Source organism: Lytechinus variegatus, chromosome 8, assembly GCF_018143015.1.
Source record: "Lytechinus variegatus isolate NC3 chromosome 8, Lvar_3.0, whole genome shotgun sequence".
Lineage (NCBI taxonomy): Eukaryota > Metazoa > Echinodermata > Echinoidea > Temnopleuroida > Toxopneustidae > Lytechinus > Lytechinus variegatus.
The window spans coordinates 695919-829235 of record NC_054747.1 but is presented as its reverse complement, the minus strand read 5'-3'; the positions used below and the strand labels follow the sequence as shown (position 1 = coordinate 829235).

Here is a 133317-nt window from a genome sequence, read left to right as displayed (position 1 = left end):
TATCAATGTCATTACTAAAACATCTTATTATCATATATTATATAACTGCATTTAAATGACAGTGTGAATTGCTAGGTCTTGTGATTTGAAAAAGGAGAGAAATATACTACAAACCTTTGTTGTACATATACCAAGCGTTGGCACATGCAGCGAGTACAACGAGAACCGGCAACAATAGTTCTACATTCCCTGAAAGAAATAAAATCAATATTAAATACATGTACTTAATGATGTAGTATGTTTAAATAATAATAATAATAATAGTATAGGGTATTAATAATACGCACATATCCACCTTGTTAGGTGCTCAAGGCGCTCCTATATTACCCGGCTAAGCTAGGCGTTCATAGCGCACACAGCTTTTTAAGGAATTACTTCCTACCGGTACCCATTTACCTCACCAGGGGGGTGTTTCATAAAGCTGTTCGTAAGATACGAATGACTTTACGCACGACTGCTGACCCTTCTTGTGCTATGTGATATCCCTATGTAATTGAATTATGACCTAAGAACATGTTCCAGTCGTGCGTAAAGTTGTTCGTAACTTTACGAACAGCTTTATGAAACACCCACCTGGGCTGAGTGCAGCACACTGTGTAAATGAGGCATAGTTGAAAGCATAACAGAAAATGGAAGTTCATCAAGACGATACGTTGTTTTAATGAAACCATTTTACAATTGTGAAGACATCATGGAAATCCATCAACGAAAAAGAGCGTCTCTATGTCGTCATATGCGAGTAGCTCCCCCATGCCATACAATATGGAACATGAAAGAGCATTTTTTTTCTTTTGAAAGACGGCGTAAAATGATATTCCCAGTGATATATCCACTGCATGAATTTAACCATTTTTACTTTAAAAAAAAAAAGCGATTGGGGAATTTATGTCCCATAAAAAAAGATAAAATGATCGTCTGCGACGTCATAAAATAAAATAACGATAACTTGTTTTCTAAAACTTATGGTATTTCTTATCAAACCTTTCCCAATTTTTTTTCTGCTTTTAAAATCAATTGAACATCAGGGTTAACTTATTTTTGCCTCGACTGCATAGCATAGCAGAAACTACATGTAGGCGCTGTTTTACGACGTCAATACGACGATGGGGAAAGCTGCGTCGTTCTATATTGAAATTTTAACAAAGATTAAGTTTTGGAGATGTCACCACAACTTTGAAAGTATATGGACCTAGTTAATGAAATTTTGACATGAAAGTAATCAAGAATCACTAATCGTCTTGCCAAAGGTTTGGCCACATGATTAAGTTCAAAAGTCACACAACTTCAATAAACTTTCACCTAGGGAGAGAGAGAGAGCTACATGCACACCACGGTATGGTGTGTGGGTTTTACTTACCCGTCACAACTGGGCCTAACAAGGAAACGACGACCAATCCAATCAAACATTTCTTTACAATTCCTTCATCCATATCCCCTTTTATGGCTGATTTATATCACCTGCAGAAAATTACAAAAAAAGTGTGAACTTGAGAGTACCAGAAAGAATAGATATTGCGCACTCATTTGCTGAGAAATGGTATTTCTTATGGTAATTGTGCTTGGTTCAGTACAGCTTGTTGGCGAAAGGGAGTCTCAAACTTTTTTTTACTCGTGACCTTGCTTCCACTTCCGGAGGTTGGTCTGTATAAATTGTGTTAGACTTTCGACGTCTTTCAGAACTCTATGCAAGTTTAATACAAACCAGCCTAATAAATGCATGTATATTATAATTAGGATCATTTAAGGGAAATAAAGCGATTTGACTATGTTGTCTGCAAATGAACCTGAATTCCCATAATGCACTGGGAGAACATTTTCCAGCCCATAATTCATGTTGTCATGGGATTCCCCAAATGTTCTGCGTTCGAATCATTGATTAAACATCGGCTGTCATAATACAATAGTTGCGCACTATTGAATGGAACGAAATGGTGTTGGATCAAACGGCATTAGACGACAAGGTTATCTGACGAAATGGCATAGGACGTATAGAGGCAAATCACCCTCAAATAATTAATCTTTATTCCATTACAGCCAGGGGCAGGGGACTTTAAGTAGGTTGTTATAGAATTAATACAAAGGTTTACATACTTGCCAATCAAAATACGAGCGCGCAGTTCTAGCTGATAGGCCTATGTTTTGGCAATCACACCTGAAAAAGGGATATTTTGAATATTTTATGGAATATACATTCAGAATAGTAAGCTTGGACATCTGAAAATGCTGATATTTAGACCTTTAAACCAACATTTTACAGAACACTTACAAATTAATTTATAGATAAAGAGAAATAACGATAGATTGATGTCCGACCTGACATACGGTTTTTGTATTGACTTCAAAACTTGATATTTTAAGCTCCATATCGGCCTATGGAGCAAGATATGCGAAAATTTTATATAGTGACTTGAAAGTTTTCTTCGCAAATTCCCCCCTTACCTTATTTTATTCACTCGTCTTTTTTCCTCTAGTTTTCCTCTTCTTTTTTCCTTTTATTTTCCCCCTCCTTTTTCTTTTTTCTTTCTTTCTCCCTTTTTTTGCTCCGCCTGTAGCTACGCCCTTGTGAATCATCAGCCAAACCTAGGGGATTTTAATGTACACATAGATAACCCCAATGATAATTTTGCAAAGTCATTTTTTCAGATTTGAATATTAAAAAATATTCATTTCGCGCTTCACGCTCGCATCAGTAATTATGGTTGAGTCAGATACTATCTTGTTTATTGATATAATGTGAAAAGAAAATGACTTTTTTGGTAGGAAAATAAAAAGAATCAGGATACACTTTGCGCTCACATTAATCAAAATTTAGTGAGTTAACTATCCTGTCCTTGATTTTAAAATATGTTAATAGTACAAATTTTAGGCCGGAAATGACATATCTTCAGCACACACTTTGCGTTCGAATCTACATGTAATATAGTTTAGTAAAATTTCTATCCTGTTCATGATTTGAAAAAGTGTTACGATTGTCAAGTTTTTTATTTTGGAAATACAAACTTTCAGCTCGCTCTTTAAAATGCTATCCTGTTCGTTTTTTAGGTGCCAGGTAAAAATGGCAGAGGTAATAATGGCAGAGGTAAAAATGGCAGAGGTAAAAACGGCAGAGGTAAAAAGAGCAGAGGCATAAATGACAAAAGGTAAAAATGGAAGATATGATAATGGCAGGGGTTCGAGTGGCCGAGGTACACTATTGGAAAAAACAGTAGATTCTACAGAAGAAAAAAAACAGGTTTAAAAAACAAAAATGATAATTTTCGTAAATTATAATAACAGGAGGATTTCCACAATTTTTCTACAATTTTACAGAATAGATGTTTTAAAAAGGGGAAAATAGTTTTACTACAATAAACTTGTAAGGGTACACGCACAAAAAAAATTTCTGTAATTTTACACAAATGCAAGTAAGATTACACAGTGCAGTAAGATTACAGGTGTTCTCCAGACTCTGTTGCAGGATTTTTTAATAAAAAAGTATAACATTTCTAACAGTTAAAAAACGGCCGAGTTGAAAACGGCAAAGGTAAAAATGACAGAGGCAAACATGTAAGAAATATGGGGAGAAAAAAAGTTTCCACTCCAAAATGAAAGGGGATTTGGTTAAGGGGGAAAATAAGAGAAATATTATTTCAACTAAATGAAATTCTTGTAGGTCAGGTCCAGTAGAGAATCACAGCAAAAATATAACAATTAGATAATAAAAAATGTTTTTCTTCTGTTTGAAAAACAACAAAGATTTATATCAAATATCTACATTTTAGCATACCAAGCTAATTACCAAGAGGGTGATACTTATGGCGTACAAAATACCCAACGGCACTTCCGCTTCCAAGGGTTATGACCATCAAGGCATTTATATCATATTGGATGCAGTGGTAAAGGTTCAGGGTCTTCTTTTGTGCAAAGAATCTGAACCAGACGTTTCCCCTCGATTGAGCCCAAATTTTACAATTAGTTACATATTCAATGCCAAGCCTGGGAACGCATGCTCATTATTGTCATTCAAATATTCAAAAAGAATAGTACAGACGACATTACAAATAAGGAAATAATATTTAACCACAATCATTCGTGACAATTTCAACGCCTAAGCTTTTCCCGTTATGTTCTCTATGATTTCCCCGACCCCTAACCCTCTCTGTCTCTCCACCTCTCTTATGTCTACTCTTCCTTTATTTATGTATCGGTATACCTGGCAAAATATTAGATATATAAAAAAAACAGCCAGACAAAAATGAATGTTACAAAACAATGAATGAGAATAGTGCAGTTCCATTTGCTCCTAATAAATTCTTTTTAAAAATCGTTGGCGGTACACCTCCAACGAATTCGTAAATAGCATTGTTTGGCCGATTGAGACATGATTATAATGCCTAATCGTGACATGCAGTTATAATTTAATATATGTACATGCGGGGGCTGTTTTGACAATTCATTGCATGGGGGTTTAAGACTGGCCATATTTTACCCATAGCTGTCATTTTTACCTCTCCCATTATAACCCCTGCCATTTTTACCTCTGCCATTTTACCCCTGCCATTTTTACCTCTTCCATTTTTTTACACCGAGCCGTATAAACAAGTGTATTTAGCCGAAAACTAGTTTTGACCAATGGCAAGTGGAGAAAATATACTTGTCTTGTATAGTAAACATGGATTTGGTCATTTCTAACAGACAATGAAGCAAGAGCAAGTGGAGGTTCTCTTTTATTTAATTGATACATAATGAAACCGAGGTTGAGATCAAATAGGCCTATGCCATGTAAATTAAGGAACTTGTTTTCATAAAACAAAATATTAGAATGAAATAGTATATTTACTCCACATACTAGTCTAATGACCTTTTCTGGACTTTAATACCCATCTAAAGGAACTTTAGTAGCGTCACCACCCCATGCAAGGATGCAGTCATACAAGACACAATGAAGGTTGAGTACAACATGTATAACATATTTTTGGGAATATTCTCTTAAATGAATTAATGACTCCTGAATTTCTGGGAAGAAGTTTACATAAATAAGATGTGTGAACTTTCCAATTCAGCTTACTATCAATGTGTACCCCAAGGAATTTTGTACTCAGGACTTCAGTAATCTGAACATCACTGATTGTAATATTATCTGGCAATGTTGCTAGGGTGTTGCTGAATAACATGTAGCTTGTTTCAACAAGAATCAAGGAAAGCCTGTTAGCAATGATCCAATCGTTAACAGAAATCAATTCTGAATTGTCCAATAAGGATAAAAAATAAATAACCAGCAATTTCTTTAGAGTGGGCAACATTTTTCAAACTTTATTGATCCTCCTTGAAAAAGTAACATATAACAAAATACATAGACACAAGGTACAGTTATACGCTAACGCATATATCAAAGACGTTAAAAAGCAACAAACATCGATAATTAAAGGAAAGTAATATAAAGACAAGGAAGACGAGGAGACCTTTGGAAGCCAGGCTTGTTATATGGTCCTCAGTATTGAAACAATACGTTATAGTTTGTTTAAAGCAAAACTTGATTCTACACATAATTGAAAAAAAAAATGATTCTAGCTTAACTGGTTCATAATACTAAAAAAAAAAGAAAAAAAAGTTGTACTAAGGTTATACAAGGATACATATGTAGTTAAAATCTATTTACAGAAAAATAATGGATATGTTGAAAAAAAAGTAGGTATAAAATATAGATAGACAAATAGATAGATGGAAAAACGGGGGAGCACGAAGTTACAAGCTAGAAAATGGCAAGAGATGAGAGATTTGTAACAAAAATGCAATTGAAATGACTACTAGTACTTAATGATAGGAGTACATGTACATGTACCAGTTGGTCGAGACATTTTACAGAAATTATATTGCTAATCACAAAGTTCTGCATGTATTTAAAAGAAAAACAATTATACATCATAAATGTATTAAAAAAAATAAGAAATTCAATTTCCTTTTAAAAACAGAAATACTAACAGACCCGGTAATGTTGGAGTTCAAAGAATTCCATAACTTTGGCCCTGTACAGATCAGTGTTTTCTGAGCAAATATTGTCCTTGCATGAGGAATACGCAGTGCTGTAGCATTTCTTGTTGGGTAATTATGAAATTGGTTGTTCCTATGAAATAAATATGCTAACGTCAATGGCAAATCACCTCTGAAAATTATACAAGAGCGACCGCAATTGCAGAAGATAAACATCTTCCAACTACAAAACATGATGTTCATATAAAATAAAGGAGAAGTGGGAACTAGAAAGTCAGCATTACTAACTGCTCTGTAAAATGCCTAAAGGATATGCCAAATGTTGGTTGGACACTTAATTACCCTCATGTAACATTTTTACCCAGTATTTTTTTTTTTTTTGACACACCTGAGTGCAGCGAAATCAAACGCTTTCTTAAAACCTACTGAAGCAATGAATGATTTTGCTATATGTCAGTTTCAGATTACTCTTCCTCGTAGGAATGCAAAATTGATTTTTGTCTATTATTTCATCTAAAAGATTGATTGTTCTATTCGCTAATGCCTTTGAACATATATTTGCGTCCACAGTTATTAATGATTTAGATTTATAACTCTCCAATAGACGTTTGTCTTTAGTTACGAATTAAAGATATGACACTTTGCTTTTGATTTGCTGACGATTCGTTTTCTTGAAAAGAAATATTACAAACGAGTAAGTTATCCACACTGACCCTAAAAAAATATGCATAAAATTTCTTGAAATGCCTATCATTCCCCAGAGACTTTCCTTAATGCATTTCCGTCAATACTGTCTTACACTCGCGTTCAGTGAGGAGCCCTTTACATGATAATACATAACATTTATAAGGCGCTTACTACTGGCGTTTCTAAGCGCACTGTGTTTTGTTCATGGTTTGTACTTGGGTTAAAAAAAATATTTAAAAAATAGTAATAAAAGTGGCAGGGGAAAATGGCACAGCTAATACAGCTATACTAATAATCAAAACTCAAAACTTGTGTGCACCTCCAATTGACCGACCCACAACTGTGAATTATCTATTAAACAGGTAGGTTTTGAGTAGGGTTTTGAACTGATTCACAGACTTGGCATTATGAATGCAAGATGGTAGCTTATTCCAAAGGGAAGGGGCAATTGAAGAAAAAAGTGTGGTCACCATATTTTGTAGAGGTTCGAGGTCCAGGAGTTAACTACATTGTAGACGATGAACATGATGAACGAGGAGGTCTTGAAGAGATACTAGAGCGTAAGGAAATGAGATCTGTAAGATATTTTGGGGCTTGGCCATTGAGAATTTTGTAGGTGAGGAGAACTTTAAAAGATACGGTGATGTATGGGGAGCCCCGAGGGGGGGGGGGGCACTCGACCAAAAAATGGTGGAGGTGTGCCGCGGTCGAGACAAAAAAAGGGGGCCTCGGAGCGGGCTTATTGTAAAAAGGAGGGTCCTCGGAACTACAAATGTTTGTGAAAACGGAGGTCCTTGGAACGGATCCCAGAGTGTGAGTGCGTATGCATCCCTATGGAACGATCATTTGTGCATGATATAGCTTGCGCGGCCCCGCCGGGTGCACTCGCGGAGAGCTGACGGCGCTCTTCACCAAACTTGCATCTCGGAACGGCGTAACAAGAAATATGCGAAGCTTTGGAGCGGATTTCTTCTTTTTTTTTTCTCGATAAGAAGAAAATGCTATGCCTTGGAGCGGCTTTCTTTGTTCTTCTTTATCAATAAGACAAAAATGCTATGCATTGGAACGGAAATTTGAGTGTAAAAATGGGGGTCCCCTCCGCGGCACATACCCACTATGCATTATACACTTAGTGCCCCCCTCCGGGGGGGGGGGGCAATGAAGAGAACGCAGAATGGGAGTTATGTCAACCCATGGAAGTGGAACAATGTATGTATGAGGAAGGTTGGAAAATATTGAGTTACAGTAATCCAGGTGACAGGAAACAAATGCATGTGTTAGTTTGGCAGTTGTGGGTCGGTCAAGTAATTTCCTAAACCAGGGGCGGAAATCCGTCCCAAAAGCTAGGGGGGACAATAGGCTGGAAAATTTGACAAGCAAAAAAAAACAAAGGTTATGATCCCGAAAGTAAGGTCATCTCGTTCTAAAATACATTTTTTATTTCGATTTTGAATGCTGTATTTCTTACCATCATAAAAGACCACAAATAGTAGGGGGGGGGGGGCATTTGATATTGTGTCCCCTTACTATTTTGAGTAGGGGGGACATGTCCCCCCTGGGATTTTCGCCCATGTCTTAGGATGATATTGTACCCAGACCAGCATCACTGGGAGGAACTCCTGAACGGTTTTTTTCATTCATTTCCCAGCCAAGAGAAGAAAAAGACCTGATCAACTTTGCCAAGTCAATCCTTGTCTCATCGCGACATCGTCATTTGCTACCAGCTCCGGGTACGAGCTGAACGGCAACATGTCTCACGAGGTACACCGAGTAATTCCCATCATTTGGACCTTCCTTTTACTAGAACTGAACGAGCGTGCTGTCACTTGTCAGACTAGTCAATGCTCAGTAAAGATTAAAAAACTTATATGCATGTTTTTGTTTTCTTTAATCGTTAGGGAGTTGCTATATTTATGTCAATTTATTGCTTAATTCTTGATTTTGTTTAGAATAATTGTGATTTAATTCACCACCCTCGATTTCATATCTCAAAGTAATCTCTGTTCTATCCTGAATGGATTTCATATCCCAAACGTTGTGTTTTTTATTAGAAAGTTCTATGAATATTATTAATTCTGTTTCGTTACATTTGATTCCAAAAATCTATTTCATAACTTTATAATGCAAATCAAATCTGAATTATATTTCTTACCTTGTTATATCATAAACACCCCCAGTCGTAAACTATTTAGCAAATCGTTAAAATTAATGCTACTGGAAGATTATAATTAATTTGGTATGGTAAAATACTGCCTGAAAAAAAATAATTCTATATAAAGATTTTGTGAATAATTAAGATATTTTTTTTCTTGTAAAGAGTGTAAATATGCTCACTGAAAATGATCGAAATTTTCTGCAGCAGTGATAGGTAGAATTAGTATTGGATTTGATTTACAATATTGAGATTTAGCTAAATTTATTGTTTAAAACTATGATAATGACATTATTTGGGGCTAACCTCGATTAGCATCTTGCTATTATGTTAGCTCCAATTACCAAATGTTTTGTTTATGTGTAATGTACTATTACTTTTAATTGTACCTGACAGTGATATTTGGTAATAAATTCAATTCTATTCAATATACTTTTAAGTTTAAAACAGTCCCCCCCCCCCTAATTCACAATTATCTATATCCCAGACTGTATCTTGAATTTAAATGTGAATGATTTTAAGTGTATAACTACCTTCGAATGTAAATAATATTTAATGTAAACATTGCTCAATTAGTCTTTGGACTACAGCATTGTATTATGTTTTATATCTAATAAACCGAAATTGAATTGAATTTTTATGGATAGTAGCAATTATTAATCAACTTTGGCGTATTGAATCACAGAACCAGAGACGTATATGAGCTGGTAATTCGAGGTGGCAACATATTGCAATGGAGCCAAAAAATAATGCGATTGAGCGAAGCGTTTAAGCAAAATATTTGATTCAGTTTGACTCACAAATATGAATTTTGGATAGATTGTGGAGCAATATCAAGTACAATGTAACAAGACATCAATTTTTCCTCCTTTCTTCTTCATTATGAAACTGTTTTGAGGGAAGGGGGGGGGCCTGGCCCCCGAGCCCGCTTTAAAAGTGAAAGGAAGGAACAATCGAATCAGAGCATATCATTTTGAATTATTAATTATGTTCCTTTAAAACCTTATCCAACAAAGTACTACTCTGTCCTTAAATCCCTCTTCTGTCTGTGAAAACATGAAAACTAACTAAAGAAACAGATACGACAACACCGTGTAACCAATTTTATTATTGAATCACTGAAAATTGCACAACATAGCACGACGTGCAGAAAGTATACTTTAACTTTGCTTATTACCATATAGTTGTTTTTGCTCCAAATGAGAAGTAGATTTGTCTTGATTTTATTACATGAAGAGATAATCTAATTTGATTTTACAACTTGTAGGTATGTTTCACGACCAGCGAAAAAAACCCACAGCAAATCAATATTTATCTAGATATAAATAATAATTTCTGTTGTACCTGCCCGATTAGATATTACATACAGCACTTAATCAAATCAACGAGCAAGAGAGGGCAGTATTCCATTTTCATGAAAAATAATATCAAGGAAATTAAAAAAATGGCACCAAATATCATATTACTACAATATCAATAATTGAACATCATTCAGCTGAGTAGCTGTATTATTATTTAACAAACCAAATTATACATCAGTCAGACCGCAGGTCCCTATGCTAATGAGCAATAAGGCCAGATTCATCCAAATCATCTCGTGGCTGAATCATCCTCGCAAAATATCGTGATTCGTGAGATATTCTTTCTCTAAGACTATACCTGTTTTAATCTCGAGTTAAGTAAAATATTATTGCATCATCAGATAGAGTAAAAGTTACTTTTTCATATGGGTTATTCATTTTGTTTACATTATTTTGTTAAATAAGTAAATTTATGGCCTGAAAATGTGCCTCAAACCTGAATTTTCTTCCCCTGTTTTCCTTTGCAAATTGTGCAAAACTTTTTATTTTGAGCCTCAATGATATCTACATCAACATAAGGCTGAACTTCTGTACTTTCTCACAATGCCACTCTTATTAAGCGGCACCTTTTAATCGGGTCAAGATCACACTTTTCCCACCAAGGTACAAGACGAGATTTCTGAAATTTTGTAATTGCATGAAATCCAGAGTTCTGATTGGCTGGATAAGTTTCACAGAACAATAGACGCGGGGTATTTGAGGAGGTTACCACATGGAAAGTGTGACCTTCCCACGAACCCAGGCACTGGAATCATTGGAATTTGCCATTGTGTGGTCTCTTTGACCAATCAGAGTGCAGTATTCTTGTTTTGAAGCTGCTTTATGTACTTGACAAATGAAAAATGTGATCTTGACCCGATTAAATGAATTCTTATTTTGAAACCTATGTCATTTTAAAGCACACATATTCAGCTTTATCATGATATAAAAATCATTTACACTCTAACAAAAATAAAGTGTGAAAATAGCAGATTTTGTCAGGTGAAAACATTTATTTTGTAGCGTATTTTAGATCAAAATTTTAATCTTTATTACAAAATCTTTTAATAAATTCAAACACATGACCTGAAAGAATGATTCTTCTTTACAATGGTACCAAATTCATGAAATTCAACGCACAATAAGTGCAGCAATGACCGAATGAAAAGAGGTGTTTTGGTCCGCATCACGCTCATTAAACATGCAAAACATCTCAAGTCATGAATATCACTTGGATGAAAGAAGCCATTTTCTTGGGACATGCAGTCTGACTGACATTCAATAGACCATACTCATCGCACATTAATAGGCCAAATGAGTTGATAACCTAAGCAACAAAATAAAAAAACGTAGGCAGTTATAAATAAAACGGTTTATTTTCATTTGGTCCAATGCCAATTTGTCCAATTGCCAACAACTGGTCTAATATGATTTGGTCTACCATCAGTTCGTCCAAAATCCCATGATTCAATCGACATTGCATTAACTCACAATTTCGTCTAATAATCGGTTGGTCCAATCGCCATTTAGTTCATAAACCATTTTTTTTAAAAGCGCACATGTATAGTTACCAATAATGCATATAACATTTTCATTTATTTGAAAGCAGGATAAAAGAGCTTTGCACATTAAATGCCTTGCTCACGGGCATAGGTGCCGCGGCCCGGAATCGAACCCAGTGCAGCTCCTTAAACCATTTGGTCTATTTGAACATTGGGCAAAACGAATGAAGAGAAGATGGATATTAGACCAACTGGTTATTAGACGAAATCGTCATAGACAAAATTGTGATTAAACGAAGTGATTATTGGACCAAATGGTTGTTAGACGAAATGGTGATGGACTTAATCGCATTAGCATAAACGAATGCAGACCATATGGTAAGTGGACGAGTGGGCAGTAGACAAATTGGCAATTTACCTCATCAAACAATTAGTGTCATTATGATCATCTTTATCATCATTGGTAATCATGCTAATATACATCGGAGAAATTGCTCTGGTATTCTCAGATTATATGAACATCAAAATAAATCAAGGAGGTAGTTGCGTATTTATTCAAACATTACTATCGCCATTATTATTAAACTTTATTATCATCATCATTACGCCAAATTAACTGCGGCTATCAAGCATTTATGTAAGGGCCTATATAAATCGAAAACAATGCACTTTGGCAAATTATAAAACAGTACAATAATGCGCATAACAGACAATATAACGTGCACCCTTTGAACTGCCGTGGATAAAACATGTTAACTGAACAGAAGAGGTGAGGTATGTAATGATTTCTTACATTGACAACGTTTGACCATACCAAGACGAAGTTAACATAAGAAACAAACAAACAAAAGAAAGGCAGTGATGAAGAACAAACAAGCATGTTAGTGAAAAAAATATAAAATGCGCGTATTTAAAGCAGATACGAACCAATAGCGCCATCTCGAGTCCTCAACTACTCATACATAGCCAGTTTCCTTACTCATACATGGCCAGACTCCTTTATAGCCATAATGCTAATGTAGTATAATAATATGGAACCACTTAAATGATAATATCTTATTAACTACTCAATGTATATTCCGTAATACTTATGTTAATATGTAGCAAAACAATTACTTTCCTTTGAGAACATTTTAGCTTCTCAATACAAATACGATTATAGCTCAATCTCTTCTCTGTAGTATTGCTAGATATTTCAAAACGTATATTTTAAGACTACGTATCTATAACACACAGTCAATGAGATACCACACAAAGTTCCACAGCTCACTCCCCCTTTAACCAAAAATGAATTGATAGAGATAATACATAATAGGAACAATCATATAATATGCTCGAAGCGCAGAGTCCCTTATCATAAAATCGTAGTGGTTATTTTTGACTAAAACAAGGATCGAAATAAATATTCGTAAAACAAAAATAGGTCAATACAAAAACTAAAATAATTCACCTGTATCATATTAAGATACACATCATTTGCATCTTGAATAAAACAAAGCAGCATTATGCATTTCTATTATGAAAAGTACTTGAAGAAAAATAATTTAAACTATTTTGAGAGAATAAATCATTTATATTCTTGTTGAATGATAGCAAATTCATGTAATTATATCAAAGTAGCAAATTGATCTATGGACTAAAGCACTCCTCGGAGTGAACAAGTGGAAAGAATAAATGTCTAGTTGGATAGGTATGGATGTCTCTCTTCAAAGTCAAATCATCACAAAAGGACAAATATAGCTTCTTTTTTTTATTTAACCGATCATGACAATGTAACTTTAGGTATACAAACTAGTATTAAAGAAATACTCAAAATAACAAGACCGAAAAGAAATCCGTACAGCTCTTTTTGCAATATTAAAATGCCATGTGTATTTATCTTATTGTTGACCCATACTGTTTATTGCATGGAAGTTTAAAGGTACCACGATAATCATCTTGTGTCCACATCCCTCAGAAAAACTGAGCAGATGACGAGCTATGTCTCCATCCTTTTGAAGAGCTGGTCAGATGACAGGATCTTAGATTTATTCTTGTCCTGTTGGAGAGATGGTCAGATGACCGGGCGATTTTGGATTTCGTCACCTCTCAATTACGATATCCAAGATCTTGCCATCTAATCATTTCTCCAAGGGTTGGCGGATTAAAATCAACGATTTAAATCGCGATTTAAATCACCATGATTTTTTTTAAATCATTGATTTAAATCACTTCCATTGAAAAATGTACAAATCATGGACAAAGTATTTGTTCAATGCAGTTTTAATTCTTCAAGTCAACTGAAAAACTTTGAATTAACTTTATATCAACAAAAGATCAACAAAGTCTTCATATCTACTTAAAACAAATTAAAATCAAATTAATAAAATCAGGTAATTCCGTAAAAACTACAGATGTATGTTGTCAATAGGTACTCTTTTTTGTAAATTATGTCGAGTTTTTCTTCTGAAATTTTACATTCTTTGTCAGTTATTATAAGTCAATTTCTTTCTTAACATAAAGTTTTCACATAATCCAAAACACTTTTCAGAGAGCAGTTTGTAAAAAAAAATATATAATATATAAAAGTCAATGAGAAAAGGTTTGTTGGCAGTTTTCCAGTTTTGATCCTTCGCCTACACATAACTACTTCTGTCATGTAAAAAAAATGATACATGCATGTAATCAACATATTTAACATGCCTCTTATTTCGTATTGTTACATTTATCATACATTTGATGTTTTAAATAACATAATTCTAAAAATCACATTAACATAATGTAGTACAGTCATAATTTGACTGTTGAGAAAAGCTTTCTCTTTTAAACCTTTTAAGTCACTGCAGCCCATTTTATGTTCAGTGCTACAAATAATGGAAGTTTTGTATCTGCATGTAACAATGGAAAGAGTTCTATAACAACAATTTGCAAAACTCAGAATAAACATTTAACACTGCATTAAAATGTTAAGATGCAGGTACTTCAGTTACAATCGTTGGCAGTTGTAAGCTGTGTCTCATTTAAAAGAAAATACTTCTTTTTGTAATACATATATTGTAATTTAAGCAGTTTTGCAGTTTTTATCCTTTAAGTTAAAAGTAAGTAGATTTGTTTTCATACTTCATGGATGAAACATGGATGATTTTTTTTGTAGAGAATATGGGAATAAAAATTGTAGATTAGTGTAAAATATCACAGTAACATAATGTAGTATAGTCACCCTTTGACTAAGCTATCTCCTATATTGTTCTCCAAAACTGAGAGTTTTGCATCTATATCTGTAGCAAGAGAAGAGCGTTTTATCAAACTAAAAAGATCCTAAACATATACAGTTGTAGTGTCTCTTTGACTATTGTAAAGCTCTGACTAATTGAAAAAAAAATCATTGATTTGAATTATTTTTCTTACAATATACATGAATACGAGTAATTGGCAAAGGGTTTGTTGGCAGTTTTGATAAGGGATTTTTTCTCTTGGATTTTTTAAACGTTTGAATGAAAAATCCCAGAGGGGAATTTTCTCTACTCACTGGGAATTTCCTATGGAATATTCCTTCATTGGCCTATGTATGATAGAATTAAGTTCAGATACATGATTCCTCAAATTTATTTCTAATTGTCATTTTTTACTGGATTTTAATTACAAAATATGTGGTTAAGAACAATGTTATGGGTGAAATGTATAACATCAATATTGATGTCATTGTAAGAGTAAGGGGGGATAATTACCCTTTTTTTCGAAGGAACTTTAAAAAAAAATAAAAAAATCCGATTTTTTTTAATTTTTTTTTTTAAATAAAAAAAATCGCCAACCCTGTTTCTCCTACGGGTATAGATATGATGAGATACAAGATCTTTTCACCTCATCATCTCTCGAACGCGATGTACACACGATGGGCCCGTTGCATACAAACAAATTACCTGAGAAAACTCAGGTTGTTTTTACCGGAGTTTTTGCCCAGTGTTAAAGTTAATGTCAGAAATCAGACTAACCTTAGTTGTCAGTTTTTACCAAAGTTTTCTCGGGTAAAAAGATTTATGCAACAGGCCCAAGATCTTATTATCTTATCTTTCCAAAAATTTGTAAACACGACAAGGTGATTATCTGAACATCTTGGGTGGCACGTTTGAGCTTCCATAATATCGAAATATGAAATGCCATGGTAAATGAATGGATTGTACAAACTGCCAGAATTTGCAAATAACATCAAAGTATATCAAGACAAAACTAAGCGTAACCTACGTGCTTGTACGTAACCTTAATAAGTACACAATGTACTGACTAGTATACAAATTCATCCACCCCGACGTGATGTGGCATGTGTAGGAACTATTTACATTATCTTACATTTGTGGCCCTCAGGCTTGACTACGGGTTCCTTCTCTTTTCGCCAGCGGAAGGTGATGGTATCATCGGCTCGCTTGATGCAGGCTTCCAGGATCTTGAGAAGAGCAATGTGTTTCTTAGAATTCATCTCATGGTTCAAAGCTGTGTAGTTCTCAATGAAGAATAGACTGTTCTTCTCCATACCAGCTCTGGTGATGTCGTCAACGATCTCATACTGGTTCAAAATGCTGTTAGCGAAGGTCACAACCATTATCGGATACGAGCCTGCAGGATGATGATGATGATGACAATGGTGGTGATGAAGATGACGGTAATAAGTGGTGTTGATGACAGTTTTGATGACGAAGATAATAGTAGTGGTGATGATGATAACGATGATGATCGTGATGATGATAATGAAAGTGTTATTGAATTCGGTGATGATGATAACGAAAGTGGTGAGGGTGGGGAGGATTGTAAAAAAAAGATAATGGTGATATATAAATAGCATTTAGTACACTCTTAATTCCAATCATGATTTAAATAATTTCAGATCGACTGTGTTTAGTGACCAGCAGAATTTCGGATTCATTCTAAATCTTTAGGATTAACTTTCAAATCTCAAAAGATTTAAATTCAAATGTTTTAGATTTATATTCAAATCTACAACTTTGAAGCTAAATCTAATATTCGGCTGGTCAGTATTCACAGCCGATCTGGATTTATTTGAAAGGTAAATGCCAGTTGTGGTAACGATATTAAGAATCCAATGAAATGTCCACCAAAGTGTCTGTTTGTAAAAATATGTGCCAAAGTATTCTGTAAGAAATTGTGTAATTTCTGAGAAATTAGCAAATAAGCACAGGATTCCGGTCAAGCGCGGGCCGACATTCAAAGCAATAGTAATACATTATCCCACGTGTGCTTATCTACATGTATGTTGGTGATCTTCAGTGTGAACATTTTTCAGCGCTGATTTCAAAATTTAACAAAAAATTCGGTTTATGTAACTGTACCAAATCTAGAACCTCAATGATATACTGACAATTAACCCTAGTTTTACAGACTTTCTAATGAAATCAGTGTTTACTGTAGTAGTTCGAGTAGTCTATATGGTCTATGAGACGTACAGGCATGACTGTAGCAGAAACAGTCGGTGTCGGTGTAGTATTATATTTTACGCAACTTCTGAAGGTTTTCATGGCGAAAAAGACTAGTGTAGGTTTTATGACACATGTATCTTTTACCCTTTTTATACATGCTTAAATTTCCTTAACCCCGTACTATAGGTGGGGCTAAATTGCCACTTATCCCCACCTATACGGGGTTAAGCTTAGCCCACATTCTTTTTCCACAGCATTTGTGCAAATTGGGCTAACCCCACCTTTAGTACGGGATTATTTGGCCCTGCAAAAGGGCAGGGTTATCCCAGCAATTGCGGTGCTAAGAGCAATGGTACGGGGTTAAGATCGCTAGTGTAAAACGGAAGTGGACCAAGCGCTCCCAATCATGCCCCGCAACAGAGCCGGCTCTGTTGTCTAATCAGAGGTAAGCATAATGAATATTCATGAACAGCAAACACGGCGATGAGAAAAAGTGCGCTATAAGTCAGCGAGTTGGAATTCGTGTTTTAATACTTTCCTCATCGACGCTCGTGAATATTCATGAACTACCACTAGTCCGGGGCTAGCGAGTTTCGTGTGTGAAAAGCAAGCATCCTTATCCGGGGTTAGCAAAAACAATTTGGCATGTGTAAAAAGCAAAAAAAAAAAAAGAAACTAGAATTCTAATTCGTCACGAGGACGAATTAGGTGATCTGTCTCTGATTTTATGAACACGAAGACAATCAGCATGTTTATTGAATAAATATGATCATCATGATGAAAACTGAACTTTTCTTAAAAAAGAATATGTTGAATAATACAATCTACATGTTAATTTAGATTAATATGATCATCATGATGAAAACTAACTCTGTCATTCTGAAAAGAATGTGTTGATAACTTGAAAATCGGGAAAAGGGAAAGTTATGTGACAGATATATACAGTATCATGATATACATGTATTTTATATTTTAATATGCAATATTTTAACTTTTATACTGAAACGGGGGTTGGTTATATGATTGAATGACAATATCCAAGCACCTTACCAACTTAAGGCATGTAGACAAATCCAAGTAGAAATCCTCCAATATAATGTTCCAATTATTGTACAATCCTAATATCTGACACAAAACCACACAGATGTTATAAGAAAACTGACTTGGCTAGCACACACGTTCTTTTGGATTTTTCTCTTGGTGAATAACAGAAAAAACGGTAGTACAAAACTTGTATATGAGATGAGGTGGAAGATACAATGTAGGCTGTGACGTTTGCTCCAAGTGAGATAGAAACCCACAAAAGTATTAAGTTGACGACGTTCACAAAACTCATGTTTACTCGAGAAGAAAACTTTGATAAGTGTGTCAGAAAGGAAAGTTGCAGTTTAATCCGTCTTGTGATGATGTAAAAAAAGGAAAGATAAGGCAGAGAGAGAGAGAGAGGCGGAGAGAGCTAGCTAGGTACCATATCTCAGAGACTTCACAGTCTGTGAGTCACAGGTCAAAGGTGAGTTTGCTGTTTACAATCATTAGTGACCACTACAACTGACATTTACATTGCCAAGGACTCTACACATAAGCAAATGAAGAGGATCTCTAATCCAATTTTGCAAGTGAAATAAATGGATTATCCAGGCATCTGATCGGAAAATAAATGAACATTTCCGATAGCTAAGAATCTCAGCTACAACATACTCAAAGCTCAAAGAAAACCGACCAGAAAAAATGGAGATATGGCTCGCGAAATAGAGGAATGTAAAATCCAGTTTTGAGAAAAAGTCATTTCCCATAGAGATTGCACACAAAATGAGCGAAAATGACATAACTCTTTAACTTGGATTTTTTAAGGATGATCCATTCCTTTAAATGTTAATATAGCCATCAAAATAGAAAGAGTATGTCCTCAGCTACAACATACTGAAAACTGAGCGAAAATTGACCAATATTTACAGAGTTAGAGTCAAATTAGCATAATTATGATGACGTCATAAGTAGCAAAATGGAATTTTTTAGTTCAGACGTCATTTTCATGACGTCATGATATAATTTCAGGTCAAATGTGACATGAAATTATATCTCCCATCTATACTCCATTCAAATGTGAAAAAAATGGGGGTCAACGGACTACTTTAAAAGCTATTATGAATTTTGTATAGGCATATTTTTGCACATATATTGTCTATGTTTAGTGCGCGCGTGCGCGCGTGCTGTAAACTTTGATGGAGGCTAATTCCTTTATTACTTGTAGAAAGTTGATCAAGGTATCAAATTACTCTGAATTTTATTACGGATGCATTGATATAAAAAAATGGTGATCCTATGTTGTATAGTGCCGTTACGCGCAGAAACGCGCGCGGAACTGTGCGCGCGCGCAAATATTTGAAATGCTTAAAATGACCTGATTCATACTCTACTTTGGTCAAAAAGTGATTTTGAGCATTTTAAAATTTTGACGCGCGCGTACGCGCACGTCGTGACCTTTACATGACCTTTAATGACATGGACAGTTGACCCTTGACCTGAAGTTAATGTGATGTGAATATTGTTAATTTTTGACAATTGATAATGAAGATATGATTATGTGATTTTACAAAATGGCGTCTAGATGACGTCATGATGACCTTTTGACCTTGAACTGGTTTCATCCAGATGACATGATAAGTCCCCATAACTGATGATATTTAGAAGATAATTGATGGAGTAGATTTGGAGATTTTATGGTAACAAGAAATGGGTGGAAAAATAAAAGTTAAGAAATAATAAATAAAAAAGAAAATTCTTACGAAATTAATAGTTAATCTGTCGATTGACAGATCACCTAAAAAAGAACGGGGTTAAGGATAGTTCGGGGTTCGCGACAGTCCAAGGCTTAGAAAATCCTGTGTAAAAAGAGTATATCTATTGGGCAAATGTTGGCCCTGAAAAGGACGACTCAATCTTCACGTTTTGACATGCACGGCAACTTGACAGAGTATACAATACCTCCTTTTACAAACTTTACTGATTAACCTGAAGACGACAAGAACACACGTGTCGAAACGTCGAGTTTGGTTGGTTCTTTTCAGGACTAATATTTGCCCAAGAAAAAGACAAGGTGCGTCGTGAAACCTACTGCACTTTATTTTACGTGTTAAAAATAGAAAACAAAGTAATGATAATACTTTTTTTAGATAAGAGAACTTACCGAACTCTTGCCTGATTCTTGGTACAAGTGACGATAGGAAGTTTCCACAATGTTGTATTCCAGTAGCAGAGCTAGGAAACAAAATACAAATAAAATGATGGTGATAATTTTTGTGGTGACACAGCGCACTCGATGCGATTTACTATTCGGTAAAACAAGGAACCTGCCCCAAGCGCATGTGCATATAGAAAGTATTTGCACACGACGCAGGACGAATCTAAGGACACAGCAAATGTATTGAAAATGCAAGTCAAATCACAATGAACAACTGGAATGTCTTTGGCGAAAATTGATGAATAGGAACAAAAGCTTTGTTTGGCGTTTCGGAGCTGAAAAATTGCAAATATGTTGTTTGCCTCCAGTCCAGGAAGAAATTGCTGTTTCAATTCATCAACCATCGACAAAGATTTCAATGTTATGAAAGGCACTTGACAATACATTCTCTGTGTTCACGGAAGTGGAATGCCTAGTGGTTGCGAAAGCTTCCTAATAAGGTGAGTAACCTAAGTCCCTACATCGCGCCTAAATCTTAGAATTAAAAACTGTTCATTATCACAAAAAATATATACATGTAATGCATGCTAAGTAGTTCAAAATACCATGAGTGCATAGATTTAAAATTTCTTGCGTGTTTCTATATTTCATCGAGGCCGCAGGCATAGTTGAAATAAACGCACAAGAGAAATTTGAAATTCATGTATACGAATGGTATTGTAAACTCCTAAAAACAAGTTTGAAAATCTGACTTTGATCGATAATCTCTCCTAGACTATAGTAAATACTAATGTGTAATTAATTTTAATTTTAAATTTGCAGAATGACACATTTTTGAAAATCACTGTTTTTTCCGTGGTGATGAGTGAGTTTCACATCAGTTTGAGTAAATATCAATGTGTAACTAATATCAATGAACAGATCATTTGATTTCCTTTAAAACGATACCCTACATGATGTGATTATCGTTTACATGGAGGTGCGGTGCCTTGAAATGTTGGGCGAGGTCAAAATCCAAAATTTACAAAATGACACAATATTGAATGTCACCGTTCTTTTTTCAGTGGTGATGAGTGAGTTTCTCAGCGTTTTTTCTTATTATTCTCATGCATCTTAACATCAACATTAACATGAATCAATCACACCTCTGCACAAGCAAACACAAAAATAACCAAACAAGCATGCATGGGTATTTCAAACCACGACTCAAACCATGTTATCTCACAAAACTATCTCTACAGAAGCAGGGGCTTGATTTGAATGGATTTTCATCTGTATTGACATCTCAGACAAAAGAATCGATTTCTGTATTGACCCTTCATGACTATTTCTGCTCGTTTTGCAGCTTTTCAAAAGAGGGGAACACTTCTGTCTTGAAATTGTATATATATTAAAAATATATCTTAACTTACTGAACTAAAAAATGTACTGTCACAAGGCATTACAATTCGATTCGATTCATTACGCTCAGTAAAAAAAAACGAAGTTGTAATACAACACAAAAAGCAATATTCGTTTAGTTAATGTAATGAAAAAATACATCATTCTATTAAAACTTGTACACAGTCAAGCTACCGTGCAGAAATTGCTGTTATATGCCACGATCGTGGCCATACACCGGATTACGTAATTGCAAAAGAGTGCAATTAACCAATCTGAAACCTTCTCTCATACAACCCATCTCATAAAATTCATTTATGAAACTGGTCGGTAGAGTGCATTTGATGATGATATAGTTTGTTCAAATCACTCCACGTTGTTTAGCCTGGTTGCGACATAAAAAGGGGAGATTTTTTCAGGCCCGTCATTTCAAATAGAAAAAAACCGAGTCCGCAAAAATTGCAAGTCTTTACAAAACTAAATTAAATGGGGTGCGTTAGGCTGGAAAAACTACCGTGTTTACACGCTGCAACAAAAAAGCCGATTCAACTGGCATCGGCTGTCGGTGCAGAATCTGCAATTTTGCACCACCAAAGTAGTAGGTTCAGAACTGCGAGCCGATGCAGAATCAGCATTTTTTCTACGTGTAAACAGAAAGCCGATTCTGCATCGGCAATTGGGGCGTATTTTATTCACTGTACTATTATGACGTACAAGGATCCAGCGTTGTCTTTATTTTGACGTATATTATTGGTGCGCAGATCATCAATTTTTTTTTGCCACGCGAGCCGATTTTTCTGCACCGCGAGCTGTGACAGCGTGTAAACGCAAGATGCAAGATAATCCAAAAGCCGATTTTGCAACGGCTTTTGATTTTGAACCAATAGCCGATCACGTGTAAACAAATAAACAGAGCAACACATTAACTTTCTGAAAACAGATTCCAAAACTCCTGTGGAAACGCTGTCAATGTATTTCGGAATGAGCGACTGGAGTGCCATTAATGTCATTTCATTTCTTTCTTATATACATGTGCTTTCCACACACACCCAGCCACACACTCCCTACCATTAATGTAGGTCTTCACCCATCCACATCACTCACTCACACGAATACACCCACAATCATAAACGAAAGTACGCATCTGCACACGTGCACCCACACGCATATAACAAATAAAAACATAATGAAAAGACATCCCACACACTCATGTCCATAATTACGTACTTGTATTTCAGGATAAAGATAGGACAGTCGATCCTCTCTCCAGTAGTCCGACAATGAGGGTTGATTCCTCGCTTTCCACCTAATGGGAAGTGTTCGATTAAACAAAATAAAATTGTTATTACCGGTTATTACAGTTGTTTTGTTGCTTCACAAACTATGAAACAAACTAACAATAACTTATAGTCGGGTTGACTTTGTTCATATTTTGAAGAAATTAGAAACAATATATTTTGGAAAGGTAATTATATAATGAATGATCAGGATAACAATGTTTCCATTTGCACCGAGAACTATACGGCCACCCTCTTGCATATTACAAAATGGCAGCCAAGTACATGGTTTTCGACAAAATACTGGATTCTAAACCACTTCATGACCATTATTCAATAAAAAATTAAGATAATAGGGACTTGAAATTGCAAAATTATCTTGAAAATCCAAATATTACCCTTGGTAAAGTATTGAAACCACATCATGATGAAAGTTCATTGACCCCATATGATCTTTGACCTTGAACATATGACATGAAACTCATGCAAGATACTCAGTGAAACGTGATAACTGCTATACACTTTTTAGTTACGATGATTTTGTAAAAACCATAATCTAATCGATACCCCAATATGGTCAAAGTTCATTGACCCATGATGACCTCGGACCTTGATCATTGTACTTGAAACACATGCCAAATGATAAGAAACGGCATACACGACATACACGACGTGGAGTTACCCAAGCATCATATGAACCCAGTGTCAACATATTTCATGCGGAAATGAATTAAGAGTAAGAGTAAGAATAAGAGCAAGTTGAACATTAACTTTAACACCATTTGACCTTTTGACCCCATCACCCTCATCAGCCTGCAAGTGACATAAGCCAAGGATGATCATGTACCAAGTGTCAACACAATTATTGATGCAGAAATAAATGAGAGTAATTTGAACAAACACTTGGCCTTTTGACTCCTAGATGACCGTATCATCCTCATAGACACACATGTGGTATTACCTTAGGATCATATAAATCAAGTGTGGGCATAGTTTATGCAGAAAAAAATTAGAGCAAGTTGCACAAAAACTTTAACATTATCATTTTACCTTTTGACCCAGATACATGTATGACCTTTGACCTAATCATCCTCGCAGATGTTCATGTAGTATTACCCACGGATCAAATGCGCCAAGTATGAGAGAAAGTTAAACAAAAACTTTAAAATTTTCGAACAGTCTAACGGACTAACTGATCAACAGGAAGCGTGATTACTTATAGGTCTCAACCGAACTTCGTTTACTCGAGACAAAAAAGCCCCCCCCCCAAAAAAAAAAAAAAAAAAATCATCACAAGGATTTTATTTCTGAAAAAAAGTTTATTATTTTATGTCAATAAATGTCAGAAATATTGGCTTATTGCGAAAAGTATTATTCAAGGTTACTTAGACACAGATATATGATCGAAAAACTCTGATTCTCGTCGGCCATTTTGTAACTTAAAAGATGGCAGCTACATATAGGTCACATTGCAAATGCAAACATTGTAATACTGATTCTTTATACCACAACCTTCCCCAAAAATGACAATTTTCAATTCGAGTCTCCCCCAAATCGAAGGGGGATGGATTAAATCCGCCGGTGGGGTAAACACTATCAATATAAGCAGAAGACATGTAAAAGATGCATAATACTCAACTGATTTCATCCATGACATCAGAAACTCTGAAAGTACTCAGATCAGATAGCCCACGTGTATCGAAAGTTATTACTTGATCGGTTAGTATAGCCGGATCTCGAAACATAGTCTCGCCTCCTGGCCATACCGTATTGCTCTCGATGTAGACTTGCTCCCATGCACCTTTATAATGAAGCGAACAAATTTGCACCTTGTTAATTTAGTACTATTACTTTACTCTAAATATGCAAACATTCACAAGGGTTCATCCCTGTGCTTGATTTTTTTGCTATTTGCAAGTTCTCGCATCAATAGCAACACAATATTAGATCGCGTGCAAAATTCTTGTGAATACTACATTCATGACATTTATGGTAGTGTAGCAGATGTTTCGATCACCACAAGGTGCAGGCGACACCATTTCGTAAGTTTGGAAAAAAAAATCGTACTTTCACCATGAATTCGTTCTTGTAGGATACATAGTAAGAAATTGATACCTGGATGTATTTTTGAAAATTGAATCCATATAGACCATTATTTTGATGGAAATCAAGAATTTATTATTGGGCATAGGTTCCCTTACGGAGTGCAGTAATGTAATAATCTGTCTAGATGCGCGTTGCTTGACTGTTGCTTCAATATAACGAAGGCGTTTTAAAGCTCTACGACGACTCCAACATAGCTCTAAAAACTCCTCCCAAATCGGAGATATCTTTGTACCCCCAGTAGCAACTAGAATTTTGCATACTAACAGCGGATCTAATATCTCCCGTTGCGGTTGCGAAAGTACATCATACAGCTTGCGTTGCTGAATATTTTGTTACGGAGGGACTAAAGGTGCGTTCATGGGCCACTTATTTTTACCATAGAATCCTGATTCAAATCATGATTCTGAAAAATCACGATTGCGTTTAGTCAAAAAGTGAAAATAAACTTCTCTCAAATCATTAAATTGAAACACGGAAAAAGGGAGAGACGTTTCTGTAGAATCACGAACGAAACAGGTCAATCGTCACTTGAATCACGATTATATGACGTCACTGTGTTGAGCCATTTTCGGTTTGACTCTTGCCAAGCTCAAGGCCCCCACTATGCTCAGTGTATGTACATAGGAGCAATACATGTACATGTTCGAGTTCTGTTTTGGTCATCGCATCGTCCACTGCTTTTCATTTGTTATCATATCTTCAACTTCAAGTTCTAGTAAATGAACTAACTGGACAGACAATGATCTCAGTTGTTGTTGAGTGACATTGTCAATCTAGTAATAAATTGGATCTACGCTGAAATTTACTTCCGAACACCATTTTCGAAAAACCGATAGGACGAATAGAAGTATAAACAAAATGAGGTATGACTGAACTCTGGAAGCAAAATATTGATTTCTCGAGATCCAAAACACGTGCAAACTGCGCACTGTGGTGCTCACTTGATGGGCCAGAATCCTAGGAGAAACATCAATTAGAACGAAGGTCGTCTAAACGCTGATTTTGTGGTATTGTGATTCATGTTTGTGTTTTGACTCATGATTCAAATCATAATTCTGGCTTGAGGTCGCATAAACGCAGTGTCCTACGCCCTCGAGTAAAAGTGTCTTTGAGCTTTGAAATTAACCAATTAGAAGTTCTTTGGGTCGAGACCTTGGCACATCTGAGTACGTTGAACCTGTTTAAGTAAATCAACTTAAATTTTATTAGATTTTACAGTATAGTACAGAATTGTATGCGGTAGATGAAAAAGTCTTTCGTATAGCTATTTGTTTTTTAACCCTATCTAGGCCGGGGTATTTTGGGAGTTCCTATGGCCGGGGGGCGCGTTTCCGTTTTACACCCTGGCGAAGGCATTTTCCGGAAAAGTAGCCAAAAAGCGACTAGTGAAGAGTCTACGTCTACGTTTGTTTACATTATCAGCTGGGCGCGCGATCCAAAGTCCGCACCGAAGTTATCCGCAGCTGAGCTTATACTTTCCAGGTTCAATACTGCAGTATCTATCTATCTAATAATCTTCTCTGTCTCTCTCATTCTTTATCTAACATCTATCTATCTCAAATTATCTATCTCTCTCTATCTATCCATCCATCTGTCTGTCTTTCTCTATTTCTCTCTATCTATATATCTATCTATGTATCTATCTATCTGTTAATTTGTCTATATTCTCTGTCTCTCTCATTCTTTATCTTTCTATCTATCTAACATCTATCTATCTGTCTCTCAAATTCTCTATCTCTCTCCTTCTCTAGCATCTGTCTGTCTTCTTTCTCTCTTTCTCCGTCCATATTTCTATCTACAACATCTCTCCTTCTCTCTCTCTTTCTCTCTCTCCCCCTCTCCCTCTATATATCGACCTCTCTAGCTGTGTCTCCCCCTCTCTCTATCTATCCATCCATCTCTTTCTCTCTCTTTCTATCTATCCACATCTCTCTCTCTCTTTCTCTATTTCTATCTATCTATCTATCGATCTATTTATCTATTTATCTATCTCCGGGGTCTATCTTGTCTCTATCTATTTATCAGTCTTCTATATCTATCTTTCGGCAGCTTCTAAGTGTATCAATCCATCAAACTTAAATTTGTCTTTCCATTATAAGTATCTGTTTATTTTGATTTTGTCTGTCATTCTATTCATTTAGTTAATAATTTATTTTTAGAAAAAAAAACTATCATAAACAACGCGACTGCAAAAGCATGTTCGGATTTCACTCCTGACTGCCGCTCTCTCTGTACATGAAGTGCCGAGGAACTCTGTGCTCTGATCAGTAACTGTGCAAATTGCATGCGGTGGTATGGTGGACTCGCCTGTGTCGCACGCTGCATGCAACCCAGCGACGTGTGTAGACTCTTCACTAGTCGCTTTTTGGCTTCTTTTCCGGAAAATGCCTTCGCCAGGGTGTAAAACGGAAACGCGCGGCCGGGGGGGGGGGGGGGCCTCCCAGGCCCCCCCCCTAAGATCTCGGCCGTCGACCGCACGATCGCACCGAAATTTGGCACGCGGGTTGCCTGGGACATAATCTACAAGATTGTATAGTAATTTATTTCATGCGAATCGCTATTAAGTGATTATGCTAATTTATGCGTAATTAGTATGCGAAATCATACTTTTTCCTCTAACTCCCTAAATAGAGCTCCAAATGTACTAATTTTTGGTATAGAAACTCTTTGTGGTGTCCTTAGCAAGTGTACATGAAAAGAATTGTGATATCAAATCATTTTCATATGTATTATATTGTTTTTTGCAATTTCTTATGTATTTCTTTGTTTTTTTGACCTTTTGTTTTTCATTGTTTTTTCAATGAAATTTGTTGGGGACTCTTCTGTGATCATAAAAAGCATAAAATGAATACATTTAGACTAGCAAAACTAAAAATAATCATACATTTATGAATTTTGGTTGAAAACACAATTTGCATTGACTTTGTACACAAAATCACGTTTTTGAGCAGTTTTCGGTCTGACATGCACTTACATAATGTTGCGTAATTTCAGAACCACGTACCCAGGTGACGCAAAATTGGTCTCAAAAGTTGCGCAAGACTTGAAAGTAAAAAGTCAGCGAGCGGCGTGGTAAAAAAAAATCGCACGGCGAAAATATCGCGATACGTTGAGGGGGGGGGGGCCTCGGAGGCCCCCCCCCCGGCCTAGATAGGGTTAAGGCTAGCAGCACCTGTATTTTTCTTCACATGTGGTGGGAGATGACAAAATCATAATCTAAAAAAAATTACATTTCTATTAAAATTCTGAGAAGTACAATAAATGTCGCAATTTTTTAAATCCACATCATTTTCAGCAAAATTTGCAAGCTTGTGTTCTTAAGCGGGGTAAACATTAAAATATGTGCTTGCTTTTTGGAATGACACTTTTGTTGGGGAAAGTGTGGTATTTAAGACACCAAAAAAGAGAGGGCCAAAGGCTTTGTAACTATGTGAGGAAAAGTTCCAAAGCACTCTATCATTATTTGTTATAAAATAACACATCGAATCTGCAGTTAGAATGTAGATCATGTGACAATTACATGAAATAGGTATAAGTGGATTTTTTCCCCTTGATCTTTCTTCTAATGAAATATTAGAGGTGTTATTTGAAGCTAGCTAGCTGAATTATCCATGGAACCGTTTTTTAATACCTCTACGATTATGACGAATATGACGCCGAGTTTGAATAAACGGAATAGCAGATTGAGATACTTCCTCACATGGATACAAGACCTTTTGGACGAGTTTGACGTTTTAAAAAGCTAATTTTCTCCAACAAAAGTGTTGATAATTTAGAAACAAGCACATAAACCCATATGATGTCTATACCTCTTTAGTATAGTTTCCTATACATCTTTGCAAATTTTGGTGAAAATTACATGGGTTTTGAGAAAAGTGCAGCATTTGTTTTACTTCGCAAATTTGTAACAGAAATTTCGAATTTTTGGGAAAAGTTGTTCTTTTTGCAACAATTTAAAGATCTGAAGGTGTTGCCAGCCTTAAAGGGGCAATCGGATAGCAATATGAATGGATTATCTATCTTATACATACATGCAATTTCGAATTATACTGTGAAATTTGATGAAATGTACATAGATTTTGAATGAGTAATATAATTATGTTTACACCCAGCATAGTGATCCTGTGAGGTTTTAAATTGTCCAACCTTGTGAATGAGAATATCCGAAGAAGTTCGAAAGCAAAAAGTCAAGCAGAGAGCCCATGTTATATTTTGCATATTTTTGGAATATTTAGGCGCTGAGGTACTTTTGTGCAAAAGTTTGTGACAACGACATGAATTTAATTTTAATTGTGGCACGTCCTTAATTCATGTTGCTTCACATTAAAAAATAAAAGAAGAATGTGCACATTCAAATATTCAAATATATGTAAAAAAAAAAATGAGCAAGCATACATTAATGAAAACACAGTGTCCCACGGTTTATGGCAAAGTGTTCATTGTGGAAAAACATGCAAGAATACTTTCACACTGTTCAATTAGAGCATTTCTACTGTGCGAATGTCATATTCACATATAATCGACCACGTGAACAGTCACACTGTCGAGGTGTCCACAGTGTGAAAATATCTTCGCACTGTTTAATTTGTGCATTTTAACAGTTTGCATAATATTCTTACTGTGTGAAGACACTGTGATCAAACTGTCTGGCACTGTGTTCTTTTCATCAGGTTAATGTCACAATATATTGATAAAATGAAGATTAAAAAGACATTTCTGCTAGAATATAAAAGTCGATTTCACAACGTAAGGCGGGATTTTGCGAATCAACCTGTTTTTTTTATTTAAATGTTTTTTTTTTTTTTGGGGGGGGGGGGACGGATGATGCCATGAAGGTTTGTGGATCTTAAGCTAATGTGAGGAAACGCAATATGCTTTTATGGAAGTCTTCAAACCTTTGTAGGCAAAGTGCAGAGAGTTGAGAAAAGTACTCTTGCCCGAGTCTTGCACCCCGAAGACACCTAGTCTAACCTTGGATGGTCTTATGCAGCTAGTCCCTGCATCTCTGATAGTCCAATTACCAGGTCGGTAATCTTGGATCTTTTTACGGAGTCGTCGAATTTCAGCTGGCAAGCGTAAAACATGAATTAAAAAAAAAATGTCAAAAAAATCGAACAGTTGTCACTGATATTATGCATTGTATTGCTTATGGAACATAATTATTAGATTTTTAATAAACATTTGATTGTACTCTATTCGAGCCCTTAGGACCCAGCAAAAACCAGATTATTCAGTGTATACAAGGTTGTATGCAATTTACACAGTTGCGCTTATTCCCATTGCTCGCTCTGCTCTCACTACTATACGGCGTGGCAAAATAGTAATAATAATGCTACTAATAATATAATGATATACAGTTCTTGTATAGTGCATATCACACTTATGAATAATGTCTCTATGCGCTTCCAAAGTATCTGGATATTATTACCCCAGGTGTAGCTTGGCAGTCGTAATTACTAAAATTACATCACACACGCATTTCTAGGAATAAATTCCTGCCAGGTACCGATTTACCTCACCTGGGTTGAGTGCAGCACAATGTGGATACATTTCTTGCCGAAGGCATAACGAGGACGTTTGGTGCAAGATGAGTTTTTTAATCAGTCAAAGTCAGGTAATTAGGCGAAAAAGGACTGACAATTATTAATTTTCCAGCTGAATAAACCTGTGGTATTCAGCAAAATGGAGGCTAAATTTCAAGAGGGAGTTTCATAATGTTTTTTTTTCAACCGATCAAAATGTAACACGGTGGCCAATATTGGGCCTCTATGCTATTTTTTTAACACAATGGCGTACAGATAGGGGAAAAACAAAAATTCACGACCAAGAAAAAAAAGGGAAAAAAAGGAAGACAAAGGAAAAGAGAAGGGTGAAATATGATATCATTTTCTGAAATTTATGTAAAAATCTATCACAAAATTGGATTTTGTAATAAAAGGTCGACATTTTTGCTTGCTGGCTTCATTCGCAACTTTTTATAATCGATTTTTGTGCCATATCTAGCCCGCTCGAAATTACTGATTACGCCACTGCCCTGATATGACATCTTGATAGTTTTACAAAGCACGGAAATTCCCAGTGCCGTTCATAGAGCGCGGAGTAGTCTAATGGTTCTGACTCTCCGAGGGTCATGGATTCGAATCACAGTGTCGTCATTATTCATTGATTGATTCATTGATTCATTTATTTCCACACTTCATAAAAAAAAAAACAATACAGAGTAAAGATAGTATTACAAAATACAGTACAATATATTCCAGTGCATAAAGAAAACATACACTACACAAAACAATAAACCAAAATCTGAACAATACTTAAATCAGACAAGAAGAGAAACAGTATATGTAAATGTGGGGGACCATTTAAAAAGTTAAAAACTTATAACATAATCCCAATTTTGTAAATAATAGTTTGAATTTTGCAGAGAAAGACTAGAAAAAAAAAGAAAAAAAAAATGAATTGAGGTATCTTAGTCTAGGAAAAACCGAAATTAAAGTTTTTGCAGAAGAAATGTTTTTAGTTTATATTTAAATACATGAAGGGATAGAGAACTTTTGACATCTTCAGGGAGACTGTTCCAGAATAAAGGACCATTATGAATTATTGACTTTCGGGATAAGGATAATTTCCCACATGATACACGGTAATCAGATTTTCTTCTAGTATCATAATTGTGAATATCAGAATTTTTACAAAATAAAGAATCAAAATTTATTGGAAGTAATTTCTTAAAGTATAAATACATAAAGATACCAAGATTGTAACTATATAATTCATACACAGGCAATATTTTAAACTTAAGAAAGAGTGGAGCAGTGTGAGCTCTGAAACCAGAATAAGATATCATTCTGATTACTCTTTTTTGTAAAACTAATGTTCTTTCTAATAAATATTTATTTGAAGACCCCCAAACAATAATTCCATAATTGAGATATGATAAAATTAAAGTGTTATAAAGCATTAAGAGAATATTTTGTGGGACAAAATCGCGTAATCTATTTAAAACACCTATATTTCTAGAAATGAGGGAGTTTAACTTGTTAACATGACTTTTCCATTTCAAATTATCATCAATGTGGATTCCAAGAAATTTTACACTCTCCACCCTTTCTACTTCAGTATCATTAATATATAATTTAACGGATTTTTTTATCTACATTATTTCTACTGATGATCATAAAATTTGTTTTCTGAATATTCAAAACTAAGTTATTAACAGAGAACCATTCCTGTACTTTATTAAGTTCAATATTCATATTTTGTTGTAAATAACCTATGTCACTGTGGCTAAAAAATATATTTGTATCGTCAGCAAAAAGAACAAATTTTAATAAATTAGAACAGAGATGAAGATCATTAACATATATAAGGAAAAGAAGAGGACCGAGGATTGAACCCTGCGGTACGCCTATTGATACTTTCTTGAACTCAGAATGACATGAATTATAAAGAACACATTGCTTTCTATTACTTAAATAATTATGTATTAATTTAAGGGCAATACCTCGTATTCCATAAAAAAGATAATTTACTAAGCAATATGTCATGGTTAATACAATCAAATGCCTTTTTTTGATCAATGAACACTCCAAACGTTATTTTGTTATTCTCATAAGCATTTATAATGTCATTTAAAGAATCTATCAGAGCATGAGATGTACAATGTTTTTCTCTAAATCCAAATTGTTTTTGATAAAGTATATGATTATTGTTAAAATATGTAATTAGCCTAGTATAAATACATTTCTCCAGCATTTTGGAGAAACATGATAATAAAGAAATTGGTCTATAATTTGAGAAAACATTTTTTGGACCAGATTTATATACAGGAATAACTTGTGATATTTTACAACTATCAGGAAATATTCCTTCTTGAATACATAAATTGAAAATAAAGCATAATGGTTTACATAAAATATGAATTGTCCTTTTTACAACAGCATTGTCAACACCATCAATTCCTGGGGCTTTTCCATTCTGTAAACAATTGGCAATGTTAATAATTTCCTTTTCAGTAATTGGTTTGAGAAATAAAGAACAAGGCAGGGTGTTTTTCAGGTAAAAACTATAATCAATATTACCTCTTGCAATGTTGTTTGTGATAGACTAAGTATGTCCAACATTGGTAAAATATTCATTAAATGCAAGTGCAATGTCATTTTCATTTCTGATTTCTATTTCATTATTTCTAAAAAGTTAAAGTTATTATCAGAGGTTTCAGGTTTCTGTTTGTTTAATAAACCATTTATAACTTTCCATGTTTATTTCACTTCCATCAAACAAAATCAAAGTGTATACCATATATAAACATAAATATTTGTATCCGTAGCAAAAAAAATAATAGTACATATGTTGTAAAAAAAAAACAATTTGGGCAACACATTGTAGGTTTTAAATATGTATACTATTTTTTAATAGAAATTAAATTAACATGGAAATGGAGGGACCGTCTAACTTTGTATGTGCCTTGTTTTTTATGATGAATGGAATAAATGCTATCAAGTCCATCAAATGAAAATGTCGTGTTTTCTATCAACAAAAAATTATCCAAATTATGCTGCAATCGACCCAGGATCTTTGAATAGGTACTTACCAGGTTTGATTAATTAAATGCACTAAGCGCTGCTGATGAGGCGGCAGATCCTGTTAATATAATAGTCGTTGCGATTTGTATCATCAGGGGCCCGTCTTACAAAGAGTTGCGATTGATCCTATCAATCGCAACTATGGACGGCCAGCAACATCAACATATAAAATGCGTGTTTGTTCAAAAAGAATGTCTAGAAATGATGTATACTTATAAATTCATCAATCTCTTGACAATTCGGTGTGTTCTCCTTTCTTTACAATGGACTTTTTTTTTCAAATTTCCTGTAGAAAGTTATGACACTGTTGGATTTCCATATAGTTTTGACTGATAGGATCAATCGTATCTCTTTGTAAGACGGGGCCCTGGTATTAAGCAAGTGATATAAAACTGTACGCATGACGATTATTATGGTTATTATCACCATCATTATTATCATCATTATTAGCATTTTTTTTATTACTATTAACCTAATTACTATCAATGTCATTATTAATACGTCTTATAATCATGTATTTTACAAATGCAACTGCGTTATATATTGATAGGTCTAGTGGATTGGAAAATGAGAAGAATATACTACAAACCTGTGTTGTTCATATACCAAGCGACTGCAAATGGAGCGAACACAACGAGAACCGACAATACTACTTTGAAAACCGTTTCACTTCCTGAAAGAAATCAAATCATAATTATGTGCAAATGACCCCGAGTTGAAAGCGTAACTTAAAGGTCAAGTCCACCTCAGAAAAATGTTGATTTGAATCAATGGAGAAAAATCAAACAAGCACAATGCTGAAAATTTCATCAGAATCGGATGTAAAATAAGAAAATTATGACATTTCAAACTTTCGCTTATTTTCAACAAAATAGTTATATGAACGAGCCAGTAACATTCAAATGAGAGAGTCGATGATGTCACTAACTCACTATTTCTTTTGTTTTTTATTGTTTGAATTATACAATATTTCAATTTTTACGAATTTGACGATTGGGACCTCCTTGCCTGAAGCACAAAATGTTAAAATAATGGAATTCCACTTGTTCAGGGAGGAATGAAACTTCATTTCACATGACAATGACGAGAAAACAACAATATTTCATATTTCATATAATAAAATACAAAAGAAATAGTGATTGAGTGATGTCATCAACTCTCTCATTTGGATGTAACTGGCTCGGTCATATAAGTATTTTGTTAAAAATAAGTGAAACTTTAAAATGCCAAAACTTTCTTATTTTACATCCGATTTTGATGAAATTTTCAGTGTTATGCTTGTTGAATTTTTCTCTTTTTATTCAAATCAAGTTTTTGTTGGGGTGGACTTGTCCTTTAAAGAAGAAGTTCATTATGACGATAAGCTGTTTTAATGAAACCATATTATTTTATTTGTGAGAACCTCATGGAAATCCATCAACGATTGAAATCGTACTGAATAGTCTCTGTGACGTCATATGCGAGCAGCTCTCCCGTAGCACGAAATAAGGAACATGATAAAGAATTTTTCTTTTAAAAGACAGCGTGAAATGATGTTACTAGCGATATACATGTATCCACTGCAAGAATCTATTAAGCACTTTTACCTTTAAACAAAAAAGAAAATTTGGGGAATATATGTCCCAGAATATACAAGATGAAATTTTCGTCTGTGACGTCATAAAATAAAAGAAAATTACGATAACTTATTTGTTTTAATTTCAATACTGAAATTTTAACAGAGGTTAATTTTTTGAGATGTCACCATATCTCTGAAGTATATGGACCTAGTTAATGAACCTTGAACATACAAGTTATCAAGTATCACCGATCGTCTTGCCTAAGGTTTGGTCGCATGATTAAGTTCGAAGGTCACACAACGTCAATGAACTTTCACCAGTTGAGAGAGAGCTAGCCCGGGGGGGGGGCACTCAGTATATAATGCATAGTGGGTATGTGCCGCGGAGGGGACCCCCATTTTCACACTCAAATTTCCGTTCCAAGGCATAGCATTTTTGCCTTGTTGAGAAAAAGAACAAAGAAAGCCGCTCCAAGGCATAGCATTTTCTTCTTATCGAGAAAAAAGAAGAGGGAAATCCGCTCCAAAGCTTCGCATATTTTTCGTTACGCCGCTCCGATCGCATTCAATGAGTCGTATTTTGGTGAAAAGCGGCCGCAGAGCTCCCCCGGCGGAGGCCGCGCTAGTTGCATCATGCACGTATGACCGTTCCATAGGGATGCATACGCACTCACACGTTGGCGATCCGTTCCAAGGACCCCCGTTTTCACAAACATTTGTCGTTCCGAAGCCCGTTCCGAGAACCCTCCTTTTTACAATAAGCCCGCTCCAAGGCCCCCGTTTTTCGTCTCGCCCGCGGCACACCCCCACCACATATTTGGTCGCGTGCAGCCCCCCCCCCCCCCGGGGAGCTAGCTTCAGGTACACCAGAGTATGATGTGTGGGTTTTACTTACCCGTTATAACGGAGCCTAACAAAGAAACGGCGATCATTCCAATCAAATATTTCTTCACAAGTTGTTCATCCATATCCCCTTTTGTGGTTGATATATATCACTTGCGCAGAAAATTACTTAAAAAGGTGTGACCTTGAAATCAGCAGAAAGAATAGATGTTGCGCACTCATGTGCAGAGAAGTGTGATTTGTTATGGTAATTGTGCTTGGTTCAGTACAGCCTGTTGGCGATGGGGAATCCCCGAGCTTTTTGACTCATGACCTTGCTGTCAGACTCACTTCCGGAAGTTGTTCTGAATTTATTGTGTTAGACCTTCGACGTCTTTCAGAACTCTATGCAAGTTCAATACAAACAATGCTAACAAATGGATGCATTTTAATACTTTGACAATTTAAGTAAAATAAAGCGATTTTATTATTGTCTGCAAATGAACCTGAATACCCATAATGCACTGGGGAGTACGTTATCCAGCTCATAATTAATGTTGTCATGGGATTCCCCGATGTTCTACGTACGAATCATTAAGTCAACATCGGCTGTCATAATATAATAGTTGCGCACTATTGATCGGAACGAAATGGTATGAACCAAACGGCATTAGACGACACGGTTATCTGACGAAATGGCATAGGACGTAGAGGCAAATCACACTCAATTCATCTTTATTCCATTACCAGAGGCTGATCCAGCTCCGGCCAATAGGGGGGGGGGGGAGGCTGTATTTTTTTACCCATATTTTCCCCGATCGGCCACTAAAAGTTGATTTTGTTTGTTTCTTTGAAGGGGTTGTCTCAGTACCGTAATGAGCCAAATATGTTGAAGGGGGTCGATCCGGCATATCGCGTAAAATTGATAAGAAGTTGCGAGCGAGCGAGCAAAATTTTGGACATTTTAATCACTAAATCAAAGTTTGTTTTGACATAATACTTGACAAATTATCGGCCTATATTTCAAACTTATCCCTTTCCTTTTCTCCCCATTTTCTTGGTTGTGATTTTTTTATTTTTATTTATTTATTTTATTTATTTACTTTTTTTTTTGGGGGGGGGGCAAAACGCCGATGTCATAACAGTCACTTCTTAGCTGTATTCTTGTAAAACAACATGCAAAAGATGTAATAATCCCATAGCCCTATTTATAAAGTGCGATCTGATTTTTTTTTGGAATTTCATGTATGTTGAAATGCGTGTGCGCTGTAATCATATTAATTACGGCAGCCAAGCTACAGCTGGGGTAATAATATCCAAGTCCTTTGGAAGCGCATAGAGACATTATTCATAATTGTGATATGCGCTATACAAGAACTGTTTATTATTATTATTATTATGTTGTTCTGAAAATTGAATATTCTGGGCAATATTTATGAACCTGAACAAGATGCGTATGATCGAAGAGCGACCTGTTAAGGACGATTTGTGGTTAGCCATAAGACAATACAAATATCAACTTTTATATATATTTTTTGACATTCTGACCTAAAAATTGACATTCTAAGCACTTTTTGAAAAAAAACCCAGTATATTAGGTATAAAACTAAACAATTCATTCGAGTGCGAGCGCGAGCGGAAACATTTGAGATTTCAGGCCTAAAAATGGGACACTCTATTCATTTTTTGTAAATCATGAAAAAAGATGGGTAATTCGGCATTTTCCAACATTAATAATGCGAGCACAAACTGAATGATTTTAGCTTTTTCAGCACGTTTTGAATAAAGATCAAGCTGCGTATCTCATAAACATGTGTGCGCGCGTTTTAGGGTTAGACAGCATCTGGGAATTCTGAATACATTTCATTTCTTTTTCATGAAAATCAATATGGTGACCGCGAGCGGAAAATATTTGATATTCCGGCATGGAAAGGGTGAATTTAAGCATCGGTATGAAAAGGGTGAATTTATGCACTATCTAACGCACTGTGTAGGGAAATTGTGAAGTGTATGTGGATAGCACTTAATAAATGATGCGAGTGCGAAGCGAGAGCTGATATTTTTATTATTATTTTGACCAAGGATCTGGACAGTCTAGGCATAAGAATATTTTGTCATATGAAAATCATGACTATCTTTCTATTCCTCTTTCTAAGCGCGATATGAAACTTGTCGATATTCCTTTCTGAAAAGGGGACAATTTAGTTACCAGGAATTCATTAAAATTTGTCGTCATATTTATTAATGTAAATGGAATAAGCCTAATGAGTGAGTGATAGTTGTTGACATTTGAAGCCTGAAAACTGGACACTTTAAGCACGTTTATAATCTTTAATAGGACTTATGAGTTAATATATTTTTAACTATTAATGCGAGCGCAAATCGCGAGACGATTTAAAAAAAAAACAAGTGGAATGCCTCTGGCCGTCTCACCTGCATCACGCGGTTCAATATAGCAGCAGTGCTGACTTTGAATACTACTCTAACTCGCACAAGATGTTCAGTGATACATGGTTACTCTTATGTCCACTTTTTATGAACGAGACCAATAAACTTACAGAGATATGATGGTTATTCAACAAAAACCCCAACATGGCCAAAGTTCATTGACCTTACATTACCTTTTACCTTGATCATGTGACCTGAAACTAGCACATGATGTTCAGTGATATTTGATTACTCATATGTCCAAGTTTAATGAACTAGACTAATAAACTTTTAAAGTTATGATGGTAATTCAACAGATACCCCCGATTCGGCCAAAGTTCATTGACCCTAAATGACCTTTGACCTTACTCATGAGACCTGAAACTTGCGCAAAATATTCAGTGATGCTTGATTACTATTATGTCCAAGTTTCATGAATCAGATCCATAAACTTTCAAAGTTATGATGGGAATTCAACAGATATCCCCAATTCGGCCAAAGTTCATTGACCCTAAATGACCTTTGACCTTGGTCATGTGACGTGAAACTCATGCAGGATGTTTAGTGATACTTGATTAACCTTATGTCCAAGTTTCATGAACTAGGTCCATACATTTTCTAAGTTATGATGACATTTCAAAAACTTAACCTCAGGTTAAGATTTCGATGTTGATTCCTCCAACATGGTCTAAGTTCATTGACCCTAAATGACCTTTGACCTTGGTCATGTGACATGAAACTGTAATAGGATATTCAGTAATACTTGATTAACCTTATGGCCAAGTTTCATGAACTAGGTCCATATACTTTCTAAGTTATGATGTCATTTCAAAAACTTAACCTCAGGTTAAGATTTGATGTTGACGCCGCCGCCGTCGGAAAAGCGGCGCCTATAGTCTCACTCTGCTTCGCAGGTGAGACAAAAAAAAATGGCATAAAAGGGGGATTTTAAGTAGTTTGTTACAAAAATAATATATAAAGAATATTATGGAGTAAACAAAGACAACATGTAGGCCTACTTAGCAAATCAAAGAATGCGAGCGCACAGCGCAAAAAGCTGCAAATGATATTCACACCAATAAACGGACATTTTACAGAGCACTTAAAAAATCAATTTGTAAATCAAACAAAATAAAAGCTTGATGTCCGAGATGAAATATGTTTCGTATATTGACTTCAAAACTTGTTATTTAAAGCTATATACATATCAGCCTAATATCAAGAAATGTATATCAACCAATAGGCTATGCAGGCGCGAAGTGCGAGTGCGAAGTGCACTACACGAATTGAATATGTTTACCCCCAAAAAGAAAACAATTCGGGGAATTTATGTCCCATAAAATAATAGATGACATGGTCGTCTGTGACGTCATAAAGTAAAAGAAAATAACGATAACTTGTTTTCTAAAATTTATGTTATTTTTCATCATACCTTCCCCAATATTTTTTTCTGCTTTTAGAATCAATTTAACATCAGGGTTAACTTACTTTGTCTAGACTGCATAGCAGAGGAGGAACTAAATATAGGCGCCGTTATTACGACGTGATTACGACAATGGGGAAGGCTGCGTCGTCAATATTAAAATCTTAACAAAGATCAAGTTTTTGAGATGTCACCATAGCTTTGAACGTACAGTATATGGACCTACACAGAACATAAAAGTAAAGGTTTGGTCGCATGATTAGGTTCAAAGGTCACACAACGTCAATGAACTTTCACCAGTTTAGAGAGAGCTAGCTTCAGGTACACCAGAGTATGATGTGTGGGTTTTACTTACCCGTTATAACGCAGCCTAACAAAGAAACGGAGATCAATCCAATCAAACATTTCTTCACAAGTTGATCATCCATATCTCCTTTTATGGTTGATATATATCACTTGCGCTGAAAATTACTTAAAAAGGTGTGAACTTGAGATCAGCAGAAAGAATAGATGTTGCGCACTCATGTGCAGAGAAGTGTGATTTGTTATGGTAATTGTGCTTGGTTCAGTACAGCCTTTTGGCGATGGGGAATCTCCGAGCTTTTTGACTCATGACCTTGCTGTCAGACTCACTTCCGGAAGTTGGTCTGTATAAATTGTGTTAGACCTTCGACGTCTTTCAGAAATCTATGCAAGTTCGATATAAACAATGCTAACAAATGGATGCATTTTAATACTTTGACCATTTAAGTAAAATAAAGCGATTTGACTATATTGTCTGCAAATGAAACTGGATACCCATAATGCACTGGGAGAACATTTTCCAGCCCATAATTCATGTTGTCGCAGGATTCCCCGAATGTTCTGCTGCGAACGAGGAAGGAAATATCGGCAGTCATATATAGTGCGTCTCAAAAAAAAACTATACACTTTTGAAATGGCCGCCAAATATAAACAAAAAAAATGTAACAATGGGGAAAGAGACACATATACATGGAAAGCTAATAAAGTCAACTTTCATATGACACCAAAATGTTGGAAAACTATTTATGATTGAGTGAGCACTGCCCACTTAAACAAAGGGTATGATAATTAGGCTGGGTAGGAATTACACTTCCATTTTTTTTCAATGTTTGAGAAGCGAGTCCCTTGGAATGTGAAAAGTTGAGGGAGTTGTCTTAAATTAATGATCAATCATGACTTATCAAATTGAAATTCAATGCATGAATGAACATGAATGCAATCTTTAGTGCAACGTTTAACTTTATCGTGTGGGTCTAAGCAATGTGTTCATGGAACTCAGGAGAATATGGGCATGATGGGTGAGTTAGGAATCGAGTGGGTGAAGTAGGTTGATGACATAAGGGTCACCCTGTCAACAGAACATTTAGCCTCCTTGATACAGGTCCCCCTGTTACACTCACAAATGTAATAACGTCCACAAAAGTAAGAACACTTTACCCACAAATGTAATAACGCCCAAAAATGTAATAACACTTTATCCACAAATTTAATAACTTTTGATCGTCCACAAATGTAATAATGACTTTACCCACAAATTTAATAAATTTGAAGAGATTTTTGGCGACTCCATTCTAAAATAAATCCCTATAGTAATACGTTCATATAGCATAAAAGTGCAAAGTCTTCTTTTCCAGACCCGGTTAATTCAAAAATTATAATATAAGTCCAAAGTCATTTTTCCAGACCCGCTTGTTTAAAAAAATTATACAATATGTCCAAAGCCTTTTTTCCAGACCCGGTTGTTTAAAAAAATATAATATAAGTCCAAAGTCTTTTTCCAGACCCGGTTATTTCCAAAATTATAACATAAATCCAAATTAGGATACGAAAATGATATTCCAGTGTAATACAAATGAGAATCGAGCTTAGTCTTTTCTCAAGACCCAGTTTATTAAAACTGGTGGAATTAATATCTTTGTTGTCGTTTTTACTTATACGGCGCGTATTGTGAATATATCTGCCAAGAGTAAATTGAGAATCAAACATAGTCTTTTCTCCAGACACGGTTTCTTGAAACTAAAAACTAAAACCCTTTAACCATAAATGTAATAATTTTTGATAGCCCACAAATGTAATAATGACTTTACCCACAAATGTTATAAATTTGAATTCATTTTCGGCGAATCTGTTCTAAACTAAAACCCTATAGTAATGCGTTCATATCGTCCAAAGTCACAATCTTTTTTCTCCAGTCCAGGTTATATAAAACATTTAAACAATCTTCCAAATAAAGATCCCTAAATTAATTCTTCTTAATGTTGAATAACATAGAAGTTTAGCGTAGTTTTTACTCCAGACCCAAATATATCAAATAGCAAATGACAAATACTAGAAAATAATAATGAAAAAAACAAAGACCCAACAATTTTATTAATGTTAAAGAAAATGTAAATATAGCATAGTCTTTCCTCCAGACACATTTATAAAAAAAATCAGTCAAAAACAAAACCACAACAACCAAAAGAAACCCCGCAACCCTTTCAACATTAATTAGCTTCTTCTTCTTCTTTCCTTGGTTGGCAACCAGTCAGGATTGGCTATTTTTGCCACAGCTTTTGATCATTTTCAGTAGCTTATCATATATTTTTTTCCTTATCAACTCCTTTTTTCCTTCTCTCTCTTTTATTTTTTTGTTTTGCCTTCCTTTTCTTCTCTGTTATTTTCTTTCTTTTTTTTCCTTTCATGTTATTTTTTTTTCTTGTTTGTGTTCTCTTTTCTTTTTTTCCTTTTTATTTTCTTCAGTTTCCTTCTTTTCTCTTTTTTTTTTACTTTTTATTCCTTTTTCTTTCCCTTCCTTTTTTTTATTTATTTATTTTCTTTTGTATGCATGCGTTCTGATTCTTGCAGCACGATTGATTTTCTTCTGCTACAGTAAGCTCCAACAGAGAAAGCAAAAGTAAACTGGGTTTGTGGCCTGATAAAACTTCAGGTTTCGGGAAACTGAAACTAAAGTATGGGAGGAAAGTGCAAAAAACAAACAAAAACAAAACCAAAAATTGAAAATAGAACTAAACAAACCTACAAATAAGCAACGAAAATTCTCTGTTCATCTTATCTCCTTTCTGTCCCCCCTGACAAATCACCAATTTAAAGAAACTCGGATAATTAGCCAAAGGTAATAAAGGAGGAGCAATGTCTCCTTTCTTCCTCCTTATTCATGCTTTATATAGTCGTTTCGTTCTGAGAACGAAACGGACCAATGCAGATTGGGTTTCTACCTTAGCACTCTTCATCCGCGACTCTCCATCTTCTGGGAAAGATGTAGTACAGTTTCGTCGAAGAACATTACATGGGTCAAAGCAGAAACACAGTTGCAGTACCTGCGGCAGCACCTTTAGTACGGAGAGAGCATACACAAGACATATAAAGCCACGGAACACAACCATTAAAAGACCCTGTGAGAAGGGATTCCAAGACAAGTTCGATCTAAAAAGGCACTGCCGCACTCATACAGGTACAGTTGGTTATTAATTTTTCTAAAGTGAAGGTTATGTTAAGATAAATTGTATGTCAGTAGACATACTGCAAGAATAACCGGTGGAAGTCGTAATGATATGGAATATGCAGTATAAAATTAAGGAGACGGCGATATGGCTCACTGTGCATGCAGGCTCTAGCTCCATTTACTGAAGTCATTTGCAGTCAATCAATTAAACCTGCCTGCTACCCATTAAGCCCACCGTGTTGAGTGCAGCAACATGTGGTTAAACTTCCTGCTGAACGGGAATACACTATGGATGGTATTATAACCCTCGATCCTCTTGGTGAAAGACAAGAATTGTATTAACCACTAGACCACGACGCCTTCAAATGAAGAACGGCATAATATTTAAACCTTCACAAACGTCAATACCATGAAGTACATGTCAGAACTGCTTTTGGTGTAACATTCAATTTGGTGTTTTCTCAATCAAGTTGAATGATGCTTCTCTGTATCCTATTATTTATTTTATGTTCCAAAAGGTGTAAAGCCTTACAAATGCAACATCTGTCAACGCTCATTCACCCAACGCGTCTCCCTAGCATGCCTAGAGACCCACATCAGCAAGGTCCATGGAATGCTATGACATTTGGGTTCAAGAAGCGACGAAAGAAGATTTACGTGTGCGAGGACTGTGGGAATTCTGCCACGGACGCGTATGACCATTACCTTCACATGTGGATCTCACACTCGCGCCTGGCGATGCCCAAACGTCTTCGACATAAAGTGATGCACAAGATCAAGAACATCAGTCAAGATGGAAATGTTAAAAACGAGGAAGAACTTTTGGCAGACGATAAACCACAGAGACGGGTTAGTGGCTAGACTGAGCCCGATCCGATTGACTGTCAGATAGACAGATTTTCGACACTATACCAATTATATTTTCCTTTGTCGGGTGAAGGTGAGTTTTGAACAATGACAAGCCGCCATGCCTCAGCTGGATCAAAGCTATTGCTTTGATACATTGAGTTTCGAGTGAGTTTGAACGCTAGCCTGTAAAACCTCTTCATTTTATGAAATTATTGAAAATCAAGCCTTATTTCAAATAACCAGAACTTTGTTATTTCTTGTCCATTTTCTGTAATTGAGGTATCAAATTAAAGAGCAGATATTGATTTTTTTTAGAGATGTGGTTTTCTTTTTAAAACCCAGATTCGACTGTTTGGTGTCTCCTTTTCAAATTGTTTTTCTTCACTCATGCGTGAACAAAAAATAATCTTAGTAATTTCAGATGAAAGAGGAGATTCTAAGCTTTAAAATGGCAGGTCGTTTGTCTATTGTACTTGTGATTAAGGTATGAAAAATCATCGATAAATCTCGGTTTTGTTTTTTGTGGGACACATTCTATATATATATAGATATGGATATATATATATATATATATATATATATATACACACACACAGTGCGTATTAAAAAAACGGGACAGATTTGAACAGTTTTTAAAATTTTCGTTTAAAATTATGATCTCTATATTTTGGTGTCAATATGTGCTCTGAGGTCTTATCCTCCAAATGCCATTAAAATAATTTAGTTTTGTTCATGCTTGAGCGAACACGGAATGTTTTTGTCTGGGGTTTAAAAGGAGACTTGCGCCAAAATGGCATAAAGTGGTTAATATGAGGATCGGATTTCTTGCTAATCAGCAGACTTCCTCTTAACCTTCTGATAATCTTTGCCATAATGTTCGAATTATGCGGTCAAAGTTCATTTCCAAATCGACTTATTTATGTTTATCCTTTTTAATAGGTTCACTTTTAGCTTTGAATATTCCTTCTTTAGGCAAGAACATTTTTTAAAACCGAAGCATGGGAGAGCGTGTTTTTTCAAAATCCTATCTTTGTGTGCTAAGGTTATGGTGCCTTTGAACAGTGGCATACTGATGGGTGGGGCTCAAGGTGCTGCCCCCCCCCTCCCCCCTCCCAAATAAAAAAAAATCATGACCAAGAGAAAAAGGGAAAAGGACAATAACAGAAAACATAGAAAGTAAAATATTTCATCATTTTCTGAATATTATGTCAAAATAAAAAAAAATGATATTTTAATTAAAGAGTGGAAATTTTTGCTTTCTCGCTTTACAACTTTTTAATACATTTTACCAGATCTGCCATATCTTGCTCCTTCAAAATTGATTAAAAACACCATTGCCATTGAAAGACATGAATCCTTTCCTGTTTGTCCTGTCAAGCACATAATTAAACTTGGTGAAGGATTCAAAAACCCTTGAAAACAGGATTAATGTCTTTTATAGGTACCATAACATAATAAAAGGATTTGAATAATTACTAATTCTCCCATTTAATAATGCAAATCTTTTTATTTTCGTTGACAAACAATTCAAAGGTAAAAGAAATTTAAATGAAAACAAAATAATTCAGGTAAATAAATAAATTTGTAAATAAAATTTGACAGCATAATTAAAAAACTATGGCAAAGATAATGAAAAGATTAAAAGGAAATTTGCTGATTAGCCAAAAGTCTAATCATCAAATTTCTCATTTCTGCCATTTTGGCGCAAGCCTCTTTTTGAACCCCCGTCAAAAACGTCCCGTGTTCGCCCAAGGATGAATAAAAATCATTTTTAACGGCATTTCAAGGATAAGATCTCAGAGCATCTATGAACATCAAAATATAGATATAATAATTTGAAACAATTTTTTATAGACCTTCCATAACTGTCCCGGTTTTTTATACGCACTGTACATCAGCTTTGGCAACTGTTTCATTTAAATATTGTGCAAAAGAAATATATAGATAAAACAGTTACCAAAGCTGTTGTACATGTATAACTTCACACATTTGCATACTTTCTCCCATACGTGTTCTGTATCAAAGCGATACCTTTGATCCAGCTGACCCATAGCGGCTTGTCATCTTTCTATGCCCACCTTCACCCGACAAAGGAAATTATAATTGGTATATAATAGTGTCGAAAAACTGTCTGACGAAAATCTGACGTTCAATCGGTTGGGGGTTGCCCTAACCACTAACCTGTCTCTGTGGTCTAGCGGTTAAGGCACCAATGTTCAAAGCTGGGGGCCCGGGTAAGGTTCGATCTTTCCGAAATGTCACTTTTTTGTATTGTACCTTAATGTTAAATGTGCCAAATTGTATGCACTTTTCAAGGTTCGAAGTTGAACCAATTACTTAAAGTGATTGGTTAACATTGGTTTGACTTTTAAAAAATCTGAGCTAGAAGGTCACACTTGTCACCTGTGTCTGTGATATGTTACAAAAATGATGCCCAGAAAAAATTGCATTCGAAAATAATTATTAAGTGCTTCAAAAATTGAAATTTTAAGTGAACGGAAACACCATCTTAATTTCATCCCATACACTTATGTGTACTATTCAGGTGTCTATAAGACGCCTATTTACAAAATCGGGGTTTGCCTTGTAGTTTTAGCTTTTCATTCCCAATAATGGTTGTTTTCAGGGTTTATTAGTTCTAATACATGCACTTGTACACATGTTTCATCTTGGTTTGAGAATTTTTTAAATCGGCTGCTCACAAAGTTAAGCAATACCTTTAAAACTTTTTTTTATCAGGATGCTACCTTGCCTGATGGTCACCTTTCCCATAGACTCGTGTGTTAAAGTGGCACTTTAAAAGAATTCATAAAAAATAAGGAGGAAATTCGAGGGTTCAATCTTTACTACCAGTAGAGAGGATAAATATCTGACATTCCATATCTGACCAGAAAAGGGTATACCACGACCGGCTCATTTTTAAAAAATAAATCAGTATTTATGAAGACTACACCTAACGGGACCAAATTCATCACTTGAGAGAGTAAAATGACCCTAATTCTTCCGCCAGTAAAAATATAGTTCAATAGTGGTGATATATCTTTCCGATTCGGAAAAAAAGTAAGTTCAGTAGGTACCCTCCATAGAATCAGTGTTAGATTATCAGTCATATTCATTCATTTTTGTCAATCAGCAATATCAAATTTAAAAATTGAGCAATGGGTTGGCTCGAATGAATATCTATGGCCTGCCAATTGTGATTAGGCCCATGCAGCCTTGACTCATTGGCCAAGTTTTCAGGTGGCAAATGATTTCTCCTAAGATGTACATAAAGAACGATTGCAAACTTTACCTAAAATTCCGCCGTAATCAAAATGGCACAAACCGGAATATGTCAAAACCAGGGGGCCGTTTCATAAAGCTGTTCGTAAGTTAAGAGCGACTTTAAGAACGACTGATGATCCTTTCTTAGGCGCTAAACCATCGCCAATGAATATACCATATACCATAAGAAAGGGTCACCAGTCGTTCTTAAAGTCGCTCTTATCTTGCGAACAGCTTTATGAAACACACCCCAGGACTCATTCAAAAATATATATACATATGGGATAGGTTTATGCGCTTTATGATTTCAGTCTTCCTTTAGCATGTTTAGTGTTACTCCAATAAAATGGATGTCAAATCAAATGATCTAAATCGCTTTGCAACCAAGGAAATCATGGTGGATAACACCATCAACTTCATGTAGGAAGCATGCCCGGCCCCGACGATAAGTTGGATGTCATAAAATCAGACAATATCGTGATGTCGCAGACGAGCTGCACTTCCAAATGCCAGCCAAAATTGCATTTTCGGGCTGGGATGAAAATTAGTGTGCTTGGTAACAATATGGCAAGACACATCAGTTATAATTGTATACATCATTTTCAATCAAAAAATAAAATTTCCAGAATTATTCTGGCTTACATGATAAAACGTGAGCTGCTCGCAATAATTTGACGTAATAATTTACCAAAGAAATCATCGAATTCATCTGATTATTAATAGATTCAACTTTCTAATACAAATATCTGTACCCTTATTTTAATTTATTCATTTATTATTATTTACTTTTTACAATTTCATTTATTAATTAATTCATTCATTTATCTATTCATTTATTTATCTATTTTGTTTTTCGGGGGGGGGGGGCAAACCTTCATGGATGTTTCCTTGTTTTTTTTATTTTATTTCCTGTAATTGATTTCACTTATTTATTCACACATTTTCACCTGATTCAGATGATCAGAGATATAATAATGGTTTTGCATCTTGGCCTTGGTGTATAGGACCACAGCAAAATAGTACAATTTTAAGGTATAATGATCAATACACTTTCTCTTACTGCTAGGCAGCTGTTGAACAGTAACTGGTTTCGGCGGCATTTCCATTTCGATAGTAGATATACGCATGATTCTCGTCTGCGAACCCCAGTACACCATCTGGTCGACGGGATTGTAATCGAGAGATGTTATGGTAGATCCTTCCGACCCAAGAGGTATTTGCCGGAATTCGCGCTGGTCGAAAATGGTGCTTTCATTCACACGAAACGGGAGGCGACCAAACAGGAACATTTGGTTTTCCTCGTCACCAAAAATTATCTGAGCAACATCTGTACATTAAAACACAAAGTATTTGAAACATCCTTAATAAAGAAATAAGCACTAATTATCATGAGGTGACGCTGATGATATATTCATCCCTTGTAGAAAGATGTATACTTAAGACAAGGACTTATTTTTTTTCACACTTACCATTTAAATATTACACAACTTGTAGCTGGTTAAGAAAATCATTTTGATTTCAACAAATTTATTACGAGCATTTTACTTACTTAAGTGAAAGGCGTGAACTAAGTACAGTACAACCAAAATCTGCCCAAATCCACTTCGCGCCATTATTGGTTTGGTTGGTCATGTTGGTGTTGATGGTATATGTCAACCGAGCCTTCAATCAATGATTGGTATACCTCTCGGAGCGACAATCTTATAAGGTTGTTCATTATATAACTTTCTATCACGTTTTGAACGTCATTGAAGCTTCCTCACGAAATCAATGAAGCTTGAGCATTGAAGCTTTTAGAATACATTGCGGAAAAAGGATCTGGCTAAACAACTGATGCGAGGAAAAAGTGTGAGCTCAAAATTTTCAGACTATAAAAATTGATGTTCGATGAGACAATCCATTTTTTTTATCTGTGAAGACACTGTGTATCTCATCAAACAATTGAATGAAGCGTGAAATTATTCATCTCTTTTCAGTTTTACAACCTTTTTTGATATGATTAACACATTAACACTTTTGATATGATTAACACCTTATTCACAATCTATGCTTATTTTATATTTATCTATATTTTTAGAATTTTACTCCAAAAGTGGGTCACTCTATTCACTTTTCTCTAATAATAAAAAAGAATGAGTATCTTCTATAATAAGGCGGGCGGAAAAGCGGACCATTCTTAATGAGTTTTTGTTGTTGAAAATATTTACTACTTGGACAAGATTGCTATCCAATATTTCTCTTCGGAGGGACCAGCGTGGATGAATGCCCTCATCCTCTTCATTCCACCTTTAATCAATTTCATAATAAAGAATCGGACTTTGTAACCCCCTCCCAACAAATATAAATTATAAAATCTAGTGGTTATATAAAAATATCATAATAATAAATTTGAGCGCGATGCGCGAGCAGAAATTTGTTTATGCACTGTCTTCAGAAGGAGTTTCTGAAGCTTTGTTTCCTCTTCATTTTTTCTCTTTTTTTTAAATTTTGTTTCCCCTTCTTTTGCACCGATATGGGGGACGGGGCGAAAGCTTCCCCCCTGGACCTGCCTATGTGTACTCATCTGAGAAAATAACCTTTACGTGGATATATGAAAATGACATGAACTCAATAATAAAATATTGAGAGCGCGTAGCGCGAGCTGAGTTTTATATTAAGCCCTTTCTTGTGATCTTAAACAATCTACCTACATGACCTAGCTCGCTAAGCAGACTTTAATCACAATCGCATCGTTTTCATAGTGAAAATGGATATTTCATTTCAGTCGCATGTATTTATTTGTGCAGTAAATGCATCTTGTATATCAAGGTAATACAATCAATATTGCGCGCTGGGTTGGAACATCAATTTGACCCCACCCATCGTTCTAACATCGATTTCTGCGCTCCCCCAGTTCGAACTGCTATCCGGCGCTTCCCTGGATTGAACATCAATTTGGCGCTCCCCTAGTCCATGTAGTCTGAACAACGATTCGACGATCTCTAGTTTAAACATCAATTTTGCGCCCCCCCCCCTAGTTTGATCATGAATTTGGCATCCTCCAGTTATGTGGAGCGTCGTGACCCGACGAATTATTCTTTGGACTTTGAAACTGAGGGTCATGGGTTCTAATCCCAGACATGGCGTATTTTCCTTCAACAAGAAAGTTCGAACATCAATTTAGCGCCCCTAACTCAAACATCAAAACGGCACCTCAGTCGACATCAAATATGTGATTCCGCTCATGTATTAGTTAGTTATTTTCATCACTCCATCTCTCACACTCTCTGTCTCTCTTTTGCTTTCCATTCCTTTTCCATATCTCCCCCTTTTTTCTTTCTATTTCTATTTTGTTCTTTTCCCCTTCTTGCTTTCTCTTTTTTGGTCATTCTTTCGCCTTTTCATTTTTTCTCCCTTTCTTCATCTCACCTCTCTATCCCCACTTCTTTCCCCCTCTTCTACTTTTTTTTTCTTGTTTTCTTTACCCCCTCTTCCCCTCTCTCTTTTTTATTTTCTTCCTTCGTTCTTTTGCCTCTTTCTTTCTTTATCTTTTTATGAAAGCGTGAACATGGTGAAGGGCGAGCTGAGTTTTAATTCAGGCATTTCTTGTAATCCTACACAGGATACCTATCTTGCTAAAAAGACATGAGTCAAAAGCAAATTCCCTTTTTTGTGTGTGATAAGGGGATGTTTTAAATTCGACCACATATATTTTTAATTCACTTTTTATTTACTTATTTTTTATTTGTTTATTTATTTGGAAATTCATATATTTAATCCTTTATATATCTATTTACTTATTTATTTATTCATTAATTTTTCCTATACGGGACCTGTATGTCGCTAAGTCCAGACAATACGAACAATTTTGCCCCCCCCCCCGTTCAACATCATTATCGGTGCTACCCTAGATCAAACATTTATTCGCCGCCTTCTTGGTTCGGCGGTTCCCTTGTTCGATCATAACTTTGGCGCCCCCTAGTTCAAACATCAATTTGGCGCTCCGGTAGTGCGAACATGATTTCAGCGCCCCCTCCCCCAATTGGCGTAGCTGGGATTTTTTTTCCGTGGGGGGGGGGGCACTGGGGGGTGCTTGCTTTTTCGGGGGGAACCGGCCATTTTTTCCGGTGTGTGTGTATGTGTCACTAGGGCGGAGCCGACTTTCGCCAATAGGGGACGGGCCCGAAATTATCTTCGCCTATATTTTCCTCGATCCGTCACTTCTTAGTTTTATTCGTATAAAACAACATGAAATTATCTCATAAGCCTTGTATAAAGTGCGAGCGCGAAGCGCGAGCGTTTTTTTTTTTTTTTTTTTTTGCTTTCATCATTTTGTCCTGAAATCTTGATATTCTTGGCAATGTTATGTGTGATCCTGAACAAGATTCTAATGTAACTAGTGTACTGCGAACGCCAAGCACGAACAGAAATTTGTATTAACTGTTCTAGCATGATCGAAAAGGAAACTGTTAAGTACTGCTTTCAGTTACCAACGAAGATTGTATATATTTCAATAATGCGAGCGCCAAGCGGAGGAGAATTTTTTGACATTCTGACTTAAAAAATTGTCATTCTAAGCACTTTTTGCATTAATAAATGGGATAGGTATGTAACTAAACAATTGATGCAAGCGCGAAGCGCGAGAAGAATGAGGAATTAGAAAATTTAGATTTTAGACCCAAAAGGACACTCTATTCATGTTTTGTAAATCATAAATAGGATATAGTTAATTGGGTATCATTAATAATGCGATTGTGAAGCGTGAGTAGACAATTTTTGATAATCTGATGTGAAACTGGATAGTTTAAGTACATTTTGAATAAAGAACATGCAAGCTATCGCGCATGTTTTAATTTAGACCTAAAATCCGGGCATTCCGAATATATTTTAACGGAACATTATGGAACACACGTAGACAATATGAACTTGGCATATCAAACAATGTGACCACGCAGCGTGAGCTTAAAAGGCTGACAAGTAGACCATAAAACGGACATTTTAGGGAGCACTTAAATTTGTAAATGAAAAAAATAATGAAAGCTCGATGTCCGAGCTAAAATATGTTTTGTATATTATCTTCAAAACTTGCTCCATATCAGCCTATTGAGAAAGATATGAATCTCATCGAACAGCCACTTCTGACGCGAAGCGCAAGCAAAAGTTTTATACAGTAACATGAAAGATTTTGTTTTCAAGTCCTCCCTTCAAATTATTTCATTCACTCGTCTTCCTCCTTATTTTCCTCTTCTTTTTTTCTTCTGTCTTTCTTCTTCTTTTCTTTTTTTTCTTTTCTCCTTTCTAGCTTTTTTTTCTCTCTGCCATGTTTTTCTGGGGGGCACCTGGGGGGGGGGGGCACACCAAATCTCAGGGGGTCACGTGGGAACATCATTTTGGTGTCCCCAGTTCGAATCATGAATTTTGCGCCCGCTAGTTCGAACATTGATTAGGTGCTTCCCTAGTTCGATCAACAATTCGGCGTTCCCCTAGTTGGAACATATATTCGCCATTCAAACGATGGCTGCTGTGTACTCAACCATAAAAAAAACACTGAAACAAATTTTACCAAGTGACAAAGGAATATCTAATTAATCCATACATGCTAGAAATTATCTCTGATTCCAACATTTTCTTTAATACAATTTTTTAAAAAAGTGTTACATTTTGTCTGATTCACACTGTATTCAAGAATCATTCCCTCCTCCTCTTTTTTTACCATGATTGCTGACAATTTCTATGAAATTCAAACAGATCTGTAAAAAGAGTACTAAGTGAAAATCCCATTATATTAAACAAGGTAGCAATTCTGGCGCGGCTGACTTCTCTGAATCCTGTCAATAATCTAGCATTTCGTTAATGTAGTTGTTTTTCAGTAACCATGCAGTTTCAAAGACAACTAAGTTTCAAAGACAACTAGTTACACCTTTTTTTCATCAAACTGGGACAGCAGTATCGTGAGCGTTGTTATCAAGTTGGTCCCTGAAGAGCTTATCTAGTTGGTGACAAGTCAGACGCTATTTGCTCCTCCGACAACTATTTACTCTTTGCTTGATTCTGTACGCCTGCATGCTGTAGCGTCATGTTTGTGTTGGAATATGTGTATGATATACAGTAGGGTAGATGATCAAAATTCTTGTATGACCGTCAGGATGGGGTGTCTCCTTCAAAAATCCGGCGGGTGCCTCCTGGTCACCCTTGTCATGCTTGTGCATTGTTTTTATTTGACGTCTTAGGCCAAACCCCCCTTTTTTACATGAATATTAAATATGACTTTCATATTTTACGGTATAAACATATCATGTTTTGTATCAAATTGTAGCTGATGGAAAAATAAAATGCAAATAAACAGGTTGCATTTACATTTGTAATGCAATTTGCCCCATATGACCTTAAATGACTTTTAATTTAAATACCCAGTGATCCATTCATTTGCATTGAATTTTTCTTAAGCTTTTATTGGACACTAAACATGATATGTTTATTCCGTAAAAAATGTGGGAGTCATATTTAAGAGATAGGACCTAAGTGAAAAAGTGGGTGTGGCTTATTACATCAATAAACGGAGCAGGTTCCATGGAACCGAGCGGGTTTATGCATCTTTATATGTATATGCTAAGCGTGTACATTCTGCCTCGTTAAGAGCGCCCTCTAAAGCTGTCCGCAAACCACCTGTGTTCCTTTTCCATTGGTTCAAGATGTCTAAGGTCGCTTCCTTTATGTCGTTCAGATGTTTCCGTTTGATGTTTTCATACTCGGCATACGAGAAGCCTAGTGCACTGGCGAACGGAGAATAAAAGTCACCTAGCAGATTCCTTGCGAGGTACATGATCTGACCTTCGGTCACATATAGGTTAGGGTCTTCCCTGATTCAACAAATAAAAAAAACGAGAACATAAAACTAAACACTTTAAATACGACAAAACATAATCTGGTCCCTAGGTTCACTCCTCTCAAAGTGAGACGAGGGACCAGTCATTTCGAAGTGACCGATTTTAATCTTTTGAGAGTAGATTATAGCTTCTTCTGGAGTGAATAGTGAGTATTTCTTAGACATTTTCTTACTCTGAAATGACTTGATTTACCAATGATTACGGACAACATTAGCTCTTCTGCATGTAGAGTGTATAATAATAAAGTACATCATAGAAGACTAATATTGAGGGAAAAATCCGCTTAAAATTAACGTGAACCTATAGGAGGTTGTTTTAAAAATAGCATGGTTTAAAGATAGCAATGCTTTAAGGATAACATGGCAGGGTTAGAGATAAAATTTCGTTAACCCTAAACATGCTAAAGGTTGTTTAAAACATGTTTGAAAGTGCGCAGACTTTCATTTTGCAGACGAAAATGGTATTGGGTATTACTGTTGATCGGAGAAGCGCTTCTAATGGGTCGAGAAATAAAAGTAATGATCATAAGGTATCATATCATCTCCATTATCATTCACGAAGTCGTCCTCATTATCAACATCTCCGTCATTGGAACTTTGTTTAACTGTTATCATTGTCCCTCGTCTCCCTTTTTTAGCTTTTCTTCTGACATTCTCGTTTTTCTTGCACCCTTCTTTTCCCAGTGCATTTACCGTCTTCTAATTTTTGTTTTTATCGATGCCATTCATAAGGAAGCATTCTTTCAGGAAAAATATAAGAAGTACTTCAAGAGCTTCAGAAATATTAATGACTTCTTACTGTTCTGAAATGCAACTTACTGTGTTTGTACCGGATGGGCAGACTGGGAATTCCGCGGTGTAGAGAGGCAAGCTAAAATTAGAATGATATTGTGAGGAAATAACTAGTCAAAAGTATAAGAGGTATTGGGTTGTCAATTCTTCACAGATTTGGCTTAAATAGGCTACATATATTAATGGCAGGACCATTAGCACTCTGTACCTTTTATTGCGGACGTAACAAACAATTGAATTGTGACGTCATGTGCGAACAGCATATCTGCATGTAGTAAAATGGTATAGATCTATTAAATACTTAATAAAACAGAAAGCGTTTAATAGTATATTTAATCTATCTACAGACAATATACTTCACACCCTCTCCTAAAAGAATAAAATGTTTAGTAATCATGAACCATTAAACAAAAAATGTATTGTTTTTACGTTTTATATTACATACCATAATGGGGCAGCTGCTAGTTCTTGACGTCACACATCATAAACTTCAAATTGTAATAACTTTTATACCATTCTTTGATGGATCTTTTTTCAAAAAAAAAACGTTACCAATATTTTTTTTTCATTTTCTTATATTTCACTAAATATTTTCAACAAAGACCTCGCAGCTCTTTATTGACATTTGGCTGTCATTTCCATATATTTCCTTTTTTTTTAATTCACAATGCATCGCAAAGCAAATCTGAATCTCCCTGAGTAACATTCGATGAAAAGTTGAAAATATGATTGACTTACCTTGGGGTAAATGATCATCCGCCGTCGCCTGCAAGTTTGCCTTTATAAGAGCCGCCCTCAGCTCTCCAAACTGATGCGTTCTGCTGACTTTAAGATTCCAATCCCGGAGCATTTGAAGTGTACCCCTGCTCGTAACGTTACCAAACCGGAAGTTGGTTTTGATGTAGTTTTCAATGGGGCCTTTTCGGAAACCAAGTGCTTTTCCTAACATTTCAATATGGTCTTCGTTGGTTATGTCTTCTGCGATCAGTTTGAGGACCTCGTCAAAGTCTGGTTGTGAGTGTGACGCCATTCTGCGGTATATGAAAAGAAAACAACAGAATTTTAATTCAACGAGTTTGATTAAAACAGATAAACTAGAACATGTAAACAACTTTCAACGCCTCACAAATATTTTTTATAAAAAAATCAATATCTTGATCATTAAAAAAGTCAATTAACATAAAGAGGGCTGATGTCATTCTCTGATAAATATTTCGTCATGATTTATCAACTAGGGGGTTTACAGAAGTCAATTCGCCTCATATAATCAGGACAAATCAAACTTCTACATAATCAAACGCATGATACCAATGATTTGATAAATTTGTATGTATATTCCGGCAACCGTGGACTCGCAATAGTGAAGAAGCAGAGATCAAAGTCCAATTCCGTAATCGAAAATATAGCCATGTTTTTGTATTATCACCTATTGTGGAGAGGTATGCTTTCGTCAAACTGACGCTCTGGTGTGTTTGAACAAATACATCTCTTCCGCCAAACCCATGATACTCAATGATTTCTACAATCACTTAACCAGTTCAATGATATTAATACGACAGTATCGTGTACAACATGTACAAAGACAACTTTAAACGCCTCCATGCAAAATGCATGATACAACTGTACAGATGTAGGGTAGAAGGTTGTTGAAATAATACACACGATTCACACGTCACGAGTGTATAATATGCCTACGGAATAATTGTTAATACATAACTAAGTGGCAAAGGTACTCACCTAACTTCGTCCTAACCTGCAACGAAATAGTACATGCTGCATTATATTTTTGTAATGAGAGTATGACCCGGATATCATAATGACATGATCGCTCGATACCCTAATTTGTATTTTTGAAATGCCGATATCATATCGGGCTCTGAACGGTGAAGTTGTATAGTCTGCGTTGAGTAACCACTAGTGAGTGAATTTCTTTGGCAGGTACGTAACTGCTTCTGTTATCAATAATAATTGGGGTTTGGGTAATTACATTGCGTTTTATTAGGCGTTATGCCTTTCTTATATCGAAAAAAAGACAACGAGGACGTAACAATAGGACTGGTGTCGGCAATCCGTGAATCATGTAGCCATTGAAATAGATGTCAGCCTAAAGGCGCTGTCACACCTTGGCGTTTTAGACAGCGTATGCCCGACGTATGAGGAATTTGGCGAATACGCTGGCGTACGTCGAATACGTTACGGGTAAGTTTTGCATACGTTAAGAGTACGCTGAAACACGCTGGTATACGTCGTCATACGGCGAGGTCGTCGAAAAATTTTGTGCAAGCACACAATTTTTCGACGTATGCCAGCGTATGGCTCATACGTCCCGCATACGCGGGTCATAAGTTGTAGGCAAGTTACGCGATCGTTGATACACGTTGACACACGTTACTCGTAAGTTACTCATAAGTCGATGTACGTCGAGATAATGTCCAGCGTACCCTAAAACTTACTTCTAACCTATGAGTAACGTGCTTTGAACGTATGTGTAACTTAACTCCAACGTATATTGACGTATGAAGACGTGCTCGGACGACCACAAAACTTACTGAACGTGTTTATAACTTACAGCTACCGTATAATGGCGTATTGACAACGTTTATAGGAATTGGTATATAAAGGTGGGGTTCACAGGAGTTTTCTTCGACATGGCGGTGGTGTTGATACGGTGATGTATCGTGCGGTTATGATTTGAATAGTCGAGCGGCAGCCTTTTTAAATGCTACGACACGTGTTCGTCAGCGATACGCTGCCGCGCGCTATGCGTAAGTTAGGCTATCGTAGGGCATAAGTTGTGTACGCCAGCAATACGCTAAGCATTCGTTGGAATACGTTACTTATAAGTTAACGAAGCGTTCGATGTAAGTTACTAATACGTTATGTATACGTCTAACTCGTTATGAATACGCTAAGTATACACCGAGAGTTGAAAAAAAAACAAAGTTCAGCGTATGCCGACGTTTTAGAGAAATTTTGATACGTGCAGCGGCTGTCTAAAACGCCAAGGTGTGACAGCGCCTTTATTAGTCGCAAGCCAGGGTGAAGTTGAAATGGTTTTATTTTGGGCCACATTTTTATTGCACTTGTTAAATATCTCGATCAGCATTATTTCCGTAGAAATTTTACCCATCGTCCCCTTCCTCTCTATTCTCTCTCCCTTCATTGACCGTTCTCCCCCTATATGCCCTCACTTGCTATTATATGACACCTAGATAGATCCTTGTGATTTGATTGGTTATTTGATATCGTTCATTCAGCCCATTTTGTAATGAAGTCATCAACCGTGCAATTTTGGATTTATTCATCGTGCAATTTTTGATCCATACGATTTTGTCCATTCAACTCGCTCACCGAGCCTGCAGCTCAAGCACCAGCAGTGCGCATGTTGCAGTGACGCAACAATCAACAGAACGAACTCGCACTGCATGAGCACGGTTTGCATCGAAATTCATGAATTTCGTATGGAAAAAACACATATTTTTTCGGTGTCATATAAACCAAATAATGAACGCCTCGTTGAATGGATCATTTCATATTTCACCTCATGAAGTATTCTGTCCATTGCACTCATAAACATCCATTATTTGTATATTGTTCAATTTTGTCAATTGATACACATTACACTGTTAACGACATACAGTATGCAAAGATGTAATTGTTTCGTCTACTTTCATTAATGTTGCAGCGTAGGAATCTGCTTGAGAAAACATAATGGACGGGATTTCAGACAAGAAACTCCTGAACATTGGTAATTCGATCGGGAATAACGACAAGCTCTTGGCTCTGGCACTTGAACTTGACTTCACACATGCAGAATATAAGAATTATAAAGGTAGTGTACTTTATTACACTCAGTACAACAGAATGGGAAACAAGAACTATTCTATGCCAGGCTGACACTTGCACGACTTTTAGCTACGATTTTGTCGTGGCAAGTCGTGCCATTTTGGGGCACGAACTGGGAGGCTCCCGCACTGTTTACGACTTGTTCACGCATAGTTCACGGCAAGTTCACGACGAGTTCACGAATGCGTGACCGTCAGTGTCTGCATTGACACGAACTGGCACGACGAGTTCACGCATAGTTTGCGCATAGTTTACGTACTTCCCGCAATGGCACGACGAGTTTGCGCAATTCGGACGGTGTCGTGCTGAACTATTCGTGAACACGACGTGAGCTGTTCGTGAACTATTCGTGACAGTCGTGGCATGGCACGCACTGCCACGCATCCTCCCGCATCGTCCCGACGAGTTCACGAACAGTTTGCGCATAGTTCACGACCCGGTCGCTAAATTTTGTCGTGACCAAAATTGTGAACATTTCAAAATTCTCGTCCCGACATGGCACGCAGTCACGACGTGTCACGACGTGTTTACGCACACTTCACGCCAGTTCACGACTAGTTTGCGCACTGGCACGAAAAAATCGTGCAAGTGTCAGGCTGGCCAGCCTGAACAATTATTTCACGAATCAATATTGAACGGAAATGCTGCACGAGTCCATTAAGATCGATGAGTGCAATATTGGCCCTTACCACTGATACTTCTGTATCGGCCGCACAGAAACGCCGTTAGCTTAACTTTGCGATGCACGTATAATCAAGACTACTAGTACCGTCATCATCATCATCCTTATCATTACCATCATTGACGATGTTATTTTCATAATGGCTGGATGGTCGAAATGTAAAACTTAAAGGACAAGTCCACCCCAACCAAACGTTGGGGGTGGACATTTTAAAGTTTCGCATAATTTCACAAAACAGTTATATGAACATCCTTGTCGGTATGCAAATGAGGATACTGATGACGTCATCCACTCACCATTTATTTATTTTGTATTTTATTATAATTATGATATATGAAATATTCGAATTTTCTCCTCATTGTCAAGTGAAAAAATGATTAATTCCTCCCTGAACATGTGGAATAAGCATTGTTTAATATTATATATTTAAGTTAAGTTTGCCCTCATAGTCAAATATGTAAAAAAATGAAATATTGTATGATTCAAACAATAACAAACAAAAGAAATAGTAAATGATGGACATCATCGACTCTGTCATTTGCATGTCACTGAGTAAAAAAGAGCGAAACTTTAAAGTACCATAACTTTCTTATTTTACATCCGATTTTGATGAAATTTTTAGGGTTATGCCAGTTAGATTGTTCTCTATTTATTAAAAATCCACATTTGTCTGGGGTGGTCTGGACCTTTAACGTTATTTAATTTCCATGTGTTTTAAGCGACCAATCAGGGAGCGGGTGACGTCACCTCGGCGGGCACGATCTCGATGCTGTTTTGCTGGCGGGAGAAGATGAAGAGGGAGGAGCAAGTGAGGGTCCTGTCATGCGCACTAGAGAAAGTTGGCTTGGTGGAGGTAGCGGAAGAACATCTAAAGGAGAGAGGTATGCGACTTACATCAGTGGGTATTTCACAAAGAGTTAAGCATGACTTAGAGTCGCTGTGAACTGTCCAGTTATGTGCTGAATGTAAGGCTTCGCTGCATTGGTCAAATGAAGCTACAAGGACGCGCGCGGCTCCCTATTAATCAATAAGATTGCGCGTTAAAGCATCATTTGCGCGCCAGCACTAAGCATGACTTTAAATCATACTTAACTTTTTGTGAAACACAGACTCCCCAGGTGAAGCTGTCCGTAAGTTACGAGCGACTTAAAGAAAACCAAAACCCAAGTAGAGAAGCAATCTTATCGGAAGGAGTAAAATGAGAGGAACAAATTTAAAAAAACTTTCATCAAAATCGGTTATGAAATAAACAAGTTATGGGAGTTTGAAAACTCATGGGAAAATATAATCCACACCATATATGTCAAGGTCAAGAGGAGATAATGTGAAATATGTAAAATAAAGGGGAAAATCTGAAAATATGTGTACAAAACGAATGGAGAGTTGTCCACAAAATCAGCCATTTTGAAACACATTCGCCAATTTGAGGAGTACAACAAGACTTTTTAATCGTCCATAACTTGCTTGCTTCATAACCGATTTTGATGAAACTTTTTTTAAATTGTTCCTCTAATTTTACGCTTTCCAATAAGATTGCTTCTCTTCTTGAGTTTTGGTTTCATTTAACAAACGACCGGTGATCATTTCCTGTGTTAAATGATACACCAAATTTTCAATGATGTTGACTTGGCTGCTATGAAACGGTCAGCAGTCGTTCGTTAAGTCGCTCGTAAAATATGGAGAGCATTGTTAAGCACCTACTCGTAGTGTCGATAGGTGTACATAGAAGACTACACAAGTCAATCATCCGGTGTTAATTTTTTTCGCTGCCAGTTCACCAATTTGGGTGTTATATTCACACTCAAAGGCCCGTATTCACACGCACAGTTTAAATCAAACCCGGATTTAAAGTTTTGGTTTAACTATGGAGAGCCAATTTATAGGCACAAAGCCCTAACAGTACACATCCAATTTATTAACTCATCTGACACTCAAATTTTCTATAGTTGTCTGTGAATCACATCTAAGGCATTTTCCTTCATTATGAAAGCAAAAGGAAGCAAAATAGTAAACATATATAGGCAGATTTTTTTTTTTTTTTTTTTTTTGGGGGGGGGCACCTCATAATTTTAGAACATAGATTAACCGTGATCTAAGTTAAACCCGACTTCAGAATAGGGTGCAATTCTAACACACAAGGGTTTTGTCTTCACGGGATAGTAACTGCTGTCAGTTTTAACACCCTACTTTTTAGGTGATGAAGCCGAAACACTTGATGAAAACATGTAGAAAGTAAGATATCTGAGGGCAAAGCGAATAAGCTTCGGCTTCAACTGTGAAGGGGCGCGAAAAGAAAAATAAATGAAGGAAAAAGGTGGGGATAACTTATAAATTGAATGTACAAAGTTAGACCTGCTTAAGCGCCAACATGATCCTGTCTTGTAATTAGGGAAGTCAGTAGCCGGTTCTTCATAAGTTCCAGGAAGGGGTGCAATCCAAATGGTGTGTTCGAGAGGAGAAAAATCAGGCAAAAAAGCGAATGGTTAAAGCATGAAAATAAATCTGACCAGGAAAAAAAAGCGGTAGGTGGTTTTCAACACGTGGGATCACAATTAAAGTTTGTGTACATTTGAAATGCCCATTTTGGCAAATTTGAGTGAACAATGACACAAGATAATGAAAATTTTCCCTTAGCTATCAAGTATTTACTACATTCATATCGGTATACATTACCTTGGGACTTTAGCAATGTTGGTTTGCAGTTTAAATATGGAGTTTGAATATAGTAAAACAAATCCAATTAATTATTGCTTTTTTCGTACAATGGATGGTTTTCAACAGCGACATCTATTCAATGTTTCTATCTTGCAGCTGAAGCGCAGCAACTGGCACCCAACGATGCCATCGACCGTGCGATACATGTTAAAAGGTATATGCAGATGCTCCATTATTTACATACTTATTCTCGTTTATACACCTTACATGTACACCGTAAAAAAAATATCCCAAAAATTTCAGGAAATTTTGTTAGGGGTCTGTCAGGATCATAATCACAAGAGTTACATCACCTGAAATTATGACTTAAAATCATTGACAAGATACTCTGAACAGAAGATGGTGAAACATTCCTGGACACCATTGTTTGAAACAATTTACTCAAATATAAAGCGGTTTACTTCTACTGAGCATTAAATATGAGATTTTCAGCAAGAAACTGATCCACAATGTGCTGCACCCAGCCCAGGTGAGGTAAATGGGTATCGGTAGGAAGTAATTCCTCAAGAAGCTGTGTGCGGTGTGAACGCCTAGCTTACCCGGTTAATATAGGTGCACCTTGAGCACCTAACAAGGTGGATATGTGCGCAATATAAATACCCTACATTATTATTATTATTAATTTATTAATTCATGTGTTATGAACTGGATAAATTGGCAAAAAATATGCCTTTTCTCTGCAATCGTGGACTCTGGAAAAACGACATTATGTTTGCAATTGTCATCTCCGAAACTTAGGACAAAATTGATGTACCGGATCACCATTTTTTCGGCAAAGACCTCCCAGCTGTTTTTTTGACAGTTGACCGGCATTTCAATATTTGCTCGATTTTTTTTGGTAAACAATGCGTTAACTTCTAATTTAAAACAATTAATTTCATCTCTGGTAATAGGAACTTGGGGGAAAGAATCAACGAGAACGTATCCGAGGGGCAGCTTCTTCAGATCTCTCGCGAATTCCCAAATGAAATATTCGACTCCTTCTGCTTGAGGTTGGGCGTCGGTTTAAACCAGTCCAGCAACATCCTAACAAAACATTGCAAGGATTATCACAAAGCAATGATGGAGATTCTAATGATGTGGAAGAATAGAACTTGCGGTCCATGTGAGGAGCTAGAGGGTGCATTGGAGTCATCGGGAGCAGCAGATCTGATAGGCAGCATACTTTACAAACCAAATTGATAACAGTTCTCGGTCGACATTGTGGTTACACTTCGTAATTCCGAAGGTTCGTAATTCCGAAACACGTAAATTGCCTTTGCCTCGATGTTTGTTAATCCGAAAACGTAAAAGGGTTCGTTAATCCGAACATTTGTTGCGTTATTCCGAAGGTTCGTTATTCCGACGGTTCGATAATCCGAAAACGAAATAAGATTCGATGTTCCGAAGTTTCGTTAGTCCGACAACGAAATAAGGTTCGTTAATAATTTCGTTTTCGGGCTAACGAACCTTCGGAACCACGAACCTCATTTCACTTTCGGGTTAACGAACCTTCAGAATTACGAACCTCATTTCGTTTTCGGACTAATGAACCGTCGGACTTTCAAACCTTCGGAAATACGTGTCACATCCTGTGTCACATTAATATCAAAGTGCAACCTTAAGAGAGTTTTGCATGGACTATACTAATTATTTCTGACTTTGTTGAGAGACTTTTGGCTATTGGTGATAGTGGTATATTTCTCTTCCAGGCAGAGATAGCAAGCCCACTCTTTCTTAGGTTAGTATTGGACACCTTTTTTTATTCACTATGTTAAATAGAATTGGGTGGTTGCTTCCATCAGTTTCCTATTATACTTGGAAAGCTGAGTTTCATTTTTGCATTGTTCATGTTTCACAGATCAGTTGTAGTTCCTGTATCTCAAATATAAAAGTCAGAAATAATATCAAAATGCCCCTCAGAAAACCAATCAGTTGTGACGACACATCGCAGCACGCAGACACAACCAAGTTGTCAAATCATCAGTCTGCCTGAAGACCGCCGAGAGCTTGAAGCCGACGGTAATAGACCGAGCTGACCAAAAGGTTTATTGTAAAAATAAGAAAAATAATAATGATAGAAAATCCATCAAAGAATAGAAGAGTTATTGGAATTTTGATAATTTGATATGTGACGTCACAAGCTATCAGCTTTTCTAAATATCGTGTGTTAAAACAAATCAGTGAAATGCAGTTTTCTTAGAAAATTAAAAATGTTTCTTTTTAACTGGACTTGTTGTATATCAGAAATTAAAGGGGAAGTTCACCCTGAAGAAAACTTTCTTGTAAAAATAGCAGAAAAAATGGTAAAAAATTTTGGTGAAGGTTTTAGGAAAATCCGTTAAAGAGTAAGAAAGTTATTAGAGTTCAAAGTTATGGATTTGTGACGTCATAAACGAGCAGATGTCCCATGTGTTATGTAATATAAAATGCATAAATTTCAAATTTTGTATGGTTCCTGATGACTCAATTTTGTTTTCTTTTCATGATCGGGTGTGAAACGATTTGTCTATTGATATACAAAAGTTACAGTGAAAAACCATTTTCAATTTTTTGAGAAAATGACATTTCATTGATTTTTTACCATTCGCTATGTAGGAATGCTGCTCGCATATGACGTCACAAATCAAATAATTGAAATTCTAATAACTTTTTAATTATTTGATGAATTTTTCTCAAACCTTCGGCAATATATTTCATTAATTTTTCTGTTATTTTTACAATAAACTGTCAGGGTGAACTTCCCCTTTAAATCAGAAAAGGGTGGTGCAAATAAAACTGAAAATGAAAAGAGAAACATGGTAGGTAGTACGCGTGTCTTTAGGTACTGTAGTGACATTATTTAGAATATATGATATTAGACAAATTTATAGAGTGTTAAAATTAGATTTAAATAATAATGTTATATGTTAGCTTGACTTGTTAGTGTGGAGTATTCACAAATTAGCATCTTAATACTTGGTGATTCTTTAAGTCATTGGGCAGTCTATTCCAATACACTGGTCCAAAAAAGACGAAAGATTTTTTTGCTAATAGAGTACGGGTTGGGGATAGGTGAAAACAATTACGTTGTCTCGTTGGGAAATCATGCATGGAGGTGTTTTTACAGAACATATTTGAAAAAAAGTATGTGGAGATCATATTTACCTAGTTTATACATAGATTGGGCGAGTTGGCAAAGATATAAATAATTCACTTTAAGAATATTATTTTGGAAAAAAAATACATCTGTGTGTGATCTGAAATGAGTTTTAAAAATTATTCTAAGGGCCTTCTTCTTCAACAACATTATCCTTTGTAATTGTGTTTGGATTGCACAACCCCATGCCAAAATGCCGAAATTAATGTATGGTATAATGTAAGTAAAGTGTGAGGTGGAAGAAATTATTTAAGCTTGTTAATGAGCCGATGTTTCTTGAAATTGTTTTGCATATATTATCAATGTGTGGTTTCCATATAATTTATTGTCAGTATAATAACACCCAAGAATCTGGTCTCTGATATATTTTCAAGAACGGTATTATAAAAAATTAGATTGTCAGGTAATGTATGTGCTTTACTACTAAAAAGCATATAATTCGTCTTTTGCGGGTTAAGTAATAGTTTATTCGCCTTAATCCAGTCAGTTACATGTACGAGTTCAGAGCATACAATTCTTTCAAGTTGATTTGCGTTATCATGAGAAAAGAAAATATTCGAGTCGTCAGTTAACAGTATGAATGTGAGTAAATTTGTTTTTTTTTCATTGACATAAGTAAAAAAAAAAAAGGGCCAAGTAAGCTTCCCTTGGGTACTCCGCATGTGATAGGAAGAGTGGAAGAAATAACGTTGTTAACCGATACAAATTGAGATTTATCTTTTAGGAAACTCCTGATAACGAGATGAGTAATGAAATAGGACGGTAGTGAGAAACAAATTGATTGTTTTTTTTTGTAATGAGGGATGACTATTTTTGTGAGATTAGGTAGTTTCCCTGTGTATATAGAAATAATGAATATGTTGAAATAATTTTCTTAAGTAGGAAGTCAGGAATACTATCGAAACCTGGACTCTTCTTTGTGTGCAGATTGTTAACATTGTTAATCTTGTGTTGGTAAGATTGAAAAATATAAAGTTAGTGTTTGGGTTTTCAGGAAAATTGTTAAACAATTTTTAATGGGACTTTGCTTGCCAGATTGTTTCAAATATTGTGAAAAATATGAATTAAACTTTTTTTACTACTAAGGTGTTATCATTTTTTTTTTTATTATTTTTGATATAGTGGAACTTTAATTCGTTTTGTTTAATGCACCATTTATGATTTTCCAAGTGTTCTTCGTAGCAGTTTTGTACATATCGAGTTGGAAGGTATATTTTTGTTTTGCCAGTACGAAGTAAAGAAGGTGTTTTTACATGAAGTTTATTTAGAGCGGGATTAGTCACTCAGTTTGGACATGTCTTTATAGTAATGGGCTCCGTAACACAAAGATCAGCGATCAATCGCTAAATCGACTGACCAGTCAATATCAATGTTACAAGCGCATTCTGTTTGAAATACTGACCAGGGACCAATCGGTGCGGTTCTTTCATATGTGCAATTCATCGCAAACCTTTGTGTTACGGAGCCCAGGTTGTTCTTTTGGTTGATTGATCCCAAAAGTGATTTAGTAATCCAAGGGTGGAGCGGGACTTTTTTATAATTTAATTTTCCGTTAATCGTAAAAGGAACGTAAGTATCTCAAAGAAGATGTTAATTTGGAAATGAAGAAGTCTTAAGCGTCATCAACGTCTGTGGATAAAAAACAATCTGTTGTACAGTATTTAAGTCATTAATTAGATTGTTTATATTGCAACCAGTTATAACAAGAGCCCCTTGGGGACTTTGCGCTCACCTGAGCTAAAGGATAAATTTACATTTAACGACAGGAATCGGGCTTCGGCGAATGCAGTCAGCGTATCGTTCTGATGTGTGTAAGGACCCTAGTTCGAACCCCATTTGTTTTTAATTTCCGGGAGGGGGTAAGTGGTAATTTCTTTTCCTTTCTTTCTTTTTCTTTAAATAATATTCCTTCCTCGTTCCGAACACAGCTTTACTCTCTTTTTTTAATCTTCGTGTGAAATTCTATTCATGCCCGTATTCATTAAATCTTCTTGATTTATTACTTTGATTTTCAAGTTCATGTTAACACTTATTTGGGCAGGGGTGGGAGGGGAAGAGGATAAGTTAAAAGTCAAGTCCACATAAAAAATAATAAAAAAGACTAATTTCCTTTTTTGACAAACAGTTATGGAAAGAAAGAAAACAGGGGTCTGCAACTTAAGGTTTATTTATTTTTGCTCACATCACATTCCTTTTTAATTTTAGTTGCATTTCATCATATCAATATTTTGCAAATGTGATGATGGAAACTCTTCATCAAATCACAGTGGGTTACATTTATCATGTTTATGGCAGCTCTAAATGTTATAAGAGGAATTGATTTGTTAAACAAAATGGTGAGAAAACTAAAATACACCGTATACATGTCATGTGCAATGTAACAAACAACAAAATACGAAAGAAATTACAGTATTAGTGATAATCGGTTCTGTAATTTTCACATCGACTAGGATTAGCATATAATCGTTAAAAAAATTGGCAAAATCTATCGATGTCATAATAATATTTCTTTTTGATTTGAATCAGTTTTCGTGAAATTCATTTTTTCATTATAAGACTGTAAGTATGGTGGATGTGAGGGAGTGGCCTGGATGAAACGAAAGTGAACATGCTGCCAATTACCGAATTCCATATTTTTAGACAATTTCATTCATGGTAAATATTGCTATGCATTCCCTACATTCCATGCAAAGAGTAAAGGAGAAGTTCACCCCACCCAAAAAAAATCATTTAAATTCAAAGAAAAGCAAAATATTCCAGAAAATTTCACAAAAACGTTGATGTGGACTTGACTATTGACTTATATTCTCTTCCTCTCCTACCCCTGCCCAAAATAAGTGTTAACATAATCTTGAAAATCAAAGTAATTAATCTTGGATATTTGATAAAAAACAGGCCTGAATAGAAATTACATGAAAATAAAAAGAGAATAAAGCTGTGTTCGGAAGAAGGAAGGAATAAGATTTAAACAAACAGAAAGAACGAAAAAAATATTACCCCTCCCCCTTCCCGGAAAAAAAATAGTGGGTTCTAACCAGAGTCCTTCCACGCATCTAACCGAAACGCTGACGGCATTCGCCCCAGCCCGATCCATTCCCACTTCCGGTTTTTAATGGCATATAAAAATGTTGGTAGTCCGTGCACCGCTTCGGCAATTTTACTGCACTTTCAATCTTTTTGCGATGGACATGGTTTTGGGGGTTCCTGACTTTGCTTCATCACAAAATTTCACGATTTCTTGTAGTCGTGAAGAAGAATATCTACGCTTTATATTGGTTAGTATATCAATTTGACGCAAGTGTGATTTCTATGCGAAAATATGCTTTGTTTGTTCACATAGTTCCTTGAGAATTTTTTTCTATTAAGCTATTTCGGTCACCAAAATGCGTAAAATGTGCATTTTTTTTACTCTTAAGAAATATCAAATTTTTATCTATAAAATCAGACAAATTTTATGAGAAATGGACAATTAAATGAATAAGAGCTATTCACAGCTCACTACTATATGCATAAAACCACGGATGGCTATAAAAACCGCTAGATAAAATACTTTCGAACGGGCTGCGCACTGACTGGCACTGTAACGTTGGATCTACCTCGGCTCGACTAACGTTAGCTTGCTCAATGCTACCGATGTCCGACCGCGGCTGGGCCCCGCATTGGGGCCATATATTGCATGCAGGCATGACTGCATATGGGAGTAATACGATGTAATATCGATGTGGCAGATATGGCAAGTTCCGAATCGGGGTCCTCGTATAAGACACAGTAGAAGTCCGGATTTATTCTAAGTTAGTTGAGCCACATGGCCGATGTGCTTGTTTGTTATGTTAAAACAGTAGTCTGATACATTTTATTTAAGGCACTTGCCGGCTTAAAACGAAACTCGAATTTCAATTCGATTTTATTTTCCCACCGTGTTTGTTCCATTCAAGACACCGTTAGAAAAAAACTCCAAAACCCGAGTGATTTCGCACGCGCACGCGACCCTAGTGAATAGTATAAGCCCAAGTCACTACCCTCCGGTAATGTATTGTTTGTTTATTAATGAGGAAAATGGGCTATCCAACTTTTTTTTTCTTGGAAGTTGTTACTTTTGAATGGAGTAATGTCATTAATTATCCGTTAGGCACATCCTTATCCGAATCCTTTCAAGCTTCAGTGAACAAATGAATGTTATCCATTGTTGTAGGATCATCGCTCTAAAAGGAAGAAATTACAAACATTTTCATATTTTTAGACGTGCTAATGGAAGTACTATAGTAATCCCTAGTTCTTTTGTAATAAGCTTAGTAAAAACTCCTCTGTACATCTCTACCCAACTAAAGATAGCAGCTACTATCACCATGAGCACGTACCTTATAATTTCAGAGTATAATCTGGTGGGACATTGGACGAGAAAACTCCACCCCTTTTCTTTTTCTGTGAGAAAATTCATATTCAAGCCACTATTCCCTTGTGAAATAAAGGTTTTCCAGGTCAAATGTCTGCAGATTGGAACCAATCGTCCATGTAGGTATTTCAAATGTCCGTGTACATGAAACAAATACCTTCATAAGAATATGAATGTCCGATTAGGGATTTCAAATGTCCATGTTGGTTCAAAGTGTCCATAAAGCTAAATCAAATATTCGATTTATTTAGGGAGTTCAAATGTCCACGTAGGTTCAAAGTTTCCATATCGCTTTATCAAATATCCGATTAGGGAGACCAAAAGTCACATATGGAACTAAATGTCCAATTAGAGAGTGTAATATCCCACTTGGGGGAAAAAATGTCGTATAGGCATCTTAGTAATTGTCCAAGGTTTGAAATAATGATTACTCGAACATTATCACTTTATTTTCATTTTTCGCTTTTGAATTTTCTGTCACACAGCTTTCCCTTTGTCACCCCCCCCCCCACTCCCTCATTTCACAAATTTGCTGACCTCCTAGATTTTTATCCTTATTTTTATTTATTGATTTGTTCACTTTTTTGTCAATCCTTTCTTTTTCGGGGGGGGGGGGGGCGTGGTTTTGGCCGCGTATATTGTATTCGTCGTCTTTATTTTGGTATCAGGCTCTTTTCTCGTCTTTCCATTTATTCCACCTTTTCAACTTTTCCTTCTCTACTAATTTGTTATAGGCAAACAAACAAATGACATATAGTGATTTCAATTGTCTCTGTGGGTGTAAAATATTATGTTTCTTCTCTTATTCTGTTTTTTATCTACCAAATTATTATATTGCTTCCACTACATATCAAACGCCACACAACATGATCTACGGACAAACTACGGATATTATTTACAATATTGTTTTAATCAAACCCAGATTATATATATATATATATATATATATATATATATATATATATATATATATATATATATATATATATATATATAATATGGCAGTTAATTTCATTATTCATAATTATGAACAAAATCATTAGTTGTAAAAATGTTTGTTCCTTACACTTATAAAACATGTTTAAGTCATAAAAATAATTATTGTTTAATTCTCTTAAGTATGAGTTTATTACAAATATTGAGTTTTTCATATAAATTATTAAATTAAATGCCATGTTAAGGTTTATATATTTCATTTTTTCAGTTTTTGAAAGGCGAGTCCCTTGGAACTTACAAACTTGAGGGTGTTGTGATGAATTAATGGTCATTCGTTATCAATTTAAATAGAGCAAATTTAAGAATTGTCAAATCATAATTCCATGCATGAGTGAGCGTGAATGACTATCTTTAGTGCAGCTTATTAACTTTACAATGTGGGTCTCAGCAGTGTGTTCATTGGAGTCAGGAGAATAGGGGTATAGATAGGACTTCAGTTTGTGAAGTAAGCTGATGGAAAAGGGGCTAATTTGATAACAAGTTCTGAAAATTAGGTCATCAACGATTCAGTGGGCAGTGCTCGCTCAAGCATGAATACTTTTCCAACTTTTTGGTGTCATTTGTAATGAAAATGTGAAAATACATGTTAATTCATAATGGTTATATTTTATACACTCATTTGTATTACCTCAGCATAACGTGCAATGCTGTCAGAAATCCACTTAATCATATTTTGGTAATTCAGATAAACGTCTTAGACGATATTATTTTCAACGCTGGGATTGATTTTAATTACTTTAAGTCAATTTAATTAGACGTGGTGGGTAGGGTGTATCTAGCTCGATAAGAAGTAATAATTTTGATAGGCTCACTCAGGCAGGATATACGTACGCCTATTTCGAATTCTTGTACTTAAAATTACATCATTATGCAACTAACCTTGATTTATTAAAAGTACCTCTTATTTCTTCATTGATTCAACAATATGTCTGTCATTTTTTTTATATTAACAACTATCCATTTTTCCATATCATTTTCATCACTGGTGAATTTTCTTGTTTTAGACCATATATGGAAGACTATAAGAGTGATGCCTACATTGTCAATGCTCGATAAGAACAAATATTGAGACATAACAATCAATTTTAATGCATTTTACTTTAAAAATATGTTATTTATGTTACACTTTGGGAACGAAGCATGTTTGTTTCTGCTAAGCTTAAATGTAAAAGTATTTTTCCACTTTTTGTTTGAATGAATCAAATTGTATTTGGTTTTACCCTATTGTTTGAATATTTTTTTCTACTGAACAGAATGTCGATACTTAATGTGCATATCCGTCATACATTATAAGAAAATTTCAATTTCTTTTCAGCATCATTAGCAAATGGACATTTGAATTACCTAAACGACATTTGATTTACCTATGTACGACGTGATGCCTTAATGCATGCATGGTATTTCACAATTGCTATTGAAGGGATATTTGAATTCCCTATGGACGTCTTATTTACCTATAAGGACATTCGATTTGCAAGATGGACATCTGATTTACCTATTTAAAATAAATTATATTGGGCGGACATTTGACTTCTCTAAGGACATTTCATTCATTTATTGGGATACAATTCTGGCTAATGGGACATTTGAATTCCCTACTGGCATTTGAATTACCTAATCGGACACTTGCGGCCATTTGACCTGGAAAACCTATTTACATATATAGTAATCGTGAATAGTTTTCGTTTCTTAATGATGATAATGGGCTATCCAGCCCTGTTTTTTTTTCTTGAAGGTTGATGCGTTTGAATGCAGTAATGTCATCAATTATGCGTAAGACGTTTGTAAGGCGCCGTGTCCTTCCAAGCATCAGTACACAAAATAATATTATTCATAGTTATCGATTCATCGCTTAAAAAAATAGACATTATACTCTTTCATATATTTTTTAAAGACGTGCTAATGAAAGTAGTTTTGTAATCCCCGGTTTTTTTTGTAATATGCTCAGTAAAATCACCTCTGTGCAGTTCTACCCAACTAAATATAGCAACTATACTATCACCGTGATCACATATCCTACAGTGGCAGAGTATAATCTGGTGAGACAAGTTACGCACATTGGAAGTCGAGAAAACCCCACCCCTTCCTTTTTTCAGATTCAAGCCATTACCCCCTTGTAATATAGTAATCGTAAATTCTGTTCGTTTCTTAATGATAATAATGGGCTATCCAACCTTTTTTCTTGAAGGTTGATGCGTTCGAATGCAGGAATGTCATTAATTATCCGTAACACGTTTGTAAGGCGCCGTATCCGTTCAAGCTTCAGTGAACAAAATAATATTATTCATAGTTGTCGATTCATCGCTTAAAAAATAGACATTACACACTTTCATATATTTATTTAAGAAGTGCTAATGGAAGTACTTTAGTTATCCCCGGTTTCTTGTAATAAGTTTTGTAGGAAAAAATCCTTTGTGAACCTTTACCCGACTAAATATAGAAACTACTATCGCATACCCTATGGTTGCATGGTATAATCTGGTGGGACAAACCAGACAAAAGTTACACACATTGGGCGGGAGAACCCCACCCATTACTTTTCTGTGAGAGAATTCAGATTCAGACCACTACCCCCGTGTAATGTAGTTATCGTAAATATTGTTCGTTTCTTAATGATGATAATGGGCTATCCAACCTTGTTCTTTTTCTTGGAAGTTGTTGCTTTTGAATGGAATAATGTCATCAATTATCCGTTTAAGACGTGTATAAGGCGCTGTATCCTTCCAAGCTTCACTGAACAACAAAGTGTTATATCATCCATGAAAATCGGTTCATCGCTTTAAATATGAAAACATTTCAGACTTTCACATACATGACATATTTCTTAAGGACGTGATAAAGACGGAGTATACATAGGCCTATAAAGTTTAACACTTACCGTATAGAAATGGCGCGAATCGTATTTTCGCAGATAATGGTCTTTGCGTGTCTATGTCATCTTGTTCAATTAAGTAAGTAGTTCGGTCTTCATAGCATCATGCTATTTTGTTGATATCGTATTAATTGTATTGGCTCATGATAATTGTCATTTAAATAAATGAAGAATTTAGCTGTAAAAGGGGGTTAGGTCCACTTTGGACCATTCCGAAAAAAAACATGTTTTTTATTCTCACTTATTGGAATATTCTTATGAGAATCCATATTGTCATGATGTACTACCCTATCATGTGAACATAAAATTGGGTATAAAATAAATCTACCTGTCTTCAATTTTGTCTATATATTAAAAAATATCACTGTGGATTATTCTTTGCCACTTTCATTCACGTTTTCATTTGAATTTCAAATTAATCTTTGGTATCATCAGAGTGAATAAAAAATCCACACTGCAGAACCTGGCTCCCTCCTCCCAAAAGGCTAGACATTTCGCTAAGGAAAATCCCTAAGTACAATCAATTCAAATGCAAAACCAGCCGATTCCGAAATAGTCCCATCCCCTACTTCATAGATTTACTAAACGAGAACTAGATAAATTTATTGCCCCCCCCCCGACGATATGACTAGTACAGTTTGCTTAATTTGCTAGGATAGTCATCCTCATTCTACGCCTTGCCCCACTTAGTCTTATCTGTACATAATTTCTTGTCATACCTTTTGTTTAATTTTCATCTTTCTGGCTCAATCCTTTCTCTGTACTTTCTATCTATATCTCCCTTTAATTACCCTTTCCCCTTACCTTTTCTCTGTCTGTCTCCTTATGCTGTCTTTATCCCCCCCCCTCCTTTTCTCTTTTCTAATACTTTTCCTTCATGCATGTACAATGTGCCTCATTATAGTGTTTATAATTTGCATACTTAATATTTATTATGTTCAATACAATTATGATTTAATTTACTTTCAACAATCTATTGCCTTGTATTACAATAAGAAGTTCTAGTAATTTTATGTCAATGCATGTTTTTATTTAAGTATTTTTTTCTATTGTAAATTGTACACATGTTTTTTTATTCAGCCTTTGGCTGCGAGGCATGTTTTAAATAAACCATTATTTAATGAATTGAATTGAATTGAGCAGAAAACAATAAAATTTATGAAAAATGGACTAAATCTCTTTTGACAAATCAGTTCTTCAGAGCAGTTTAGTTGCAAAAGGTGTTAGGTCCACTCCAACAAAGTAATTTGTTTTTAATTCTCCCATATTTCAAAATTATTATTCGAAATTAAATTTTATGACACCCTAACATGAGAACATAAAATTGGGTATGAGAGAAATCTACCTGTCTTCATATTTTTAAGATATTCTTTTTCCAAAAAAAATTATGTATGGACCTAACGCCTTTTGAAAAAAGGTAACTTTTCTTTGCCATTTTAGTTCACTTTTTAATAGAAATTTCAACCTTTCTTTAGTATCATCTTATAGAGGTAATAAAAATCTATTGAAAAAAAATTGACTTAACCCCTTTTTGCAAGTGAGCTCTTCAAATATATATTTTCATCAGTTATGATCCCAGTCCGAAACTGCATACACTGCAAAAGCTCCGGTATTAACACCAGCCCGAAATCTAGATATGTCCACACCGGAGAAGGATTGAATCAACACCAGTTTGGAATCAAACCGATGCTGTTTATAGGGTGTTAGACCAAAACCAAACTGGTGTAGTTTAACACATCTCTGGTGTGGACATATATACATGTAGATTCCGGGCTGGTGTTAAATCAACACCGGTGTTTTTGCAGTGTAATTTGTCGGGTTGAAAGAAGCCAGTTCGGAGTTCCATATTTAATGAGATAAGCTCTTGCTTTGATGCCATGATTATTCATATATATTTTTTGGAATTGTGTTTTTCATTAGATCCCCCAAAACAACAATGCGCCCACTAGCGACTGGTACATCAAAGCTGGCCAAGTACAATGTTTTAACAACATGCTAATGCATTCAAAGTAGAAATGCAAAGAATACAGTCGTAGAATGTTGATTGGTATACGTTTCTCGTAAAAACTTTTGCCAAAAAGAAAAAACTCTGGCAAATAAACAAAAACGATGGCTAAAAAACTTATGCTTTTGAAAATTACACATTAAAAAACTCTGGCAAAAAAATGGCCCAATTTTTTTATGGCAAAGTTTTAAGGAACGGACTCCTGGTCTGTGCAATATTTGCATCCTGCTATGTAAGTCATGCTTACATGATATCTTGCCTTGAATTCTGCTTCTCGAAATGAAAGAAATGAAAGGTTAGTTGACCAAAATTGCCCAGGCACGCCGGAACACTTTCGGTCTTTTTTGGGGGGGGCAAAATCCCGAAGGGGGCACAATATTTTTGACAGCGTGAGATACCGAAGCGATCGAGAGGGAGAGGGCGTGGGACCCCCCCCCACGGTAAGGACTTTGTGTAAAAATGGAGTTTAAAAGTTACGTTTCTATTAAAGAGAATTCAAAAATAAATTTCTTGAGAATTAAACATAGAATTCACTACGAAAGACTATATTCAGAGTTTATGAGAACCTACGCGCAAAACGATCTTATAATTCGGAATGTGGTTTTCGTGTCTGATCAATTAAATTACGTAATACGCTTATATTGACTCAAAATACCAGAAATTACATTTTTCATGCAATATCCTTTCAGAAATATTTATTTATGTACATTTGCATACACGGACGACGCGAGAGAGCACAATTATTATAAGTTTCAAGGAGTGTATTAAGCAGAAGAAGCGTAACAACAGAACCAAAATACATTCTAATCAATGTCTTTTTGAATTCAAAATGTCAAACTGTTCTGACGTGGCAGACGACGATAAGCGCTTAAATCCCCATTCTATTTAAATAATTTCTGACCTCAGCATTGGAGAGAGTCCCTGATTATCCATGCATAGGAAAAACGTTTCATATTTTGTAACTGGAGGAAAAAGAAATATGACCTGCTTAATTATTGTCCAACAATTTAAAACTTTTCTGAAAATTTAAAACATTACTCGATTTATGTGTTTCCTTTGGCTGCAAGCACTTTTGGATGGCCCCTTCAAAATCTTCTTTTTTCTTTACATATTTTCTGGGGAAAATGTGACCATAACTAGGAAATGATGAATATCAAATTCCAGGAAATATTCATTTGTAAATAATCATGAACTAACAAACTACGGCAGTTTATAATGTACATTATGTAACATTATTTAGAAGAAAACAATTACATTCCAACAGCGGATGTGGTTGACGGTACACCATGTGGAGTTTTCGAAAAAAAAAGTGGATAGAGGAAGAAGTAAAATTGATAGGAGGAAGTAGACAGTTGATAGTCGAGTAATTTTTTGTTCAAACGGGCGTAGTCTTGATAAAGACAGTAAACCAGAAAAGGTTGAAGAAGAGGCTTGATTAGTTGATAGATGAGTACTCCTGCTCTGCACTCCTTTCGCCGACTCGATCAAGCTAGCATCTTCTCATTTATCCAATAAGCAATTACTCAATCCTCTATAACTCTTTAAACTTTTCGGTTTTACAGCTATTTTCAGATTCCATATATTGCTCGAGTAACTAGCGTTCACGCGCGTTGGTGATATCTGGTCCGGGGAGCGTTTCATGAAAGGACTTGTAGGACGTTTTATCCGACAAGTCCTGTTTTATCCGACAGTTACTATGGTAACAATGCTTCTCAACCAATCAGAATACAGAAAAGTTGTCAGATCTTACAACTTGTCGGACGAAAATATTGATGAAACACCACCCCGGTCTGAGCGTTTCTGGGCGACCTCGCGTTTGTTAGCCGACACAGCCAGCATGCAAATTTTTTAGTCTGAAATGTATTCATTATAATAGGCCCCCCATTCCACAGAACGGAGACCATTGAAAGACCACTGAAAGACTTAAAATTGGTGAGGTCTTACAGCGGTTTTGAAGATCAATGAAATTGTTCATCTCTGTGGAATGGCTCAGAAAGACCCCTCAAAGAACTCTGAAAGACTGATGGATATTTCTTGTCGTACTGGTCTTAGACTAGTCCTCTCGAGATCTTTAATTGGTCTTTCAGAGATCTTTTAAACAATAAGTGATCTTTCAGAATTATTGAGAGACTGCCGAAAGATCAATGAAAGACTATGAAGACCTTTGAAAGTTCATCGAAAGACCGCTGAAAGACTGCTGAAAGACCACTGAAAGACAATATTCCTGTAAGACCGTTGTAAGACTGTTTTGAACCGTTTCAAAAAGTTTTGGAGCCCATGAAGACCACGAAGATCACTGAAAGATTGGTCAGGACTCGTGTAAGACCTCAAAGACCATTGTAGGTTCATTGAAAGACCTCTGAAAGATCAACCAAAATTCATGGTCTTTCAAAAGTATTCCAGCGGTCTTGTTCTCTGTGGAATGGGGGTATTAAAGGTTAAACGTTATCACACTGTAATTAGATGGAAAAGGGGCTTATCAAAGGAATGTTTCACAGAGGGACATGTTCGTCAAAAGACACAAGGCTTACTAAGATGTGTAATTGCCCCGTCAGGGGCGAAATTTTTTCGTTTGTGACAAAAGAAATGACAATTCTTAAGCAGAAAAGTGCCTTTATCGTTTACTTTTGTCCTTAAATAATATCATTTTTCTACTTTTAGGGGGGCACATTGGGGGGGCAAAATCTCGTTTTGCCCCCCCAAAAATTTTCTTTGGGGGGGCAAGTGCCCCCCCTGCCCCCCCGCTTCCGGCGCCCTTGAAATTGCCCATGAGGTAAAAGTCTGCAGGAAAATTCGCAATATCTTGAGAAGCTAATATGCTTCTTAAGCTATGATAACTGGATCTGAACAATGTGATATTGGGGATAGAATAAGAGGAAACTGAAAAAGAATTCCAAAGACTTGGGGAGCAGAGCTTGGGAACGCCATATCACCCCAAAATAGTTGTTTTTTGTTTACAGATTAAAAAAATGATTTGCAGAACGAAGGGACCAACTAAGATTGTATGCCGGGTTTTATCAGAAAGATATATTTACGATATTAAGAAATATTTCTCTTGTTCATTATATACAGGCAATGCTCAGATACTTCTTGCAGACAGGGGAAGCATCCTGTTTGCCCCCATACCGCGGCCCGTGAAAGAGAACAACATATTCGATGCCGAATTCAGACGCATAAGTCTTCGAGAATCTAGTGTTATAACATCTATGGACTATGATCCCTTTGATAGGATGGTGTACTATGTAGATGTGACTTACAAGGTCGTCGAACGTAACAACCTTAATGGCACGGCTCGGCAACAGCTCCAGTATTCCTACAGTAAGGATATACATATATATATATATATATATATATATATATATATATATATTTATATTTATATATTATACAGATATTGACTGAAGGGGGGGGTGTAATATAAACATTATTTGGACCGCCGGATTTGTATTTTCCCGAGGGGTTATATTTTCCGAAGCGCGCAGCGCTGAGGGAAAATATGATCACGAGGGACAATATTAATCCTTTAGGTGGTCCAAAGAATATTTTTTTACACATCCCATCAGTCAATATCTGTTATATTAGATAGCCTCTAATGATGAAGATAAAGTTAGGCCTAACGATGCATGCAGCCTGTTGTTTATGATGTTCACAGTGATTGACTGAACTGGCATAAATCTAACGTTAGATCTTGATCTTTTCTAATCTAATCAACTTTGTCTAGGCCTAGCCCTAGATCTAAGTCTAAGTTCGAGTCCAGTCCAGGTCCAGGACTCAAGGCAGGCCGATAATGTATGGTAACATCTAATCCACAAGAGGGCGCCATACACGTAGAAAAATATATTCATGGACCGGTTGATCAATATATTCATCGATCATATCACGGACCGGCTGGGAAAATACATTGATTTTGATCATATCACGTGACGCGCTATGGACCAATCGAGCTTGGTTATCTGCCTTGGCTATCTAATATATATATATATATATATATATATATATATATATATATATATGAAGAATAGAGCAGAATCAAGGATGAAGCAAAGTATACACAATGCTGTAAAGCTTTCGGCCTGGCCTTCTTCAGTTTTTATTTGGTAAAGAAAACAAAGCAAATCCTAGAATAAGAACGTACATAATGGTCAATAATAGTAAATTAAAGCCGAAGCAAAAATTTGTAATTCGTTATCAAGAAGACCAGGGTCGATGTTATATGTCTATATATATATATATATATATATATATATATATATATATATATATATATATATGTATATATATATATATATAGGTCATAAAGGTGGAATAAAATATTTTGGAATAAAAATCGTCAGTTTTGTTGGCATTTGTGGTAGTTGAGTGATTACACAATGTTTCCCCATTACACAGGTGACATTATAACATGAGAAATTTGTATTACGTAATAAATTCTTTTGTTGTAGACTATAAAAGCCTATCAAATGCATATGGTATTCTGTCCCTTTCTCTGATTTAGCACTGTGTTATAAGAAGGTTGCATTTTTTTCGAGTACCTTGTACCGTTTGAAATTAAAATTGGTAGAGACGTTCCCTGGACTAAGCCTGGTCCAACGCCAACAGCAGCACGCGAGAGAGGGGTAACACTGCGACGGGGTGGCTACAAGCAGACTGATATCGCAGAAGTCCCTGAAACATCAACGCGAGGCCGGGAATGTGCGGCCACGGAAATCTCCAGGGTGCGTTTATTCGACACTTTTTTACCCTAAAATCATGATTTGAATCATGATTCAAATCACGATTCTGCAGAATCACGATTGCGTTTAGTCGAAATTGAATATAATCATGATTAGAATCACAAACATGAAACACGAAAAAAGGGGCGTTTGGAAAGACGTTTCTGTAGAATCACGAACGAAAAAGGTCGTATGAACGATATCGTGATTTGAATCATGATTCTATGACGTCATTGTGTCGTGCTTCTTCCGGGTTCGACTCAAAGGCGCGCGCTGTGTTTCGTGCAGGTTAATTTTCGTGTAGCAGTATTGCCAGCATTTAGGAATTATAATTCTGTGTATTGTACCCCGGGGTTGTTCTGTAGCGTCATTTGTATATTTCATTGTTTTCATCCATCATTTCTTCAAGTTCCAAAGGCACAAATTGGACTGACGATGAACTCAGGGCTCTGCTTGTGCTTTGGGCTCAGCCTGAAGCACAAGCATCCCTTACCGGGATTCACAGAAATAAGACGATCCCTTTCAGCGGCGCTTGCGAGGGAGGGATTTCAACGGAGATGTGGCACCGCCTGTCGAGACAAAATTAACAGAATTCGTGCCCAGTACAGGACCATCATAGACAAGAAAAATCGATCGGGAGGTGGGAGGGAGGATGATGACTCCTTCTGGTTCCCGATCAAAAACAATATGAGGTACAATACACGGAATTCTGGAAGTAAAAGATTTATTTTTCGGAAGCCGAGTAAGCGTTGCACTTGCACAAACGATCGCGCGTTAGCTCCGGCGGCAGCAAAAATCTAGCAGCCGACGTGAAGTTAGAAACACGTGCGAAAATGTTGACCTATACTTCCTGGGTCAAACTGCGCACTGTGATGCGCACTGGATCGGCCCGAATTCAGGGAGAAACAGCGTTAGAAAGATGGTCGTATAAACGCTGATTCTGTCGGATCGTGATTCATGCTGCTGTTTTGAATCATGATTCAAATGGTGATTCAAATCATGATTCTGGGTCGAGGTCGCATAAACGCAGCCCAGGACTTCCCAGATTGACCATAAGAAGAGATGATCGCCTACTATTAACTTTTAGCCGCAGAAACCGGAAATTGCCCACGAACCGTCGTCGTCGCCTGTGGAGGAGAAATCATGGGATCAACGTTTCCCGGTCAACCGTTTCATCGCAGATTGCTCTAACATGGTTACCGAGCACGACGGTTGACCAAATGTCCACGCATGTCTGTTCGCCACAGAGAAGCTCGTCGTCTTATGGCAAGGGAGCACAGAAGGCTTCATCCAGGACATTGGCAATATGGTCTTCACGGACGAGAGCCGGTTTAGTCCAGGATAGAAGAGGCGTAACCTTGTTTTTATATATATACAATATTTTTTATGGTTTCTTGTCAATTCGAGGGTGCTGATTACGAATCTGAATGATGCCACTCGTGTAACCTTGAGCATTTTCCGCAAATTGGCAAAATCCAATATGGCCGCCAAAATATGCAAATTAACCATAAAAATCCTAAAATTGTCCGTACATTAGCTACGAAATGCATGAAATTGTGTGGCAGGAGTGAGATACTCCCTGAAAAAATAATTTTTGACAAAATATTTATTTTCCTCATATTTAAAATGGCCGCCATAGTCCATTGTATTGTATACTATATTTTGTACAATATAAATAGGGAAAACTAGCTTTCACAAAAGTGAGCACTAAACCGCAAAGAAATCGCGATGTATGAACGAAGTGATATATGCAAATCATTATTACTAAAGAGATATATCATTTATTATATCATAAATGGGAAGATTTCTGTATTTTGATATCTAAAATGGCCGCCACTGGCCCAAACAGTATTACGTACAATGGCAATGGGGGCCAAAAAATTCACAAGAGTGATCACTAAAATGCATATTATTAAGATTAAACGAGTGGAATACTGACTAAAAACATAATTGTTAACGAAATATATTATTAATATGCCATGTATGTGATGAATGTTGTATTTAGATATTCAAAATGGCTGCCAAAGGCCCTAAAAGCATTATGCACAATGAGAAAGAGGGGCAAAAAAATCACAAGAGTGATCACTAAAATGCATATATATGTGATAAATTAATGGGATACTGTTTAAAACACATATTTTCTAACGAAATATATCATTCAGGTTTAAAGTTTGTGTTAAAGGTCAAGTCCACCTCAGAAAAATGTTGTTTGAATCATTAGAGAAAAATCAGACAAGCACAATGCTGAAGATTTCATCAATATCGGATGTAAAATAAGGAAGTTATTGAATTTCAAAGTTTCGCTTATTTTTAACAAATATAGTTATATGAACGAGCCAGTTACATCCAAATGAGAGAGTTGATGATGTCACTCACTCACTATTTCTTTTTTTTTTTTTGTTTTAATTATACAATATTTCAATTTTTACGAATTTGATGATTATGACCTCCTTGCCTGAAGCACAAAATGTTATAATGGAATGCCACGTGTTCAGGGAGGAATGAAACTGCATTTCACATGACAATGACGAGAAAATAAAAATATTTCATATTTCAAACAATAAAAAACAAAAGAAATAGTGAGTGAATGACATCATCGACTCTCTCATTTGGATGTAGCTGGCTCGTTCACATAACTGTTTTTGTGAAATGAAGCGAAGTTTTGAAATGTCTGTAACTTTCTTATTTTACATCCGATTTTGATGAAATTTTTAGTGTTATGCTTGTTGAATTTTTCTCTTTTTATTAAAATCAAGTTTTTGTTGGGGTGGACTTTAAATACTGTATTTTTACTTTCGAAATGGCCGCCAGAGACATTAACAGTATTATGTACAATGCAAAGTGGGAAACCAATATTAGCACCATAAATGCAAGTATTAGTGATCTATGAGTAAAATATTGTCTGAAAGCCTGATTTCTATTAAGAGATATCATTTATTCTGCCAGTTAGGTGATAAATACTGTTACTGGAAAATCAAAATGGCTGCTACAGGCCCTTAAGATATTATGCACAATGTGAATGGGAACAAATTATTTCATCAGAATTTGGCTTTGCTTGGCCAAATGGTGATGTATGAGTGAAATATCGTCTGAAAACATGATTTATAACAAAATATATCATCTCTTATGTAATTTATGTGATAAATACTGCCTTTCAACATACAAAATGGCTGCCATAAGCCCTTTTTGTGAACATTACTTGTCTACACTCAAATTGTATATTATACGATAAGGGCTTATGTTGGCCATTTTCAATTTAAAAATGCAGTGTTTATCACCTTAATACACAACATTATGATATATCTCGTTAGAAACCATGGTGTTAGACAATATTTCACCCTTGCATCAGAATTCACAATTATAGGCAATATTTAGAGTCAAACAAAGCCAAATTCTGTCAAAATTATATGTCTAATGTTACAATGTACATAATACTTTTAGGACCTTTGGCAACCATTTTGGATTTCAAAGTACAGCATTCATAACCTCCACAACCAATATGTGATGTATTTAGTTAGAAATCATGTTTAAGACAATATTTTTACTCGTATATCACAGTCATATGCATTTCATGATTCTCACTCTTGTGAAAATTAGTTTCTCCATTCGCATTGTACATGATAAATATAGGGATTATGGCGGCCATTTTGAATGTCAAAATACAGCATTTATCACATAAATTACACAAGATATCATATATTTTGTTATAAATCATGTTTTCAGACGATATTTCACTCATACATCCCCAATTGGCCAAGCAAAGCCAAATTATGCTGAAATAATTTGTTCCCATTCACATTGTGCATAATATCGTAGGGCCTATAGTGGCCATAATAAATGATATCTCTTAATAGAAATTATGCTTTCAGACAATATTTTACTCATAGATCACTAATACCTGCATTTATGGTGCTCACTCCTGTGAATATTCGTTTCCCACTTTGCATTGTGCATAACACTGTTAATGTCTCTGGCGGCCATTTTGAAAGTAAAAATACAGTATTTAACACAAACTTTAAACCTGAATGATATATTTCGTTAGAAAATACGTTTTTAAACAGTTTCCCATGAATTTATCACATATAATATGCATTTTAGTGATCACTCTTGTGATTTCTTTGCCCCACTTTCTCATTTTGGATAATGCTTTTAGGGCCTTTGGCAGCCATTTTGAATATCTAAATACAACATTCATCACATACATATATGGCATATTAATAATATATTTCGTTAACAATGTTTTTAGTCAGTATTCCACTCGTTTAATCTTAATAATATGCATTTTAGTGATCACTCTTGTGAATTTTTTGGCCCCCATTGCCATTGTACGCAATACTGTTTGGGCTAGTGGCGGCCATTTTAGACATCAAAATACAGAAATGTTCCCATTTATGACATAATAACTGATATATCTCGTTAGTAATGATGATTTGCATATATTACTTCGTTCATATATCGCGATTTTTTGCGGTTTAGTGCTCATTTTTGTAAAAATTTGTTTTCCCTATTCATATTGTACATAATAGAGTATACAATGGACTATGGAGGCCATTTTGAATATCAGGAAAATAAATATTTTGTCAAAAATTATTTTCTCAGAGTGTATTTTACTCCTGCCACACGCTTCCATGCATTTCATAGCCAATGTGCGGACAATTTTAGGATTTTTATGGGTAATTTGCATATTTTGGCGGCCATATTGGATTTTGCCAATTTGCGGAAAATGCTCAAGGTTACAGGAGTGACATCATCCAGATTCGTAATCAGCACCCTCGAATTGAGAAGAAACCATCAAAAAATATTGTATATATAAAACACAAGGTTTGGTCAAGTTTCTATTGGGCCTATCCTGGACTAGTTCATCCTTGACCGAAAGGATGGGAGACAACGGGTTCGTCGATTAGCCGGGGAAAAAAATTCGCGATGAATGTATTCACGAGACGACTCAAGGCGGAAGCGGCTCAGTGATGATATGGGCCGGCATCCATTATGGAGGGAAAACGCCACTGGTGATTCAGAACGGAAATGTCAACACCGCCGCCTACAGGGATATCTTGGAGTTTCACTGTCTTCCACGAGTATATGAGTACAGTTTCCGAATGCAGGATGACAACGCTAGACAGCACAGTGCCGCTGCAGTAAGGAAATTCCTGGAGGCAGAGGGCGTCGTACAGTTGCCATGGCCAGTTTGTTCGCTGGATATGAACCCCACAGAGCATGCATGGGATGCCCTAGGCCGAGCCATCAACGACAAAGAGGTCATTCCTCAATATCTGCAGGAGTTGGTAGATGCTCTGAGGGAATAATGGGACGCTATGCCTGTTGACGTCATCAACAAGCTAGTGGACAGCATGCCACGGCGTCTGCATGCGCTGGTTCGTGCCAGGGGTGGACATACCCCATACTAGTGACTGAGTAAGAACAATGACTCAAGTTTGTTGCAAATTTGTCTATGAAATCACAAAAAGGAAGTCATCTGGAAAACTGAGAGAGATTGAAAATAAATATCTCATCATCCTTTAATTTACTGTATATTGTCGTAATTGTTGTTCTATGCTCATGACAGCCATCGCTTAGGACATAAACTTGTAAAATATTACTGTCAAACGTGTATAAAAGGCAGAATAATAAAGTAAAGTGGTTATCATGCACCATAAATGCCAAATTCAAATAATGTTGTATATAATAATTACGCTGTAAAAATTTGGTGAACAAAAATATTCCACCTTATGACCAACAGTGTATAAATATATCAAAAGGGGTTAGGTCGGCTCTGGACCATTCCGAGAAAAAAACATGTACTTTTATTCTAACTGATTGCAATACTCTTATGAGAAACTAAATTGTCATGATGTACTACCCTATCATGTGAACATTAAATTGGGTATAAAAGAAATATACCTGTCTTCATTTTTTTTCTATATATTTAAAAAAGATTAGCGTTGTGGACCTAACCGCTGTTGCGAGTAAACTGAAATGAATCCAATCTCTTTTGATTAAAAAAGCGATTTTTCTTTGCCACTTTCATTCACGTTTTCATTTGAATTTCAAATTGTCTTTGGTGTATCATCAGAGTGACTAGAAATTTAGACGTTTCGAGACAGAAAACTATAAAATTTATGAAAAATGGAACCAACCCCTTTTGAAAAATGAGTTCTTCAGAAGAGTTTGGTTGCAAAACGGGTTAGGTCCACTCCAAGAATTTTTTTTAAATTCTCCTTTATTGAAATATTCTTATGCGAAACTGAATTTTTATGATACCCTACCATGAGAACATAAAATCGGGTATAAAAGAAATGTACCTGTATTAATATCTTTTAAGATATTGTTTTCGAAAAAAGTAATCTGTGTGGACCAAACCCCTTTTGCAACTCACAACATATTTGAATACAATAGTTGCCGAACCTGGTGTACCTGTATAATTTATATATATATATATATATATATATATATATATATATATATGTATATACTACGTGAAGCTCCTATATGTACATGTAGTTGAGCACTTTTCAGTAACTGCAGTTTATTATAGTCATTTTATATATATATATATATATATATATATATATATATATATATATATATATATATATATATATATATATATACATAAATCCATTTCTTTACAATATTTAAATAAAAAAAGAGTTGCCAAAAGCTGTTGTTACATGTACAGCTTTACACATTTGTATTTCTTCTCCCATACGTGTACTGTATCAAAGCAGTAGCTTTGATCAAGCTGAGGCATGGCGGCTTGTCATTGTTCAAAACTCACCTTCATCCGACAAAGGAAAATATAATTGGTATAGTGTCGAAAATCTGTCTATCTGACGGTCAATCGGATCGGGCTCACCCTAGCCACTAACCCGTCTCTGTGGTCTAGTGGTTAAGGCACCGGCGTTCAAAACTGGGGACCCGGGTTCAATTCCTGGCAGAGACATTTTTGCGCATCACCAATTTTTCCAAAGGGTAGATACATGTAGCTCTGGGGAACCTTGATTTAAGCTATGCCTACCTTTGTTCTCTTCATCCATTTCTTTACAATATATATATATATATATATATATATATACATATATATACAGTGCGTATCAAAAAACGGGACAGATTTGAAAAGTCTATGAAAACTTTGTTTCAAATTATTATATCTATATTTTTATTTTAATAGATGCTCTAAGATCTTATCTTTGAAATGCCATTTAAAAAAATATATTTTGTTTATGTTTGAGCGAACACGGGACGTTTTTGTCGGGGGTTCAAAAAGAGGCTTGCGCCAAAATGGCAGAAATGAGAAATTTGATGATTAGGCTTTTGGCTAATCAGAAGACTTCCTCTAAATATTTTCATTATCTTTGCAATAATTTTCGAATTATGCTGTCAAATTTTATCTACAAATTTATTTATTTACATGAATTGTTTTTATTTAAACTTCTTTTACCCTTGAAATTTCCTTCATAAGTAAGCAAAGAAGAAACTTTTTATCAACCCAATTAAGAAGATTTGCATTGTTCGAAAATTTGTAATTTTTCAAATCCTTTTAATATGTGAAACAGAAAATGTTATGGTATACCTGTAATGATTATTTGGTGAAAAAATTATGCTATGATACCTATAAAAGACATGAATCCTATTTTCCAGGGGTTATTGAATCCTTAACCAAGATTAATTATGTGCTTGACAGGACAAACATGAAAGGATTCATGTCTTTCGACGGCAATGGTGTATTGAGTCAATTTTAAAGGAGCAAGATATGGGAGATCGGGTAAAATGTATTAAAAAGTTGCGAAGCTAGCAAGCAAAATTTTCCACTTTTTTATTAAAATATCCAATCTTGTGATTTTGGCATAATACTCAGAAAATGATATCATACTTCACTTTCTATGTTTTCTGTTATTTTTCTTTCCCATTATTTTCCTTGGTAATATTTTTTTTTTATTTGGGGGGAGCACCCCGAGCCCCCACCCTCAGTATGCCATTGTTCAAAGGCACCATAACCTTTGTAGCCCATAATGAAAGGAAAAAAAACACGCTCTCCCATACTTTGGTTTAAAAAAAATGTTCTTGCCTAAAGGAATATTCAAAGCTAAAAGAGAACAGATTAAAAAAGGAACAACAACAGAATTGTTCAAGCAAATAAGTAGATTTGGAAACGAATTTTGATCGCATAATTCGAAAATCATGGCAAAGATAATGAAAAGGTTAAGAGGAAGTCTGCTGATTAGCAAGAAGTCCGACCACCATATTTATCATTTTATGCCATTTTGGCGCAAGCCTCCTTTTTTACCCAAGACAAAAACATTCCGTGTTCGCTCAAGCATGAACGAAACTAAATTATTTTAATGGCATTTGAAGGATAAGACTCCAGAGCACATATTGACACCAAAATATAGAAATCATAATTTGAAACAAAAATTTTATAGACTTTTCAAATTGTCCCGTTTTTTTATACCCACTATATATATATATACAGTACTTGTACTGTATATACCATGCTTGTTATATATATATATATATATATATATACAGTACTTGTACTGTATATATATATATACATATATATATATATATATACAGTACTTGTACTGTATATGCCATGCTTGTTATAACCATGTCTTTACGAAAAGAGCAGGATTCAAAAGAGAAGAAATAGTCACGAGGGGTCAATAAAGAACATGATTCTTTTTTCTTTGTCCATTCAAATCAAGCCCCTGCTCCTTCAATTTTGATATTTGTTCTGGTTTATGTAGCGTCAGTAGCGATGATTCTGTGTGATAACATGGCTTTAGTCGTGGTTTGTAATACCCATGAATGATTGTTTGTTTGTTTGTTATGTGTTTGGTTGTGCAGAGGTGTGTTTGATTCCATGTTACTATTGATTTTGGTGGTGCCTAAAAACAAAATAAACCGCTGATAAACTTTCTCATCACTACGGGGAAAAAATAATAGTGACTTTCAATATTGTGAAATTTTGCAACTTTTGAATTTTGACCTTCCCCACATTTCAAGGCACTGCACCACCATGTGAACTATAATATCATGTAGGGTATCATTTTGAAGATAATTAAATCATCCGTCCATTGATACCTTATGGTATCAATCAAATTACTCGTTGATGTATTTAAAAAAAAAAAGGAGGAATTACCGAGCAATGTCAGATTTCCAAACTTTTTAAAGAAATATATATATACACGTGAAAGAAATGAATGAAGAAATCAATGGTAGGCGTAGCTTAAACAAAGGTTCCTCAGAGTTACCTGCCTTTTTGGGGGAGAATTTGGCGATGCCGAAAAATGTCTCTGCCGGGAATCGAACCCTGGCCCCTAGATTGAGGTACCGGTGCCTTAACCACAAGACCACAGAGACGGGTTAGTGGCTAGAGCGACCCCGATTCGACTGACCGTCAGACCGACCTAGGAAATGAAAGTTGGTATAGTGTCGAAAATCTGTTTATTTATGATTGAAAGTACATAGACCAATGTATATCCATTATCTAATCTAGCTTAGACCTGCCTAGGCCTAACAGACTACGCGTTTGATCTCACGCTATCAACCTTAGTGTCAACATGCACACTTGCTTTATTCGGAAAAAGTGGGATTGTGATGACTTTTTACCTTTAATGCACTTATTTAGTATTTAGACTTAGCCTATGGCACATGGCCTCGTATAAAGACTAACGTAACTCGTACTTTGGATTTTCCGAGGTTGTCCCCGTAAGCGAAATTTAATCTGAACACGATGTGTTTCTTTTTGCAAACAGTCTTTTTAATCTTTATAAACTTTACCAGATAGAACTTTAAATTTCTTCAGTATATGAAACTTTAGCTCACACACTAAAAGCAGGAGGATTGAGATTATAAATGTTTATTGAAGTGGTGAAGTAAACATCGATTGTTTGAGTCATGGTGTGTTGAATGCATTGTGTTTAACTTTAACAATAAATGAAAATAAAATCCCAGTCAGCTAGTCATAAAAAGTTCTATTGTGTTCTTTTTTCGATAATATGAAGACATTGATACAGGAGGCCTTCCTACTCATACTCGATTTTAAATCTATTCATTATACAATGTATTCCTCACCATGTTTTTGACAAATAATCCAAGATTTTTAACCCCTAAACAACCCCCCCCCCCCAAAAAAAAAAGAAATTGAGGAGAGGGGAGATCCCAAGCCCAACCAGTAGTAGGCCTGTCTGTGCACGTAAATTGATATCTAAATTGACGAATCTTAGGGAAACGGCCGTTGCTCATTATCAAATTCATGAAAATTGTAACAACTAAAACAGAAACAACATAAAACAATTTGATATTATTTTGACTGGACCTTGAATAAAACTACACCATCATCAGCTTTCGCTCTACTTTATGCATCCAGCAGACCACTGATTTGTAGACTCAATATTCCGATCAGTGCTGCAGACACAGTATGCACGAAGTGGCTGTTCTAATACGGAACCACCCTTCCCTAACGTAATCGCTATGGACAATCAGGTATAGAGCACTCTCCGAGGTCGATGGAGGTGTCCTGAAGTGTCTTGACTTGAGGTCAGCTATTAGGTGTGCATTTCCATTGCTGATTAATGCACGCGAAGCCTGCTAACACACACAGAGCGCACTTCCGCTCTTTTTGGTGGAAGGTTCCGCAGCGAAGTTTTTCATATTCAAATTCAAAGCAAAAGAAGATGTCTCTTTCCTCTCTAGAAGAAAATTACCACTAGGCGAGTTTTTAAACAAAGAGTGAGAACGAGAACAGGAGGAAAATCTGAGAACAAACAGAAAGAGAGAGATGAAGAGGAGAGGGGGAGGGAGTTACCGAGGCGCACATCCAGGATTTTACACCCGGGAGGCCCCTTCAAATTTGTCGCCCCTTTGAACTATTCAGAAAGTGGCGCCCCCACCCCTCTGCCATGTAATCATAGGTGCCTTAAATGCATGTTGGATTATCTTATTTCATAATTACGCGAAAAAAGCAATTAAAGACCATTTTTGTGTGTGTTCAATATATTCCGAGCATCTATAAGCACCTTAGGTAATCAAGAAAAGGATAGGTATCTATTTCAACATTTTATGTTGGTTCGAAGCCTAAGCTGACAATTTTTTAATTGAAAAGTTTGAAATTTTGACCTAAAATTGGGAAATTTGGACATTTTAAGCACTTTTGGGAATTATAAATAGGATGGTCACCATACTTAACAATTGATGTTAGCGCAAAGAGAGTATTTCTTTATTCTGACCTAAAATTCGGACAAGCACTTTTGGTAATCATGAACAGGATAGGAATGTCATTAAGCATTTGATGCGAGCAAACGTGAATTTTGCACCCCCCCCCCCACTCCATGTGGAACATCAAATTGGCACCCCAAAGATCGAATATGAATTCGCTGTCCCCTCCCTAGTTTGCACATAATAGCGCACCAGGACAAACGTCAAATTCGCGCCCCTATGTTGAACATCACTTCGGTGCCCCTGGGTCGAACATGCCGAAATATGTAAATGTCAATTATTGATATTTTTCTTGCTCTTTCCCTCCCCTTTACTGTTTCTCTCTTTCCTTCCTCTCTTTGGTGCCCCCCCCCCATTTTTGGCCTACCCGGGGGACCAGGCGATTAGGTCCCCTCAAATTAAGTGCTTGGAGGTGGAATGATCCTCGAGTAAGGAAGATAGCAAAAAGAGGTTGCAAATTCAAAATAGGTGCAATAATTCATTATCCAATTCCTGATCAAATTTGACATTACGCACACATGATAGGCCTTTTTGGAGCTTGTAATATTCTAGGCCTGAGCTGGCAAGATCCAACATTAACATGCACACGAAATTGAAATCACGAATAGGGGTCGACGTCGAACTTATAACTATGAAGCCGTGTCTTGGGGTGACTGTGTGTTTTATATAAATTTAATTGAGCAAAGCCTTTTCTAAGTGATTCCTAACTGATAAGATAGATATTTTTTTTTTTTGGGGGGGGAGTACATTACTTTTCCGCGAGAAAGCGCAGCCAAAAAATATTCTGGAGATTTCTTGTTAAGTAAGTGGAATGCCTCTGGCCGTCTCACCTGCATTTCGCGATTCAACATAGCAGCAATGCTGACTTTGAACACTACTATAAATCGCACAAGATGTTCAGTGTTATTTGGTTACTCTAATTTCCACGTTTTATGAACCAGACCAATACACTTACAGAAATAGGATGATAATTCAACATTAATCCGAACATTTGTGGCGTTATTCCGAAGGCTCGTTAGTCCGAAAACGAAATAAGATTCGTTAATCATTACGTTTTCGGACTAACGAACCTTCGGAATTACGAACCTCATTTCGTTTTCGAATTAACGAAACTTCGGAATTACTTATGAAGCTTCGGAATTACGAATGTATGCGGTGTCAGCCCATCTTTCTTACGCCATCACATGTTTCCCCCTTCTCCTCTCCCTCTCCCTTCCTATTCCTCTTTCTCGCCTGTTTAAACAAATATCACCCCCTAAAGAGAGAGAGAGAGAAGAAGATCCACCACCAATAGTCAACTTAGAAAAGGAAAGGAAAGTAGTAAATGGGAATTAAATTAGGAATTATTTTATAAACATATTGTCACAATTTATCACAAAACAACCTCTCTTAAAGAGGGTGAAAATTTTTGCTCGCTCGCTCACTTCAATTTTTTTGCAGATATTTTGCTCCAATATGCCATGCTTGGCCCCTCAAAATTTTTGGCTCATCGTGCCATTGGCATAGCCCATTTGGATATGACGAAATTGAAAATTGTCTTCAACTTATCAAGTCTTTTCAGAATATCATTAAGACTTAAAACATTCTTGTTGGGGGAAGAAAGTAATAGAAGGACAATCCTGATGGAATAGAAATCAACCTTCCTGATTCTTTGGAGAAAGCTATTAATAAAATATGAAATTGGTATCAAAATCGCAGTCTCATCTGTCAGAATTATTTCTGCCAGTAAATCAATATAATTTTTATCACAATATTACTCTCATCATTATCATAAATATTGTCAAATCATTAGTCATGATTACAACACATTGCCAATACATGTCAATAATGTTATTTTTCATCACTGCTGTCTTCTTTGTTACATATGTAACGTTAATTCTTGATAATGGTGATTATGATGGCGCTGCGATTATACTTACTATTAAACGCTGCTGCTGCTGCTACTGCTGACTAGTATTATTAACCATGATTGGTGTCATATCATACAGAACAATTGAAACATTTCTAATTAATTACATAAAACAAATGAAAGTGCAAAATACAAAATGCCTTGAAAAAACCTTAAAAATGCGTTAAGGAACCTTAAGGCCAAGGCCGAGCATGAAGGAACTACAACACTGTTCAGAGACTGGAAGCCAATGAAACTGCTGTATGTTCCTTTCTCATTCATTCGTAATTCCGAAGGTTCAATAATCCGAAAATGAAATAATGTTCGTTAGTCCGAAACAAAGTGAGGTTCGTTATTCCGAAGGTTCGTTAATCCGAAACGAAATGAGGTTCGTAACTCCGAAGGTTCGTTTGTCCGAAAACGTAATGATTAACGAACCATATTTCATTTCAGACTAACGAACCTTCGGAAAAACGAACCTTATTTTGTTTTCGGATTTACGAACCTTCGGAACAACGAACCTTACTTCGTTTCTGGACTAACGAACCTTATTTCGCTTTCGGATTATCGAACCTTCAGAATAACGCCACAAATGTTCGGATTAACGAACCCTTTTATGTTTTCGGAGTAACGAATAACGAGATAAAGGCAACTTACCTGTTTCGGAATTACGAACCTTCGGAATAAAGAACCTTGGGAATTACGAACCTTCGGAATTACGAAGTGTAACCGTTCCTTTGATAGGCCGGTGCTATTTGTAATAGAATTCTCTGAAGTTTGTGTGTTATACACAGTAAAAAGCTGTTTAAAATTTGTGTACAACGCTGGTTACTATATGAACCTTACAGTAATTGTTTAAACAGTTTAAACAAGTGTTTAAATCTCACACAACAAGTGTTTGATTTTCAATATCTAATCTTCAACAAATTAAACATGATTGTTTAAACTTTTACACAACTACTGTAAGGTTCATATAGTAAACAGCATTGTATAAAATCTTAAAAAGTGTTTTACTGCATGTGATATGACGTTATATGCATGTTTTATCATTGATATTGTCTGAATTATCTTCATTTTCATTTCATTTCATTTATTTCACCTTCATGTGTAAAAACAATAAAACATATATTTACAAATCAAAATGTACAATTAAATTAGGAATTGATACATAAGGTGTGGACCCCTTAAGAAGCAAATAGCTTATCACCAGGGGCCCATAACAAGCATAAGATATGGAAAATAATGACATAAAACAGGAAAGAAATGGTATGTACAACTTAAACAATAAATGTTACATCTACAGTGTGAGACAGGACATTTAAACAAACAACAAAAAGTTAAACAAAACATTAAAAATTAATTTATTTTGAAATTTCAAGGGTGCACCTATAATAAAGTAAATTGTTTATATTTATGAAAGAGTAAATCCATTAGTTTTCTTGTAAAAGTAGTGGCTGTTGAGCATTCTTTAAAATCTTGTGATAAGTTATTCCATATTTTTGGACCATTAAATCGTAAGGATTGTTGAGATGTGGATTTACGTGCTAGAAATGAACGATAATCTTTATTTTTGCGGGTTAGATATGTATGGTGAGAGTCATTTGTTTTAAAGATGTTATTGAAAACGTCAGGAAGTGTATTCATTTTATAGTTGAACATAAATCTAGCAACACTCATATCTATCAAATCATTTATCTTTAAGATTTTTGAATTTAAAAACAGTTCATTAGTATGATAATTGAATGGAGCATTATAAATAATTCTTAACACTTTTTTCTGAGCAATAACTAACTTCTTTAAATGTGACTGAAATGTATTACCCCATATGACACAACAATACATAAGATGTGGCAAAACAAGACTATTATATAAAGTTATCATAGTATATTTTGGTAAAATAAATTTAAGTTTATGTAATATTCCAGCTGTTCTACTTATACGTGAACATATATCCTGAATGTGTGGTTTCCAAGAAAGAAACTCATTTATTTTTATTCCTAAAAAGGATGTATTATCAACCCTATTTAAATATATATTATCCATAAGGATTCTGGGAGGATTATCAGGTATTCTTTTGCCTCTAGCTCGAAATATAATAAATTTTGTTTTATCAATATTCAAAGATAATTTGTTTGATTGTAACCATGAAATAACCTTTTTTAATTCAGAATTTAATAATGTGGTAAGGGAATCGTAGTTTTTATGTGATAAAAGTATATTTGTATCGTCTGCAAATAATAAAAATTTTAATAATGGAGAGCAAAATATAATATCATTTATATAGAGGAGAAAAAGCAACGGGCCGAGGACGGACCCTTGCGGTACGCCATGTGTAATATTTTCAGAGGCAGATTTGACACTGTTGATCACTACATATTGTTTTCGGTCCGATAAATAGTTGTGAAACCATTCATAGGCCACCCCCCTAATACCATAATGATATAATTTTTTTAAAAGGATGGAGTGATCAACAGTGTCAAAGGCTTTGGACAAATCCAAAAATACTCCGATTGTGTAATTGCCTTTGTCAATTTCTTGCATTATGTAATCATGTATAAAGAATAAAGACATATAAGTATAATATTTTTTCTGAAACCAAATTGTTGTGTACATAAAATATTATTGTAAGTCAAAAATGAACTTAATCTTTCAAAGATCAGTTTTTCTAATATTTTTGAAAAAAATGGTAATATCGAAATGGGTCGATAGTTGCATATATTTTGCTTATCACCCTTTTTGAAAATAGGTATTATTTGTGAGATTTTAAGTTGCTTTGGAATCGTTCCTGTTTGTATAGACATATTCATTATATAACAAAAAGGTATCAAAAATGCATGAATACATTTTTTTGCTATCATAGGTATAATATCATCAATTCCTGGGGAATAGGAAGATTTCAATGAGGTACATACCTTTAATAATTCAGTTAGTGTTACAGGTTTGAGAAACAATGAATTCAAGTTACTACTGGGGAGATATGTTGAAAAATCTATATTCGAATTTCTTATGTTTTTAGCAAGGTCTGAACCAACGTTTTTAAAGTAATTATTAAAGTACTTGGCTTTCACACTATCATTATCAGTATATTTATCTTTAAAAAACATTTGCTTAGGATATTGAAGAGAATTGTTATTCCCTAAAAGCCCATTTATCTCTTTCCATGTTTTTTTCATGTTACATTTAAGTGTTTGGAATTTCTTATCATAATATGATTTTTTAGACTGTCGTAAGACTGTAATAAGTTTATTCTTATAAGTTTTGTATTTTTTCTTAGATTTATTATCATTTTTTGTGATTTGATTTTGTACAATCTATCTTTTTTCCGTATTGATTTCAATATACCTGGTGTAATCCATGGCTTATTAAATACACAATTCTTATTCTTCACTTTTTTATTATTTTTTGCTATGGGAAAACATTCATTGTATAATTTTGAAAATATATCTAAAAATGACCCATAAGCATCACTTATCTCCTCTTTAGAGTATACAGATTGCCAATTTGCAGTACTTAACTTTTCTTTAAAACTGTTGATATTAGAATCTGTGATAATTTTTTTAGTGAGTGGTTTAGTATGATTTGGCAAAGTATGGTCTTTCGAAATATAAAAAATTGGTAAGTGGTCGGAAATATCAGAATAGATCAATCCACTTTCATACTGTAACTCAACTGCATTTGTAAACAAATTATCAATAAGTGTTGCTGTGGTATGACATATACGTGTAGGCTTATCAATAGTTGGAAATAAGTTATATGTGAACATCATATTTACAAATTCCTCAGTTTTAGCATGACTTGAAATATTCAATAAATTTATGTTAAAATCCCCCATAATGTAAATGAGGTCATTGTGTTGATTAAGAATAGATAATAATGTATCAACTTGAGTCATAAAACCATCAATATTACAATTTGGAGCTCTGTATAAACAACCTACAATAATATTTTTGCGTTTTTCATTTGGAACTTCAACAAATACTGATTCAAAATATTCATTTCTCATACAAAGATCATCTCTGCGTGTAAAATCAACATTATTCTGAATATAAAGAGCAGCTCCACCGCCTTGTTTATGTTCTCTACAAGTATGAACAAGTGAATAATTATGAATATTAAAAATAGAAACAGCAGTATTAGATGTAAACCAGGTCTCTGAGATACCAATAAATGCAAAAGGGTATTTAAGTGAACTTAATAAGTATTCAAGCTGTTCAAAATTTTGTCTTATACTTCGGCAATTTAAATGTAAAAAAGACAAATTAGAATTAGCATTTTTAAATCTTTCTTGAAAATTTTCCTGAAAAAAATATTTACAGTCTGACATAGGATACTCAAATAAAATCTCATCATTCTGCTGTATGTTATGTAAATTTTTTAAACCATTCAGAGTAAATGGGTTAACTTTCAGATTGCAAAACTTATCATGATTCATAGGTGTATTTAAACTAAAAAACTCATTCAGCGTCAACAGATATTCATCATCATTGGTGATATGATTAAAAGGAAGTGTTCCAAGACTTTGGGTACAGTGATTACATATAGAGTGAGGAAGGGTGCATCTCTTTTCAGATTTACATTTTTCATTACATACACCACATATTACATTACAATACATTAATACAATGATACTGTAAACATTTATAAATGAACAAAAAAAAAACAAATAGAAAAAGTTAGAGTTCTTGAGAGTTAATTTGGATATATGGAAGCAATGATAAAAAGTCATGACAATAAAAATAAAATTCTAATGCTTGATGAAAGACAGCATCATGGTTTCAAGTTTTCATCTTTTAAGGAGAACTTGGTATTGGTAACAGTTTCATGTAAGTTTCTTGAATTATCCTGTACATAATGGTTCTGTATTTACATGCAAAATCAAAGATAGTCCAAGTCCTCTCTTGTTTTGATGACTTTTCGCTGGGGCTTTCGACCTTCAGAATGCGGTATCACGAAGACACGCCCATCTAAAGTCCAAGCAGCCTTCACTTTTACATGTTCTTTTGCATCTTGTAGAAGTTTTCTGTTTCTGTCCGTAAGGTCCTCCTGAATACCGATTCCTGTGTTCTTCAGTTTTTTCCTATTGGTAATGAGACTCTGTCTATGCTTGTAGCTCATCAGTTTCACTATGATGGCTCTAGGTGGAGGTTGAGTTCCAGGTTTCCTTGGTTCCTTCTGTTGGCCAATCCTATGACTACGGTCAATGTGGGTTGGTTGCAGATCAATGCCAAGTTTGGTTTGGGCCATTTTACAGATGATAGTATCAGTATCCTCTTGAGCTGATTCCTTGATCCCAAATATTCTAACACAGTTTCTACGTGAATACTGTTCGAGATTATTGATGTCATAGATGGCTTTATGAACCTCATTTGAGATTGCTTTTACATCATTCTTTAGACGAGTTATATCATTTGAGATTGCATCCATCTTGCACTTTATCTCATGTATTTCACCATCATGCATTTCCAAGTGAGTTTTCATTTCAAGCAGCCTCTTGTCTACAGTCCTATTGAGCATGGTAGTGATTGCACTAAGAAAATCTTCATCTTCAAGCAGTTCCTTTATCAGCTTTTTATTGTTCCTGGTAGACATGGATTAGTCTTCTATTGTTGCCAAGGTTCAATACACTACTAAGTAGGTAGGTTGAATGTGCAATAGGACAATAACAGCAATCAACAAAAGGCTATCAAGATCAAATTGGGAATCTCTCTCAAGCTGATGAAAAAAACTCACATGAAAGCTCTAATGTGGGACTGGTGTCCAAGATCAGTAGATCAACTCCATACAGACAGATAATTTCATTGGAAAGTTCTAAAAATGCTGCTCACCAAAAGTCCACATAAATGACTTCTCCTGCTTCCTTGTAGTAAGATCAAGGTCTAGAGTTTAGTCATATTGATCAAGATCATCACAAATTACGTAGAAAATCGGATCATTACGGAGAGCTTGTTAAGAGCTTGTTGAGGTTAGTCTAAAAAATGCAATTAATGTGAAATAATTTGAACTGAATAAAATCCCCCCCCCCCTTGGGCTTGGACTTTATTGAAAGATGACATGAGTTCGGGTAACAACTACTGAGATACAATAATTATCCCTACAACTACACAAATATTGACTGCGCATATAAGGATGGCTGTGTAAATTATCATTACGGAGGTGCGTTCCCGCCCCCCGCCCCCAGTCAGTGTTATTTAGGGTACGCCTATGCTTGTTCCCTCCCTTTGAAAGCATTCCCCTGTCGAAGGTCTGCCAAAATTTCTGAATCCCCCTTTCGAGGGTTTTTTTCTGCCTTGAAGACCCCCCTAAAATCCGTAACACTACTCAATGTACCCCCTATAAAAATATCTCAGGTGAGCTCTCATTCCAACAAAAGGTCCGTACTTTACTTTTCAAAATGAAATCATCCTGAATGAGCTTTCAAAACTAGAAGGATTTTCAGTAATCCCGGGATTTGATAAATGTTCTATGTTATTCAAAATATTTTATAACCCTTTTTCAAATTTCTTAGTAGTCCAAAGGGAGAGATAAAAATCACACCCTTTTTCAAGAAATCTCCTGTTGAAAATAAAAATACACCCTTTTTTTACGATTCGCGGGCCGGACTTTTTCCGCGAAAAAGTACCCCTTTACCGGACATTTTGGGAACACGCATGTGGTCCTTCCGACCCCAGAGTGGGGGTGGGGCGGGGTGCGTTTTATTCGCTCCCCGGCCCTCATATCATCCCGACGCCTTATTTGAGGGGTGATAGAATGGCCGATATGAAAAGCACCGAGAAAATGATGATTTTCAATGTCGTCGGAATACAGAGCAGTCCATATTTTGTTTTATATGCCTCATCAATAATCACATAACTCTATCCCCAATCGATTGACTTTCAAGACCACTAGTACTCTAATCTCAAGTTGAAATATATATTATCTTGAATGCAGAAATAAATAAAATCAAATCAGAAAAATCAAATATAAAACGAGCTGCACTCACCATGCTCACGGAGCTGCTCTGTTGCATGCTGGCCAGCACAACCGATAAATCCAGTTTGCCATATGCAGCCAGCACGCCGTTGGTTGCGCGTACATGGCTGAGCAGCAACAGCAGCGGCACAGCCAGTTAACTCGAGCCAGCTAGATGCGCGCGTAGAAACACAAAGTGTGGCCCCGCCCTTATGGGTTACGAGTACTATCAGAGGATTTGATAGAAGATATGTACATTAAGTCAAACCTCTGAGACCACGATAGACGGAATAGCACCGCATCACATGATGCAGTTTTGACCAATCCGAGAATACAATCTCTGTATGAAGTATATAATTATTTCTATTTCCTGCCTCTCTTTATTTTTCAGTCGTACCAAATTCCGTCGGTGTTGACTCGGTGGGGAGGCGTGTTTACTACACAATTTCAAATCAAGCCACAATTTACTATAGGGATTTGGGCGATTTGGCAGTCACTTACGAATTGCCGTCAACTACTTTCCCATCATCTTCCTCACACACAACAATCGCAGTTGACGGTTTAGCAAGGTAAGTAGTGTACCGAGTTTTCAGCTTTCAACGATTACTCATTCCGTTTTGAAGACTTTCGTAGAAATATTCCCCGAATAAACGTAGTGTAGGGTTATTTGACCCCAACAATTAGGTGAAATGCGTTATCTAAATACGATTCATCACGTAACCTTAACGAAATATATGTTACTTAGCAATTCCTGAAAATTTGGTCGGAATGTTGTCAAAGGCCCCTAAATGTGCACCTTACATTCCGTTTTCCAACAAACGCTCATGCGTGACCATTCAGGCACCAATCTGTTTATTTCATACCCATTTCCATACCATTTCTAATTCTAGTGCATATCCCTTATCCTGTATACTTCAGACTTCTCAACAAAGTGCCGTAGGTTGTACAAGAGTAATCTTTCATCTGCAATGCATAACCTGCAATTTAGAGTGCCATCTTTATGAACTAAATTCAAGTCCGAAATAGTCTACCTTCAACAACATTATATTTATTCGTAGTTCGCAATGTAAAAAAAAATCGTAAATATTCTGATCATTTTCTTTCTTTCATTCTCATATTTTCAAAGTATGCCTATGGTATCATCAAAATGTGTTTTACGCATCAATGACCATTACTTTTAGAACAAGTGAAATGCCTATGACGGTCTCACCTGCACCACGCGATTGGCAAAGCTGACTTTGAAAACTACTATAAAAACACCATTCATATGATGATACAATAATACGTTCACTGATATTTGACCTTGATCATGTGACCTAAAACTTTAAAGTGATACTTTATTACCCCTATATCCACATTTTATACATTATATCTATAATCTAAACACCAATCTAAAGATTACCTCTAAAATGGCCAAAGTTCAATGAACTTAAATGACCTCTAAAATTGGTCATGTGACCTGAAACTTTGACGGGATCTTCAAAGATACTTGATTACTCTTTTGTCCAAGTTTCATGAATCAGATCCAAAAACTTCAGAAGTTATAATGGTACTGTAATTCAACATATAACCCCATTAACGCCAAAGTTAATTGACCTTATAAGACCTTTGACCTTGATCATGTGACATGAAACTCACATAGGATGTTAAGTGATACTTCATTACTCTTATGTCCAAGTTTCATAAATCAGATCCATGTACATTCGGAGATATAATGGTAATTCAACATATAACCCCATTAATGCCAAAGTTCATTGACCTTAAATGACCTTTGACCTTGATCATGTGACATGAAACTCACATAGGATATTAAGTGATACTTCATTACTCTTATGTCCAAGTTTCATAAATCAGATCCATGTACATTCGAGGATATAATGGTAATTCAAGAGATACCCCCATTATGGCCCAAATTAATTGGCCTCTTACCTGGGTCATGTGACCTCACATGCGGACAGGATGTTCATTGATACTTGATCACTCTTATGTCCAAGTTTTATGAACTAGACCAATAAATGTTCAAAGTTATGATGATATTTCAAAAAAAAATAAACAATTCCGCCAAAGTTCATTGATCCTGAATGACCTTTGACCTTCATCATGTGACCTGAATCTTACACAGGAGGTTGAATGATACATGATTACTCTTATGTCCAGGCTTCCTGAATCAGATCCATAAACATTCAAAGTTATGATGGCAATTATAACAGATTTGGCCAAAGTTCATTGACCCTAAATGACCTTTGATCTTGTTCTTGTGACATGAAACTCACATAGGATATTAAGTGATACTTTATTACACTTATGTCCAAGTTTCATAAATTAGATCCATGAACATTCGAGGATATAATGGTAATTCAAGAGATACCCCCATAATGGCCCAAATTAATTGACCTCTTACCTGGGTCATGTGACCTCACATGCGGACAGGATGTTCATTGATACTTGATCACTCTTATGTCCACGTTTTATGAACTAGACCAATAAATGTTCAAAGGCACGATATTTAGTGATACTTGATCAACTATATGTCTAAGTTTCACGAACTAGGTTCATATATTTTCTAAGTTATTGTGACATTTCAGAAACTTAAACTTGGTTAAGATTTTGATGCTGATTCCCCCAACATGGTCTAAGTCAGTGCTTCTCAACCTTTTCTTACTCGCGGACCACTTTGACTCTCAGATTTTATTCAAGGCCCACCTACAAAACTCTAAGAAAAAAATATGCGTACTTGTCTCGACTCAAAGATTGTCTCTACAATTATAAAGAGCAAAATGAGCGCGTAACTTTATGATCTTCTGCTGCAGTGGCGTAATGAGCAACCCCCCCCCCCCAAATGAAGGGGGTTTGATATGGCGTATCGCGTACAATTAACAAAATGTTGCGAGCGATCATGGCGAGCAAGCAAAAACTTCGACATATTTATCACAAAAATCCAAGTTTATTTTAAATTTTGACACAACGCGAGATATGGAAGCTTAAAAGTGCCACCGAGATGTTGAGATAATTATCTCGGGAAGTCGACATCTTGATAGCAAAAGATAAGATGACGAGATCCCAGATCTCATCATGTTGACATCTTGTAGAAGAGATGATGAGATGACAAGATCCCAGATCTCATCATGTCAACATCTTTTGGAAGAGATGTTGAGATGACAAGATCCCGGATCTCATCATGTCAACATCTTTTAGAAGAGATGATGAGATGACAAGATCCCGGATCTCATCATGTTGACATCTTGTAGAAGAGATGATGAGATGACAAGATCCCGGATCTCATCATGTTGACATCTTGTAGAAGAGATGATGAGATGACAAGATCCTGGATCTCATCATGTCAACATCTTTAAGAAGAGATGATGAGATGACAAGATTCCGGATCTCGTCATGTCGACATCTTTTAGAAGAAATGGTCAGATGACAAGATCTTCGATCCATGATCATGTCATCTAATCATCTCTTCTACAAGATGTCAACATGATGAGATCCGGGATCTTGTCATCTCATCATCTCTTCTTAAAGAGGTTGACATGATGAGATCCAGGATCTTGTCATCTCATCATCTCTTCTACGAGATGTCAACATGATGAGATCCGGGATCTTGTCGTCTCATCATCTCTTCTAAAAGATGTTGACATGATGAGATCTGGGATCTCGTCATCTTATCTTTTGCTATCAAGATGTCGACTTCCCGAGATAATTATCTCAACATCTCGGTGGCACTTTTAAGCTTCCATATCTCGCGGCCCACCTGAGAGAGCTTCTCGCGGTCCACCGTTTGAGAAGCGCTGGTCTAAGTTCATTGACTCTAAATGACCTTTGACCTTGGTCATGTGACCTTAAACTCAGGACGGATGTTTAGTAATACTTGATTAACCTTATGGCTAAGTTTCAATAACTAGGTTCATATACTTTCTAAGTTATACTGTTATTTCAAAAACTTAACCTTTGGTTATGATTTGGTGTTGACGCCGCCGTTGCCGTCGGAAAAGTGGCGCCTATAGTCTCACTCTGTTATGCAGATGAGACAAAGAGCGCCCTCTGATGTTTTGAAAATGTTTATATTTGATTTGCTGTCATTGCGCCATGCAAGGTCAAACCCATACCCTTTCTTGGATTTATTTTAAGTTCATCAAAATATGCCCTTTCAATACTTAAACATAAATATCATGAGGAAATATAAAAAATGCTCCTGAAAACCTCAAAATACGAAGAAATGCACACTAATTGAAAATCAATTTCAAATCGCTCGTACTACTTCATTATTGTAGCGAAACCTTTCCAACTTGGCAGATATCAGAACTGATATATACTACAACAGTTCGCCAAGCTTACTGACAGGAGCTGGCAAAGAGCTGACGTCCGCTAAAACTTATTCCTAAAAACCAAAATTTTGAATGTAGGCTTATTTATATCCAATTAATTTCCAGTCTGTTGCCTGTGCGCAAATAGATGTAGTAGATGTAGTGGTAGTAATGTCATTGCCTTAAAATTTCCAAAAATTTGAAACTTGGACATAAGAGTAATCAAGTACCACTGAATATCCTGTCACATGATCAAGGTCAAAGGTCTTGTGAGGTCAATGAACTTTGGCCGAATTTGGGGTATTTGTTGATTACCATTCTATTTCTGTAAGTGTATTGGTCTAGTTCATAAAACGTGGAAATAAGAGTAACCAAGTATCACTGAACATCCTGTGCGAGTCATAGTAGTTTTCAGAGTCAGCACTGCTGGTGCAGGTAAGACGGCCAGAGGCATTCCACTTGTTGTATAAGTAAGTAGCTTCTGCATACATTCCCTTAATTTGAAATATTGAAAGAATGATTACGAATTGTGGACAACTATATGTACATTACAAAAAAAACAGAATGTATGCTTTAAATTGGTGTAAACACCCGTATTCTGATAGCGTAGTTTAATTTTACCCTGGTCTAAGTTTGGTAATAAACTGCCATATTTAAACCTAGATTTAAGTTTCGTATTCCGATAGCAAGGTTTGATCTAACCCTGGTCTCAGTGTGGTAATAAATCCTCAAAATTTAAACTCGCGTAGGGGGTAGTTTAAGCCCGGTTTAAATCCAACATATCATGGCCAACAAATTTCTAGAATGGATGACTATATTGTATTTTGAGCTACTTCTTCAGTTTTAAACCGATTCTCTTGAAATTTGGAACACACATTGGTCTTCAGGTAAAGTGTAATATTTTTTTTACTTTTTCGCAAATTGTGTTGTCATGGTAACAGTATATCATTGCCAAAATTTTGCCGTTTAAAATACTTTCATCAGTTTTGGACCAATTTGGACCAAACCGAAGAAAGTTGGCTCACACACTGGTTTTGAGGTAAAGATGTGCAAGACACTTTTTTCATGTGTCGGAAATTGTGTTGCCATGGTAACGGTATATTATGGCAAAAACTTTCTATAAATCTTGCTGTTCCAACTACTTCCTCAGTTGTCAATGCATAAGGTCTGACCTACTCAATTAATTTAGGGGAAATAATACAGTGAGTGTTCTACATGAACTAATTGGAATGATACAGATTGATGATGCCTGAGATTGATCGACAGATTTACAGAACTAAGTGTAAACGTTACTACGAGAAATTAGCAGTCGTGCAATCATCATACTTCCGTGATAAGATAGAGTCTTGCGATTCACGTAAATTATTTCAGACTGTGGAGAAGCTAACTACCGTAAAACCAAACGTTCTGCCACCCCATTCATGTGCAGAATCATTAGCAAATGAATTTGCTGACTTTTTCCATCAGAAGATCTCTAATCTGTTGCTTGAAGTGGATACGGCACAGTCAGGGGATCATGGCAGTATTGAGCTCAATGAAACATGCCATTCTTCACTGTCTAAATTTGAAACTCTCAATGAAGCTGATGTTTTGAAACTGATTAAGTCGTCGTCATCTGCAACGTCCCCTCTAGATCCCATGCCGACTACTATTACCAAGAAGTGTGCCCTTGTATTATTACCATTGATGAAGAAGATTATTAACACTAGTCTTGATACCGGAGTTTTTCCTACTTCATTAAAAAGAGCAGTCGTGACACCACTCATCAAGAAATCCAATGTTTCGGCCGATAATCTGTCGAACTATCGTCCAATATCTAATCTCTGCTTCGTGGGAAAATTAATTGAGAAAGCTGTTGTCAAACAACTCCAGGAATACCTGTCCGAAAACGATTTGCACAACCACTTTCAAGCAGCTTATAAGCCACACAACAGTGTTGAAACTGCTCTGCTCAGGGTACAGAATGACATATTGGTCTCTCTGGATGATAGAAATGAAGTTCTGCTGGTGCTCTTAGATTTTAGTGCTGCATTTGATCTGATCAACCATGACATTTTGATAAATCGCTTGAAACATTTGTATGGTATCGATGGGTCTGTGCGGAAGTGGATATCATCCTACCTCTCACAGCGTACACATGTCGTAAAGGTGAAGGAGGCCGTTTCCAAACCAATCACTGACTCATGTGGGGTGCCTCAGGGATCGATAATTGGTCCATTGCTCTACACGCTATACAGCTCTCCAATATCAGCAATTATCAAGTCCCATGGCTTGGAAACAATGCTATATGCTGATGATACTCAAATGTATTTAGCATTCAAACCACATGACCTACATAATGTTACAAGCAGGATTAATGTTTGTCTCGCTGAAGTTCTGTCTTGGGCCCGGAGAAATAGTTTGAAAATCAACCCACAGAAGACTGAAGTGATTCATTTTTCATCTAGGTTTAATCCTGCTTTAACACCAGCTTGTATTGAAATAGATGGGGTAGATGTACATGAGACAACCAAAGCACGCAACCTGGGCGTTCACATGGATCAACACCTTCAATTAAAAGAACATGTTAGGATTATGACTCAATCTGCAATGTGTTCACTGAGAAGAATTGCAAAATTCGGAATTACTTGTGTAAAAAGACCACTGAAATGTTGATTCACGCTTTTGTTTCTTCCAGAATTGACTTTTGCAATTCACTTTTATATGGCCTGCCTGAAAAAGATATAAGAAAGATACAAATAGTGCAAAACAGCGCAGCCAGACTTATCAAGCGTGCTAAAGGTAAAGATCCCATTACGCCCTTGTTGTCGCACTTGCATTGGTTGCCTGTACAGAAGAGGATTGTTTTCAAGATAATAGCGATATGTCATAAAACATTAGTTAGTAAGTCCCCATTGTACCTATATAATCTGATTACTGAATATGTCCCACAAAGGAATCTCCGTTCTTCTAGCCAGAATTTATTAACTGTACCAACATCTAAAACATGTTCGTTTGGTGATCGTGCCTTTCAGTTAGCAGCACCTGTACTATGGAATAAACTGCCTAATAATCTGAGGGCCATCACATGTACTTCCACCTTTCTTAAATCTTTAAAAACATACTTGTTCTCATGTTAGATCATTTGGTTTAGGATAGGTTTAGGATATGTTGCAATGTTTTGTTAATCTTTCATTTAGTATTTATGTATTTTATTCTAAGCATACTTGTATTAGACTTCATTACCTCCTTTGTAAAGCGCATAGAGATTCTGTAGAATATTATGCGCTATATAAGCATCTACTACTATTATTATTATTTTGGTAATACTTAAATTAAATAAAAAGAAACAATGTTGCAAAGATCCCGTTGCCATGGCAACAGCTTATTTCCCTCTAGAAAGATAAAAATGTTGATAAGATTTAGAATACATATATGATCATCATTCAATTTTCAATAATTTTTGAGGTACTGCAGACAGGAATAACCGTCGTTTCTGGGGACTTATTTTTAAAATTCTGACATTTTACTGTCATATCACATTGCCTTGGTGAGAGAGGTCAACGTAGACTGTCAACTCACAGTTCAGCGGAACAACCAATACAGAGACTGTTCAAAGCTTTTTGTCTAAGACAATCAGATCTATACCACTAGATCTAAGACAAGTAAGAATAATAATCTATATCTATCCCTGTCCCAAGGATAAGTCAGCCTAACCTACGTTGTTCTAGGCCCAGACCAATATATATCTTCAGTCTCGGTTGCTCCACTTCATAAGGCACCAGACTACGTCTAGGTTTTACCTCAGGAAAGTAAAAAAGTAAAAACAATGTTCCCTTCTCCTCCAGACTGGGCCTAGCCCTAGGCATAGGCTAGATCTAAGTATAGGCCTGGGAGTGTTCAACCTAAGACTACTCTCAAAAGTTACAAACATTTTTCGCGGGTTTTTTCATCCAATGAGAATCATTAATATATCAAAATGTTCAGAATGAACTGAATGACTTCAATCTTTTTCCGATGGTAAAAAATAGCCCACTCCCGGCAATAAACCGTCAGATCTAGCCGGAAGCGTTCCGTCAAAAAGTTCAATACCACAGAAATTTCGACCAAATTGATGGAAAGTGAACAATAAATGATGGTGTGATGGCACAACAAAAAATCGTGATTTTATATCACCATAACGAAGAAGAGTTAAATTTTCTAATGCTGTTTCCGGTGGTGAACTAGGCCAATCGGATCAAAATATGTGGTTGAAAAAAAAGGGGGGGTGGCACATTTTGCGGCTTTTCACGGCGGCGCGCGGTGTGTTTGAAGACGTTGAATTAGAGGAGGTTTTGTTGAACCAGGGTTAACTTTAGACTAGGGTTAATTTAAACCTGATATCAGAATACGGGCCTCTTGTTTTATACAAAGTGTGAAGTTATGAGCGTCTGAAAAACATCCAAACAATGAACGCGATTATCTTGAAATCATGATTTGGAAACCAGCCTAGGTTAGAGCAGGTCCATGGTTAGAGCCAGTTCGTGAAATCACCGATGAATTGGAATGCTTGCAAATTTACGTGTGTGTTTGAGGATCATAACATTTTATTTATTGTATGTATATGATAATAAAACTGTGATAATATACCCGGTATGCATTGATAGAGAATTTTTGACTGGAATGGAATAGGGTTAAAAGTTTTTTTTTAAAAACGAAAATATTGGATTTGAACTAGAGTCCCCAAGAAAAAAATGGCGAACGTATAGCTGCTTGCCACTTTTCGCTCCGCAATTCCCATGTGAATTATTAGAAATTATGAGGAACGTAAACCCGTGCGACGCAATTTCACCATTGTGAATCGAATCTGGATGTCGTACGTCGCCGGAATTTCTCTCGTTCATAATGTAGGTGCTAAAATTTTAACTATCTGAGATTGCTTCGTAGGAAACTGCTTGGGAAATGAAAATGAATACAGGAAAAGTTCTGAAGGAGATGAATCTTTTGGACTTGCATGTTTTATCGTACTTTAACATTGCGATCTTCCTGCTGGTGCATTTTGGTGTGACGCCATTATTATCATTTGTCTTACGAACGAGCGCTTCCAATCTCAAAAATCTTGATAAAAAATGTTGGGTAGAGTGAATGTTGCTCATGTCGCGTATGTGCAAAACTGACTTTTCATCATTTACCGGCACGCAAAACACAAAACTTCGTAAATTAGAAGACGGGGGGGGGGGGTTAGAAATTACTCAAAATGTGATAAGTGACAACGGGAGTAAATGTTACAAGCCTATGCTTTCCTACAGGTCTGTCCCCCGGGGGGCCACTTCCATTCACGAGTGGATACCATGCGCGACCATGGGGTCTCGAAAAGCACCCTAAACACGTAATTTCCATATTCTGCAAATGCACCCCTTAACAAGTATTGCCGTGTGAAACCCTACCCTTAACAAGTATTGGAAACAAAACAATACTCTTGGCAAATATTCCCTGAAATGAACCCCTAAACAAGTGCAGGAATGTTTGATTGTCACGGGTCCTTCGGTCGTCGGCTTTACCTTTTTTGGTTTAGTACGACCCCACCTTCTACACCTCGCGCAAATCGGACATCCTTTATAAAACATTTAATTTTGTTTTATCATCCCCGCAAATTCAACCCTAAACACGTAATTTTCCTAGCGAAATAGATACCCTTTTTTCATTATTTTTGTGTTTTCTTTAAATTATTGGAGCGTTTTAATTGGTCATGAACATAACGAAAAAATGATAAAAGATCATTTTCAGTAACCAAAGTGAAACAATACTTGCCTACGATATTTGAAAATCGTATTTTTCCCAATAAATGTTCATTGAACCGTGAAACTATGGATATTGTTGAAGACACTCTTCCCAAAAATAACTGTCATCATATTCTCATTTTAATTGATAAAAATGTGTAAAAAAAAATCCAATTATAGCAAATTTGGGCTTGTGTTTATTCAACCGTGAAATTTAGCCAAAAAAGTTGTATTAGAACTTTTAGAAAGTACCTTTCAGAAGCCTTCTGACTATTTTCAGGATAAGAATGTGGAATCAGTTCCAATAAAATGGAATCAAAGTCATGATATTTGGCTTGTGACTTTTGAAAAGTAACATTTTTGCCTTCTGACGTTGCTCACTGAAGCATGACGTAGAATACGTCCATAACATTTAATCAGACACTCTAAAAAATGAAGTGTTAATTTAGCTCTTAAAGAGCGTGTATAGTGACTGCACTTCGGAGTGCTGACTTTTGTCTAGTTCAAATTTGAACTAGACAAATTAGCACTCCGAAGTGCAGTCACTATACACGCTGTTGAAGAGCTAAATTAGCACTTCATTTTTAGAGTGGAGGGTAGGTCATAAAATTACCTAAACGCTCATGTAAAAATCTATTAAAAACTCGCATTGGTTCGGAAATTATTGATGTTTGTTTAAGGGGGACTTACTTTTTTGTTGTGTATAGATCTATTGCATGAAACTTGGATATCTATGCAAATCTTATATTCGAAATAGAAATCTGAAATAACAATACTGACATTCATTTAACCGATTGATCGAGGACGTGGTAGCCTCTTCGAAGGGGGGGGGGCAAAACATTTATCTACCCTTTAGAGCGTTGAACACCACATCACATAGGGTAGCAGCAACACTTATTTTATAACGTGTGATGAAATAATGGTAGTTTTACTGATAACTTTTTTACGTGTTTTAGGTCATTCGGTCAAGGTAAACTTTTATTTAGGGTTAATAATGGTTTTGTGGGTTGCAGTTTCATACTGCTGGTATATTAAATTGAGTTATGGAGGCGGGACTGACAAAAGCGTTCCACTGGTTTCAAAACAATACCCTGAATTTATTCCTCGTATCTTAATATATTTTTTCATTCAAATACCGGACTCATCCGGAGCCTTATCAGTGTTTTTGCATTTGTCCGTTGGTGTGGTGCGCTTTGGGACTTGTAAAAGTTATAGTAGGCGGACGTATGTACGTATTTGAGTCAGTGTGTGCGTGTATGAAGAAAGATTCGCATCATATTGCAATTCAACCTTTACTTTCGATTTTCTTTCTACATGCATATGTTGGATTATGCATGCATATGCGTTGGTGCATGTCGTCCAATTAACAGTCAGTACCCAGTTCTTTTCTTGTAAAGTTCGTGCTGAAAACAATTTTCTTCTTTTTTTCTACGAAGCTATCTTCTCTATACAGCATTTGGATATGCTCAACTGATATCATATCGTTTAGGTAGCCAACCTGTGGAAACTAGAAGTTTGCTATCCGCCCGTACATCGGCGTTTACCATCGAACCGTGCAAAACTACCGACGTTAATTCCTCAGGTATGACGCTCTTTATTTCGTTTATTATATAATTTGGTCACGGTGCCAAAACAAAATATGGGGACAGCAAAGGCGGTTTTGCAGAAAATAGCTGTAAACTCAGCAAACCAAGACGTTTAGTGGCCTAACTACGGGGGGGGGGGCATGGGGAGCACATGCCCCCCCCCCCCCCCGGCCCTCCTTGCCTTTCCGTGCTTACGTTCGAATTAGTGGATTGATGAGATATGTCTGCTCTTCATGAAGTCCTCAAATCAGTCCTTAAAAATGTATCTTTTTATAATCTGAACATCAAAAAATTTCAGCTTGCATTTTGTTAGTGAAATACATATGGTCTTAATAGATTCCTACAAACAAGCCTAAGAATGCTCTTCAGACCTGAATTTCCTATATTTTCAGCTCGCTGTTTGCACTACTGAGATGCGTATGATAATCATGATTACTATGACGTCTACATGTGTTTGGATGTGATTCTAACAAAATCAGCAATCGCTTTGCACTCGCATTTGATGACTATGATGAGATCTTAATGGATTCACCAAAAAAATAGTCCTTAAAATGTCCTTGTTTGGGGTCAATATATACAAAATTTTCAGCTCGCGCTTCGCGCTCGCATCATTTTGTTAGTGAAATACGTATGGTCTTCGTAAATTTCTACAATCAAGCCTTAAAATGCTTCTCTTCAGGTCTGAATTTCCTAAATTTTAGAGCTCGCGTTCGCGCTTGCAGTTTTTGATTAGTGAGATGCGTATTTCGATCTTGATTAATGACTACAAAAAGTGTTGCATGTTTTCTAACAAAATTAGCAAGCGTTTGTCACTCAAATTATATGAGTATGGTATAATTCTCTTATTTGATTCCTAAAAATAGTCCTTAAACTCTCTCTGTTTGGGGTAAAAAAATACAATAAATTAAGCTCGCACTTCGCGCTCGTATTTTTTTGTTTAAAGAGACAGATGCGTATATTTATTTTCAAAAATTATTATTATGTCCCTTTTTAGGTCTGAATATCAAAAATTTTCAGCTCGTGCTTCGCGCTCGCATCAATTGATCAGTGAGTTACATTACATATCCGTTTAATGACACACTCCTTAAAATGTCTCTATAAGGTCAATAGGCCCATGCCGGGCAATTGAGCGCGCTTTGCGCGCTCACCGAGTGACTCAAAATTTTTGCCCGTGCCCCCCCCCTCCCCAAGCCGTAACCCACGGTACGCAACTGAAGACGTTTGTTTCTTTTTTGTTATGGCTTCTAGGCGCGTATTATTCAGCAGTGAATATTTGCGCCAATGTTTGAATCGTTTGATAACTGGTTTTTTTAAAGCTTCGGTTATAAGGGTTAAACATATTCCAGTTTCAACAGTAGACGAGTGATTTTTTTCTTTAAACTGTGCTCTTATGGTGAACATTAAATATTCAATTCAAAGGTATTTATTGCCCTCTCTCGTTGATATGCCCCCCCCCCCCCCCCCACCTCCATTAAAAATCTATTTGAGCAAATAGTCGGGCACCATATGTCATCATGATTTACCGGCTACTTCGTCAAAATTAGCCAAGTCTGACTTTTTTCACTGATGTTATAGGTGACATAGCAAGGAACAACTTTCAACTTGGTGACAAATTTCTAATCTTCACCTTTGCCACACTCTTAAAAATACCTAGTCAAATGACAAAAAAATCGTACTTGCCCAAAAATTCTCGTAGGACAAAATGGAAAATACCCTTTTTCAGAATGAAATGTACCTTTTTTTCAAAATGGAATACCCTTTTGAAGTAAAACATAATACATTCTAGGTCAGAAAACTTGAGCTTGCGCTTATTAGCACTCGCATCAATTATTTTTTTACAAGAATGCTTAGAATGTCCAGTTTTCAGGTTGGGAAATCGGAATTTTTTGTTCACGTTTCGCGCTCGCATCAAATATTGTTTAGTAAGGAACTCATTCTATTCCTGGTTACAAAAAATGCATAAAATGTCCAGTTTTAAGGTTGGAACATCACAAGTTTTAAGCCTGTGCTTCGCGCTCGCATTATATGACTCGCTCTGTATTTAAAGTGTGCCCAATCGCCCGGTTTTCACATTGGAATATCAACAAAAAATCAGAGCGTGTTTCGCACTCGCATCATTTCTTTGTAAGAAATTCATTTTTTTCATGATCAAAGAGAGAATAGAATGACCCATTTTTGTCTCACCTGCATAGCAGAGTTAGACTATTGGCGCCGCTTTTCTGACGGCGGCGGTGGCCGCGGCGTCAACATCAAATCTTAACCTAAGGTTAAGTTTTTAAATTGACATTTTTTAAATGACCCAGTTCATGAAACTTGGCCATAAGGTTAATCAAGTAGTACTGAACATCCTACCTGAGTTTCATGTCACACGACCAAGGTCAAAGGTCATTTAGGGTCAATGAACTTAGACCATGTTGGGGGATCAACATCAAAATCTTAACCTGAGGTTAAGTTTTTTAAATGTCGTCATAACTTAGAAAATATATGGACCTAGTTCCTGAAACTTGGACACTTGGTATCAGCTGACCTCCTGCATGAGTTTCACGTCACATGACCAAGGTCAAAGGTCATTTAGGGTCAATAATTTTGGGCCAATTAGGGGGTGTCTGTTGAATTACCATCATAACCATCCGCCACTTTTTTACCCTAGAATCATGATCTGAATCATGATTCAAATCACGATTCTGCAGAATCACGATATAATCATGATTAGAATCACAAACATGAAACACGAAAAAAGGGGCGTTTGGAAAGACGTTTCTGCAGAATCACGTACGAGAATGTTCGAATAAACGATATCGTGATTTGAATCATGATTCTATGACCTCACAAAAAAAAGTGTCGAATAAACGCACCCTGTGTCTGGCTACTTTCGGTTTGACTCTTGCCAAGCTCAAGGCGCTTTATATGCTCATTGTATGTACATGATTATGTGCTATGCATGCATTTCTTGGCATGTACGGGTTCTGTGTTGGTCATCGCATCTTCCACTACTTTTCATTTTTGGTCATGTCTTCAACTTCACGTTCTGGTAAATGAATTAACTGGACAGACAATGATCTCTGGAATTCACTTCCGAACACAATTTTGGATGAATAGAAGCACATGGACCCTATAGAAGTAAACAAAATGAGGTAGGGCCTGTAGACTGAATTCTGGAAGCAAAAAAAAAAAAACGAGAGCCGAAACACGTGCGATAAACTTCCTCTGTCAAACTGCGCACTAGTGATGCGTACTGGATTGGCCCGAATCTGAGGAGAAACAGCGTTGGAATGAAGGTCGTCTAAACGCTAATTATAAGATATTGTGATTCATGTTTGTGTTTTGAATCATGATTCAAATCATGATTCTGGTTTGAGGTCGCATAAACGCAGCATTGGACATAATAGTAATCAAGTATCACCGAACATCCTGTGCAAGTTTCAGGTCACATGATCAAGGTCAAAGGTAATAAAGGGTCAATGAACTTTGGCCAAATTGGGGGTATTTATTATTATTATTATTATTATTTATTTCGGCAATGAAAATTGAAAGAACAGGGCATAGGTACAGTGTATACACATTATAAACATAACAGAGTATAGATTGAGCACCCACTGGACTGCCAGGGTCAAATAAAGTTAACTTAATTACTGTAGTCAATAAAGACCATTTGACCCTATCCAGTGGGTGCTTACATAAAACAGAAGCGGATAAAAGAGTGGGTATGAACAAAAATGTTTAAGATCAATTATAATAGAATAAAATAACATAGGTCTACTTAATAACACTTCATCTTAACTTAGAATATCGAAATTAGCTGTTTAAATAAAGAAATAATGAACTCATGCAAGGGAACTTATGGTCATTCATTAGGCATGAAATTTTTCCTTAGTTCATTTGTCCATAAAATAAGTGAGTTTACAACCACCCCAGAGCGCAAACTTGCCGGCAATTCATCCCAGTAACGGGGAAAAGAATTGATGGCTGAAAGGTGAAGTCGATTTGTTCGCGCTCGGAGGTGGTTGAACTTCACGACCTCCAAGTGCCTACTGTTAATGACAATGGAACATCTAACTGCATCACAACGTACAATACCATACAAAGCCTTGACAACATAAATTAGTAATGAAAATTTCCTCCTTGATTCCAATGTTTGCCAGTTGAGTTTTAGTAATCTGTCATGATATGACATTTCTTGCCTTCTTTGTTTAAGTATTATGCGGGTGGCTCGTCTCTGAACATTTTCGACCTTTTGGGATAGATATTTCGTATGCAAGTGCCAAGCTGGTTGACCGTACTCAAGAATCGGAAGAACAATTGTTTTGAACAATGAGAATATGGAAGATGCTGTCAAGGACTTAGAGACTGATAATACAAACCCGAGCATACGATTTGCTTTCTTAACAATGTGTTCAACGTGGGTATTCCATTGTAACTTATTATTAAGCATTATTCCTAGATACTTGTATTGCTGAACTGATTCTAGAACAATATTGTCATAAGTATAGTAAGGTACTCCAGGGTTCTTTGCCCATGTTATCCGTAGAACTTTAGATTTGGATGAATTAATGCGCATTCTATTGTTCATACACCATGAATGAATATTATCGATATCGTTTTGCAACTGACAACTATCAGAGGGTGTAAATATTGGTCTATATAATAACGTATCGTCAGCAAAAAGTGCACATGGTGATATGGTTTGGGAGAGAAGGTCATTTATAAACAAGTTAAAGAGACACGGCCCTAAAACACTGCCTTGCGGTACACCAGAAGTTATGGGCAACCAGCAAGAGGTCGAACCCCTATAAAGTACTCTTTGTTCCCTACCATGAAGGAAGGAAAAAATCCAATTCCAGACACTGCCAGTAATGAAGAATTGTGAAGAGAGCTTTTTCATCAACACGTCATGTGGCATTATATCGAAAGCTTTTGCGAAGTCGAAAAAGATAACGCCAAGTTTTGGTGTGGGAGAGGTATCAAGAAAATTCAACCATTTGTTTGTAATATTCATTAACTGAGTCACACAAGAGCAGCCTTTCACAAAACCATGTTGGTTAGGGTTAAGTAGACAATAGTCATTGATATGTGTTTGAATACGATTTGTTGAATTACCATCATAACTTTGAAATTATGTTGGTCTAGTTCATGAAACTTGGACATACGAGTAATCAAGTATCACTGAACATCTTGTGCGAGTTATAGTAGTTTTCAAAATCATTACTGCTGCTATGTTAATCATGTTAATTCGCGTGATGCAGGTGAGACCGTCAGAGGCATTCAACTTGTTTAGTTCTAAACCTCAAAAAAGCTCGCACTTTGGATTAGCAACAACTGTTTATTGGATATACATCTTGTTCTTTATTAAAACGCCCATAAACTGTCAATTATATTCAGATCGAAATACAAAAAGGATTAAGTTCGTGCTTCGTGCTCGCATCAATTGTTCTTTTAGATACCCATCTTGATCATAGGTACCAATAATGCTTCAGATATCAAGCTTTCAGATCAGAATAGAACGAAATATCAGCTCGCGCTTGCTTTATCTCTTTGATGAGATACGCCTCTTTATTCTCCTCATGAGTCACTATAAACATTCTAAAGCAGGTATTCTTTTCCTGTTTTCAGGTCAGTATATTACAAACTTTAGCTTCTGCCTTCTGCTCGCAGTATTGTTTACTTAGATACGCATTTACAAAAATTACTATGAGAGTAAAAATTATTGTGTGATATATCAAAATCTTTGATCTTGACATCGCAAGCGGCAGATCGGGAAAAATGTAAGCGAAATCCCCCCCCCCCCGCATTTGGGAAAGCTGGATCAGCCCCGGGAGGTAACGTAACCGGTCACCCTCATAGAAAATCACGGCTTCTGCCCTGATATGCATGAACCATAGAGTTAAATACGTACGCTTAGGTTTATCCAGTGCGTCCCAAAAAACTATACACTTTTGAAAAGGCTGCCAAATAAAAATTGTAGCACTTTGGGGAAAAAGACTTATAGATACGGAAAGCCAATAAAGTCAGCTTTCAAATGGCACCAAAAAGTTGGAAAACTATTCAAGCTTGAAACAAGAAATAGTCTGTTTAACTTTGTTGTACCTATGAGAAAAGGTCAAATTGGCAACACATTTTATTATAATGGTATACATTTTTGGAATTCCCTCCCTAATCATGTTAAATCGGTTAAGACTTTTAAACAATTTAAAAGAGTATTAAAACAACACTTAAAAAATGTCCCCACTCTGTAATGTTAAATGTTCTTTCTAATTTCATGTGTATCATGTAGTCTGATATATAACTTTTTAGTTATGATTTATTTAATCAACTTGTTTTACATTGTTTCATCATCTATTGTTGTTTGCGTGAAAGTTTGATGTCAAACTTATTTGTACTTTTTCATATCTTAGGTTTTACGATTAATGAATCTTGTATTAGTTACGATGCATTTAGCGCTACTTAAAAACTGCTTATAGTAAAATTTTCATATGTAACCTTGAAGTAATGATCGTTTACTCAACCTGTTTTACAATTATTTTAATTATATTTTGCGTAAATGGTTTTTCATGGCAAACTTATTTGTTTTTGTCTTTTTGTATATTAAGTTTTACAATTCTTCGTGTAAATTTAGTTGTCTAGACTTAATTGATGTAGTTTGTAGATTTCTATAGGTGTTCTTTCATAGATGTACATTGTTGTCAATTACTGATGTAAGGACCCCATTGGAAATAAGCCATCTCGGCTTTCATGGGCAATCCTGTCAAGGTATACACTGCTGTTCATATTTTCATTTACTTGTTCATAGTTACCTGACAAATAAAATCAATCAATCATTCCATCAATTAATCAATCAATTATTACATAATATTCGTTTTTCGGAATAACGAACCTTCGAAATTACGAACCTTATTTCATTTTCGGATAAACGAACCTTCGGAACTACGAACCTTTGGAAATAAGAACCTTCGGAATAACGAACATTCGGAATATCTGAACCTTTGGAATAACGAAGCTTCGGAATTACGAATGTATGCGATCAATTTGAGCATTTTTTTCTTTTCTTTTCCTTTCTTACTAGCCCGTGTGTATTATTACAAAACCTTTTCAAAGGAATTGGGTTACGCGAATACATTCCAAACTTGGAATCGGACCATTCAACGACTGCCAGACGTAGCTTCGGTTAACTCAGGCATGGCTAAATATGGAAACAAACTTTTTTTCGTTGATGTGGTTAACTTTTTGAAGAGAAGGTTGATCGAATATGACACAAAGGCCTCCTCTCTCAAGATACATAATACCGTGACCGTAAAGCTGGATACTGGTGGGAATTCAACTATCACCCCGGATGGTATTCGCGTTCTCAACAGTAAGTCCCGGGTATGGGGTTGATGATATTAGGGAGTTTTCCATTTGCACGTCGACTAATGGACCGCGATGAAGGTATACAAAGTCAGTCAAGCACATGATTGGAAGACACTGGGCATGCGCAAGCCATTCCTGACACGTCAACTTCATGATGACTACCCAGGATTTCGCTCAGATCACGCTCGTTCGAAATGTAATAAACGAGCAATAAAATCCTTGCCCATTGATTGAAGCCATGTGGTGATTTACTCCAGCGGTTCTGTATACCGTAAACACAAAGCAGACTATTATGACGCACTTTCGTCGCAGTCCACTAATTGACGTGCAAATCGAAAACTCGGTATTTATACATCTGTGGCGACCGCACAGAAGCGTTGTTAGCGTAGCACTAAAAGTAGGCATACCGGTATTGATAAACTCACAGAAGCTTATAGCCGAATTCCAAATAATCTAACAATAATGTTAATACAAATCACTAACAGTGCCAAGGGCACCAATAGTGACGATTTTAGTGAAAAATTTCTCTCTTTAGAACTTGTCTCCCTTTTTTATACCAAGTAATTTAGAATATACCTCGACCGAATTAAAGGGGTATTCTGGGCCCAACAATATTATGAATAAATTGAGTAAAATTTGAAGAGCAAATTGCTAAAAATTTAATCAAAATCTGATAAAAATAACAAACATCTTGATTATTAAAAATTAAACACTGTATTTTGCAACTGATATTACTGACCAGCATGCGGCCATGAATACGCAATAAATGGAACGATTATGCCATATTCTCTAGCTCTTTCCCTTCTTCTGATTCAATTTATTGAAATGAACTTGAACTGTCTCAAGTGTATGTATGTCGCCCGAGTCACAAAATGATGATCTTTCAAGCAATTTTCTGTGTGAACAAATTTTATATAAACCTAATTTTGTATGATAAAGCAGACCCTCATTGCATATTCCTGAAGACATGAATAAATTTCACCGAAATGAGGCCTAATGGAAAATTTTAAGATACCATATTTCTCATATTTATTTCCAACTTTTATCAATTTGTCAGTGTTTTGTTTGCTTTACTTTACTGTTCAAACCGTATATGGTACTTCAGCCTGGAGTACCATTAAAGAATAGGTATAAAGCGAGGGAGGTTGATTAGTGCCAAGATATATGATCATTTTCAAAGATTTTTTTTCTTCCAAGATATATCATTTATTTTTTATGACATTTTTATGAATAGACCCTTTATTCATGACATTAGAAAGAAGAACAATAGCTGATGAAATTTATCACACGATAACCATCATTGGCAAATACTGTATCAAGAGCATGATTTTTTAATCTTTTTAAGCTCATCCGATATTTTTTAATCTAATTAATGAATATATATTTACTACCTGCTGCCATTTCATGTTTAAAATGCAATAATAGTTCAATTTTGTAGGCCTACATGATAATGAATTACATTCCTTTACCCTTTCCTAGACAAGATTTTAAACTTGTAGGATGTGCAAATAATCATAACTAAATCTCTAGATCACTACCACGACTACGCACAAATTATAGATTTTGCATTTACTCTAATCCCCTAAAGACAGCTTTGTCTGCCTTCTGTGCGGTAATTCTACCCATGTTGTTAAGTGCTGATTTGTTAATGGATAATACTATACAGATTGTGATATCAAGCGTTGATCTCAGATGTAAATAATGCATTATAGCCATCGCAGCGAGATTACCGGTTGTAGTAGGGGTCCTTTTCTAGCGCATTGTTAGTGAAATGTTACGCTAACAGCAGCTAACAGTTTCTGTGCGGCCGATACAGGAATGAAGTGATTTATGCCGTTTGTTTTCATTACTACTCAAAGTAATTGCCCCTTTCTGAGTATAAAATATTTCACTCTGCGTTTTATGTTCGCATTAATTCATTGGTAATATATGTCTGACCTTCATGAATTCCTAAATTAGTCCTTAAACAGTTCTTGGCAAGCCCCTCCGTTCTGTTTTATATAGTTATTATAGTCAAAGTTACTTTAGTTTGCATTAATTCTCATTGTTTATACCTTATTTCGATTGATGTTGTACTTCAAATTTGACTATGTATTGTTTGATTTTGTTGTGCTTTGTGAACGGAAAATGAATAAAATCTAAATCTAAATCTAAACATGTTTAAATACCCCTTTTATGGTCTAAATATCAAACAAATCAGCTCGCGATTCGTGGTCGCATCATTTGGTTATTGAAATACCTATGTTCTTCGCACTTCAATTATTTGATCAGTGAGACACATTCCGTTTAATGGCAGTTCTTAAAATGTTTGTTATGACAGTCGACCGGGGGGGGGGGTACAAACATTTTAAGTATGACTTAAGTTGCACTTATATAAATGCCGACGCGTACATGATATAAAACGCACAGTCTCTACGCTGTTAACACGTGATCAGCTTTTGGTTCGGAACCAAAAGCCGATGCAAAAATCAGCCAAACTGACGCATGTTGCCGTTGTTATTCCGCTATTTTAGTCATGAGTCCATAGTTTTGAATGAATTAGATCATTCTTCAAACAGTGGAATCATAAATAAAATAGCATATTTTACCATGAAAATAGCCGTCAATTCGGCGCACTGTGACAAAAGTGCGCATCAGCATTGGACATTTTTTTTTAATTATATTACCGCGCTTAGACTTGATCGGCTTTTGGTTCAGAACCAAAAGCCGATGCAGAATCGGCTTTTGGTTTATCTTATACTGCGTTTACATGCAAGCCGATGCAAAAACCTGAAATGATACCACACCAACCATATACGTCATAATAAACATGATAAAGACAACGCTAGATCGGTGCGCTACAATTACGTCACAATGGTAAAGTAAATGAAATGCGCACAAATTGCCGATGCAGAATCGGCTTTCTGTTTACACGTAGTACAATAGCCGATTGTTTATCGGCTCGTGGTTCAAAACCTAATACTTTGGTGATGCAAATTGACGGTTCTGAACCGCGAGGTGATGCACGTTAATCGCGTTTACACGCTATGAAAATGCCGATGCTGCATCGGCACGCGGTTCTGAACCGGCAATTCGCATCACCAAAGTAGTAGGTTCTGAACCACGAGTCGATGCACCATCGGCTTTTTCATAGTGTGTAAACGCGATTAACGTGCATCGGCTCGCGGTTCAGAACCGGCAATTCAAAAGCCGATTTAGTATAACACGGTATATTATACGCGGTAAATAAGCGTAATTGATGCTGGAAATCTGCATAAATCATGGGTTCAGTCGGTGGTTTTAAAAACCACCTTTGTGAATTCTGGCTGTATGGCTCGAGGCTTGTGTTACACCGAGCTGCCCATAGTCCAAGCACAAATTTTAGTCAAAACTTTAAATCCTACTTCCTATACCTGGCCATTCATTGAAAATACTTTTACCCCTTTTCAGTTAAGTATACAGAACCCGTTTCCATCGAGGATTGTCCGATGAACATTTCTGTAAAAATCAACAGTAGCTCCATCTACGACACACGACAGGTCTCCTGGACTGAACCTTCTTTGAACGCTTGGTCCAACTGTGCTACCTTGGAATTTCTGGGACCAGGAACCAATGGAGGCAATTTCAGCAAGGGGGTCTACAACATCTCCTACGAAGCCAGTGATTTGAATGGAAACACAGATACTTGTTCTTTCACGGTCACAGTGGAGGGGGAGCCTGACGGTCAGTATATCAATAACCTACTGGTATTTGAAGCAAAGATCATGATTTCGTGTTTGTTTTTTGCCACGCTCGGTTATGTATATTCATTAAATCAAAATCATTAGAATGGTAAAAAGCTGGGTGCAACAGCTATGACTAATTTTATTAAAGGAGAATGAAACCTTTGGAACAAGATAGCTTGCGTGAAAACAGAAAATCAAAGAAACAGATCAACGAAAGTTTGAAAAAAAAAATCGGACAAATAATGAGAAACTCATGAGCATTTGAATATTGTGATCACTAATTCTATGGCGATCCTCATATTGGCAATGCAACAAAGATGTGTGATGTTCCCATTACTTCCGTATATATTTCACTTAAACTGCCTCTTTTATCACATCTATCAGTAGATCATGTGTTCTTTCTATAGGAGGGCATGTAATACATTTGTTTTTCAAAACAATATATCATAGATAAAGAGTTTGTATCACCATATAGGAAAAAACAAAAAAGCGACATTTTGGGAGTACTCCATAGTCCATAAAAGGGAAAGTTGTTCACATGTGGCATCACATATCATTGTCGCATTACCAATGGGAGGATCTCCATAGCATTACTGATCATGCTTATTGTAACATTCAGATGCTCATGATTTTTCTCAAACTTTCTTTGTTCTTATTCTCTGATTTTCATAATTTTACACAAACCTACTTCCATTCCCCTTTAATGACTATATCCCCCCCCCCCCGTGTATCTCTCGTCACAATCAGCCCGAATTCACGATTGAACATTGGATTTACTAATAAAATATCGTGCTGGCCATGGCGTCATGGCACATGTTACAACAGTGTGTACATGAATAATGGACATTTTATTTAAATACGAGGGAGATTAATAGACCCGGTCTGTGATTGGCCAGGAGTGAAACATGCCGTGTGCCGTGCTCTGAAAAGGACTCGTTGATCGGTCTGCTAATCGGCAAATGACGCATTGCTTTAGCAGAAAGATGCGGTGTAAACGAGTCGTTATTCAGGAATGTCCCCATGCACATAACCTGTAACTTGCGGTTATGGAAATTGCTTCAATGACAATGCCATAAATTTACCCAAAATGAATTAAGTTTAATTCAAGGAAACCTGTCAATGATTTGTTTTTGTATACGTTCCACAACTGTAATATGTGTCAAAAAACATTCATTTTATTTTTAGATGACCTTTCCACGGAGGCTTCGCCTAGCAGTTCTCCATCTAGACCTTCTAACGATTCTACTACGGATACTTCTGGATCCGGTGGTGGAGATGGCAATGCACCGTGTGGAAATGGCGCGAAAGTTTCGTGTACTTTCATTCATTTTTTCTATTTAGTTGCTCTTCTCGTAACCGTCTTCAATTAGGCCTTACATTGCAGCCTACGGAAAAACGCAGTGGCTGACATTTTCTTTTCAATTTTCACTCTTTTTCAGAAAAGTAGTCAGGTAACCACTCTTTTTTTTACATGACACATCCAGTTTTCAGAATTTCTTTTTGAAAACGGCACTTTTCAGTAATGATAACGGAATACTTAAAAAAAATCGATTGCCTTAAAGGAATAAATTTTCTCAACTGTCTCAGGCCAAATGAACCCACCCCCCCTGAATGTCGCTGCTGTTGTATTTTAAGATATTGAAAATTAAATGCGAATGCTCAGTTTCCCCATGGTGAAACGCAGTATCCACAGATGAATAACCTCATAAGTTACTCAGTCGATATCAATACCAAGAAATAATGTATGAATCTGTATTTCAAGGTGAAATGTTAGCTAAGATACACAAAGGGCACCCTCTAACAGCAAGGGCCCCGTTTGTGGTAAAGTCCCAAACTTAATGAAAATCGTCTCTCTGGGTTGGAATTTTACTTAACAGGACACCACAGTTTGTAGAGGGTGCCGCAGTGTTTCACAACAACTCATGAGAGTATTTACCATCACGGTGGTTTAGCATAGAAGGCACCCTTGGTGTTCTAAGCTATTATCTTTCCCTTGACTTACTCATTGATACATTATTTCATGGTAATGCAGCATTATAGAGTGATGATGTAACTGTTCTTTCGGTTCGGCTTTCCCCGCAGTATCTAGATTTTCTTAAATAATAAATATATACAGTGCGTCCCAGAAAAAACGAAACCGAGATTTAGCGATCATTTATCATTACTTAATCATAAATAAAATAGACAAATGACCTACCAATTTAAAGCTTAGAATCTCCTCTTTCATCTGATAGTACTCAGATTATTTTTTATTCATGCATGAGTGAGCAAATACAATTTGAAGAAAGGATATCAAAAACTCATTTGGCGGGGGGTATCTGGGTTTCAAAAAGAAAACCACATTTTTGAAAAGTTCAGTATCTCCTCTTTAATTTGATACCTAAATTACAGAAAATGGTCAAGAAATAACAAAGTTCTGGTCATTTGAAATAAGGCTTGAATTTCAATAATTTCATAAAATGAAGAGGTTCTCCATGCTGGCTTTCGAACTCACTCGACACTCCGTTTTGTTGACGATCAGCCATGCATTAAATCTTTTGTTCACCATCCGAAAGCTTCTTTGGCATGTTTGGGAAACCGGTGAAAACACGTTCATCTCGTGAAATTATGGAAATACAAGCCTTATTTCAAATGACCAGAACTTTTTTATTTCCTGACCATTTTCTGTAATTGAGGTACCAAATTAAAGAGCAGATATTGAACTTTTCAGAAATGTGGTTTTCTTTTTGAAACCCAGATACCCCCGCCAAATGAGTTTTTGGTATCCTTTCTTCAAATTGTTTTTGCTCACTCATGCGTGAATAAGAAATAACCTATGTAATATTAGATGAAAGAAGAGATTCTAAGCTTTAAATTGGTAGGTCATTTGTCTATTCTATTTATGATTAAGTTGTGATAAATGATCGCTAAATCTCGGTTTCGTTTATTCTGGGACGCACTGTATATTTATATATATTTATATACATATATAAATATATATAATTTCCAAAGGGTAGATAGCTCTGGGGAACCTTGATTTAAGCTATGTCTACCATTGTCATGATTGTTCTCTTCATCCATTTCTTTACAATATTTAAATAAAAGAGTTGCCAAAGCTGTTGTACATGCATAGCTTCACACATATATAAATATATATATATGTGTGTGTGTGTGTGTGTGTGTGTGTGTGTGTGTGTGTAAAGTTGTACATGTACAGCAGCTTTGGCAACTCTTTTTATTTGAATATTTTAAAGAAATGGATGAAGAGAACAAGGGTAGGCGTAGCTTAAATCAAGGTTCCCCTGAAATCGAACCCGGGCCCCCAGCTTTGAACGCCGGTGCCTCAACCACTAGACCACAGAGACGGGTTAGTGGCTAGGGTGACCCAAAATTGACCGTCTGATAGACAGATTTTCGACACGATACCAATTATAATTTCCTTTGTCGGGTGAAGTTGAGTTTTGAACAATGACAAGCCGCCATGTCTCAGCTGAATCAAAGTTATTGCTTTGATATAGTACACGTATGGGAACAGGTATACAAATGTGTAAAGTTATACATGTACAACAGCTTTGGCAACGCTTTTTATTTAAATATTGTAAAGAAATGGATGAAGGTAGGCATAGCTGAAATCAAGGTTCCCAAGAGCTATCTACCCTTTGAAAAACATGGTGATGCCGAAAAAAATGTCTCTGCCGGGAATCGAACCCGGACCCCCAGCTTTGAACGGCGGTGCCTCAACCACTGTCGGGTGACAAAGGAAATTATAATTGGTATCGTGTCGAAAATCTGTCTATCTGACGGTTAATCGGATTTGGGTCGCCCTAGCCACTAACTCGTCTCTAGCTGTGGTATAGTAATATAAATATATATTATTTCTTTTGAGACTTGAAATAGGAATATACAGTACATACTATTCAATTTCATGATAACATAATACTGATAAATCAAAAATTGTTTTTGAGTGGCTTTGAAAAAACATAAAATGCTGAATATATCAACTTGTGCAAAATGAAAATACTGCATTATTTCCATGGGGCGCAGTGCATCGGTCGATTTGTTTTGATTGGTCAATAGTTCGCTTTTTTTTTCATTGTTATAAATATAATGATAAATGCACACACACTCATAACTCTTGGTGGATGTAATATTGCAACACTCACATCTTGGTAATCTTGATGTCAGATTGCTTGATATGCAGTGTAAATACCAAATCCATTACTTTTCCTCTCAAACCATTTTACTTTCCCTATACAAATACAATTATAAGTCCATGTATACTCAGCAGTATTAGAAGATAACTGAAAACGTATATTTTAAGACTATATATATGTCTAACACACAGTTAATGAGAGACCACGCAAAGTTCACTTCCCCTCTAAACGCTTTGACCATTCTGGCGCCAAGTGACAATGTTACTGATTTTTTTTGAGGGGTCGTTAAATCCTTTTTTTTAACAATATCAATTTCAAAATTGGACCGCTCGTTGGTTGAAACCAGAGATGCTTGCAATTTTGGAGTTGTTGTGGATTGCAACTCTTTCAAGAGCCAGTGAACTTACCAAACGTCGTTTTTATTACGATTGACGGCATTGACTACAATGTACGATCAATTATTATAAAAATCAGGTCTACGATTCATTAATCGCTAAACTATTTTATATAATCAATGTATTATATATACTTATTTCGATATCGATTGAAATAACTTTTTTATATTCGAATCGCAGTCATTTTCATGGTTTGAAAATTTTAGGAGTACGTCTAAATGGTTCAGACTAAAACAAAGCGGTAGTATTATATTTCGATTAATAGATTGAAAGAGCTTGTATTTCTTAGTTTACTACGATGTAGGGAATTACTAACGAACTATAGATTACCTTTTATGATTCAATTAGGATGGGATAATTTATAAAGCCCTTATAAAAGCAAATATGATGCCTGCATTCAGCCAATTGGATTTTTTAGTCATTTGCTAGCGTTTAAAAAACTAGCAAGAGCATGTATTACCGTTTTATTGAGCAAAACATTTATTCTGGAATATCACTTTATTGAATTTATTATGCCAAACAATATTCGAAGTATTTATGCTAATAAGAATGATAAGCATTTTTTAAGCGTGGTACCTCCAAAAAAGTTGTTGATGAATACATGTATTTGCATTCGTTATTTTGTGTAGCAAGTAAGCACTTCAGACTAACAGCAATTTTTTCTTCCATCCAACCCTTTTTTCCTTCTTTTTTTGCGAGCAGCATCCTCTCAAAAAGAACTACTTGCTTGCACGTCATGCATTGCACCAAATCTTTACCCTAATTGATTTATTTACTTGCTCAAACTATGTTGCTTTATAAGTTCAAGCAAGCTATATCGAATTGCCTGCAGGCGAGACTGCCAGCGTCTTTCGAGTTGTAAGAGGCACGTCTGTATGAACTCTTATTTAGTTTCGGCATAGCTAAGTAGAGGCAAGTATTATTCAAATCTTTCTTTTCGAGGTATTTCCCAAGTTTTTTTCAGTCTCGAGTGTTTAAGATGTTACATTTTCATTGATTTTATTTCATTTTTCGTCAATAGACAGATGGTCCTCGTGGTTGCAAGAGCCCACTATATCTGTATATGATTAAGTTCATTGCTATTTAATATAACAAACTGTTTAACATTTTAACTCATTCAATGTATTTCTGTCACATAATTATGATGATTTTGTCGTAAAGGCATATTGGAAATAATAAATATATGGACCACAGAGAAAATACTACAACTGTCAGTTCAGGCATATTGTTGACCAGTCTGTTTGCTATGTTCTTTTGTGCTCGCTCTCTCTCTCTCTCTCTTACGTTCATTACTATCCCCTTTTCAGTCATGCACAAAAAACACACAAGAATTATGTAAACATATCAAAAATTTACTAGAGGTTAATGCAATCAAAAAGAAAAAAAATACCGAATATAAACTTTACCTCGGAATTTCGAAAATATGTTGATATATGAGTATATAAAACGCATGAGAGAGATATGAAAATAAACGTTTTCGATATGGGGAAAAATTTATATTTATTATTGTGAAATCAAAAATAAACAAATGGAGTTGCAGTGAACATCGACTTAATAAGAAATTTTGTATTAAAACCAAGCAATTTTCCCTTTATCATCATAGATCCTGGGAGGTGTTTCACAAAGATTGAAGTATGACTTAGGTCGCACTTAAATGTCGACACGTACATGATATCCAACGCGCAATCTTGTTGATCAATACGCAGTAGTGCGCGGCCTCTTGGCATGATCTGACCAATGCTGTTATGCCTTTTATACTGCGCGCAACTAGACATTTAAGTGCGACTCTCAGTCATACTTAAATCTATGTGAAACACCCCCCTGGTGGGTGTTTCATAAAGCTGTTCGTAAGTTAAGAGCGACTTTAAGAACGACTGGTGATCCTTTCTTTTGATGAATGGTATATTCATTAGCGATGATTTTGCGCGCAAGAAAGGATCACCAGTCGTTCTTAAAGTTGCTCTTAACTTACGAACATCTTTATGAAACGGCCCCCTGATATGGTAAGTTACACAAACCGAACTTCATAAATCGTCAATCAGTTTGAAAATGATCCCCAGAACATGTTAAAGAGCGCAAATACGGATAAGGACCCTTGGGGCAGTTTATTAATAGTATTGACTTGACATTTCACATGAATCACATGTTTATATCTCGAGGTTCTAGATTCTTTTGTGTTTGTCCAACACATTTTGAAAGAGGAATTTCTTCTTCATCTATTCATACTTGGCCTGTGCATAGAGGTCATTACTACCGTCATTGTCGTCACCATAATTAGGGAAGAGGATTTCACACTACAGCAATTCAACCAGTACATTTTCGCATTGAGTTGACACAAGCTGGTGATGATGTACATCCAAATCCTGGACCTGGTGAAAATGCTGAGGATTATGGAGCTTCTTCTGCAACTCCTGCAGGGTCGTGAAGTAGAGATGAACTGTTGGATCTACGCTGTATGCATCGAATTGACGCAAATGCCTGGAAATCAATCACGTCACTCGATCACGAATAGACACCCAAGCCACAGAGGCTGCAAAAGAGGTAGACGCAAACGAAGGCATGCAGAAATGATCGATAGTTTTTCCAATGTTTCCAATGTTTCCCAAGGTCATTCGGTCAAATCCCTGTTCTCTACATTGCCAGATGGTTCTCATGAATGCAAGATCTCTTCAAAAAGAGATGCACATAGTGTCAGACTTTGTCATTTCACAACAAATCGATATCATGGCACTCACTGAAACATGGCTCACGGGGGGGTGAACGTGATGGCCGAGTCTTGTCTGATTTCTCAAACGACCTTCCATCTCATCAGTTCATCGGCTCACCGAGATAAAAGAGATCAAGTAGTGTTGTTGGTGTATCCTTAATCGACGCTTCAACGTTCTTGGAAAAGACCCTTGAATCTTTTGATATCTTAATGTGCTCTTTTCATGCTATCACGAAAAGCCTCTTCGCCTGGTGGCTATCTACAGACCACAGAGAACTATTGATCGATGATCAATTAATAATAATAATTATACTTGCTTATATAGCGCTTAATACTTATTTTGTCAGAAGTCTCTAAGCGCTCTACAGTATGCAGCATAATTACCCTGGCTTTAGCAGTGCAGCTGTTACGCGCGCAGCGTTTCAAGGAATAAATTCCTGTCAGGTACCCATTTACCTCACCTGGGTTGAGATCAACATCTCCCATCTTTCTTGATGTGTTTGCTACTTTTCTTGAAGGACTGGCGTCTGAACGTAACCATCTTTAGCTGTGTGGTGACGTCAGAGGCAGTTATGTTTCTGCACTTGATTTCGTCAGCTAACTTGATCCAGCATGTTGACTTTCCCACCCATCAAAAAGGCCATACTTTGGATCTAGTTCTTACAAGAACATCGGATGATGTGATTTCTAAAGTTTATTCATCGCATTTTCTTCCTTCTGACCGCTCTTCCGTCGGCTGCCTGTGTAACATCTAAGCTTCGAATCAGTCCAAATCATAATCAGTCATTTCTCAGACATGCCACTTCATAGTTCACACGACTGAATAACTCAGTTCTAGGCTTGAAATATAAGTTTCATAACTTTACTTCTGTGTTTGCAATTACAACGTTACTGTTACACAATCTTGGCTATTATATATATGCAGTTCTTTGTGATAGTCTTTGCATTCAGACTTTTCATTACTTTCTAATCGGGGATATCACAGCCTGATCCAATGAAACTTGATATCAGTTTCTGCAAACTTCTACGAGAGTCTGGATTATGCTGCCGATAAACTCCGCATTCCTAATAAAAAAATTCCGAGACCTTTTTAAAGGTCAAGTCCACCTCAGAAAAATGTTGATTTGAATCAATAGAGAAAAATCAGATGAGCACAATGCTGAAAATTTCATAAAAATCGGATGTAAAATAAGAAAGTTATGACATTTCAAAGTTTCGCTTATTTTCAACAAAATAGATATATGAACGAGCCAGTTACATCCGAATGAGAGAGTCGATGATGTCACTCACTCACCATTTCTTTTGTTTTTTATTGTTTGAATTCTACAATATTTCAATTTTTACGAATTTGACGATTAGGACTTTCTTGCCTGAAGCACATAATGTTAAAATAATGGAATTACACGTGTTCAGGGAGGAATATATCTTCATTTCACAAGACAATGACTAGAAAATCAAAATATTTCATATTTCATATAATAAAATACAAAAGAAATAGTGAGTGAGTGATGTCATCAGTTCCCTCATTTGCATACCGACCGAGGTGTGAATATAACTGTTTGTGAAATGAAGCGAAACTTTAAAATCACTCTTATTTTACATCCGATTTTGATGAAATTTTCAGTGTAATGTTTGTTGAATGTTTCTCTTTTTATTCAAATCAAGTTTTTGTTGGGGTGGACTTGTCCTTTAAAGAATTTGCCATTCGTAGCATTGACGACGGGGGATGCATAGGCGGGGGGACGGGGACCTGTCCCCCCCCCCCCCCCTCCCCTAAATTTGAGGTGGGGGTAACCTTTTTTTGTTGATATCCTTTTTTGTTTGTTTTTTTTGTTTGTCAAAACATTTTGGTAGGTACCCCTTTTTTTTGCTTCGCCTAAAATTTGTGTGGTCCCTCCCCCATTTTTTTTTATATCATTTTCTTTTTCTTTTTTTTTGCTTGTCAAATTTTTTACCTGTCTCCATCCCAAAATTTCCGGTGGACCATTGCGCAACCACATGATACTTTTTAGACAAAATCTTCATAATCGTATTGTCTAGGGAATTTACCCCCAAAAAATCTCTACGCTTTATGTACTAATATACTAGCACAAGACATTTTTTCTTCAAATCTTACTTCACACACACATTGTTAGTGGGGGTAATTAATGGTGTGTTCCGAAACAGTTTGAACACTGCCATCACCCGTTGGTCAATTGAAAACCTGTGATAACTGAGTATGCTGGCTTGCATTACATGCTCCCTGTAATAGGTCCATGCTTATACCGAGGGTCAAAGCAAGAATTGCGGAGTGTTTTGGTTCTAGAAGGAGCAGGTTCTCGATCTCCTGAAGAGATTAATACCATGCATTCATTACCTAATATGAGTAAACGTGTTAAAAGGTACAAAAACAACTCATGAGACGCCCCTCATTAAATGAAGAGTTTGGTTGCAAAAGGGGTTAGGTCCACTTTGGACCATTCCGAGAAAAAAAACATGTTTTTATTCTCACTTACTGCGATATTCTTATGAGAAACTAAATTGTCATGATGTACTACCCTATCATGTGAACATAAAATTGGGTATAAAACAAATCTACCTGTCTTCAACTTGTTTTTATACATTCTTTTAAAAATTATCATTGTGGACCTAACCCCTTTTGCAAGCAAATTGAAATGAATCCAATCTCTTTTGATAAAAGAAGTGATTTTGCTTGGCCACGTTTATTTACGTTTTCGTGTGAATTTTAAATTTTCTTTGTTTTCATCACAGCGACTAAACATTTAGAGGTTTTGAAACAGAAAACAATAAACCTTATGAAAAATGGACCTAACCCCTTTTGACAAACGAGCTCTTCAGAAGACTTTGTTTGCAAAAGAGGTTAGGTCCACTGCAAGAAAATCATTTTTTTATTCTCCCATATTGCAATATTCTTATGCAAAACTAAATTTTCATGATATACTACCATG

At 36.0% G+C, this 133317-nt stretch overlaps 6 protein-coding genes across 8 annotated transcripts; 3 read left to right on the top strand and 3 right to left on the bottom strand.

Annotated features, from left to right (window-relative positions):
* Positions 1–15712: 15712 nt before the first annotated feature.
* LOC121419775 lies at positions 15713–40384 on the bottom strand. 3 transcript variants are annotated; one of them, XM_041614229.1, is made up of 7 exons: positions 40174–40384; positions 34178–34261; positions 29899–30069; positions 24537–24698; positions 22848–22926; positions 20247–20317; positions 15713–16241 (listed from the first exon to the last, which is right to left on the bottom strand). In XM_041614229.1, the coding sequence occupies exons 1-7, from the start codon at positions 40244–40246 to the stop codon at positions 15964–15966; spliced, it is 918 nt and encodes a 305-aa protein (XP_041470163.1). In that variant the 5' UTR covers positions 40247–40384; the 3' UTR covers positions 15713–15963. The 3 variants fall into 3 exon arrangements, with proteins under 3 accessions (XP_041470163.1, XP_041470162.1, XP_041470164.1); XM_041614228.1 differs by lacking the exon at positions 40174–40384 and adding an exon at positions 36042–36266; XM_041614230.1 differs by lacking the exons at positions 29899–30069; positions 40174–40384 and adding an exon at positions 36042–36266.
* Positions 40385–41136: 752 nt separating this feature from the next.
* LOC121420562 (transcription factor Ovo-like 2) lies at positions 41137–44148 on the top strand. Its single transcript, XM_041615226.1, is given in 4 exon segments — positions 41137–41165; positions 43013–43296; positions 43806–43901; positions 43904–44148. Coding segments are annotated over 4 exon segments (654 nt in total).
* Positions 44149–48329: 4181 nt separating this feature from the next.
* On the bottom strand, positions 48330–49024 carry LOC121420561. The gene is made up of 2 exons (XM_041615225.1): positions 48950–49024; positions 48330–48727 (listed from the first exon to the last, which is right to left on the bottom strand). Exons 1-2 carry the CDS (start codon positions 49011–49013, stop codon positions 48330–48332), a joined length of 462 nt encoding a protein of 153 aa, XP_041471159.1. The 5' UTR covers positions 49014–49024.
* A 4644-nt stretch (positions 49025–53668) lies between these two features.
* On the bottom strand, positions 53669–56992 carry LOC121419773. Its single transcript, XM_041614227.1, has 4 exons — positions 56795–56992; positions 55796–56088; positions 55085–55136; positions 53669–54239 (listed from the first exon to the last, which is right to left on the bottom strand). The coding sequence occupies exons 2-4, from the start codon at positions 56085–56087 to the stop codon at positions 53966–53968; spliced, it is 618 nt and encodes a 205-aa protein (XP_041470161.1). The 5' UTR covers position 56088; positions 56795–56992; the 3' UTR covers positions 53669–53965.
* A 1767-nt stretch (positions 56993–58759) lies between these two features.
* LOC121419772 lies at positions 58760–63578 on the top strand. Its single transcript, XM_041614225.1, has 4 exons — positions 58760–58889; positions 60305–60466; positions 62397–62454; positions 63194–63578. The coding sequence occupies exons 1-4, from the start codon at positions 58769–58771 to the stop codon at positions 63480–63482; spliced, it is 630 nt and encodes a 209-aa protein (XP_041470159.1). The 5' UTR covers positions 58760–58768; the 3' UTR covers positions 63483–63578.
* A 9992-nt stretch (positions 63579–73570) lies between these two features.
* Positions 73571–124655, top strand: LOC121419771. Its single transcript, XM_041614224.1, has 7 exons — positions 73571–73758; positions 78757–79002; positions 100847–101024; positions 111937–112082; positions 119147–119434; positions 122860–123132; positions 124320–124655. Exons 1-7 carry the CDS (start codon positions 73695–73697, stop codon positions 124502–124504), a joined length of 1380 nt encoding a protein of 459 aa, XP_041470158.1. The 5' UTR covers positions 73571–73694; the 3' UTR covers positions 124505–124655.
* Positions 124656–133317: the final 8662 nt, after the last annotated feature.

Coding starts and splice junctions, on each gene's coding strand:
- LOC121419775 (XM_041614229.1), bottom strand. CDS start 40,246: ATGGATGATCAACTTGTGAAGAAATGTTTGATTGGATTGATCTCCGTT. Junction 30,070..34,177: donor TTGGTATATGAACAACACAG/GTTTGTAGTATA, acceptor TACGCTTGCCAG/CTGAAATTCGACGACTCCGT. Junction 16,242..20,246: donor AAGAATCAGGCAAGAGTTCG/GTAAGTTCTCTT, acceptor ATCATCCTGCAG/GCTCGTATCCGATAATGGTT.
- LOC121420561 (XM_041615225.1), bottom strand. CDS start 49,013: ATGGCGCGAAGTGGATTTGGGCAGATTTTGGTTGTACTGTACTTAGTT. Junction 48,728..48,949: donor AGTTCACGCCTTTCACTTAA/GTAAGTAAAATG, acceptor TTTAATGTACAG/ATGTTGCTCAGATAATTTTT.
- LOC121419773 (XM_041614227.1), bottom strand. CDS start 56,087: ATGGCGTCACACTCACAACCAGACTTTGACGAGGTCCTCAAACTGATC. Junction 55,137..55,795: donor GGATGATCATTTACCCCAAG/GTAAGTCAATCA, acceptor TTCTAATTTTAG/CTTGCCTCTCTACACCGCGG. Junction 54,240..55,084: donor GCCCATCCGGTACAAACACA/GTAAGTTGCATT, acceptor TTGTTGAATCAG/GGAAGACCCTAACCTATATG.
- LOC121419772 (XM_041614225.1), top strand. CDS start 58,769: ATGGACGGGATTTCAGACAAGAAACTCCTGAACATTGGTAATTCGATC. Junction 58,890..60,304: donor AGAATATAAGAATTATAAAG/GTAGTGTACTTT, acceptor ATGTGTTTTAAG/CGACCAATCAGGGAGCGGGT. Junction 60,467..62,396: donor AGAACATCTAAAGGAGAGAG/GTATGCGACTTA, acceptor TCTATCTTGCAG/CTGAAGCGCAGCAACTGGCA.
- LOC121419771 (XM_041614224.1), top strand. CDS start 73,695: ATGGCGCGAATCGTATTTTCGCAGATAATGGTCTTTGCGTGTCTATGT. Junction 73,759..78,756: donor ATGTCATCTTGTTCAATTAA/GTAAGTAGTTCG, acceptor CATTATATACAG/GCAATGCTCAGATACTTCTT. Junction 101,025..111,936: donor GCAGTTGACGGTTTAGCAAG/GTAAGTAGTGTA, acceptor TTTTCTACGAAG/CTATCTTCTCTATACAGCAT.